A 121,896-nucleotide genomic window follows, 5' to 3' on the forward strand; every position below is an offset into this window, starting at 1 on the left:
GAGGACAGGGAGTTTATGAGGACTAAACCCTGTGAATAATATTGGACTTCCAAGCTAAATCAGCACAGTAGGACTAAAATGCTTTATTGGATCTTATTCACAAGAGGTTTGTACTATACCACTGATATCTTCCATTCCACTTAATCACTTTTATGAACACAGGCTAAGCCCCTACCACAAATTGCCACCCGAGAGCTTAGCAGTCTAAATGATACTTCGCTGAAGCTTCAGAAAGTCTCTGGTTTGGAGGAAGCATACTAAAGCACAGCAACCTGGCCCTCTTGGTTTCAAATTTGCTTTAGAAGGCATTTATCGCCACTCTTCTTTGGTAGAATCATATGCATGAACAAAGACATTATTGAAATGTGTCTGTCACTCATCTCTATTGCCCTAGCCTGCACTGTCTTTAGGTAACTCAGTAAGTGCAAAGTCATTTATTTGCACTTCCTTAGAAATGCAAGAAGTTTAGTAATGAGTTTTTGTAACCTAGGTGACTTTATATTAGTAATAGTGTTCCATTACTTTTATATGGTTTCTATAGAGTATATAATTCTATATACCATATACACCATTGTGGCACTTGTCACTGTTATAGGTGTCAATAGTTATCTCCCTATTTATGACAGTAGTCGGGGCTTTAAAGTAGTTTTTACTTACCCAAGCACTCTTTTACATCAGTAGCAACTCAAACCTTTGTGTGTGTGTGTTGGGGGGGGGGGTGTCCAATAAATTAAACAGGGCACTATTTAATTCCTTTACTAGAGAATTAAACATGCCATGAGCTGTACTCTGGCATTGAATCCAATTGGCTTACCACTGATCGTGTTCTCAATGCTCTCTGCCTCTAGAAGAGTTTGCCCACATTCCAGCCTGCCTGTGGGAAATGATCCCATCCCCATAAAGCTCCCAAGTACTTCCCAGGGAGCAGGAGAGTAGTAGTTGATTTAGGTCAGAACCAGAGCAGGAATCACCCTAGCAATTCACCAGGACAAGCAAGCTCCAGACTACTCATAAAGACACAGGGAGGTCCCTGTGAGGGATCACGGTACTTCACTGAAGCATTTTGAACCTCCAGGTAATGCAGATAATAAGGTCCTCAAATGCAATAGCAATAGAGGTACCAAAAAAAAAAAAAGATACTTTTTTCCATTTTGACAATAGACACATCAGGCCTTGTAAAAGTAATTAAGAACAGAAATACTGTCAGCTTAGGGCTTCTTGGTACTGTCATGAAAAGCATCAGCACGGTGTTGCTTGTACAAGGAGGCAGGAACTTATTTCTAAGAGGCTGCAGTGCATTCAGATCACAAAGGTAATATTTCATGCAGTGCACCATTAAAGAGATTTCATTCCCTGTTGAAGAGCAAGAAGAAAAAAGTGTGTACACTATCATGAAAAGAACCTTCTTCACAGAAGTATTCATTTTAATTGGCTTTTTGTAGTTATCCTCTTCAAACAACACTGAAAGTGTCTTCTGACAGTAGCAAAACTGCTCCTGCATTTATTAATTGATGACAGCACAAAAGAAAGTAATTAAAAGTCCCATGAAGCCATTCATTCTGACTGTCCCACTTGTAGCAAGACATTCATTCCCACTGTGCTAAAATTAACTGTTTCAGAGAAATGTATAAACAACATGAACTATAGTCAATAACACCCTCATCTGCCGGCAGCATTGCCAAATGACAGGCAATCTAGGCACCACTTAGACTGGCTCCTCAGATTACTTTCATCAGATTGAGTCTTGGTGATCAATACCAAATATTTAACACTTGCACCTCCTGCTTTGCACCAAGAGGAAAGACTGGAACCAATTTGCTATATGGTTCTCTTTCATCACTGGATTTATTTAGTCACAAGTGTACATTCGTGGTTCCCCAGTATTTTACAAGCTTGATTCCCATATTCCACAGATTTTACAGTGAATTAACTGGTGAAATCTTTAAAAAACAATCTGTGTGAGGTTATGTATGTTCCCAAACCATCGTGTCTGCTTTTGCGTGCACAGTGAGTAGCGTGCTCTCTCCATTTATTTATCGAATTTTTGATAGAAATCCTATTACCTTTTCTACTGATCAGGGCAGTCTGAGTCTGCCCAGCTGATTAGCTATTATTATGTCAAAATACTTCGTAATCCCCTCTGATCTCTTCTTAGCAGTGATGCCAGGGCAGTGATACACTTGTCTGAATATGCTCAGACATGCAATCATAGGAATAATGCAGCATACTTACCACTTTTCAACTCTGGCTTCCTTATGACCAGAGTCACAGGCCAGTTCAGAAAATAGTATTTTCTACTTTTGACTTTCCACAAGCATGAGACAAACTGGGTGGCTGCTTCAGAGCTACCTGGGACAGGGGGAGAGGGAACCCAGAGCTCATGGACACTCAGGTCCTCAGCTGCCACATCCCTTTGTTTCCTTTTCTTGGTTAACAATGTGTGGGAAATGCTACTCGGTGATGCCTTGCCAGTCTTTCCAATATTGCTTGTGTTTCTGTGTCTCACAATAAGTAAATCAGCAGCTGTCCTGCCTGGAAATTACTGTTAGGTAGCTGTATCCTGGATCTTATCTTAGCCACAACAAACAAAAGATGCACAAAGGGAAAAAAACAAATAAAAATTAATATTAAATTTAGCAAAACAAGGACACTGCACTGCTAAGTTCTCCTTTGGTAAATCAGCACAGATTCATTGTTGTTTACATCAGTGAAGCAGAAGAATGGAAACTGCTGACAGAATGGGAGCTCAGAGGCACATGAGTCACCACTCATTGAATTTCCATACTCTCATGACCTAGTAGTGTTGATGGGGCAGCATCAGCATTCAGCAGAAGATGCTTTCAAGATTTTTTCTCATCCCAATAAATGAATGTTTGCATTCTTGGTGCATACTGGAGGTTTCCAGAAAGCTTTCTAATAGCGAAGAAAAAATTCAGACTATCAGCTCAAAATTAACTTGCATCTCTGGCTAAAGCTACTTGCCAGGGAGATCTACTAAGGTAAAACAGCCTCCTAAGGGAAGCAGCGGAAATTTCCTATCTCGACACATCACAAGCTACACTGGATAAGGCACTAGCACATGCATAAGAAGAAGCAATCTTGCTTTTCACAGGAAGATAAGTTCAAGAACTGAGCTGCTAAGATACTTTGGGGACAAGTGTGATGTGAGGTCTAAAATAAACAGAGCACTTCATTGCACTATCAGTAATGAACTGTAGAGAACTATCCTGTTCTCTGTACTGTGCTAATGGGGCTCTATCTTGTAAAATACTGAACACTGTAAATGTTTGTTATAAAGGACATAAAGTATTTTCGAGGGGAGGAAAAAGAAAACTATCTGTAATAAAAATAAATAAATAGATAAATAAAAATAACGGACTTTGGTAATCATATTTATGAAATATAACTAAAGAACAAAAACATGAATTGAAAATCTCCCACCAAAACCAGGCTTAATTTCAAAAAACATTTCAGAAAAACTATCTTTTCTAACACTATTTTTCGTGTACATTCCTGTTAACTTCATATATATAATCCAATTACCCTAGGTTTCAGTATGTTATTTCCAATGGGAGTTACAGTCAGTATGAATACATTTCAATACCTCATTGTAACTGATTCATAAAATAATAATAATAATAATGTGGAAGAGGTTTGCTCTAATCTGGATTCAAGCTTTACCATATTTAGTAGGTCTGACTCTAAGAACCTCAACAAAAAATTATTTGTTCTGCTGCAGAAGTTGGAATAAACATTCCAGCAGTGTGAATGGAATTCCATTAAGTGAAAGGTATTCGAAGATAGAACATTGGACTTGTTTCTAAAGTATTTACACACAGTTTGTGGAATTCCTCAATGTCAAACATTCATCTTGAAATCCAAAAATCCATACCAAGTCCTCTGTTATTTTGTAATACTTCAGTAATGCTCACGGTTTCCTGATCAACCTTTCAAAGAACATGATCAAGACTGCATAATATAATTTTTGCTGTAATCAAATGTGAAATCAGGAACTTAAGAGTTAAAATACACACAGGAGAGAAATCCCTCTCCATTTGTTCTGCTTTGTCATCGTATTTCTTCAAATAAAAGCAACCTTTCTTACAAAATAATTTATCAACAATTCTTTACTTAAACTTATGCTTCCTGTCATAGATTTTGGCACATACAAAGCATATTGTCCCAATTTAAAGTTATAATAATTTCGAGCATTTTGTGAAATGAATAGAAGTAGCAGTTAAATTTTTCCTTTACATCATTCATAAAGAGCACAGAACTTGCAATTTGGTAATTCTCTTCGAAGGATCAATAGACTGAAATGGAAAATATTTTTTAGATCCTGCAGAGAGAGAGAGAGAGAAATCCTGCTGCAGCAGAGATAATTGTCTTGTAAGCACAAGCCTGAAGATTTCAATTTATTTTATTTTTTTCTGTGCAATAGTGACAACAAATTGAAATAACTACTGAAATCTTCCTGTCTTGCTAAAACTTGCTTAAACAGTTCCCATCTTCCCCGTCCCAATCCGTAGCTCCCATCCTTGTACTAAAGCTCATTATTCCCCTAGTTGTGCCTACACAACTGTTTCTGCAACATGGTGCTGCAAAGTCTTGTATCAGCAGTGGAGGGATGAAAACTGCCAGTAGTAGTCATGAATTTCCATGGCTTGAGGCATCCATGGTCAAAGAGAAAACACTCTCTCAAGTCAATTTTTATATCTTTAACTTTAATTGAAAGAACACTAATATTGTGTTTGCTATACCTAAAGCTTCTTCACAAAGAGATTTATCATTTTAGCTATGCACGAAGCTAGGAAGCTAGCACTTCTTATCACAATCAAGTGATCTACTGACATGACAGCAGATGAAAATATTTTTGTTGCCATTGCAGAAAAAAAGAAAGTTATTTACTGTATTTTCACATTACTCATTATATTTTTTTTCTCAGCATTCTTCTTTTGGAGTTACATTAGACTTATTTTAATCATCTGCTCCATTTGTATGCAGGCCTACATCTGAGAGTCTGCTGTAACTAAGACACTTCTGTATATATTGTGATTTGTCTTATGGTAATCACTGTGATCTGATCCATGTGAAATCATTTCTTTATTCCTTGCAGAAAGTGATAGTTTCTGCCTTTGAGTGGGTATATGCCAACTTGCTGTCAGAATGTGGCCACTGAGTCACTGGGCGGTCATAGTCCACAAGAAGTCAGCCAAGTGAAAATACAGAAGTTGTGCCTTAACCCAATCACAGACCCCTGTCGCTTCAGACTGGTTTATGTTGTACAGGACCAATATATATCAGACAGTATATATACAACAAGGATTAAGTATTGTTCCCGTATAGAAAATATTCAGCCTGTGTTAGATGCATGGAATGAGGTAATCTCCATATACCAGAAGAAGTTGAGCATAGAAGGGAATCTAGTTGCACTTCTACAAGAGATGACTTATGTAAAATGTAAACTCTGGACAAAATGTCCAGCATACAGCTAGACAAATACATAATACACTGTGTGAACAATTGGCTGACAGGTCAGGCTCAGAGGGTTGCACTAGGTGGGGTTACATCAGGATGGTGGCCAGTCACTAGTGGGGTTCTGCAGAGCTCCATCTTAGGGCCAGTTCTCTTCAATGTTTTTTATAAATGACTTGGATGCAGGACTCAAAAGGACAATGTGCCCTGGCAACCAAAAGGGCCAATCATACCCTGGGGTGCATCAAGCACGGCATTGCTAGCTGGCTGAGGGAAGGGATTGTCCTGCTCTGCTCTGTGCTTTTGCAGCTTCACCTCGAGTACTGCAGGCGGTTTTGGGCATCACAATATAAAAAAGACATAAAACTATTAGAGAACATACAAAGTCGGGCTATGAAGATGGTGAAGTGCCTAGCGGACAAGATATATGAGGAGCGGATGAGGTTAATTTGGTTTGCTCAGCCCAGAGCAGAGCAGGCTGAGGGGAGGCCTCATGGCGGCCTGCAGCTCCCTCACGAGGGGAGCGGAGGGGCAGGCGCTGAGCTCTGCTCTCTGGGGACAGCAACAGGACCTGAGGGAATGGCATGGAGCTGGGACAGGGGAGAGGGTCAGGCGTTAGGGTGTTAGGAAAAGTTTCTTCATCGAAAGGGTGGTCGGGCACTGGGACAGGCTCCCCAGGGAAATGGTCACGGCACCGAGCCTGCCAGAGTTCAAGGAGCATTTGGACAACATTCTCAGACACTGGGTCTGATTTTTCAGTGGTCCTGTGTGGAGCCAACAGTTGGACTTGATGATCCTTGTGGGACCCTTCCAGCTTAGGATATTCTATGATTCTAAACTGCTGTTGGCTGTGATTGAGTGTATAGACCTTGATTTCAAGCCATAATGCTTTGATAAATTAAACAGCTTTCAACAAAGATTAGATCAAACCACTAAGATGTTGCTCTGAGTGAGCACTCCTAGCACCTCCCCAGCTTGCCCCCAGGTCCCTACCTCACTCTAGCTAGATTCATCTTCCTTCAAGCTGTGTGTTGGCACAGAAATGGAAAGGCTCCAAACCCATTTTTTTCCACAAATATTTTACTCTTGTCCTCTGCCACCCTCCCCATGTCATTGCCTGGACTTCCAGGGGAACCTGTTTCTCTCCAGCTGCACCTGGAGCTGCGAACCCCAAAGGAACTGCACTTCTCTAGTCATGAGCTACTGAGCCAGGTGGAGATTTCCAGAGAGCTGGAGTAATGATTCTCTCTAAAAACATCCTGGTTCCATCACAAGAAGTTGTCTGGATACCACATATCAAAACTCTACCTTGCACACAGTGTTCAGTCACTTCACAACCGTCTGCTGCCTGTGAATGTCAACTGTTTGCTTTTTATATAGCTATTAATATTTTTTCCAGAAGTTTTTTTGCTTGCATTAAATTGCTTGTTGGTATTACCAAGCAGAACTGTGAAGCAATATTGTGCTTTAAGCAGCAATCTAAAACATGAAGGCAAATCCATGATTTTTTATTTTTTTATTTTTATTTTTACAAAGCCTTCAATTCAGTGTAATCTCCAGACAACACAGAAGGGAGAACCTTATTTCTTCTGAGCTTGGTAGTTACTTTTTGTTAAAGGATTTCTCCAGGGTGGATTTTGCACTTAAAACAAGACTTAATCAACATTTATATTGCTTAGCATTGCACTGTGAATGTCCGATGGTTTGACTGACTGATCCAATCTTCTCTTTGCCTGTGCAACACTGAAATGAAGGACATCTTTTAGAACAGGGGAAGATTATTTCCCTGAAGGGCCAATGTCAGGAAAAAAGACCATTCTCTTAGAATACAAGACTGACAGATATCCTAAGTGATGTAACTGGAGCTCTGGAGGGCACTGCATCTAAAGCGGGCACAATGTCCTGCAGACTGCTACAGCAGCAGCACAGAAGTTATGTTGCCTCTGTACCTTAATAGCCTACAAAACTTTCTGGGGACTGGGAGGAGAGGTACTGGGAGAGAGCTCTTAGTGCCTCCTCATTCCCCTCTTGAATCTACTGCAGTAAAAGACTCTATTATGGCTTGCACTTTGCACAAAGGCATGTAAGACCAGTTTCTGCCTGCCTCATCCTCAGTGATACAGCCTAATCTTCCTGCTTCTGTGGTCCTGGCTCAGTCATGCAGCCACGTGGTGCTTCCATTTGCCTGTCTCTGCCAGCAGGACACTTCCATTCCCCACAGAATGACTGTGAGAGTCATTTAATGTTTGAGTTCAAAACTCATTTTGAGCTAATGAGGAGCAAGGTAGTGTTTAAGCATAGCTATATATCTACATAAAGCTCCATCTATAACTGGATATTGACTTAGATTTTCTGTTTAAGGCTGTGGTCTCCGAAAGACCACAGACAGTGACCTCACAGTGACATGAAACAACTCCACGAACACCCCTGGATGTGTTCTGTCTGGTCCCATGTTTTGTGTATATTCAATTGGCTTAAAGGCTCCCCATCTAAATCCTCCTGTGTTTCACCCCCACAGACTTTGCAGGGAAAGGAAACAAATGTTTCTTCACTATTCTTTCTAATGTAAAATTGGTAGGACAGAGCTGTGAATGGGTTCAAAAAGCAATTAAAGGAAGTCATGGAATAAAAATCCATCAGTACTCTTCCATACAGAGATGCTGATTCCACCATCTGGTAGCAGGAAGTCCTTATTCCAAAGACCGCTAGACAGCCAGATGCCAAGCATGGGAAACCTCCCAGTTTGGTAACCAAATTGCTGTTCTTTTCCTTGTGCATTTGTTCCTGGTCTTCATTCCAGATGAATTCTACCAAAGAACACATATTGGAAAGACCTCCACACTGCCAGATAAGATCCTGGACTAAAGGACTTTTGGTCCAACTCGGTAAATTCTTACCTTACAACATTCTTGTGTTTAATGTTTTTTTCTTTGAAATTTAAAGTGTAAGCTTTAAAGCCTCCACTTCTGGTGAAGATATTACATGTACCCCAATGATACAGGCCTAGATGTGAATGCCTGGTCACTCAGATGAGCAATGCTGTTAAAAATGCTTTTATTACTGTAGCTGTTCACCAACACAAGTTACATGCTAACTGGACTATAAGAGTAGAAATTGGAAAACATTTTAAAAATAGGTTTTAGCCAAAGTAAATTGTACTTGCAGCATTTAAAAACACTGAAGTTAACAGTGGTTAGCTGTAGCCTCTTCCATCACTTCTAACCTAGCAAGGTTTCTCAAGGAAGTGTTATCAGCCATCTGAGTGCTTTATAATTGCGGAGGGATCTTCAGTCTTTAAAGCTAGTTTCTTGATACCTGACCAGGGCAAACCCACAAAAGATTTAAATCCATCTCCACTTTAAAATATTGTCATACCCTCAAGCAACAAGTGAGGAATTCTTCTCATCTCGAAGCCAGTGGTTTTGTGAGGATAGCAGAAAGTGGAATATGGGGTTGTGGTTTATACAGATAATTACCTGAAGTCATAGTGGCCTTTGTTGAAAACTGCACTGAAGAATAATGAAGCACTATATAAACTGTGCATCCTAAAGAGAAGGCAAATGTACATAATGGCATCAAAGTCCATTAATTCCTAATAGATCCTGTCACAAAGGGGACCTTTGCTATTAAATGATTAATTCAGTCCACTGAGATGTTTTTGTCTCGAAAACTCTACTTTTACAGTCATTTTCATTCAAAAAGACCTACTACTTCTGATATTCAGGATTTTTTAATGTGTATATTTAAAATCTCATGAATATTCTGAGGGCTTCACATTTGGAGGTCAGCAAGGGACTGTGCTAGCACTGCCCTCTTTAATATGTATATTAGTTGCTGGTGGTTGGGGAGATTGCTAAGTGTACAGCATCAGCAATTTGCTGAAGCCACAACCCCATGCTTCCCTGCCATCATACATAGATGAAACAGCGTTTTTCTTTACCCTACAAAACAGACTGTGTCCAAGATTGGAAGTCAATCTGGCTAAGGAATTGACATTAGAAAGCTGAAAAGGAAATGAGCTTGAAAGGAAATACAATGAAAAATAGAAAAATGGTGTTAGTATTAGTCAGTTAACTATATGTTGTTTATTCACTTCAGTATAGGTTTCATTGCAACATTGATGGAATACAAATTGACACAAAATTCATGTAAATTTATGTAAATGCATATATAAATGAGTTGCAGCCCTCAGGCTCCTGGCAAGTTGCCACAGTGGCTCTAAGCAGAGCAGAGATTTTGTGCCACTGTAGTACTCTGAGAGGTGTTATTGTGAATTAGAGTGTGGTTTTCTGAGAAACATTAGTAGCTTTATCAGTTTCTACATGAAGTTTGCCAGGGGCGAAAGAAATACCACTTTGTGAACTTTTGGCTTCTTATCTGAGTTAGTAATAGCACTGAGCCTAGAAATAGCTCATGTGTGACCACTACAAACTCTTTCACTTTCTCAGTAGAGTTTATAGTTACTGTGAGACGGAAACACTCAGTTTGTGAACATGATAAACTTCACTGGTATTTCTCAGGAATCTGTAATAGCCATTAACTCAGAAATAGCTGGTTCATGACCATTATAAACCCCTTTGGCTTCTCGGTGGAGACTTTCTAATAGCCACGAGCACAGAAATAGCTGGTTCACAACCGTTAAAATCTTTGTCAACATGTCCATTGGGAATATAATGGTTGTAAGTCCAGGAACAGCTAGTACACAATTTGTACACTTTTTTTTTTTATTTTATTTCCCTGTACTGAAATACAGCCGCATAGCCAATAACTTGCCAGTAACAAATAATGCCATAATACAGGCTTACTTAGGCATTCAAGGATAATGCAACAGAATAAAATATAATACATTAAGGTAAATGGCAGGACTACATTTGGGTAACTTTCCAAAGCTTGTGACTTATGTCTGCTGATTTTCTCTCTAGCTGCCCCATTGGATTGGCATCCCATCTCCACTCATAGGGGACAAAGACATCTCAGGGGAGGTGTCACAGGTAATAATAAGAGCAAGGATGGGTCACTGTCCTGAAAGGCTGAGGGGCTGTTCAGGTAGGGAACTCTTCTTTTTTTCAATATAATGGATCTCAGGATGAATATAGCACTTCTATGGCCTGTCTACAACACTATCTGTAAGGCACGTCTACAGAGAGACTTGCTGGATTTTTGTACCTGTAGCTGTACAGAGTCAAGTCTGTTGACCACACTGGCAGGGTCAGACAGCTGACATGGTAGTTCAAACACCCCCCTCAGCCCTTAACCACCCAGACAGGCCACATGCAACCATGGCATGATGGGAGGGGAGCCTGCTCATGACCCTCCTGCCTCTCAACAAAACACCCAGTCTTTGCCAAAGAGTCCCATCTCCATCAGAAGACTTCTGGATGAACTCTGGGAGGTTGTCAGGGTCCTTGTACATCCATTGCTAGCAATTCTGTACACTTACAGATGCCCACGTGACAGCTGAGTATAATTTGCAGGCTTCTACCAAAGCAACAAATGTAGGACAAGCCCTAATTTTTAAATATCAAAATATCAAAATGGAAAGGAAGCACTGTAGCACCGTTCCTCTGTGCCCCTTCCACAGCCTCTTGCAGCACACCTTTTCCTTCCCCATAAGCCCTCTGCTATGTGACTCCTCCCTCTTCACTGATCTCACAGGAACCCCATCTGAAAACGCCTCTTATCAGAGAGAGATTTTCTGGGAGCTGAAATCCCTCCTTTTCCATTTCTAGCCCACCATAAAAAAGACTGGGTGGGGGCAACAAGGTACTGGTGGCACAGGAGGAAGTACTCAAGCATTTACAGGCTCTTCTCCTTACTGCTTCGGGGAATATATTATTTCTTTTAGAAAGACGTGTTTGTGTAAATCAGGCTCTCTGGGGCTGTGTGGTCTTACAGTCTTGGGAGCTAATTCTGTTCCCACTGAACTCCATGTCCAAATCTCTGTTGATTTCAAATGAAGCAGCCCTGGGCTCTTCGGTGGCTTCTCTATTTTTCCCACTAAGAAATTGTTTTCTTTAAACCTCTGACATCACATGATGCAACCCACTGTAAAAATGATGCTCTTGATGTGCATAGATGTAAAGAAATAATTTTTCAGTAATAATGATAATTCTCTGTGGCATAGTGAGCATGGGAGCTGAACCACTGCAGGACAGAAAGCCTCTGGAGGAAGCATGTACTAACACTTCAGGATTCAGAGAAGAAATCATGCTCCAGTAATTAAACATAAGAGGAAACAACCGTTTTAATTAATTTTACCTGAGTTTTCACTTTTCCCAAACAAACTTTGGGAAAGCAAAGGGCAGATGGAACTTTCAAGGAAGTTAAAGGATGGAAAAAATATTGAATGGTCAAACTGGCAGGAAAACAGTAAGAGATGCCAAAGTGTGTTGTTATGGTGGTGCTGGGAAAGGAAATTAGTCCCAGGAGAAGAGAGGAGGCGATCAAGGGCCTGATCCTGCAAATCTTTATTTGCTTATGTGAATGATCTCATTGATCTTAGCTGGACTCTGTGCCTGGGAAGCTATTTGTGGAATCAGATCACAGAGTGTTAGAGAGCAAGTGCTTCCTCATTCATTCCCTAACCTGTAAACATCTAGCCAGAGGGACAGACCAGGGGGTGGGGGGAGGAGGAGAGGGGTTGTCAGAGTAGGAATGAGAAAGTAACGCAGCAGGAGAGATGTTGCTCAGGTAAGCAGACTGATGTCATTGATGTCACCTTGCCACAGTTTGATCTAAAAGAAAGGAGACATCCAGGTTTTTAAGAATGTTTTTTAACAATTAAATGCTGTTCCTGCATTGAGGTTTCCTTCACCCAAGGCTTAGTCCAAGGGAAAGCCTGACAACAAAGTCATAAAACCCCTCAAAAAATAAGAAATGTTGGTACAAATATATCTAGCCTGGTGTAAAAGCTGTATCCTACTAATATATTGTGCCAGGCTATGATGTATGATGAAACTGCTAAAGAATAAATAACTACTGAAGAAATAAACCTGTTGAAGTAAAAATTTTATGTTAATATTCATTTATTGCATTTCCTTTGTACTCACTACAGTACCTGCACAGTACCAAATTCATGACTAATATTTTCCGGTGAAAAAGATTTTCACTTTCAAAAGTTTTGGACCGAGGTACAAGCTACGTACACATTAGTTACTGAAAAAAAAAAAATAGGTATTTATGGCAGTTGTATTTTCTCCAGGACCATAGATCTATGTGGGCTCTCAGGGTGCTTCTGTTCTTGATAGCATAAAAAGTTACTTTACTAGCCCTTGGAGAAAAAGCAGAGGGATAGATGCAATGTCTCCTAGTCTATTGCATAACCCACTGCTAATCACAGAGCAGCTTAATTGCCACAGTGAGAAAGCTGATGCTTTTAACTCTAGCATTATAGACACTGATGCTTTTCAGAAAAGGTTAGGGGAAGGATTTCTAGAAATGTGAAACAGGAATAAAATTACACAGAGGTTTTTCTTAACAGAAATGTGAAAGTTGCTTATTTGACTGTGGGATGTACTCTGCAAAAATATATCTATGCTGAAGCAATTGCAATCACTTGCTGATGTGCAATCAGAAGAAAAGCAGACAGAACAAAAGTGTATGATTTATTTATAAGTCTGGGAAATAAAGAATGTTCACTTCTAATACTTTCCACATTGTAGGCAGGTAGGACAAAAAGACAGGAAAACACAGGTAGGTGACAATAGTGATTTCTTTTAAGGTGCTAAGTATTATAATTTTATTTTTTTAAACAAGTAAGTTTACCTTCAGAGAGATATAGCTCAATAATGACATAATGGCAGAGAAGTTTGTCCTTTCACCACCTGAGAAATAGCTTAATCTGTCTAAGGCCATAAGGCCTCAGGCCTATTTTTAGCAAACTTAATGCTAAATAACTTTCTTTGCTTTAATTGAGCTCATTGGACTAATCACTAGAGATAGGAGAGCAGGGCACAGTTCCTTAAGAACTATGACTGTAGTAGATATTGACAATATTGGTGATCTTTTCTAAAATAAAAAGGCTATATTATTGCTGATTCTGATCTCCCCTTGGTTTTGCATGAATGTAAATATAATTCAGTGCTTTCACTATAATTTCTTCACATTCAGCCTAGCATCAGTACGATCAGAAACTGCCATTCATCCAGCATTCTGAGGAAAATACCTGGCTTTTCATAATGGCAGAAAAATCCTTATTTTAGTGATTTCTTTGTGACCAAACTTCCTTCCTGAAATATTTAGGGTCATACAGGGAGCTGCAAATGAAATCCTGAAACATACAGACGAACCATATAATTTCCCGTTATTAATGCGAACTATTCAGATTTCTTTCCTACTGTAAGGTGTTGACTATTCAGATTTTCTAAATTCATAAAGTCTGAAAAATGTAAGTATCAAAATTTTTGACACAGTTCTCTCCCTTTATCAAAAATTGTGTCCTGAGGTGTCGTTTTCTTTCCCCACCTCGACTGTCTATCTGCCCTTTACTCTTGTTAACAACCAAAACACTTTCCAAAAGGCCCTGTAGGGCATTTATATGTAAGCCCTCAGATTTATCAAAGGGTGCCCACCATGCAAGCAGAGGACATGCATGTGAATAAAGGCTGCTCTGGAACCAGTAAGTAGGAGTGGTTATGGGGCAAAGGAATGGTAAGAGATAAGCTAGAGATGTAGTAACAGAGCAGCTTGCTGTTTAATTTCTGTAAAGGTGTATCCTATATGTCTAAAGGGCTCTTCTCTGTGGCCAGCCTTAAAAAGTGACTGGCACCCTCTCAAAGGCTGGAGATCACTTGACCAAGCACCAAAGTCTTCTCTGGGATCCAATTTAACATGACCAACACCCTGCCACGACCTTCCTTGACTATTCAGAGGAAGAAATGATGGCCCCCAGGTTTTGTTAATAGCCAAGCAGTTAGACCACTCAGCCTTGTGGCAGGAGATTTGGTATTCTCAGGTCCTGAGAATGCAATCTGTACAATCAGTACAGTTATTAGTGCTTATTAAAAGAAGCTCATTGGGACAAAATGACTGAGATGGACTTATGATGAGCAGGAGTCTCCATCTTGAATTAAAAATGTCTCATTCTCTCTGTGTGCTTTATGAATCTGATGTGTATTTGGGAAATTTCTAATATGTGTCAGTTTCAGCTGAAGCTTATAATGTAAATAGGCATAAGAACATTTGGCAGATAACCCAAATTACAGCTTCGCCACTTCAATTTCATTACAAAACAGATATATTAGAAAACTAATCTGCTGGGAGGTGCAGCACAAACTGACACTTGCCTTTAAGCTCTTACAATGCCTGAATTACAGAATTTATTATTATTATTACCTTAACATATTTAAATTAAAGTCAATCAAGTATGTATCTGAACTCTGGGATGAATTATTATCACTGTGTCAGCGCCTTGAAATCTGTTAATTATCTAGGAAGAATCCATTTGGAGACTTGCTGCACAGATAGATATGTACCATGTGCCTGATCTGAAGACTTTCACCTGTCATTTAAAATAAGATTAATCTCTTGAATATCAATACATGAGTGCAGGGTCATGAATCTGAATGAAACGATTCTAAGGCAAACTCATAATGAAATTAAACTCCGGCTTCTTTTCTGGAGGCTAAAATCATAAGTAGACTTCGCTGTCAGGCCTGATGTTTGATTTAATCAGTAATAAATAAATAATACCTCTCACAAGAAGACCAACTGACTGCCAACTTAGACTCTGCATCAGTCTAACACCTGTGCAGAGTACACACCTGTTTCTAAAGTAGTTTTCAAAGAAAGTAGCTTATAGGACGTGTGACAAGCAGAGATCAGGAATTAAAGTCTTGCAGGGATCTACAAGAGCTGGGGACATTAGCCACTAAAGACTGGAAAGCATCTGCTCTATAGTGCAATTTAGGACATTCAACAAGCTAAATATTCAAGGTGAAATCCTGATTCCAGCCAAATCAGCGGCAAAACTCCCATAGACTAAAAGGCCAAGATTTCTCTTTATCTCATTGTAAGTATCTTTGAACTCAGTTTTGTAAGATGATAAACACCCAAAAGTAATGACTATTCTCAGTGACTGCCAGAGTTAGGACTTGATTTCAGCTCAGGCATATCTGATATGTTTCTTCATACCTAATAGAAGAGGAGATGCTCTGTACATGTGAGAACAGATTCTTTATAAACTAGCAGTAAAGCCTGTCTTGCTTGTCAGGGTATGGTTTAGGTAACCAGAGATAGGAACAAAGCCTCGAAGGAAGGAAAATCCCCTACACTCATTTCTTCCATCCATCCTCCTCCACCCTGGAATAATGACAGACGCTCTTTTTGTTCCCTGCACAAAGCAATTTTCTTAAGCACTTCTGTTTGAATTTTCCTTTGACCAAATGGAAAAGGAACCAACAAGACAATTTACATGGTTGGTTACTAGTCTGCTAATTTAAAAAAAAAAAAAGATATATATATATATATATCACAGGACAGCAGCACAATTAGGAACAAGGAAATAAAGGAGCCCTGCAAGGAACAGCAAGCAATAAAAAGTTCCTATTGATTTCATAAAACAGTCCCAATTGTTCTTGGAACAAGATTCAGGGTCAATTGTGAGTTACAGAAAAGGGAAAAAGGACAAAGTCCTACAAACAGGAAAGAGTTTCAAATACAGCATTATAGGCCCTGTGAGGGGAAAAATATATATATTATGCAAGCAAAGGAAATCATGCTTTTTATTTTTTTATTTAAAGGAGAAATGCGATGGATCAATTTCATTCATTGTTTACATCTCTGGATTTAGACAGTAGGGTTCTATAGAAGTTAATTCAAAACCATACAAAACCTAGTTTCAAAATCTGATTTTTTTTTTGGACAGGTTTAAAAAAAATCCTAGTAATATTGTCATTTCCTGCTCTCTCCTGAACAGTTTCTTCAAGAAGATGGCCAGAGTACAATTTCTCTGTGTTCCTCTTCTCATGTCTTTGTCTGCTCTTATTTTCTGAATGTTCAGACTTATCTCTATTTGATAAATCTTTCTATCCTAATTTCATTTGGGGATTTATATTCCCAAACACAGAAGGTTTCTGTTATAACAAGGTATCTAACATGGAATATTTACAAAGGCAGGAAGATTTGAGTTAGAAGGAACTAGAAAGCAGTAGCAGAACCTGTTTTGACTAGTCACCTATAAAACACAGCAAAATTTCTCTCCCAGTCACAGCTAGAAAGGCTATATAGCAATTCCACCTCTACAAAATTACCTCTAGTTACCGAGCTCGCTAAAATCCTGTAGTGAAGTAGGTTATCACCCAAAGTAACCATCCACGTGCCCCTGAATGGTTAACATCTCACTTGTCTTATGGCAAAAAGTTGATTCTAATACATTTCTGCATGAGGTGGCTAACATGACCAGGTAATACCGTGTTAAAAACGTCCCCTTCTGACAGTGGTGACAGCCTTAGTGTTTTATGCTGTTTCCCATCACTGCAAGCATCTGAGCGCTGTCCTTGTCAAATTGGTTGCATTAGGAAAATATATCTTCTGTGAACCACACAAAGGTAGCTGCTTTTTTTTTCTCTTCACTTTGAAGTTTTGATAGCACATACTTTATATCTTTGCTAGCTTTTGGTGACGACTTGCATATTTCTTGGTGCTTGAAAAATAAGTCTTCATAGCCCAAGAATGCCCACAATAGTTCAAAGCAGCAGACCATACATATCTTTGGAAATAGAAAGAGAAATTCTTCTAAGAACTTCTAAGACAGATGAAATAACCTTGCACACACTGTCTTTTCTGAATTCCACCTAGATAACATGGATCCTAAAACATTAGGGTGTGTGTCTTTGATCTTTTTTATCCTTTCTAATGTCACTACTGTAGTTCTATTATTCAAAAAAAAATACAAACCCTACTATGACTCCTTGGATGTTCTCACATTATACAAGAAAGAGCTAGACAGACCTCTTCTAACGGAAAGAAAAAAAATGAATGCTAAACTCCACAGAAGCTTTCCCAAAGGTTTTTCCTAAGGTTCAGGAACAGATCAAAAATTTAATCTTAACTCCTTTAAGAGACCTTAGTATACTGAATAGTGTAAGATAGCATTAGAAACAGTTTGAGATAACGTTATCAAGAGCAGCTTAGCAAAGATGAACAATTGTAAACAGTATGTGCCTAGCTGAGCTTTAGTCATGGTACTAAGAAATAAGATGTCTAGAAAGCATTGGTAGGGAGAACATCCACAATTTTAAAGCTGAGTGGGAGCTTTCAGTGGGTGAAGGTCAGAAAGCAGATCTGACAGTAAACAAACAAAAATTCTGTCCCCTCTGGCACTGAACCTATAGATTCCTCATTAGATTCCCATCTGTAAATGCTCTAAAACCTTCTTGAAACTCAGGTGCTGAACTGAGGTTAAGTTAGGTAGCATTTGTCCTAAATGTCACATACCTGAAGCAATTTCTAGAATAAATATTTTTCCTTTTTATTTATTATTCACACAACTGCAGACTGCATATTTTTCATGTTCTTGTTATATGTGATAATAAGTTATCTCCACCGCACTGCTTTTAATCTGCTTATTTAATCACGTGTCTGATATTTTAAGCAAGATTCTCATACTGTGATAATATGGTTCCTGTAAGACTGGTTCTTTGCAGCATCGTTGTTTCCAGTTATATCTGTGTTTCAACACAAGCATTTTCCTGTGCCAGTGCAAGACTCGGAGTCTCTGGCTAATGCTGCTTACTGAAAAAGATTTTATTTGCAGTGATGCTCTATATTTCAAACCAGTTAAATAGATTAAAGAAGGAACACTTACACTTCAGTTCTCCAAAACATGTTCACTGGAGTGATAGCACAGAAAAGTGATTAACAACCCAAACTTCAAGGGTCACCACATCCAGACAAATGCATGTTTTGATGTTTGGATTACCCTCAAATTGCTTTTAACACAAGATGGATAATGGGAAATACTTACAGAAGTAGATATAGACACAGTTTTAATAACTAATTATTTATTGTGGTTTGAATAGCTCATTACTTGGTTTAAATTCAAATTTAACATAAAAAAGGAGAATAATGATATGTATTTTAGATCCAGTCTAAGACATTTCTTCTTTTCTCCAAATACTGCCAAGATGCTCCCATACATGGTATGCTTAGGATGAAACTCTTGTCTTTCACTCAGAAGAAAACCTTCTTGAAGGCCAGGAGCATGAGTGCTTAGGCTCTTGTTGAGGTTATATTCAGACTCAAACCCTTACCCCATCATGGATACCTATGATCTGCGATAATTTTGACACTTCTCCTGAAGTGTTAATGGCCCCCTCCATCTAACTTTGAAACTTATCAATGCCCCTTTCAGACAGTAAGGTGGAGCTATTTCCTGGTAAACAGAAACTTGTTAAGGACTATATCTGTATTTAATATAAACAAGTCGTTAACTCACTGGGGAAGACAATGTTCCCTTCTGCCTGGTGTTCAAAGAATTCAGCTCTCAGTACATATATTCCTTACAAACAAAAATCTGTATCCCATGTAAACATCTAAACTGGCAATTGTATTTCATACAAGCACATAAATTACAGCATGATGGGGCTCATTATGTGTTGTTGATTGAGGGTGGGCATAACCCTCGATGAGGAACTATGAAGAGATACTAGGTTTGGGGTTTCTGTAATCTAGACTTTGGAGAAAAGCATACAGTACTTCACAGTCACTGATGCCAAGCAGCCACGGCTATGATGATGAGCACTTTTTTCATTCCAAACCTAGAAAACAATCTGTATTTTACCTACAGGTAATAAATATAGCACAGGTCAGTCAGGTGTAACAAATAAGGCCCACAAGCCCCTAGAGCAAAATTGGTTCTTTGTTGCAGTCAGTCCCAGGAAAGGCTGAATGGTTCCCAGCTGGCACCAATTCTCAATTTCTTTGATCAAAGCCAAAAACACAGCTGCCACCTTGAAGTCCTTAGCCTTTTGTTTGTCACTGTCGAAACTCATACTTACATCAGTGGTTAGAATTTCTGGTTCGTCTGTTGCTGAACATTACCACGTTTTGTTTGCTGCAGTCCTTACTGAAAACAAACATGAAATCCATGTAACTTAGACATTCATCTTCTCTATTGGCAAAGCAGTGTAAAATAGCTCATCGCTCCCTGTCCCTGGATGCTCAGCTCCCTTCTTTGCAGACTCACCTGGCTCACAACTGCACTTCAGTGCCCTCAGCTGCGCTGGCTGAGAGGGCCGCAGGGCTGCTTTGGGCTGTGCTCACAACCACCGGAAGGATCAGAGGGATTTATTTATTTATTTATTTATTTATGTAAGAACTACTTCTGAAGAGAGATTTGGACCATTTCAGAGATCTGGTCAATATCATAGCTCATGGCACATAGGAGACATATGGCAGGCAGTGGAAACAGGTAGAGGAACAGGAAAAATAATAACCTCTTAAACTGTCTTTGCTGATGGGGAAAATGTTACTGGGGTGAAGTGCTAGGGGCATGGCTTTGTAAGGCAGGGGGAGCTAAATAGTTGTTTCACTGCAGAAGAAGAGGAAACCAATGCTCCCTCACCATGTCTAGACACCTACGCCTACAGCTAGCTTGTGCTAGCTGTGGCGTTCCTCCAGTGGTGTGGAGGGGCAACTAAGGGGTTTAGTGAATTCAGTTCACTAAAATGCTATTCAAACTCAGTGGAATAATGAAAAGTAGGGTTGTGTTTTTTTTTTTTTTTTGTCTTTTTTCTTAGCTGAGTGGTGGGGGAAAGAGTTGGGGCAGGAGAATAAGGAAGTGGAGAAGGAAAAGGGTAAAATAAGGTCTGCCCTTCAGGGGTAGCACTTACTAATCTCTCTTGGATGTGTCATGAAAATTTGCCATTACTATTAAAAAAATAGCAGCACTAATAGAAATCTAACTATTGCAACCAATAAAAATTATTCACATGCAGTCAGACTTCTTGTTTTGAGGACAGAAATGGATTGTTATTACTCAGCAAATCTCCTCTGCATGATGTTATTTTCAGGGACGTGAGTGCTCGCACTGCTGGCACTTCAGCGGGTAGTGACAAAGGGCTGCAGCCCAGCCTGGCTAGGCTGGACTTTGGAGCATGGGAAGCAAAGCAGCTGTAAACATCTCCATTGTCTGACATGATTTTTAAGTCTGTCTGGAAGACAGCTTTATCACAGTGAGCCATCTTTCTGGGATTTCCTTCCAGCACTTTCCAGCATACAACCTGCATTGCCTTCTGCTCCTCCTAACCTTTGTTTAGCCCAGGAGTATCTGTTGGACGTGGCTCTGGTGCAAGAGTACATAGCCAAATGCCATTGCCAAAAGTCACTGCAATGCTGCTGTTCAGGCAGGTTCGTCTCCTTTGCATTATATCCGCATAATTCAGAATAAAGATAGATCAGCCACTAGTAACAGCTTTGCATAAGAAAAAAAGGAATAAGAAGTCTGAAATCACTGACTTCTCACTGGTAAGACGTTATCATTGACAAGATACTAATGTTCCTCTCTGATACATACCTGCCATTATATGGAAATATGGTTATTCTTGATTTTTGCCATTTTCATAGAAGAGACTTTTTATTTTTATTGTCATGCTCTAATTTTGTACTGCATTGCACTGAAGTTAACCCCTGATAGAGCAAACAATAGTCAAACACATAATAATTTAGCATGATGTTAAGAAACCCAGAAGAGATAACAGAATCCAGGCAGCCTGGGAAATGAAAATGAAACACTTCTTTTTTTTTTTTTTTTTTCTTTTATCCTCCTCTCCCCATCCCTACCCAAGAAGCAAGGTAAACAGCAGCAGGGTCAATGAATTGCTGTGTCCTTTGGTATTACTGGGCAAAATAGCTTTACCTGATGGCAAAATGGGTCTAGAGTTCCTCACCTACAGCTTAACGGTAAATCTGGGAGTCATTTCCTTAAACATTGCCTCATCCTGACATTGCACTTAACTCTGAGAGCATCACCTAATTTTCTAATGACCCCCCTGAACCTTAGGGTGCTCAGCACTTTTCCAAGCAGGGTCATAAGCTAGATAAAGTTCAATGGTTTTACTGCAAACAAGTCCGCCTTCTGGGGGGTTGCTGTTGTTGTTGTTATAGTGTAAATCTACCTGCATTCTTTAAAAATATTACTTTCTCTAGAAAAAAAGTATGCAAACCCCAACAGCTTTCTCTGATAGGATTTTTTTCCCCACTCTTTTCTTTGTCAGCACGCACCTGACTGCTGCTGTGGCTGACACTGATAGCCTTTGCTCTGTTTACTTTAAAGAATAAGCCACTGCTGTTTGATTTAGTTTTTCATTTTTAATGTGTAAGCCCTCACTTGATCCCACATTCCAGAGAAAAGGAACCAGAGTTCCTCTAAATATCATGCAGGGTGCCTCTGGAGCCAGAATTGTAGATGTAAATCTCCCTAGCAAATTTATAGAACTAAGATTTATAGGGGGGAAAAAAAAACAAAACACATAACAAACAAGCATGTGAGCACCAAGTTCCCCTGGCAGCATTGATGTGACAGGTGTACCTCAGCCCAGCCAGTCACTTTTCATTTAACTGTCAGTACACTTGTTCAGTGCTTCTAGCTGCATTGCACCAGGATGGCTTTTTATTCTAAAGGTCAGCCACCCACACCAGAGTTCAAAAAGACATTTAATGCAAACAAACAAACACAAAAAAAAAATCAAAGGTGGCTTTCATCAGACCTAACTTGGACTAGCTAGGAAAGGTGAGGTTCATTAACACACAGGTTCCAAATTTTAAAGAAAGAATTCTTGTCAGGGACATACAAATTGCAGAATGAGTAAGATTTAAAGGGCTACATTCTTCCTTATGCTTCTGTCTGTTTGAGGTGCTCAGGCTGCAGAGTTGCACAAGGTGGGATTTCTTATATTTTTATCTGGAAAGAATAAACACCAAAGAACAGGACTTAACATTTCGTTCTTAAGGGAGAAATAAGAATGCTGATCCTCCCTCAGGAAAACTCAGTGCAGGTGATCAGAGTGCCCAGAAGCTGGTTTTAAACCATCTGTTACGAACCTTCAGCCCCGGGTCTCAAAGGCATTCTGTAAGGCATCACACTGGAGGTGCCTAATGCAGGTGTGACAGCTGCTGCAGCATTTAATATCAAGAGGGCAATGATCAGTCCAGAGCCCCGCTATCCCAGGCTGCCAGATCCTTCCCCTGTATTACTGAGAGAGGCAGAAAATGAACTGCAGTGACTAAGTTAGACATCAACAGAAGATGTCTCTATACGGCTCACGTAAAGCCAGTCTAGCAGAAAAACATCTCTCTTCCCTTCCCCCTCTGTCTTTTCTTTCCTTTCTCATCTCTGGAAGGGAGTGGCAGAGGAATCACAACAGCACTTCACAAAACCTGGGAATCCCACGAAGCAGGAATATTCCTTCTTCTGGCCAAATGGCCTGTTTTTTTGCTGCCAGATGAACAAAGCGGCCACTATGTCCAAGACGACTGGAAACAGGGTAATAAATGTGAAATTAAATAGTTTTTGGTTTTTTTTTTATTCTACATGCAGGTCCACAATACAGCAACAGCTGCTCAAGATGTAAACACAGTCCTCTTTAGCATGGAAACCACTTACACGAGTTGTTTGAATTGGCTGATTCTCAGCAAGAGAAAGATGTTTATATAAATCCTACACTTCATCCCAAATAACAGCATAGTGACATCCTAATCCAAATGACACCGGGTCTGATCATCCAGATTATTTGTGTGAAGACTTCCTGATGGATTCCCCGTCAGAAACAGGTTACTAATCTATCCCTAAGTGCATTTGTCTGATGCAAATATTTACAGTTCTTCGCTGGGCACTTCCAGCCCTTGGGCATCTTAGCTGGTTTTATGGTACCATGCCCACACGGTGATCCTGGAGACACCTCTAGGGATGCAAATCAGTCCCTGAAACACATCTGATTATGCTAAAGTAAAAGGAACAGCGTTTCAGGGCAATTTTCCAGTACTCTAAAGCTTATGTAGTCATTTACAGCTACAGAAAGCAGCATTGCAAATTGTCCTTCCAAAGAGGAGAACAGTCTGAAGAAGCCTGAAAGTTCAGGAACACCCAGCTCAACCACTGCGAACATGGGGAACTGGACTCTGCCTCAGAGGTGACTGTATCTCATCTCCAAACCTTTCAGGCTCTTTTACATACCACAAAGCAGGAAAAACAAACAACAGATTTATTTTCCCTAGGTTTTCGTGTCATTTTTTAATTTAGACCTAGAGATAATGGCATTGCAATTTTCTTAATTTTTCAAGCATTGTACGAATGAAATATATATACATATATAGTTTGCAGTTGGAAGCTCAGCTTTATTTTTTTTTCTTCTTGTGGAATGTTGAATAATGTGAAATTTTTGCTATCAGCTGAAAAGCCATTTCAAGTTAAAAGCAACTTTTAGTGCAAAAATTTCATCAGTTCCTCTCTGAATACAAATCTGTAGTACATTTGCACAAAAACCCTGTGCATTTCAAGGTATATTCATACTTCACCACCTTCGATAAGGATATGCAAAGATTTAAGTGTTTGTTCAAGTGTTTTGCTGTAAAGGAGCCTCTGAGACCTTGATGGCAGAAGGCATTGTTGTGGTGATTTCAGACCTCGAGGCAAGAAGCAAATTGCACATATTGCATCTTGCAAAGGATAGAAAATAACACTAGCTTTTTCTGAAGATATAAAAGCAGGCTTTTCCTTGGATTCTAAATGCACAAATTAGTGGTCATCAGCAAAGTCAAGGAAAGAACGAGGAAAATGATGGAGAAAGCAAATACCAGACAAATAAATAGATGTCTGTCTTCCTACAAGCTTTACTGAAATGCTTTCAAACAACTGCCTTTGGATCAAGAAGAATTCCTGAATGATTTTGCAAAACAAAGTAGAATTGCAAATGAAAGCAACGCTCTGACAATCAAAGGAGATGTTTTCCAACTCAGATATAGTAAAACAAAAGGTCAGGGGAAGAAAGGGGGGAATGTGTGGCTCGTACAAGAAAACAAAAAGAAAGAGGTTTTTAGAGGGCTGGCAGTGCCTGTGAAGATGTAAAAGCACTTTAGTTCCTGAAGTTTAAGAGGTACATCTATATTCTCAATGTTTCGCAACCCCAGCTCTGGCTGGTGTGGTTTGTAGGAGAAAATCTATTTTCATCCTACTGCTGCTGGTTTACATATCAATAGAAGTGTTTTCCTCCAACCTAAGAGATCCACAAGCTTGTCTTACTGAAGAAAACTGTCACACATCCTCCCTGCACACCAGAGGTCTGTTATCTGTCTGCTCACCTCTGTCTCTTCTGCCTGTCTCTTTCTGTCTGTCCAGGACCCTCTGGCACTGACCCTACATGGGCTCTTTTGAACAGGGATTCCATTCTTTTTGTTACTTTTTTAAACATTTACCCAGTCCCTAAAACACATGGCTTCTCCCTACATGTAGAGCGTCTGAATTGATGTTGGTTTGTTTCTTTTTTAATTATTTGGGACTCTGAGCAAGTGATTGTGTAATGTTTGGAAGGCTGTCATTTTTGTGCCGAACTGTGCGTATTTTTCCCGAGGACTGGCCATCCTGTACCTTGCCTCACACACGTTTACCTCACTCATGGACGCATTGTGCAACCTGACAAAATGTTTGATACTGCAAACCCTTACGCTATCCTCGTTTGTGCTTTTAGAGTGCAAGAACACGGAAAGAACCACTCCAAAAGCTGAGTGCAGCCTTGCTGGCCACGTAGGAAGGGATGCGGCCCTGCATGGAGGCCCCCGGCCAGGGATGGGGCTGGCAGAGCTGGTGCTGGACCACATCTTGCAGAAGCCTTTTTTAGCAGAAAGATGCCTAGCCACCCCTTCCTATGCCATCAGCTTCTGGAACACAGCAAAGGGCAGCAGTCAGAGTACCTTGCAGAAGAGCAGTCATTGCTGTCCCTCTCTGGTCATCTCCTGCCCACCACACGCATGCAAGCACACTGTGCTTCAAGCCAGGAAATACCCCAAACCCCAGCAGTGATCACTGCATGGCACCACTGATTTATGGGGACAATGAAGGTTCCCAAATACATACCAAAGCATACGTGGCAGTTCGTAATATCTCTTTTTGGAGTGCGAGGAAAGGGAGTGCAGCCTGACTCAGACTGGAAAAGACTAGCTGCCGTCCAGCATTATTATCCAAACTTCCCCAAAAACAATAAAAAGAAGCGTATTTATTGCCTGTATTCCAGGAACCTGACTGAATAAGCAATGGCTGTTGTTTACCACAGGCCAGAGAAAATTCTCTGCCAGAACAAGATTTTATTCATGATTTAACAACGTTGATACAAGAGATCCAGACCTGGCTCTGGGAGGCTTTGGTTCCACAAACACTTGAGTCCAGCACTGAGGCCAAAAGAAGCAGTCCCATTCTCCCACTGCCCTGATTTTTTTTTTTTTTTTTTTTTTTGTGACTGGACGTTGCCCTCTCCCTTGTCCTGGCATCAGAAGGTGTGGGTCCGTGCAGCGGACCATATTAAAGCCAGCCAGGACCTTTTTCCCAGCACAGCTTTCTCCTGGCCTGGTTCCCCTGCATGAAACCCTGCAGCAGCACAAAGGACAGCATGGCACAGGGTCGAGGGGGAAATAGTCACGGAGCAAGGAGGAAGCAGGACTGCTTATTTCGGTGGCAGTGCTGTCTGCTCGTTTAACTTGGTCATAAGTGACGCTGGGGCATCAGAGTCATTCTTTCTTGCGGTAGCCTCCAAACTCACTGACTTGTTTTGGAACTATGTCCTCCACAGTGCCTTTCTGTAAATGGGTAAGAGGATGTTACTTATACAGGATATTTATTAAAGTCACTGCATAGAGCTTATGCAAAGAAAATATACAGAACATTCAGAGAGTAGGCAGCATACATACTTCATGGTGTTATACATGGATTTAACTATGTTAATGCTAAATATCCAAATCTGGAACTCAGAAGGCTGTATTTTCCAAGCACTGGCATAAAAAATTGTAAGCCAGAATGGGAAATGGACCTAGGTAAGACCTGATCATTTAGTTCTCCCATAATCTATCACTACCAATAGGTACAGCAGAGCCACTGTTGAAAAAGCTCTGGTGAAAAATACATTCCAAAATAATTAACCTGATTTTACAAGAAGTTTAAATAAAGATTTTTTTTTCTCAGCTAAATTCTGGATACTCTTTAATAAGGAAAAAAAAAAGGAAAAAAAGAAAAGAAAAAAAAAACAACAGTATTTTTCTGGGACCAAAAAGCAGCAGTTCAGCTGCTGGCATGAATCCCCGTAGAGTACACGGAAGAAAAGAGAGGAATTGGGCTGTGCTATTTTAAAAGGCTGCTTTCATTGAGCAGAACTTTGTTCACTGGACTGCAGCACATTAACACCAGGAGAGAATTTGACTTTTTTTTTTTTTTTTTAATGCAGTTCTTAGAACTTTGGTATTCTCAAGTACTGGTCAGACTACATATTAATATTTCCTCTGTGACATTGTTCACTCTTTTGTGCTTCTTCCTCTGCCTAAGAAGGACTGATCTGCTGATGACCAATGCACTTACACATTGCCATTTGAACCTTTGATGATATTGATACCACCAAATGCCATGTTGCAGGAGGCTCTCAGTGAGATCAGGGGTTTGGTTTCTCCTCATCAACACCTCTGTTTTCCAGACAATGTGACTTTCCTGGCAGACTTCACTCTGGAGTAGAGACTGCAGGAAAGTAGCATCATGAGACCTGCACCTACAACACTTTCTCTTCTTCTTCATGTTTCCTTCTCTTTTCCTTTTCTTTCTCCCTGTCTCTCAGTGCATGACCTACTGAACTCCGCTCTTCCAAGCTGGCTTCCTGCATTTTTTCTTCTTCTGGAACAATGACCCACCTCACCCACACCAGTCCCTTTGATCCTACATCCTTGTCCCCCCAAGACTCATCCCAGACCTCATGAGACCCTCCTGGAGGGGTGGGGTCAAACAAGGTAGAGAGAAGGCTAGTACCTATGTCCAGGTGATCCCCATGAAGCTGGTGAGGCAGAGGACTGTGCTATGCATCTTACAGATTTGAAGATGCAAGACAGGAGGGGATAAGGGTGGGGAGAGAGTCCCCAAGCCATGTGGCTGACACACTGCAGAGCAGCTGACTGGTGTTGCAAGGCTATACAAGCATCAGCACCTAATAATTTTGGTACTTCTTGATACCAGGTGTGCTTAGAGCTGCAGCATGCTGTCTGGCACTTGTAGCAAAAGGGGAGAGGGGAGAATTGTTGCTATTGTTTGGTATTTTTACTTGTCTTCTTTTTATTTATTTATTTATTTATTTGTTTTTAATTTTCACTGGTAGTGAGCAAGTAAATAATTCTCTACATCTGCTCCTTGTCCCCTCAGGCAGTGGTCCCTAACTCTTGGCTCAGAGACAGCATCTTGAGCACCAGATTCCTCAGCATTACTTGCAGCCATCAGGGAAAGCAAAGCACATCATCACACATCACTTGTGGTGCATCCCTTCTTTAGCGCTATTACCCCAGACTACTGGAAGTTGGGGTTCTTTGCTTGGGATTTGACATTGGCCAAAATATCAGAAAGAGAAAATAACAGGAGCTGGAAAATCACAAAAATAATCTTGCTCTGTATCTGTAAGCTCATCTTTTCACCACAGCAGGCCCTCAAAGACATGACTGGGCAATTCTTTGCTTTCAATGCCTCTCACAAACACTTTCCTCAGACTCATGAGAAGAGAGAGACAAAACAGAAACAAAACAAAACAAAAAACAGAAACAAACAAAAAAGAAAGAAAACCCCAAACTATACACCTGCTTGCATTGTAACAGGACTAGCAGGAGTTAAGAGACTGATTCCTTTCCTGTACGTATGTATATATATAGTGCGGAAAACTGCCAGCTTCCATTTTCTTCATTTCTGTTCCTTCTTTTAATTTTTCATTCAGTTTTTGCACACCTTTCCTGCTGTTCTTCTACTCTATCCCAGGAATATTCCTTTCTGTGTTGCTTCTGAGGCTGGACACAACTGCATGTTGCTGTTCAATGAGTGCAGCACAGATTGGGCAATGGGGAATGGTTCCTTTCATCTCCCCACCTGTCCAAATCTGTTTCCTGCTGATGTGCTCCACTCTTGGCCTCTCACTTTTTACATGCCATCCTCTTTGAAATGTTTAGGTTTTTAAAAGTATGTTTTCATCTTTCCATTTTTCCCAGTCTTTTCCAGTGATTTTCTTTTCCCTTTTACCTCTGTCTCCAAGGATGGAGAGTCCACAACCTCCCTGTTTCTGTGTTAACCACCATATTTTACGTCCAGACTGAGCTGCTGAGCCTATGCAGCATTGTGCTGCTCTTCATCTATGCATCTGTTACAGGCTCCTGGTAGCTGTGGAAAAATAATGAAATATTTCAGATCACACAGAGCTATTTACCCACTTTGGGATGATTGTCTTCTTCAGTATATAAAGAAGTATTTAAAGCATTCTGGAGTTCAGACTGACCCCCATGTCTATTTGTGCTTTAAGTTTGAGCAGCAAAGTATATAATTAATGAAAAACTAGTTAGGCTGCTATATACTGTTGATCCTTAGCCAATGATATGGCAAATTCCCGCTGACGAACTCTGAAGGTATTTCTCTCCTTATATTCGAGTATAGTGATGATGGACAGGTTACCTGTTCCTCTGGTATCAAGGGTAGCAGCAGTAGTGCCTACTCAGCAGAAGTGAAGAGCTGTCCAAGCAAAGAAAACAGATACACAGGTTGGCCTCACATATATAATAGTCCTGGCCAGACAGACTTAAAGTGAAAGACATGTTTACGGATGGGATTGCAAGAGTCCATGTGCCTGACACTCTCCAGATTTGGATTATAATGGTTACACACAGATGAGTTAATCTTCTTCACTGCACAACCCGATCATGGCTGAGAGAGAGATGATCTATCTTAAGGGATCTTGTCTTTGAATCTCCACCCTGCATTCAGGAGCACTCCACAGGCAAAGCTAACAACCTTGTGCAGATCTCCTGTGTGGAAAAGGAGAAGAAATACTTTCATTGACCTCTTGAAATTATGCCAGTTTGGTCAGTGGCTCTCTTCTCAAGTGTAATGGGCTCCCCCAGGTTCACCCTAGTACACTGACTGTGCGTTTCCTTCCTACCGAGTAACGTGTAAATACACCACAAGCTCCACATGTCTCTTAGTTGTGCTGCGAGCCCGGTACCTGCAGCAGCACAGCTTGCTTAGCAAGTTGCCAAGGCTACCCCGAAATCTTTCCCCTCCTCTTCTCTGCTTCCGTGTATCCTTTCCACAGCGTGCGAACGCCAGCGGCTCTAACCTGCGGCAGGGAGGCAGCTGGCAGTGACGGCGGCCACAGAGGAGGAGGCCCTCACCGGAGACACTCTGCCGGCAGCGTTGCGCAGGCTCCCCTTCTCAGTTCACAATTTCTTGGCACCCACAGCCCTGTCTGACTGACTTTTACACGGGCAAAGAATCAGCCCAACAGATGGGCCTGGTGGCAGGCGACCAAGGACGCTGTGAATGCGCGTTGTCTGGGTGTGGGGACTCAAGCTGACAGTCAGGAAAATCCAAATCGCTGCCCGCCACTCAGCCCTGTGACGACAGCGCAGAGATAGGCCCTGAACAGCCAAGTCTGAATGTCTTTCGTAACAGCCCCCTTTGGAGACAGAAGAAGGATGGTAAAAGGGTGTCACGGCTGACGGTGCTCCTGAGGTATCCGGGAAGGAGTGTGGTGGAGAGAAGAGCCAAGAGGAAGAGTGACTGTCACCACCCCCCGTCACCAGACTTTACAGGATATTTTATGTAGGACAAGGCGAGCAGCAGAGAAAGTTTGTCAATTGTCTTATTCCCTTTGAAACAAGGACCAAAATCTCATACGTTACGTTTCAGCTAAACGGCTCGATAACCTTTGGACAGTATGTGGTGACCTCTGCACGTATCGTGTGAGCAGACCAGCCTAGTGAGCCCAGTTACCAAGGAAACGGGTTTTAAACTTGAAACATAGGTAGTCGGGAAGACAAAGAGATTTTGTACTTTTTTTGGAATGCATCTCTTTTCAGATCAGGGAACGCAGAATTTTGCTTTTAAAATCAGCCTCGGTTTGGTAACGGGGCCAGTGGAAAATGTTGCTGCATTGCTGACCCTGGCTCCCTGGTCTAGCAAAAGAGAAAACAGAATACATAAGGAAAGGTCAGTGCACAGCATTGCCCGCTGATTAAAAGAGAGCAAATACAGGTGTTAATTAGGCAAGGACTTCCTTTCTTTGAGGGAACCGATCAATCACATTTTTTCTGTCCTGAAATGAGATTTATTTTTTAACATAAATCTTTCAAGTCCCAGTGCTCTAGCTTTATGGGAAGAGGAAATTGATCACCACCATTCCCTGACAGAGAGGCACTGAACTGGAAGTATTTTTCTTGCAAAATTTATTCATTAATTCCTTCTCTCAACCTGATTTTGAACTTCTTTGATTAAATGATTGAAATTATTTTCTTCCAAAATTACAATTTGTAGGACAAAATTAATTAAGCCTGGGGCTGAAGAACTGAAAAGTGTGTGCTACTCTTCTTGCTCTGTATGAACTCCTATTCTTAAATAACCACGTGAGAGGCATTGCTGGGCATCTGGCCTCACTGATTCCTCTCCACCTGACCGGCTCTCCAAGCCCGGGCAGTGGTAGGTGGCTGCTCACTGCCCCAGCCATCACTGCCCTCCCTAGAAGCAGCTTCATGCACAGTTGAATGCAGAATCACTCTTTAGCATCTCATTTCACAGCCCCTCTACAATACATAAACTGGCCACGGAGAGATTGAAAAATTGCTTGGTGCATGTAACACAAAGGGAAGGAACTCAGCTAGCTTCATTGTCATCTCGTCATTTAAAAATACAAAAGTTACACCTTCTGTAGGATAGTGCAGTGAAAGTTGTGAAATTATTACTTTCTCACCACTTTATTTGATCAGCCTGTCAGGCCTTATCTACACCGTCAAAAATCTGAATCTTATTTCTTTGCTAAAATAGCACCATCACTTTTGGCAGCAGTGTAATATTAATGCAGATCAAGATCTTCAGTAATTGTCTCTTTTAAATTTTTGTATCCTAACAGTTTAGAAATACCAGGCTTCGTTTACTAATTGTCACACTGCATCTACTCCTGTTGCAGGGTCATCAGTGCGGGCAGTGTTGGATTTATCATGTAAATATACCCTTTTAAACAAGGCTGGAGAGAAAGCTTGAAGGAGCAATGACTGGGCTTGATTGCATGCTTAGTTAAAACTATTAGTTAAAGCTATTCTACTAAAGCTTATTCTACTAAAGCTATTCTACTAAAGCTTAGTTAAAGCTATTCTACTGACTGATGGGGCTGCATAAAAATAGCTGCTAGTAAAACTTAGCTTGGAAACAGAAGGAAGAGAGAAAGAGAGAAAGAAGGAGAGAGAGGGAGAGAGGGAGAGAGGAAGAGAGGGAGAAAGAAAGAGAGAAAAGAGAGGGAGAGAGAAAGAGAGAAGGAGAGAAGGAGAGAAAGAGAAAGAGAAAGAAGGGAAAGAGAAAGAAGAGGGAAAGAGAAAGAGAGAAAGAGAGAAAGAGGGAAAGAGGGAAAGAGGGAAAGAAATCCTTAAACCACGAACAGTATTTATGGTGGTTCATTTTGCAAATGACTACTTTACTCACCAATATATCAATGATGAAAACAAACCTCCCCCACTCCTAGATGAAAAGAAGAGAAAAGAGAAAAGAAAAGAGAAAAGAAGAAAGGAAAGGAAAGGAAAGGAAAGGAAAGGAAAGGAAAGGAAAGGAAAGGAAAGGAAAGGAAAGGAAAGGAAAGGAAAGGAAAGGAAAGGAAAGGAAAGGAGAAAAGAAAAGAAAAGAAAAGAAAAGAAAAGAAAAGAAAAGAAAAGAAAAGAAAAGAAAAGAAAAGAAAAGAAAAGAAAAGAAAAGAAAAGGGGAAAGTAGGAGGAAAGCAAAATTGCCTACGCAGGGTAAATGACACAAACAAACTCGAACAGGAAAAACACATTAATGAATCTTCTTCTAAGAGGTAAACAAAATGTTGGCTCCTTGCCAGGGAGGAATACATCGACATCAAGCAGGGGATCCCAGAAAGCGCATCAAAGCCGCTGATGAAGCTTCTTTAGTGCTGCACATGAGGCAGATGCAATCTGAGCAATCACTGTGCCACGCATGGGAGCAGAAGCGATCAACTCGCCCGGCAGCTGCAGGGGTACATGTGGGCCCTCATTCCTGACCATGGGGGCTGCAGGAGGCCACTTCCTCCAGCAGCATCCTCAGAGGGATGCACCGAAATACCTCAAGGATGCCATTCTTGTCTTTTCAATGGGGAGAGCACACAGGCAGAAGGAATCAGACAACGCTGAGTCTGATGCTTCATGACATTCCCCACTTGCTGCCACTCGGTTGAGAGGGAGCAGCTTGAGCTGAGCCCAGCAGGTGATGCATCCCATTAGCTCTCCAGGCCCCAGTGGCTGTGGAGGCCAGCATCTGTTTGCACACTGCTCCTGCACCCACCTATGTAAAGGCTATGGGGTTTCTTGAATAGCGATGCACGCTGCTCTGTTCTTATCTGGAAGGTTTTATTTCTCCCCTTGAAAGGCTCCTGAAGATCCTCAAATGGGAAAGGGAACATGGAAAGTCTTCCTCTTCTTTTGCTCAAGTCAGTCACGTTCCAGAGCCACCTTGCAGATTAATGCATTAAGACAGTGGTTCAAAAAGAGCTTTGCAGAGCGCTCTCCCTCACTAAGTCTCAGTCACAGGGATTAATGTAGTGATTTAAATGCATGCACTAATAGAGGCAGGCGCACAACCAGCAGTCCCAGTTCTGAGGGAGGAAGATGAAGTCTCTAGCGGCTGGCAAAAGTTAGAGGCCGGTCTGAAATTTCTGTTTGCGTTCACAGGACAGTAGATATTCTCCTTGTCAAGCTTCTGTTCTAAAGGACAAATGAAATAGTTGCCTACTCATCAGCTAAATAAAAGCAAACAACCTCCCCAAATCCATGTTAATCTGTACACTGACATCTGTCAAGCTATATTTGACTGCACACACAACTTGTGATTTCTTGTGTAGCATCAAGTATAATTAGGCCCCTAGCACAGTATCCACTGATAAAAATCCAGTGCTGCTTCTGCAGAAGATAAGAACTGGAGAGTTTAGATGAACAGCATGGAAGAACTCTACCCACAAAGCAACAACACACCCCACACACTGAGAAGGTACGTAGCTACTTTATACATAAAATTGAGGAACACTGCAGTGTGAAACAACAGAATTGCTGGAGCTTCTGATTTGTAGTAGAACAAGTAGTTCAGTGGCTGGACAGTCTAAAGGCAAGTCCAAACATAACTGACGTTCTTCTAACTATGCCTCCTGGATGTTTCTCCTAAGCTGTATTTCTGTAAATGAAGAGCAAAGATCACAGATATAACCCAGCGATGGATCCTCCAGGTACATCACATAAGAAATGTGCTTGGTGTGGTAACTAAGAAGACTGCAGGTTTGCAAACTGAAAATTATGGTGTCCTGAATTTCTTCGCAGTGCAGTTTTTCTGTGTTTGAAGGCATTAGACTACAGCTGCTCAATTAGAAATCTCATTGTCTTTCTTACTTTAGAACAGGGAAATCATGGGGTTTGTTACCTTCACAGAAATACAAAGTCAATAAAGTAATTAAATGTTTTATAATATAAAAGTATTTCCTTTGAAATAGTAGAGCCATTATTTGATAAAAATAATATAGAGTCCAGCACTGGCGTATTAATCACACTGCATTGAAGGCAGAGAAGAAAAGCATTATTCCTCTTTTGTCAAGTCTATTGCTAAGGAAAGACTCTCCTCAAAGTAGAAACACTTCAATATTTGTTCTTTAGATAAATAAGATGAAATTTTAACCTTTACTCTTCTGAAACCCTTAGAGAAACATTCAGTTACCTGCATCTGAAATTAATATTGGATTGCTTTATTGATTCATTGGCTAAAGACACAGGTTGGCCCTGGAAATTCCTCTCTGCTCGCATTGACACATTGAGCAGGAACAACAACAACAAAAAAGTCATTTAAAAGCAGTTTAGCCTTGAGAAAATGGACAGTCATTGTGGGGTTTGGCATTCTAGCAAAAAAAAAAAAAAAAGTTCTTGTATCCCACTTAAGAATCAAGATGCTTATATAGAACAACTTGATAGACATGATAAATAACTGACTACAATTACACTACTTGAAGTACCGCTCAAGGGCAAGACAAACATAGAAAATCCTTCACAAGACATAAGGTTTAAAAAAAATATCAAAAACACGTAAATAACCTCTCACCTCTGAGTCAGAGCTTCACGTACAGTAAATCACCATGAAAGCAATGGTGGCATATTCCTAATCTGCGGTCACCCAGACCGTGGCCCCGGGGTTTATCTTTGTGCAACAGCTTGTAATATTTAGCCTGAAAATTGGCAGCACTAAAAGGACAATGGGTGGGTATTGGGTATGTTGTAGGTGACCCGGTGATCCTACTACGGGTGAGCTCAGTGCAAATTTATTTCCCAGCCTTAGTGTTTAAACTCTGATCCCATGGCAAGTGCAAGGTAATTTGAGGTAATCACTGCTCCACAGGGAAGGGGTAAACACCTCACAGCTATCACGGGTAAGATTAAGTAAAATGGTAAATATGGCGGTACAGTTGCTGTATCTCTTATTCCTTCCTCCTTTATCTCCGTAATTTGTTTAAGTATATCCACATTCATTTGAACCATGACAAGTTCATGTAGGTTTATCATGCAGCTGAAGTAACGACGTAATACACCATCTCACATTTTCCGGTCCTTTTGCAGGATGAGAACACTTGTCGGAAAGGTTTGATGAGAACAGGCTGCTTTGTCATGCTGACCAGCTTCAACCCTTATGCCTGAGGAGCATGGGGAGCCCTGCTCTGCCCCAGAGCATCCTTGGTGTGGCGGTTTTACTCAGCTGGGCAACTGAGCTCCACCATAGCCACTCTCTAACTCCCCGTCCTCAAAGGAAAAGGGGGAGAAAATACGATGAAAAGGGTTCAAGGGTTGAGATAAGGACAGGAAGATCACTCAACAATTATCGTCACAGGCAAAACAGACTCAACATAGGGAGATTAATAAAATTTATTACCTATTACTAACAAGCTAGAGAAGTGAGAAACAATATAAAATAAAAAAATAAATAAAACACCTTCCTCCCACCACCCTCTTCCACCTCCTTCCCCCGAGTGGCGCAGGGGAACGGGGAATGGGGGCTGCAGTCAGTCCCTAACACTTCGTCTCCACCGCTCCTTCACGGTCACTCTCTGCCCCTGCTCCACGCGGGGTCCCTCCCACGGGATGCCGTCCTTCCCGAACTGAGCCTGTGGGGGCTGCCCACAGGCAGCAGCTCTTCAAGAACTGCTCCCACATGGCTCCGTAACATGGGGTCTGTTGGTCAGGAGCAAACTGCTCCAAAACAGGTCCTCCACAGGCTGCAGCTCTGGCCCGGGGCCTGCTCCTGCGGGGGCTCTCCATGGGCTGCAGCCTCCTCCAGGCCACATCCACCTGCTCCACCGGGGGCTCCTCGACGGGCTGCAGCGTGGAGATCTGCTCCATGTGGGACCCATGGGCTGCAGGGGGACAGCCTGCTCCACCAGGGGCCTCTCCACGGGCCACAGGGGAACTGCTGCTCCGTGCCTGGGGCACCTCCTGCCCTCCTTCTGCTCTCACCTTGGGGGCTGCAGGGCTGGGTCTCACTCCTCTCTCTCAGCTGCTGTTGCATAGGAGTCTTTTTCCCGCTTTCTTAAATCTGCTCTCACAGAGGCACAATAAACATCGCTTATTGGCTCAGCTCTAGCCAGCGACCGGTCCCTTTGGAGACAGCTGAAACTGGACCTTATCTGACAGGGGGCAGCTTCTGGATTCTTCTCAGAGGCCACCCCTGCAGCCCCCTGCTACCAAAACTTTGCCATGTAAACCCAATACTCTTGGCAAACGGGAATTGTCAGTCTTCTGTAACAGGCAGGAAGGTACATCTTCCTGGAAGTATTGGTGTCTCCTGATACAAAAAGATATTGCCCACAACTTTGAGAGAAGTCAGTCACAGTGTTGCTTCGTTTTTTGTTGTTGTTTCTGTTTTGTTTTGTTTTGGATGAAATTATGATGTTGAATGAGGAGTTTCATCTGCTGCTGGATAAGAGCACTCTTGAGCAAATGATCTGTTTGTATTTAGAGTAACCTGCCTCACCAGTTCCTTTCTCTTCAACACCTGTCTCTAAATCAGGTCAATTGCCAGTAAAAGGCCGATGTTACAGATTTTTTTTTTCTAGTAGTAACTGTTCTGCCAACTAGTATCATCATGTGTTGTAGCACTGCCTATTTAGACTGTACCTGTGAAGCCCTCATGGGGAACACCTGGGAGACCTTTCCACAGCCATTTAAGTGTACAGTTTTGTACAAAATGGCATTATGCCTGGGTGAGAGGAAATTTTTGAATGGAACTAGGAGCATTGGGACATGACTAATAGACTAATAGTAACTCTGCTGCTTTAGGTCAGACATTTCAAATAAAAATATAATGATTTCAGATGTAGTGAATTCATCCCTTTATCTTGAATAAGGGTACACTGTAAGTCCTTCATTTTAAGAAAATCAGTGTAATAAGATCTAAGTCTGGACCTTCTTGCTTACGCAAAATTTCTAATGTTGGAGTTGTCTAAAGTAAAGTGGTAATCCTGGACACTCAACTCCATAACAAAGTTTACTCAGGCGAACGAATGAATGGGAAAATAATAACTGTACTGTTGGATACACCCACATTTTCAGACAGGATCCCTTCTTAATGAGAAGGAAAACTACTTTTAGAAGCAGCAGCATAAATTTCAAAGGTTGACACAGAATAGTATTTTAATGTTAATTCCTGTCAAATGTGGGAGTTTAATTTTACCAGTCCATCTGCAGTGAGCATGCTTACAAGTAGGAGAATCCTGTTCCTTTATCTAGATCCAATGATATTCACATTAATGGATGTTTCAAGGTGTGTCTAATTCCATCCTCTGCCTCCTCCACTTAGAATATGTAAACACAGCCTGATGTTTATTTCTCCTACCTTGTGTAAGAGCTAATATTTTGGCAGTAGGGCTCATCATCTTCTAGACATACCTTCTACATTCACTTTAGCACTTACTGATGCATTTTATGATTATGTGCATTACTCACTTTCAGCAGGGGGGAAGAGAAGATGTGAAGATAACCTGTGAAGAAATACCCAGGATCAAGCAAACATTTCAAAAACTTTTGAAAGCCACACATTCAACATGTGACACAGTGTTGCCTAATGATATGAAAAAAATGATGAGGCCATAGCTCATATGTAGCAATGTTATGTGTCATATCCATCCCACAGGCCAGTTATCCCATCCCTCTTTTAAACAGTATAAAACACATGTTTAGTCTGATATATAGATTAAACACATAATAACAACAACAAAACAATAGGGATCTGTATTTTCAGAAGTGGATGGTGATATTTTCTGTCCCTATTATTTTGGTAGGCTGTTGGGATACTTCAAAGAAGCCTGTTTTCAGGAGTCAGTTCCAACTAAATGTCACAAATTGTACCCTTAAATAAGAAATACCTATCATCAACTGTAAGCTAAATATTTAGGGTTCCTAGAAAGCCAATCACCCATTCATTAACATAACTTTTGTTTGCATACCCTTTCAGAGACTCCTGTCACCCAGAAAAAGTCAGGTGCAAAGGTGGTTCTTACAGTGTATCTTGGTGTCTGTGCAAGAGCTAACTGAAGTTCCTCAAGATGGAAAGCTGTCTGGGAATCTGGGAATGACTGAAGAAGTGCTAATACACTGAAAGATTTGGTAGGTTGTTTGCATCCCAGAGAGCAGGAAGGCTTGCATCTTTGGCCAAGTCTATTCACTTTGTGCTATTCGGCAATGGCTCTTCAAAGAGCAGAGGCTGAACTGCATTTCCTCACTCAGAATAATCACAAATGAGTACAGAATTCATACACCTGAGACCTGAACCCTTCCTTCTTTCCCATGAACAGGAAAAAAAGTGGAACAGTAGAAACAGATGTTGAAGAAGGCAACTTGCTCGATGTGTGTTTGTTATTTAAAGGCTCTTGCAAGGCGATGCCTTTCATAGTACTGTCCAGCAGAGAAGAAGATAGTTTTGGATAGCTGTGTTTCTCCAGAGCTATGTTGTAGGCTAAAGCAATTGCTCTTTCTCTTGAAGGGTGTAGGTACTGTAAGATCCACAAGGTTCCCCTATTTTGTCTCCTCTAGCTAAGCCTACAGCAGAGGCAGTCGTGACAGACAACAATGAACTAAATGTTCTCTCTTGGGCAGCACACACATTATCAGTGATTTATGTCTGCATTCTGTGACTTACATGGATGCTCCAGCAGCCACATGATGATTTTACCACAGCAACAGACAGCATTGCTCTTTCCATTCGAGCCGCTTTCAGAGAAAGAACCTGAGCTTGCCACAGCAAGCCAGGGTTTTTGTCCTTTTAAAACAAGGTTGTATTAATATGGTCCTCCAAATATACCCCAAACGCAAGGTAACCATGAAAATACCAGCCCATTTAGCGGTAGATGTTGCCATATATAACGTAACATATATATAACATACATAACATTCTGACTGAATTTCATTCCAATTGACTTTAGATGTGGTGCATTGGGAGATGATGTCTTCTTTGTGTGATCAACAAAGGTGTGTCATTCAGACACTCCTCAATTTAAGTGAAGGAGATCTCAGCTGTGAAAGAGAGATCAGGCTTTTTATCAGCATACTGTCATCCCCTTGTCACCACAATCCTTGTCGTCAGTCAGTGAGCATCACACCACCGGGCATTTACGTGAATGCAAGGAACGCTGAAAAAGAATCATAGGTTAAGCAACCCTACTACTGACCAAGAGCAAATTTGGCTACAGTGACCCCATGGCATCCCTGACTGTGCCCCAAAGCCCCGGCACAGAAGCCAGAAGATTAGGAAACCTGCACAGCGCATTAGGCTCCTCCTATTCACCTTGTACCGGTATAAGTGACTATATTGTATGTATAGGGCAAGCGTGTTCCCTCTAAACAAACTGCGAGAGAGACTCGCTTAGTCATCTGTTGGGATGAGAGCTTTCTAAACTGGAATTAAAAATATAAACTTTGCCTTTATAACACAGATTACTTTATTACTAAGAAAAAAAAGATTTAAAATGATTTCATGATTTTTTGCGTGTTGTATGTGTTAAAAGAAAGTAAGTATGCACAGAGCAGTAAGATTTATTCAGAGAATGTTTTTCACTTTAAAAGAGAAAAAAAATGATTATTATATAAACAACCTCCCCCTCTCCCCCCCCAAAAAAAAAACAACACACCACTCCTAGAGAAAAAAGGTGCACAAATACTTTACTCCTTTCATAAATAATGTATTTTATTGCATATGGCTATTAAGGAGAGCATCCATGATCAATACAGACTAAATACAATACACTACTCTAGTTCCATTTATTCTGGTCTCCAGCAGCATCACATTTATCCTTATATACAGCGTGTACATTGGAAGACACAGCAAGATAAGTTAAGTCTCTTGTCATATCACAATAGCAAGAAATATATTTAACATCTTGATATCCAGAAACAATACGTACCCAAAAAGAAAACACTGCTTAATAACTGTTAAGGTTATATAGCAAAAAATATTTTAAATTTAAGGTAAGTCAGGCAAAATGTACAAAGACCCAATATACATTGTGAATTTTTAGCAAACATAACATTTATACATTTTGGTTCCATTCTGTAAACTAAATTAAGAATGTAAGTATTGCATATGCCTTTGCGAAATATACAGGATAGAGAAGAATTGACTATATTGTCAAGTTTTTGTTTTGAAGTTGCTGTATGCATTTTAGCCATTTATTTTAGTGGCATGATTTCCTAATCAGTACAGAGGGCTCCTTCAAAATAGAAGTTCAAAATATTGTATTCAGCAGGTACCACGCTCAGTGCTATGGGGACGTTCAGACAGAAAATGTCAACAACGGTATTTGCTTTTTCGGTTCCAGAATTGAACAAGCAGCATTTTAGAATGTTTTCGAACCATTTATAGTATTATTATTACTGAAAAAAAAACTCAGATAGATTAGATATTTAAATTGATTTTAGATCTAATATTGTATTAACCTATGCATTGCTGTGATTTAAGACCCCCAAAATTACACTGAAAAATAAAGTGTTTCAAGGGGTAGGGAAGGAATTAGTTTACATTCATCTTTGTCTTGTAATACAATCCTCAGTTCTAAAAATTCAGCATGTAAGCAGGAAGACCACATTGTCATTCATTTGTAAGACATTGACTCTCGTCTTCCTCAGAAAAAAAATCCAAAATGATAACGCGTTTTTAATAGTGATGTACAGGTCCCACCTAGCACAATGATTTTCAAAAAAATAAGTCTCACATAACTCAAATAACTTAGTAATACTTACATGTCTATCAGAGCAGGCACTGGGGAGGTACCATTAAAACGTATATGAACTCTTCAACAAGTTTATCAAAGGAGAAACAAGGTGGCATGACATTCTGCTAGTCTGGAGCATCAGCTGTATATGACATGTGACCATAGCCACCACATCACTTGTATTTTCAGACTACTTGAAACGTGATGCACAAGTAGTCTTGAAAATAACTCTGGATAAGCGACTGCAGTGTTTCTTCTTTCCCTGTAATAATGCCTGTAGCTGCAATGATGCTTTTCTGGTAGAAGGCAAATATTAGGACTTCCTAGATGGCAAAATAATACTGTGTTAATATTAGCGCTTGAACCTGTCCGATACCCACTATCATCCCTGCATTCCTAGCATGCCTACGTAGATTTTTGGTTACAAGAAACGCAGCTAAGAACAGGGTTAAACTGACAAAAGTGAGCTTGTAGATAGGAGAAAAGGCTTTTGCAATCTGAAGTACCTACATCAACACCTACATAGAGAGGATTAAACAAGTGTGTCGAAGGTAAAGAGAGATACCCCCAATACAGTTTGATGTTTTTTAACTTATGTCACTTCGGTTACACATTTTTATTTTTCAACTACTCTAAATCCTCTGTCCAAGTCCGATCCACAGAGTTTCATCCCGTCTTAGACTTTCCAGTGCCCTCACCAGGCTCCGTCTGAGAAGCAAGCTCTGCAGCTGGCGATGGAGAAGCAGGCAGCAGCTGTATGCGTTACAAGTTCAGTAAGGCTGGCGACCGCTCTTGAGAGAGACTCAGCATAGAGATAAAGGAGGTCCTGTCGTACACCAAACACCGCAAATCCGGCTTTACTTTGAACTGAGGTAGGTAGTACTGTGATAGGCTTGAAATTATGCCAGTAAATACCAGATCTGACTGCTTCAGCAGGTGCCACAGAATCCCCTAATATGCCAGAGGATAAACACAGTTTGTCTTTGCAGAAAAAGGAAATGAAGGCATTGGCCGTTAGTTAAAGAGGCCGGCAGAAAAGTTCCTACTGTCTAAAGAACATCTCCAACTCCTGCCAAAACAGCAGCAAAATGATAGTGTAGATGCCATTGACAGGACGTGAGTTGGGCAGGTTGCTTTCCCTTCCTCGCTGATTCGCTGTACGGTTTAGTCCACAACAGTTTGAAAGTTAAGTAACCGTCTGGACCAACAATGACAACAACAAAAAGTAAACCTTAAGCAGCTTCAGTTAAAAAACAAACAACAACAACAAAACAAAACGAAACAAAAAACCATGTATGCTGAGCAGCTTCTTTGAATGTTGTACTCTGTTGTTTGAGGTCATGGTGATAAAACTAACTCCTTCACTCTGAAAAGAAAAATGAAAGAGAGTCAGTAACAGCTGCAACAAAAATCATATTGATGATTAATACAACACAAAAAATACCATATAGAGATTATTCAGAAGGGTGTTTCATGGAAAAAAAGGTACGTAATAACTGCTTTTCTATTTGCATACATCATAAGGCATTATGGAGGCAACAAAAGGAGCTCTTTCCAACCCCATGCCACGTTCCTTGTGCAGGACTTCCCTGCTGCAGCTCCTCAAACCAGCAAAACACAGGCGGCAGAACCAGCTAGAAAACACGTCACGAAATCCCCCCAGCTCAATTTGTGACCCTCACTGTTTTGTAACAATAGTAAGAAAAGGTATTGCATAAAGTAGGTACAAATTCAAGTGTTGTTTTAACTGTCTGGCTGTTATCAAAAGCTGTCCAGTTCCAGACATTAAAAACAGGAGTTTCTTGAGACTGTTTTAACTTTAGGGAAAGAGTCTTCCAAAAACGTAAGCAAAGAAAGGCCCTTGTTCTAATTTAGTTATTTGATTTAATATTATTCCACAATTAAAAAAATGAGTATGTTGGCAAATGGATGGAATCCTCTTCAGATTACTGTCTACAGAACTGCTTTAAACATCGAAGGTGAATTACGCAGTAACATAGAAACTGATTATGAAGTGACCCATCCTATTTTAAAGAACCCAGCTGACTCCTCTCTTTTTTTACTGCAAAGAATGAATGGAGAAGATATGCCAGCACCATAAATAGATATCATATTGATTAACTCACAACATTAAGGTCATTTGTTAACATGGTCATTAAAAATCAAATTTCCTCAATTTGTCGTTTATTGATAGTTTTCCAATTTGCTATATTTTTTATAAAGCAGCAGTATAAAAACAGTAGTGATCAAAACACCAAGATAGTAAATTTTACATGAAAGAACACTGACACCTTATTTTGAAAGGTGCTAAGTGGTATAGCCCAATACAATCCCAGGCTGCAACACTACATTCCTCTTAAGTACTATTAATATTATCTAGTTTATCTAGTTGTTTAAAGCAATTTTGTTGTTGTATGTTGCTGTACCCAAGTTTACAAGTTAGAAGAAAACTCTAGTTTGAAGACATATGTCAAAAGTTTTCTTAGAAGCTGACGCTTCTGGGATTTTCACTCTGGGAACTAACATTGTTACCTTGAAAAGCCATAGCCCTTTAATTTCGACTGTATGTATACAGTCAGTATTTGCTTTGGGACCACTATGAATTATATATGACCCCTGGATGTCAAAGTGCTTATCTGTGCAAGTTTCACTACACATGAGCTTCTAATAAACCAATACAAAGGCTTTTCTTCAAGTCTATGCAAAAAACACAGGGTGACATATCTTGGCACATATGTGAGAATTACTAAATTGCTATTGAATCGCTCAGAGCTAAGGTTTGCTTAAGGAATAAGTACTGTCGAAGTCAATTGGAACTGCTGTATGATCAGTTACTTAGGATGTTACTTAGGATTTAGTTTACTGACACAGCCTGAGATGAATTAATAGCTTGCCAAGAACAAAAAGAAAGTACCTCATTGCCCGCAACCACTGCCATTTATTCGGTACCACTTTTCTGATCTGACACTAAGTCAATTCTAGCCATTCAAACTTCAGAAGAAGAGCTTTTTTTTCCCCATCCCCAAACTAATAACCTGAATTGGCTTATGATACAATTAAGGAAGCCCCAAAACTGCCAGTAGGACAGAATTAGAAGTAGCACTCGGATACATAGGATGAAATAGGAGCTGAGGGAGTAGGAGGGAAGCTGAGATGGAAAGAGGACATGGAAAGCCTGGAAGAACAGCAAGGTTTGTCATTTTTGCTGGTTGTGAGCTGTAAATCCAGCTGCTACGGATACCGAAGATCCCATAAAATGAAACCATACCCTAGAGGGTTTTGTAAACTTTGAATCTGGAGTTGGGAACCAAAAGAAAGCAACTGGCCTGGCAGTCATCATCTATTCCAGCAAGGCTATGAAGGAGAACAAGGGCAGTATGGGTGGCTCTCAGGAGGGAGCAGAGATCCCTTGTTTGAGGAAGCTGCCTAGCAATCCTCTTTGTTCTGACTTTTATTCGGGGAAGCAGGATGCATGCACACCATAGAATCATTTAGGTTGGAAAAACCCTCTAAGATATCTGGTCAAATCTTTAAACGTAGGCATACATGTAAGTGCTTAAAGATATGCACTGATTCTGTGCAATTGCTTTCCTTCGAATGTAAACTAACACAACAGCTAAGTTTAAGTTACCATTGCATCAGAGTGATAGCTAAAGTCCAATATTTTTTTTTAATAGATAAATTTAAAAATAATTTATTCAGATAGGGAAATCAGAGAAGGAAACTTTTGTACTTGAAGAACTTTTGAAACTTGTGCAAAGACAACAGGCAAAAATGTTTCGAGAAGTATGTCTGCCTAGGGTGGCCACCAGGAAGGATTGATTGATCGTTAGCTACTGAGTAAATCTGCGATTGCTCTCAATTGCTCTTGCAATACAACAGGTGCTTTCCAGCCAGAATTCAATTGGAGCAGGTGGGGTGGTCTGTGTTAGAGCACTCCAAACTTGGTTCACAGAGCTTTACACAGATATTTACATCAATATCACTACTATTATTGCTATTATTTATTTATTTTAACTTCAGCCATTACTATCTTATACTTATTTCAAGTCCCAGGTCAACACTGCTCTTAGATTAATCTATCACTGCAAGTCAAACCAGTGAACATCACCTTTACCCTGGAACTAAACAGAATTCCCAAAGGACATGAATATATTATTTGATAACCTTATTCCCCCTGGGTACACACAAATCACAATACAAAGAGCAGCACTGTTTCGACGCTTAAGTTCCCTCTTGGTTTTGAGTTTTGTTACAAAAAACCTCCATGCTAGCTGCTGGGTTTCTGCAACTACCTCATGTCAGCTGATTCCACCAGTGCTTCCTGGGGAATAAATCAGATAATAAAATACACAAAAATTGCTCAGAAATGACCAAATGCTCAAAGATTTTCTAAATATACTGTCAAAGAGAATACAGAGGTTAATTGATTAAAGAAGATCTCATCTTTTTATTAATTTTCAAAGTCAGTAACTAATTAGCAAAAATTTTCATAATCCCTAAAAATAATTCTCTTCTGCTAACAAGCACAAAAGACAGAAACTGCTACTCGTGTGGCTCGTGGCACAACACGGTGCTGGTTATTCATCACCAGTCAATTTGTTCAAGTGGCAGTGCGACCATCAGAGCAGATAAAGCGCGGGTCAGAGAGCCCCCAGCGCCGCTGCGGGCTTGTGCCCTGACTCCAGGCGAATGGCTCCCTGGCTTTGTCCCTTTGTCTCCCCTCCCCACGTTGCCTGCCAAATCAATTAAGGCTCTGATCCCGCTAACTAACTTTTCCTGGAAGAGCAATCCTATTGATATAACCGAATCCCAAGGTTAACAATGGGGATGTTTGTAGGCTGCAGGCCAAGCCATTAGACAGCACGGCCCAAGGACCTGGATTCCACCTGCAAAATACATGGCAGGAGCCAAATCCTGACCTAGCTCTGACTCTCATTAAGCAATTTAAGGAGCAATATACTTAATAAAAAGCACAGAGGTAACCCTGCTAAAGATAACAGAACAGCTTTTGTGTTTAGCTGTGGGTCTCCACCAGTAATTCCAGGGAATTCAGTGAGAATGCTCCTACCAAATAAAGCAGAGCTTGGCCATTGTCACAAGAAAACGTTTCCATCAGAGCTTAAACATTTGCCTTAACAGCACTTCACAGGAAAACAAAGTAGTATGCTCTAGCAATTTACAAAGTCCGAGAATAATAGCAATCCAAAGTGAAATGTCTCCAGATTTGATGTGAAAAACAAGTTAAATCATGAAATTAAAAAGCCACATTGTAAATATTTTTTTTTTAAACAAGTCATCATTGATCATATTTGGAGACATGCTGCCCCAAGTAACTACCCCCTTTTGGTATGTAAGTCCGCAAAGGAACAGTACACGATGTTATTTGGATACATTTTTGTTGTATGAGTTTAGAAAAGTGAGCATTGGGTCAATACAGATTATTCATGACCGATTATGAAAACTACTGAATTTCTTTCAGGTAGTAAAGCAAGGATGGTGTGGCCACAGTCATCTCTATTGACATGAGCTTTGTAGTACTCTTCTCTCTTTAGTCAAATAGTTAAAAATCGTAACACTTTGAGTTGTATTATGATAAACATGGAGAAAGATACTATCTTCTAAAGCAGGAAACAAAGCACTAGGTTGTCTGGAAAAAGATACTACATGTCAGCAATTGCGAGTACTGTTTCCTTCCCCTAGCATACACACAGAAGGCTGATGTGTTCATCTGATCTATGGACAAATCCCCACAATTTATTCTGAGTGTCAACTTTTATCCAAAGGTACTAATAAAATCAAAGGCATCTGTATTTGATACCACCTATTTACATGGATAACAAACATTTTACCTGCAATCTTTCACTAGCAGCTGAGTCTACAGTTGAAGTGCAGATGACAATGGGGGCTACGCTTAGCTGATTTCAGAATTTGATATAATTTGTGTTTCATATCATTTTGTCAAGGTTTTTATAGATTTTGTAATATGAATAACTAAAACATTAAAATGTAATTATGTGGAAAATAAAGGATTAAACTCACAAATGCCATTATAATGAATTTATAGCTAAAGTGCTGGTCCAGAAACACATTTCCCATATAAATTATAATCAAAATAGACACTTCAAATTTAAAATTAAGAAACTAGACATGCTCATTTTTCCAGGATTAATTTAATACATTTGCAATCATATCTCTTAATTTCAGAGCTACAGCCATTGTATACTATTAAACAAGTTTGTATAGATGTGATTTAATCCCATGATTAGGGGTAAAAAAAAAATTAGACAAAAAACTCAACATAGCACTATCTGAACTTTGTTCAATTATCCTCTCTCTTGCAAGTTGGCTATACAACTGTTTAAAAACGTTAAATGAAATTAAGCAAAAAATCAAGCTTCTTTCTCTGAGCAGGCAAAAAAGAAAAAAAAGATGTCTAGTCCTTTTGGCCTTCCACTGGGAGTTTGTAAGAGGGACAAAAACACACACAAAGAAGCAGATGTGGCAACTATATAGGAAATGTGCTACTGAAAAGATTAGTCTGTGGCGGGCAGCCAAAGAGCCACTCTGCAGTTCACAAGTATAGGATTTAGCCATCATGGAAAAAGGATTCATCTTCTTGGTTGATGCCCATTACCATGCAACTGTAATTGCCTCCCACCTTACAAACCATCAAACTATTCCTTTATCAATGTGGATGCAAAACCAGAACACTGGAAATGTAGCCTCAATTAGCCTGTTGGCTTGATTTTTTTATAGCTCCTTTGGTCATGTCAATGAGAGAGTGCAGCTCTTCCCCAGGAAAGATTGATGGCAATGAGCAAATTCTAGCGACACCTCTTTGCATATATAGCGAGACGGGAAGTTTCTTATTAGAGACAATCTTTGCAAAACAACGCGCTCACTTTACAAGTGTTGAAGGGCGAGGGAGGAAGGGATTGGTGACTAATACAGCGAACTACCTGCCATCCCCATCTTCAGAGACACAACAAAACCACGTGTATTTGCATGTCTACCCTTAGAGTGTACATTAGGTAATATTCATCTCAGCACACTTCTGGTATCCCTAGCGTGTACCTCTACATCTCTGACCCACTCACCTTATGAGGAGCTAGAATGACTAAACTCTGTATAGTCAAGGGGAAGAAACAGGCACTTCTAAGCAACAACTCATCTGTCCTATTTCACACAAGGCTCAGATGAATAACAGTAACGAAAAATCTCCAAGTCTGTGAGGTGTACAACTTCGTATTGCTCTCAGGAGCACAGACCAAATCATCTTACACACCTTTACAGCTGCTGAAAGTTTGCTCAGCTTGCAATTCAAAGGTCTATTTGTCCCCCCTCTAATCCTTAGCAGTAGCCATTAGCAAGGGCAACAATGACAAGAAAGAAGACCTCTTGTAACTAGCGTGTGATATTCTCACACAATGAAGACTGAAATGCCATCAGTATATTGGTAGACTTAGTTGTCTACCAATGTCTATTGACCATTGGACACCAATGGCCAATACCAAAGACTGATGGCTTCTTCTAAGCCACTGGGTTACCTCCGTACATGTGACTAAACAATACAATAGTAGAGTGCACTCAAAGAGTTGAAAAGCATGCCTTTCCTCTCTCGCTTGGGAGAAAAAGCAATCTTTTCCAGTGATTAAATTGACGAATTATTCATACTAAATATTTAAATATTCATGGGAACAGGAATAAGGACTCATGTAAGTTGTGGGAAGTCATGTTCACTCTCTCTTTCCACTAGAACAGATATCTAATTATTCCATGAAAACAGCTTCAGTAAGAAAGAATGAGAGCACTCTACCGAAGAATATATGGCTAAGATGTGCTAGGGACTAGGGCACTGGGGAAAAGAATTGACTTTTTTTTCAGCTAGAAAGGTACTGGATGCAGGTCAGTACTGGGTGAGTGCTCTAGCCACTTAAGCATTGTGGCTAGGGGAAGAGAAATACTTCTTCCAGGCACTCTTTGAAAGATTGATCCCTTCCTTCATCATTGACAAAAGGGCTTAGGCACCTAGAATGAAGAGATTTCAGATTTACGAAGTCAGTATGGAGACTTGAGCATTCATTCCTCCACCCTAGAGGAAGACATTTATCTTCCAGAGATTGCCATGTTTTAAAAGACAAAGCTCTATTCATCTTTCACAATCAACTGCCTGCCTTGCAAATAGACAGAACCTCCCCAAAACCAGGAATTGAAATGAGCAATACAACACAACTCCTGCGCCTAGCCTCCCTTCATGGAAACTTTCAGTACCTGTAGTCTGGAGTTTCACACGTCAATTACAGGGTGTGAGAAGAACGATATCCTTTTGTTTGTTCACAACCTGCCACACGTTAATTTAATGGCTCCAATAAAGCTGGAGTTTTAGTTCCCATGTACAATCAAGAGTCCCATATACCATCCCACGGTGTCTTTACTTCATATATTGAGACATGAAACAAGTAGAACTGCAGTTACCCCATATGGGTGTTTCCTGCACACAACCTGAGAGCACAATGGAAAGGCTCAAAAACAGTGCCCCAAAATTTCTATACAGTCCTGCAAAATTGGGATGAAAAGTTCTACATGGCTGACAAACACTTTCTTCAGGATTTTGAGGAGAAGAAAAGCTATGCTGCACGTTACCCGAAAAAGTTTCTAAAGCTTTGATTGAAAATAAATTACACAGTGTACACAGACTGGGGGAGAGGAAGGGAAAGGAAATTCCCTATGAGAAGAGAAAAAAGTATCCACAGATGTCCAGCGCTGAGCTCACTACTTTATTTTGCCCATCTACTATCTGCTCTTTAGGACAAAAAAAAAAAAAAATGTGGAGCAGAAGTAGTATTCCCTTTTTACATGATTTCCTAATGGGTTCTCAATATTTGATACACAGAGAGCTCCTATAACTTATTGTGTGTTCAACCATGCTTCTCCGAGTAGGTTTATACAAAGCTATTTTTTCCTTTTTTTTTTTTTTTTTTTTGTAATTTCTTTTGTCTATGAGTTTAAAGAGGTTTTTTAGTTTGTTTGTTTGCTTTTCCCATGAAACCAGTGTAGAATCCTTCCTTCACACTAAAAGAAGAATAAGCCGCTGTTTTAGGGAATGCTGCTTTGAAAAAAAGTAGGAAGTTTGCTTTCTCAGTTTCTTATCTTCTGAAATATCATTACTGAGAACCATTAAATAGCCACATAATTCAATTCAGCTATTAATCTTAATGTATATAATATTACTCCTATTCTTTTAAGAATATGTCTCTAGTAGCCCAGAGTTGTTAATACAGTAGCACAAACCAGGTTAAGCGCTTAACCTTTTTCCTTTATTAATTCTACCTAAACAATAATTCAAACATCTATATACAAAAGTTTGGATAAAAAAAGTAACATATTTCCATTATCCAAAGTCTCCTCATTTTAAAGGCTTTTTTTATTCTGCAAACTTTGTGGGGTTTGTATTTATGTTGTGCTTAGAAACCTCTATTAATGGAGCCTATAGTGCTAGGCACTGCATATGCATGAAGGCACGATATATTTCTCTACTAATCACAGGAAATTATCTGAATAGATGTGTGATTATGGCTTTTTATTGAATGTATTGCTCCTGTTAGTAATGAAATATTTGTGCTATCAACATATAAAAGAGGAACTGAAAAGAAAACTCTCAAAAAAAGTACTTGGAATACTGTGAGAAGGATTCACATGACTAAATTTGTGAGAAAAAGACACAAACGAAGTGTAGTGAAAAGGTAAACTTCACTTGCAACAGATCTCAGTACTTTGCTTGTGGCAGCCAGCCACCGGTGATGGCCAGATTCAATATGCTATCAGGAACACGACAACATGGACGTGAGGAAAATACATATTCCTGTGAATGAGCCTTTACATTTTTCAAGCCTCTGAAATATTTCTGCAGGAAAATGATTTCTGGCTGTCTGAAGCACAAGCTTAGTTTATTGCTGGTCAATAATGTTTTTAGATCTATTTCTGTGCATTACAATATTACGGTTGCTATTTTATAATCTGTGCATCTTACTGTGTTCAGCTACACTCCTTACCACTGCAGCACCTGTTAAGCATAGTCTACACAACACAAAATTAAAATTTATAAACTCAGTCTCAGATTTACGTTGACAAAAAGCAGCCACAATTTAAGATACTCAGAAATGCCTGTGCCTACACCTGAAACAAGGCAGGGGAGATCCCCTGACAGCCCTCAAGTCCTGAGCTGTAAGAAAGATGACTACCAACCAGGGAACCCACTGCACTGCTCAGGGACTCCCTCTCTGCCCTCATGGCTGGGTTTTCCCCCAGATGGGTATCAAGAGGCAGGATGGGGGTTGGTAGATGATGCAAACCAGTTTTTTTTTTTGGTTGTTGTTGTTGTTGACAAGGGACATGGGATTTGGGAGACAGATCCTGCCCAGAACTAGAACAATCCAATTTAAGCAAATACTTCGTAACACCCCCACAGAGAATGATCAAAGCATCTCACCCTTTACTCAAGTACACACAGGGGCTATGATCGTATTTCAGGAGAACGTTTATAGAAGGTAGGTAGTCCTAGCTACCTTGTTAAAGGCAACAAGCCGAGCTCTCATTAACATCTTTGGACTGTAGGCTTGCAACCAACACCCACCCATGGCAGAGTGGTTACTATCTTAAAGTCAGAGATTTCATGGGTTGCCACTCCCCATTGATTTCAATACCTTCATCCTTTAGATTTATTTATAAATTAGATTGTATTCTCCCTCAGAAAACCACATTTCTGAGAAATGTTAGAAAAAATAAGTCATTTTTATGTTCACTTATAAAACAAACATTTAAAACAAACAGGGGAACCTGTAACTTCCTTTACAATGTGTTGTTCTGAAGTTAATCTCTAGATGAATTAGCATTTATTTCTGAGGCTGATATGGATCGTATTGCATACGGAAGTGAGTATTACGTTACAAGGTGAAGGGAGAGGATGTATGTTTGTCACATGAGCCTCATAAATACCATCCACATATCACACCTGGAGGCTAACTGCTACTCTGTTCAAAAGCAGAGGCAAAGAGCTCAGTAAACTGTTTAGAGAAGGGATTCTTGTTTAAAATTTATCTTCCGAGAACACCAGTTTAAAAACTGGAAGTTAGTCATAAAATAACTCATGATAGCAGCAAGCATATAAAATAATATCCTCCTCTTACTCATATTTTACGTTCTCACCCCCAAAACACAGATTATACTGAATAAATGAGATTGTTCCCAGCTCTACTGCATGCACCTCGAATCTTTCCTAGGAGTTTCCTGCAGATATAAAGTGAAGTAAGTGCACTTCATTAGCTCAGCAAGACCAAACAGATGCAGAAGCTTCACTTTGGAGAAGGGTAGCTAAAGAAGGTGAATGCAAAATGCCAAGTTTCATCTGCCCTAAGGAACAAGTAGGAATGAGACAGGTGATGAATCTCAGCTTAGAAAACAGCACGTATTTGGCTGTTTTTCTGCAGTGAGACCTGCAGTACAAAACGTTACTTCCCTCAAGAAAAGAACATTTGTTTAAATACGAGAAATACTATGCCCTCAAAGCACAGTGTGCTTTCACAGCACTCTTCTCCAAACTTCAGACTTAAAATGAAGACAAAAAATTGGTATCAATCATGTCCAATATTGCTAACTCCAGAGCACGATGCACTCTCTTGTGATTACAAAAGCTCTCAGTACACATTTGTACAAACAAAGCTGTACTTGACTGTTTCAAGAGTTCTGTTTTTTTCCTCATCTCACAGGTGCTCTCACACATGCATCTTTGCCTTCTTTTGTTTAATGGCTCACCTGATTTGTTGCTGTGTAAATATGTTTATAAGCAACCGTTGATGCTTAATTTCCTTAAAAATGTTCAACACTAACTCAGATAGCATTTTGAAAAACACATTCTACTTAGAACAATATATCTGATATAACCGAGACTGGAATCTTTTTGAAATTGCTAGGACTCTTTCAATAAAGCAATCAGAATAAAAAAAAACATCTTTGTCACTTCAGATGTGACACCTGAGAGTTTGGCTTTAGTCCCACCAGTGTCTAGCAGAGAATTCCCCTAGACTTCAGTGGGAATTTCCAGTACAAAAAGACCTGCAGGTATTTACTGCCACTATCCCAACTTTCTGAAGCTGTTTAGGACATCTCAAGCAGGTGTTGTGAACACTTCAGGATGTCACATTCAGGAACTACAGCTAGGATGCTGTGCAGTAGATGAGACCTCATAAAAACTAAGATGCTGTAGAAATACTCTATGAAAAACAGAAAAGGAATTGCAGAAGAAATACTTTGCAAAATGCAAGTATTTTCCCTGGCATGTCTGTAGCTTTAAAGAACAAGTTTGCTTCCAAGTTTTAATGAGGTGATATCATTGCATATTTCATGTATTGTAACTGAGATCAGGAAATACACTGAAAAGTGTTCAGTGAACATTGCAGCAGCTGCATAGTTAGAGAATATGCAAATCCCTTTCAATTTCACATTTACTGACCATGCACAATACACCATAAACTATCACATAGAGAACAGGCCAGGCCAGGCAGGAATGCTTCACTATACCAGCTGATACATATATGAATACCACTCTTGTTTTCTAGTCATTTTGTTTAAAATAGCCTTTAACACAGCACATTTGACCTCACCAAACCGCAGCCCTCTAATAGATATCCCATCTATGTTAAGTGTGTAGGCTCCCTCTATAGTTAGGGAAGACAAAAGGCTTGTATCAGCCATGAAGACTGGCTTTGATCTGCCTCTTCAATACTCTGCAGGCACCTATATCTTTCCAGTGACTACCTATGCAAGTTAGATCCTCATATTTAGAGGACTGTTTCATTAGGATCCTGTTAAGGTGCAAACAAGGTGTCTACAGATGGGGCGAAAACCTCTTAGATCTATATACAGTGAAAAAACACTGGCTAGATGAAAGAAAGCACCATATATAGAGAAACCTAGAAGAGGAATACTGACACGTAGGGCCTACTGAAGACACTCACACTGTAAACTTACAACACTGGTGGAACTGAGCAGCTTCATTCAGAACACCTGTACTAAGGTCCCCTAAGATTTTACCACAGAATTAGAGAGTCAAAGAAAGATTTCAATCACAGAATGGTTTGGGTTGGAAGGGACCTTAAAGCCCACCCAGCTCCACCCCCCTGCCATGGGCAGGGACACCTCCCACCAGACCAGGCTGCCCAAAGCCCCATCCTGCCTGGCCTTGAACACCTCCAAGGATGGGGCATCAACAGCTTCTCTGGGAAACCTGTGCCAGGGCCTCCAGTTCCTACCCCCGTTGCGAAGGATATGAAGTCCTATGGTCATCCTGTGGCCTCAGAAAAAGATATTTCTGCCTATTAATTACACTCTTTTGTCCATCTGAGCAAAACAAGAGCCCAGCACAGCTAAATCCCACAAAACTTGTTAGGAAAACATGGCTTAATTGCCTCCTCTGGAATATGTTCCCTCGCCTTGCAAATATCTTACCCAGCCAATGCTAAACAATCAAACAAACTTGTCCACAGCAGTCACAAGATGTCTGTTCACAAGCAGGAAAAACAAACCAACCAACTTGAGGCACTAATAAAAGGCACAACTCTGCCAGTGTTTTCCAGTTCGGTGCCTCAGCCTTCCCAACAGTCATCAAAATGTCTCTAAGTAAAAAAGCCAGATTCAATTGATACTTGAGATGAGAGACCACAGGAACACACTTTCCCAAACAGCAGATACAAGACTTGGACAAAACCACTTAGGTGAGAAAAACATCTCTGTAAAACACATATAAAACAAACCCAACATGAACAGCCTGTAAATGAGTGTGGTTCCTCGACAACGGAGCTTTAGAAATTGCATTCCATGGACTACTTCAGAGCTGGTAGCTTATACTGTATTGAAGGTCCTTATTTCCAGCAGCTATTTTGAATTAAAGTACATTGAAAAGATTTAATTGATGTAGTTAATTATCGTGATTCCAGAAAGATATTACGTGGCTACAAATGGGATAAAAAGGGATCTAAGACAATTCAGGAGAAAGAAGAGAAATGGTTGCAAGCTTTCCCATTAATATCTGATAGCTGCTACAGATGATCTTGGAAACCTATGTCAAAATAAGATCAAAAATTACCACATTATAGAAGCAGAGGGTATGGTTAAAAATAGGTGCCACCGTATACTTCAGGACCAATACACATGCTCCAAATACACAAGAAAAACTCCAATAACATCTGATCAAATGAAGAAACGGGAATTCAGACTTAAAAGACACATGGCAATGCCGTTCATTCTGAGTTACAGTCGTAGCCCACAGTGCTATATCCTGTACTGTTCTGGGTACTGTGTATTTCCAGTGCTTTTCCTCAACTAAATCACAGGATTTGGACATGTGTTTCCTGCTCCTGGATTAACTGACAATTACCGAATATAGTTCTTTTTAGCACTGTGCTGTTTCTTTGTGAGAAACCTATGAGACAACACTTTTCCATGTATCAAATATACTGTATTTCCTGCTTCCTGGTAAGAATTAGCTTTGCTTGTATATGATGCAAATAACGGGTAAATATCTTTTTGACACATATCAAAATGTGACCTGTTTCTTAGACTACAGAAGCAAAATGAAGACCTTACTCAGGTATACACACCCACAGCTACACTAATTTGAGTAAGATAAAGCCACTTCATCATAAAACCACTTGAACATTCACTGAAGCTATGGTTTCACGTGGTTAAAAAAATAAAGGATTGCAAAGAAGAATTTAACAGTTTTCATAAAGGATTTATTTGCCTACTGCTCTACCACCCTCCGCAGAGCTCCCTAGGAGTTTGCCTATGAAGTGGAAAGAAGAAGAGTTGGCAGCTCAGGTAGCCCTCCACAAAGTGCTTGGGAAAAACACCTCAGAAAAACAAGCCAAAAATCAGTGCTTGATAAAGGGGATGGGATCCAAAATAGACTAGCATGAAATCCTAAACAAGGAAACGTTTCTTAATGCTCGCATCATGAGTTAAGATACCTCATGACAATACGTATATACTTCGTTCCACTTGGGATGGAGAGTCTAAACCTGTCTCCTACGCACCAATCCTCAAAAGAGCATACTATTTTCCTTTCTAAACACAGCAAGTAGAGAACAGTTGAAGGACCAGCCTTTCTCCATCTACTCATGCTCAGTCCCATGCCTCCCATCTGCTGGGAGCCCAAGTCCTACATACAGGTCTTAAAGTCCCACCTATGCTTAATTTAAGGAAACAGAGCAAGCTACACTATAATTGTAAGGAAATTATTAGTAAAAAAAAACAGTGTAAGTATATCCGTTGGCAAAGTAAAAATAAGCAGAATACAAGGCTGAGTCTAAAGACAAAAAGTGTCATGTAAATAACTCTGGAAGTGTTTTTAAAGTATTATGGTTGAAGTGTTACCACCTTGTAAACCTACACGAGCCAATTTATGAGTACAAAGAAAAAGAAAGACATTTACCCAGGAGTGTGCAGAGTATGATGTTACAGTATTTTCTTTTAATATAGGGAGCATCCACGTGGCCAGTAAGGCAAGTCAAAACTTGCCATGTTCTTGACAGACGCAGCAGACTTGGGGAATAATTTCACTTGCAGACCACTCTCTAAGTGACCTTCTGAAACCACTACATCAAACAGCAGCATTCTACCTAAACAACTTCCACAGCTCATTCACAGCACAGGGCAGTTCCTCCTGCATTAAAGCACACCAGTTTAACCAGGCTCATTCAAGCTGCAAGATCTAAGGCTGTTGTTTACGCTCCCCACCATAGGCGAGTATACAGCTATTAAAAATAACAGTCCATCAATTTATTTCTTCAGGGCCAAATTCTAGTTCTACTAAAGATCAGTAACAAAAACAAAACACACAGCTGTTTCACTACCACCACGTTCTGGCATTTATTTGTTTAAAAAACAACAACAAAAAAAAACATGTTTGTTTTCTAATGTTATCAGTTCTCACACAGCTTTTAGTTTACTGTCACTTAAAACGTTTGTACTAATGTGAAAAAAAATTAAAGAGGACCTGGTCTAAAAATCACTTACAGTACTGACATACATAGTTGCATTTATATTTGGAAATAATCCTTTTGGCTAACATTTAACAATTGATTACTACCAATTTATTTATTTAGAACCCACGCAATCTACTATTTATTTAGAATACACCAGCTATTGTTAAAAGTTTACCTTGGTAGGACTTTCATTTGACATTTAAAGATTTAAACAGAGCAGTGCAATGATATATTTTTGTAGATCTCCAAAAGAAAGCAGCAGCACCTTTGTACACACAAGAATCTGTCTGATATCTGTTTGAGAGGAACTGCTGCACTATGGGGATTATAAAGTGGTAAGTACTCCCATTTTAAGTTTATAGCCAACTCCCTGAATTATTATGTGCTTCAGGATCATGTATGTTTATTCCTAATACCCCTCTCTGCATACCCACTTCTCTGTAACTATTGTTAAAGTCATGAGCGCTAATTCTGTGACCAGCATTGAATGAACTATGTTCCCTTGTCTTGTTTAACAAACTTGATTCTAAGTCTAAATATGTGTTTACAGTTTCATAGTAAAGACTCATTAGCTGTAAATAATATTATAAAGTGACTTCTCAAAATTCACAAACTTAAGTATTTATCAAATTTTATCAATACTTTTTGTACAAGATTGCTACAATAGGAGCATAACTTTTCTTCTTATGTTAAACAGACAACATTATTATACTATAATAGTTAATACTCCATTAATTTTGGCAGAAATAATTGCTCAGGACTGAAACCTGTTGCAAAAGATGCAAGTCCAGCAGTTGAAGCAGTCAGCTTGGTGATGTAAAGGAGTTTGGTACTAACTAAACAGAAAATAGATTTGCATCCCCATGTCAACCTCTTCTTCTTTCCAATAATGCTAAAACATAGCACTATCAGTCACTGAGAAAAACTTCCCATAGTGCCAGTTACCTCCATCCCTGAAGACAGACAAAGCCACCTTTATTACTGTTTTCTTGTCCTTGAGCTACTCTTCAAGTCGCCTTCTGCAGCCTGCTTCCCATGGAAGAGCTAAGCCTACCTCTCCCCTCAAAAAATGTTCATAGGAACATCTTGTTCAATCATCTTTGCTGTGAGCAAAAGCCTAGATCCAAAAGAAAAGTCTGTCAAACTAATGTACAGAATGAGAAGTCGGAAATGTTACCGAATTTAATGAAGGGTTAAACTGGACATAAAGGACCATCATAAACACTTGTTTTTAAAATAATATACTGACAGGGAGGACGCAGGGCAACAGGCAAAACTAAAACTGCCTAGCTCTAATTTCATTGACATGATTTTCCAACTGCTACTGCAAAGATGTATTGATTTGTCTTTGACTTCAGAGAAGCAAAGTCCCCTGTCTCAAGTCTCACAGCATTATTCTTCATCTACTTCAAGTTGTCTGAGAAACAGCTTTGAAATCAAGACCAAACTGAACAGTGAGTTTCATACCTTGCACTCACCATCACAGCAGATTTTTTTAGAGCATCACTTGGAAAAGCTTCGAGGACTTGCTGCTGTGTCCTGCTGGTTCTGAGAAACTTCTGCCGTTTCTGGTACCAGCAAGTCCACCAGTTTGGCATTACACTAAATTCCCAGTGCCTCCATTTCTGACCCCTTCAAACAAAAACAAGCTGCTCAACAATGTCTAATCCGTGCGTCATGTAATCCTGCTTAATACTCTACAAACTCTGGGCAATATTTGGGTAGTTTTTAAATTTAGCAAAGAACATCCTGGCCTACTTCAAAGACACCCTCGCCTTGGGTAGCATCCGCTAGAAACGTCACCCACACGCATTTCAAACAAGAGAAGCAAACGAACAGGAACGCAGAAGAAAAAATTACGAAAGACAAAGTAAGACCCCCCTGGCCTAGTGAATTAATAAAAACCTGGAATACTACAAATCAGATGCCTGGAGAATGAACGCGTTATGCAACCACCAAGCACTCCAACCACGTACAGATAAAGAGGTGTCCCTTTTAACGCAGCCTCGGACCCACTGGGCAGAGTGGGACTGAGCCCCTCGCCAGTACTTCAGACTCCCCTGGGGATGGCTGACAGGTAAATCATGCACGTGCTCCTGCCATCCACACACAGCTCTGAGGTAGGAAATTGGATGTCGCTCCGGCAGGGAAATGGAAAATCCCTTCTTTGAGGCACCCTTCGCTTTCTGCAACGTAATTATCTCAGAAGCGCCTCTCACCCACCGCAAGCGCTTCCGAAGAAGCCCAAATTAAATTCCATGGTAATTCTCGCGCATACCGTCCTGACCGTCCTTCCTCAGATCTTCCAGACCCTGGCTGAAGGACAAACGCGATCCTGTTTTGTTTAGGCTGTCAGGCAGACAGCCTCCCATCATTAGCCTTTTGTCAGCAGCGATGCCGGGGTAGATTACTAGCGCAGCGCCTGTCGTGGCAGGTGCATGGCCCTGGGGCTGCCATCTGCCAGGAAGGAAGTGTTCTCCTCTAGGATGCTGAAGAGATTGACAAAATGTAAACAAAACACTGAATCATTCCTAATCTATGGAATCAAGCTATTACGTCGCTCTTCCGCAACGTGGACGGTATGATCAGAGGCGGGGGCTTCAGTCTGGGGCTTGTTTTTTCTTCCTGTTGACTACTTTTGCGATTGGTTTACTAAGCTAATAATGCACTCTAAACTATTTTTTACATTAACTGAGACAAGCAAGTCTGGATTTGACAGCAAACAAACCAACCTCGTACTAGAGACACATATTTTAGAAATTACTTCTCTGCTTTCAGCTTCTGATGGGCTTCTTTACATCCCGCATTGCCCTTCACTGTGTGCAAAAAACACCTTTTTTTTTTTTTTTTTTAAATATTTTTCATACACCTATACATAATTTTGGGCTGCCATCACCGATAAAAAAAAAGATGTTTTGAAAAAAATGCAAAATTTGAAAATAAGAAAAACTGGATAGATAACAACTTAGAGCATTGTCTTTGGTCTTTATTAATAATTTTCCAACTCTCACGATTAGACCAAGCTATATATTCTAAATTCTGCTAGTTTTGCTTTGACTGGTGCTGGTGGTCCATTTTCCATCGCAGCAGCCAGGCAGCAGCACTTCTCCATGCGGAGGCAGAGGCACTTACCGGAGCAGTCACAGTAATGACTTCAGGAGCATTACTGCTTCGTGTCCAACACAGGGGGGAAGGCACACCACTGCTCTCCTCAACTGGGCCTCATAGGTTATTCTGTTAGCACCCTATACTCGAAGTGTATTTTTTAAGTTATCCTCCGTAAAGGTGCGAGTAATCCTTACGTTGCTTTTTCTAAGTTTTCAGTCATGCTAACAATGCCTAAACCTCAAACACAAACACAGCCTTGCAACTAAGGGACTCATCCTGTGTAAATGAGCGTGTAAACTGCACGTATCGCCTAAACCAGTCACCCAGGTTTCTTCCAGAGCTGACAGAGATGCAGTCAAGCTGAGGGGAAAATTCATGCTGCTTTCTAGTAGGAATTTAAAGTAGGTGGGAGGAGCCTTGGTGGCTCTGTTTACTCCTGCTGATTGTAGCGAGCGCCTAGAGCACTACTGGGAGATGCACACCGTCAGGCAGCAGAGACAAATACCAGTGTGAAAGCAAAAAAAAAAAAACACAACACAAAAGTTGCCCTTTGGACAGGCTCCAGGAGGAAAACCAGTCTTTTCAGCAGTTGGCAGCAAGGAACTACTCAGCTGAACTTGGCTTTTCAAGGCTGCCACTCTTGACCCCCTACATACATACACACAAAAACTTTAAAAATAACTGCGTACCAGACAATGCGCACACAAGCAAAACACGACTGAACTCTGGGGTCAGTGCACCATCTTTTAAAAGTGAATGGATGCTACTGATTTCCATGCGCACACAGCTCACTTCTAAGCAAACACTCTAAGAAACAACAAAAAAACAGAGTTGTGAAACCCACAGAATTGCACATCCCAATTCATCAAATAAGCTGCTCACGCTATACTGTTACTGCACACACTTTGACACCTAGACACAAAGAGAACAAGTGGACAACCACTGTAGTCCATACAACATCTCAACAAATTAGGGGAAAAAAAAAAAGATATAGCCATTTATTTATATGTTCAGTACTTCAAAAAGAAGCGCATTATTGATGCTTTCTCAGTGCTTTAGAGAAAATCTGATATAACCAGAAAATACCTGAATGTATCTATGCTGCCACAGAATAGGGAGGAAAGTTACATTACATGCACCGAGGACAGCACAATTTTTCTGTGGATGCTTGCTGTGTTTAAAGTTTTAAACCACTTCAGCATCCCGGTATAATTATCGCTATTTAAAACTAATAGTAAAGTGAGTGTAAAGAAACCCATGTTATTCTCCCCTTATTACAAAAACAAAACAAAAAAGAAACAAACACCACCATATAAAACATGTCCTAATGCTCCCTCTGTTCAAACATTCCTTCATCCATTTTACTCACAAGTGAACGTTAGTCTCTGTAGCTATCTTGAAAGAAATCAAGTAATCAGAAGCAATCATCAACCTAAGCATTTCCTCTGCCTTGAGCAATGACTGTACCGGTTCATTTTAGAACAAACCCACCATTCAACTCTGTCTATAACAATTTATCTTAAATGACTCAAAGCAACCATGACATTCTTTATATGAACAGTATAGCTAAACATAATTTAGAGTATAAAGCAAAATAGAAGTCTAAAACGTGTTACAAGTTTTAATATTCTGTCTGCTTGTAAAAAGCTGACGTCCGTATAATCAACATCATTTAAAATATCAAAGGCTTCATTTCATCTTAGATAAACTCAGTTTACATTTTGTTCAATGAATGGCTCTGCTCGGTTCAGACCTAGCCATTTTGGTGTGGTCACCTGTAAAATGCAATTTTAGAGACAAGAAGTGCATTCATAGAGGCAGTAAAAGACAACCTCAGATTTTTAATTCTTAGTTCAAGAGGTGAAATCCTACTACGTAAGCTATTAAGAGTAGTTCAGTTCTTTCGGGTGTTAATTACAATGTTCTCAAGGAAGTTGTCAGTAAGAGAAAATACTACGCTTACAACTACTTTATTCAAAGAAGATCTTAAAACGTACAGATTTCTAACACAGCATATAGTTCTTTCAATTATTTTAAGGAGTCATTTAGACATGAATGCAAGTTTTGGAAACGAGACAATTAAACATTCTCATGTCGCTCTGAGAACCAAAACTTTATGGCACTTGGCACAGTAGAAGTGAAAAGATCTTAATAATTCATTGTGCAAAGTAATCTAAAAGAAAAAGGAAACAAGGGTTATGTATTAAATAATCTGAAATGCCATTAGAAAGACACAGGAAGAGATTTCTTAAGATAGGCTTTTTATTGTTTAGGCGCAATCATAAAACCCTCACAAAAGTAAGAGCTAATTGACAAGGGGGAGGTTCATTATTATCAAAAATCACCTTATTACGATCTTAAGTAGATGCATTACAGATGATGACTACTTTAAATAAATCAAGACAAAGGAAACTAACACAGGAGGAAACCACCCTCAGGTTTTTTGCATCATTATACATAATATCTGTTCAGTTTTGGAAAATTAGACCAACTACTAGAAGCATTTAAAAGTTACAGAGCATTTTGTTAACAGAAAACAGAATTAAAGATAACACACCCAAGTATGGTGTTTTCAGTCAAGCAAAATTCCCTATTACACACCCACTAAATGGGAATTTTACTTAGGAATTCCAGGATTACACACACAGGGTAAAATCTTAATCCCACCAAAATCGAGACAAAGCTCCCACTTCACTTCAATGGAGCTAAGATCCTCCATAAAAACTCAGCTCATTGTTGGGTGTGACCTGTCATAAATACAGTGGAATAAATAATTTACACTATATGAGAAAATAACTGTAAACGTCTCCATAAATAATGAAAACTATACACAGTTCACACTTTTTTAAAGCAAAAAAGCAATCGTCATTTAAGAACAAAGGCTAGCTAATTATCAGCATGTAACAAGAGTTTTAACTGACCAGTAACAGTATTATTTTATTTACATGTTGGACGAAGGCGTTTCTCAGATTCTTAAGCATTTGCACACTTTCAGAGTACAGTAAAACTAAATGAGCTGATAATTTCGAGCAACCTTTTGATTTTTCTGTTTTGACTGCTATTGTGGTGGCAGGAGCTTGCTCTTGTCGCGACAGGAGAGAATCCCAGAAGCGCAGCACTGCTACAGCAGAGGTCAGGTACTGGCAGCGGAGACAAGCTACACGTGGAAATCAACCACCTCCAAATGGTACAGATAATTTCCATTCAAATATTTATCCACATGAAAACATGTTGATTGCTACAGACCTTTAGGAAGCATTCAAATCGATTTTTTTCATCTTTTTTTTTAATGTATTTTACACTGAATTACAATGAGATTGTTCGTATATCCTGTATCTGAGATGTTCCCCTGTTCCAACTACTAAACATATACGGATCCTCCATTGTTTTTTAAAAAAAAAAAAAAAACTCCCTAGAAAGCTCCCTCTAGTTTTGAAGAAGTAAAGCTTCCCACTTTGATAATATATTCAAAAACAACATCTGAAAAAAGTGCAAAGAGCTAAGTAAACAATACTGACTATATACAATATAAGCAATCTCTTGTACAAACCATTAATTTACTAAATTAGATTCTCTCAAATCTATCAGAATTACTTCTGTGTTAAAGTAAGTTTACTCTTCCTTATGCTCAAATACGGTTTTCTTTAAATTGTCTATGTATTTCTCTGCAGAATACGAAAGTCTTAGTAATTTCCCAAGCCACAACTTTTGATATTTAAATGCACTGGCACAATACTAAATCGTCTTTTTAACAGTGGCAGAAGCAGCTCTGTAAACAAACTTCAGTTTGTAGTCCTAACAAAAACCAAAAAAGAAACTCAGAAATTTGCAGAAGTCGATCCTACGTACACTCCTAAGATTCTTTGTGATATATTCCTACTTTCCCGTGCTATGACTCTCGCAGTCAGTCTGCCACAAACACAACTGGCATGAAACCCTGCATTTGACATATAACCCAGAACGCTGCTGAGGGATGCTTGTGCAAGTTTTTTCTTACCGCCCTGGCCTGATATTGGCTACAGCAATCCCCGAGCAGAGCGAGACTGCACCGATGCGCAGCAGGCGGACACATTTTTCAGGGAAACAGAAGGATGGGAAGGAGAGCTTTGCCTCCTACGTGGAGATTAAACCTCGACGAGTTTACCCAGAACGCTTCTGGATGCGGTCGACATTTATAAGCTTAAAGGAAACGGGGGAAATAAATACACATGCAGATTACATATTAAAGCAAGTCTATAACTACCCGTGGATAAATATACAATTAATCCCTCTCCACTGTACACCGTGTACCAAATTAACGTGGCTGTGTTTATTGCATTACCCTTTTGTTTACTTTCTCAGAAGGACAGCAGTCAATTCCCCCAGCTTATCTGACTGATCAGCTGCTCTACTCCTGCTTTCCGCCTGGGTGATGGAAACGCCGCCATCCACGCCAGGTTTTCTCTGTCACTGGCTCCCGCTCCCCTCCCCCTGCTCCCCCTCTGCCTTGGGGTCAGCAGTTTGGAGACTGTTGTGGAAATCTCTCCTTCCCAGCACCCCCTGGCTTGCAGTTGGGGCCGTAGGTGGCTTAAGACAAACCCCTTGTATCTGTGAAAAATCAGTTTTTTTGCAAATAAACACGCACGGTCGTTTGCCAGTGTCCTGGGCTGCGGTCCCAAAGCTGCCCTTTTAGATGGCAACGCCACCAGCAGCATCCACACCGCTTTAGGTCAAGACACACGAATCCCGAAAATGACTCCAGCAAAAATAAAAGCGACTGACAAGGAACACTCTGCCCCCAACCCTTCGAGTCATTCAGCGTAAGCGTTCATCCTTTAAAACTTTGCCATTTCATTCAACAATCCTCTCGTCTTAATTAGGTTCAAAGCTCGCTCTGCCAACGGCGGATCTCTCATCTTTTCCATCTTCCTGTACTTCCTATCAAAAGAGAAAATATTTTCTTCTTCAAATCAGCTAGCTAGTTAGAAAACGGAAAAAAACACGAGTGTAGCTCTACAAGCTGTCACTTTCTGAGTATGATTGACGACCTCTGTCAGCACTATGAATGCAGAAGCAATACCTATTTACCTCCAAGCAACTGCTTCTGCACGGTATGTCACTTCACCCCGCTGGACCCATAAACATCTATTACAGCTATATATGCATACAGGTTTAAAGTACCATGTCTTGCATAAATGCAACAGCAAAGAGGATCCCTACGGTGCCTCATCATTAACTTTTAATCCTTGACAGATTGGCTGCTCTGGGCCCTCCCCAGCTACCGCTCACTTGTGTGCGAATTCTCGCTTGTTAAGAGGAGGCGGGTTGCTATTTGGGGGGGGGGGGGGGGTGCTCTTTGTTCTTTCCTAAAGAAAAAAAAAAAAAAAAAAGCAAAAAGCAGGAAAAACAGCACCTCAACAAAGGAACAGCTACATAATTAAAACAGAAATTCTCCCTCGGCCCCCAGTTTCGGGTTTCTTAGGCTTGCTTTTGTCTTCGAGCAGCCAGCGTTTTTTCGACCCACTCCCAAGCCCGCCACCCAGCCGGTGATTCCCAGCGGGGCCCGGCTGCACGCCACCACCGTAGGGTCGGCCTCGGAGCAAAATGTGCAACGCGACATGGAACAGCTCAGGCGTACGGCGTCTTCTGGAAAGGTTTATTTTTAAGAAAAAAAAAAAAAAAGCATTTCACATTCCATGCTCACCATGATTTACTGTTAAACTTTTGCAAGAGATAAGAGATTTCAAAATCAAGATATTAAAATAACCCTCCTCGTTTTGTTGCGATTGACCTTCCCAGCTAGAGTGCCAAGGATTTTTTTTTTTTTTTTTTTTGTAATCTGATGGTCTCACTGCAACAATTCTGGTTTTTAACTCAATCGTTTTACATTTTTTAATGGTATGTAGAAGCTGCATTAACATAAACTATTTTGGTCACAAATTCCAAACACTTTCTGAAAACCTTACATAAGAAAACTCTGAAGTATAACCCAACCATGGTAACAGTGTAAACATCAGCTTCTATTGAGGTACCCAGAAGTACACACTCGTAACAGCACAGCAGAACTTAAACATGAAGGAATATCCCCCAAATTAAACTTCTTCCTTATACAAAGAGAAAGCCAGTTCCTCCAGGGCCACTGATTTCAGGATGGGTTTGGGAAAACAGATTTTGAAGGCAGGAGGCCCCGGGGGAGTGCCCTCCGTGACAGAACAGGGTCCACCCGTGAGGAACAAACACATTTAAGCAAAGCCACACACGTGGCAGGCACCGTCAGAGGTAGCTACTCACCTTTCACAGCACTTGCTTCTTTCAGGTTGTGAGACAGAAAGTCTATGCTGGCATAGGCGCTCGTCTCCACTCCGTTGATACCTCCTTTCAGGACGTGCCTGGCTTTCGACCTGGCTTTGTCACAGTTTGCCAGGGTCCCGTCCACCACGTCGATGGCAATGTAGTTGAGGCCGTTCTGGAAGCCGGCCGAGGTCTCCCGGCACATGGGGCTGCTGCCCTGCTCCTCCTCCAGGCCTTCACTTTTCCTGAGGGACACGTTCTCCACTGAGGCCGAGTTGTGCCTTTTGGGGTTGTGTGCAAAGGAGGGGGACACGGGGGTCACAGTGGTAGTGGAGGAGAAAGTTTCCGAACTGTGCCTCCTGCGCCCCTGGGGGTCGGCCCGAATGACCTTGGCCCCGCGGTTGGGGTCCGGGGGCGGGCTGGCAAGAATGAAAGCCTCCACCCCAGAGAGGGTGAGCCTCTTCACCCCAGCCGTGGGGCTGGTGACCCGGGCACTTTCTGGCTTCTGAACGATGGGTTGGGGCGGGGTGGTGGCCATGCCAAAGGTCATCTCGGTGTAATCCCCGCCGTCGGACGGGCTGGACAAACAAGTCACCCCCACAGCCGCTTTCAGGTAGCGCCCGTCGGGCTGGCTGGTGCTGGAGGAAGAGCCCGGTGAGAGCGCTTCCAAGGAGCCCACCGAGACCGTGCCCGACTGCGAGGGCGACTGCGAACCGAAGTCAATGTTCATGTAGTCAGAGAGGGGGGAGCGCCTCTGCCCCGTGCCCGAGCCCAGGGAGGAGGCTGGGCTGTCGGCGGGCAGCGAGGGGGGCGAATAGACGGCGGCATCCCCGAAGTCGATGTTTATGTATTCCCCAGGGCTCTTGGGCTCGGGAGGCAGGGGGTGCTCGTTCATGCTGGGCAGCATCGTCCGCAAGGTCTCCAGAGAGAGGCGGCTGGGCCGGACCGCCCGCTGGCACCGCTGGCTCAGGAAGCTCTCGGTCCGGCTGTGCCGCAGGGGCGAAGGCACCGTGTGGCTGGAGGGGGCGAAGGTGCCGGCCGGGGAGGGACCCGTGCCGCACACCGCCTCCTCCGGGATCATCCTCCCCGGGGAGTTCATGAAGACGTACTGGTCGCTGTCCTTAGCCAGGCCCTGACTCTTGTAGGAGCGGGGTAAGGAGCTGTATGAATAGCAGCCGGGTTTGGGGGGCTCGCCAGCCCCGTGCCCCGCAGGGGCAAAGAAGAAGTCCGGGGGGGTGAGGGAGGGAGCCTGGGGCCCATGGTGTGGGTCCCGAGGGGACATATTAATGTAGTCACCGTTGCTCAGCCTCCCGTCCGAGCTCTCCACGGACAGCTTGGAGCCACACCACATCCTCATGTAGCCGCTGTCATCAGGGGAACTCTCCCCAGGCGAGCTGGTCTTGTAGCTGCTCCCGTTCCCGGGGGACCCACCGCCCACCCCGGGCCGGGGCTGCAGGATCTGCTTGGGGGCGGACACGCTGGTGGGGCTCATGGGCATGTAGTCATCGCCTCCCCGGCTCCCCCGCCCGAGGGCCGCGGCCACGCCGGGGGTCATGGGCATGTAGCCATCATCATCTCCCCCACCGCCTCCTCCTCCTCCTCCTCCCCCTCCCCCCCCTGCCGGCGGCCCCAGGTTGGTGCTGCTGCTGCCGGAGCTGCGGTGCGAGCCGATCTCGATGTCCCCGTAGTCCTCGGGGTAGGGGGTGTAGGTCACTTTGGGGGATGCCGCGGCAGGGAAGGAGGGGAAGAGGCGGCCGGCGCTGCCGGCGAAGGTGGCGCGCATCAGCGTGTACTCGTCGAGGGAGGCGGAGGAGAGCTGCGGCGGGGGGGGCCTCTGCCGGCACGGGGTGGTCAGCGAGTAGGTCCGCTTGCGGTGGCCCCGGTCGGCCGCCGGGTCGGGGCAGGGCCGGTAGCAGAGGCGGCCGCTCGGGGGCCGCTCCATCGCCATGTAGCCGTAGAGGTCGGTGCCGCCGCCGGGGTCCCGCGCCGGGGGGGTCTCGGCCACCGACTCGGGCGTGTTGCTGCGGTTGCTGGCGGTGGAGGAGGAGGAGAAGGGCCGCAGGTCGCCGCCGGGGCTGGAGCCGTACTCGTCGAAGGACATGAAGCCCGCGTCGCTGGGCGAGCCGGAGACGGAGGCGCTGCCGCTGGACGGGCGCTGCGGGTGGTGCGGGTGCGCCGGCTCGGAGCCCAGCCCGCTGCTGGAGGACAGGCTGACGGGGCTGGTGGCGGAGGGGGGCGAGTGCGAGGCGGGCATGGACATGGAGCGGCTGCCCTGCAGCCCGCCCCCGGCCAGCACCGGCAGCAGCTTCCCCGCCGGCCGGGCTCCTCCGCCGCCGCCGCTCAGCGTGTGCGAGCGGCTGAGCGGGGTCCGCACGGGGCCGGGGCTCATGGGGCTGCCGGCGGCGGAGCCCACCCGGCAGCCGTCGCCCTCGCTGGCCGTCCGCACCCGGCACGGCGTGCACTTGGGGCCGGCGGCCAGGCTGTCGGTGCGGGAGCGGCGCAGCAGCCCGGTCTGGCTGGGGGGCAGGTTGACCAGGTGGTGGTGCCGGCGGCCGGGCACCGTGATGGGGTGGGTGGCCGAGGAGCCGCCGGCCCCGCCGCCGCCGCCCGCCCCGCCGGAGGAGGAGGAGGACGAGGACTGGCTCTTGCTGCGGGGCCGGAACTCGGACAGCTCCTTGAGCGCCTTCATGGCCTCCAGGATGGTCTCGTGGATGTTCTGCGCCACCACCGAGTCGTCCGCCTGCATCCACAGCTCGCCGGGCCCGGTGGCGGCCGAGCGCCCCACCTCGATGAAGAAGAAGCTGTCCGAGTGGCCGCAGCGGCGGATGTTCATCAGCTGCAGCGTGACCGACGGCAGCTCGCAGTTGAGGCGCACGAAGCCGATGGTGCGGGCCGAGAGGCACAGGCGGTGCACGCCGGTGAGGTTCTTGCTCTGCCCTAAGCCCTTGGGCTTCAGCGTCACCTGCCAGACCTCCCGGTAGGCGGCGGCGGCCGGCGTGACCAGCCCGTAGTTGAGCTCCTCGCCGGCGGCCGCCAGGGAGGAGGCGGCGGCGGCGCTGCAGGAGGCGGCGAAGGGCGACGGGAGGTGGCGGCGCGGCGAGCCCTGCCCGGCCGCCTTGCCCTCGTTGAGCAGGTCGGTGAGCGCCCGGTACCAGCCCTCCTGCTCCTGCTCGTTCTCGGCCGCCACGGCGAAGTACTCGTCCTTGGTGTAGAGGGCGATGAGGTACTTGTGCTTGGCGTCGGCGCGCTTGTTGATGTTGAGGCACGAGTCCAGGGCGATCACCCGCTTGGGCGCCCCGGACTTGTTCCTCCATTTCTTCTCGCTCTCGTAGTACTCCAGCCGGGCGCCCCCCGCCTCCTCCCCGCCGCCCGGGCCCCGCAGCACGAAGAAGCGCTTGTGGCCGTGCTTCTGCTTGCGCAGGTAGCCGCACTTCCTCACGCCCTGGTTGTTGTTGTTGTTGTTGTTCAGGTTGGCGCCGGGCGGGGAGCCCGGCGGACCCAGCACGGCGGGGCTCGCCATCCCCGGCCCCGAGGCGGCTCGCTGCCTGCGCCGGGCCGGGATGGGCGCCCGCAGCGGGGACACCGCGCTAGGAGGCAGCGGCGGCTGGTGCTGCCCCGGCTTCCCCGGCTGGGCTGCCGGCGGCGGCGCCGCTCCTCCTGCTGCTGCTGCCGCTGCTGCCGCTGCGAGCGCTTCCCACCGCGCCGGGCTGCTGCCGGTGCTGCTCGCACTGCTGCTGCTGCCTGCGCCGGCGGGAGCGTGGCAGTGAGTAACGCATCGCGCACCGAGTGCCCCAACTAAAGAGCAAAACAACACGTGACCGCCGAGTTACCGAGGCGCTCACACACCGAGACGGGGCGGGACCCCGCCGCCGCCGCCGCCGCCCCGCATTGGCCGCCGCGCCGCGCGAGCGGCGGCCGCCGTGGCCAATCGCGCGGCGGGGCGGGCGCTAAGCGGAGAGGCGGCGCGCTGCTATTGGCCGCCCGGCGCCTCGCCTCCCCCCGCCCTCGGCGGCGGGCCCCTTCCCGCCCACGGCCCCCGGCTCCCCTCAGGCGCCGCCCGCGGCGGCGGGACCCGTTCGCGCCCCGCCCCCGGAGCGTGCCCGCCTCAGGGACCGTTGCGACCGTTGGCGGGAGGCGGAGAGCGCGGCGGAGGAGCCGGCGGCGGCGGGGCGAGGGGCACGGTGGCCGTGGGCTCGCCAGCCGCCCCATCCGCACCCCTTCGCCGTCCCGGGGGGCTGCCGTCAGGTGGCGGCGCCCCGCCCGCCGCGGGCCCCCGGGGCCGAGCTTCCGGGCGTGTGCGTGTGCCCACCGCCCCTCCTCCTGGCTCCACACACACTCACACACTCACACGCGTGTGTGTGCGTCAGCCCTCCTCACGCACGCACGCAGAGCGGCGCCCACCTCACTCCCCCCCCCCCCCCTCTTCTCCTTCCCTCCTCCGCCGTTATCTGCGTGCGGCGGGGAAACGCCGCCTGGAGCGGGGGCTGTTTAATGTAATAAATCCGTTTTTACGCCGCGGGGCTCACGCCGAGCACCCCCGTTCCCCGGGTGGGGGTGCCCCTGCCTCTTGTACACACCCCAGGGGGAGAAAAGTGAGGCTGGGGTCGCGCAAATATAAAAAAAAAATAAAGAAGGGGATGGAGGGGGAGAGAAAGCGATGCGGGGCCGCCCGCAGCCTCCTTTGGAAATGAGCAGCTGAGGGAAGGAGGGGGAGAGGCTGGGGAAGACCACCGTGGTGGTTAATAATGCTGGGAGGCTGCCATAAAGCGGCTGCTGAAGGAGGGCCTCTCCCGCCGCCTCACGGGGAGATGCTGGGTCTTGGCTGGGAGGTGGCGGGGTTTGGGTTGTTGCTTGGGGAAGGGGAAGCAGGGGGGGAAAGGCAGGCGGTGGAGGTGTGAGGCCCTGACCTCTCTCCCAAGGGCGCCCGCCGTGCGCTGCTGATTCACCGGGTCACCCTGGGCAAGGTCCTCGCCGCCTCCCCGCGCCCCAGCCGAAAGCAAGCCGTCCTGACCCTGTTTGCTGTCCTGGCAACGGGCGCCAGTTCCTGTGTCTGAAAAATGCATGGAAGAGGTAGGGAATTGTAAATTTAGATGACGCGTTGTGATGGCACAGCAGACCTCAACGCGGAAGGTTTCGTATGGAAAAGCAGGCGTAGTGGCTGTGCTACCGACAGGCTGTCAGCTGCAGGCTTCAGGGGAATTAGGTGAACAATTTCTTGCCGCTCCGAGCAATCTGGGCCCGTAAACACTGTCAGGAGTCATTTGTCTGGAAACCCTGTGCAAATTTGGAAAGATTTTTCGAGACGTTTATAAAATACGCTCGGTGACCTTACGCACGCATTCTTACATCTGACATGCTAAAGAAGATGAATATTCATTTGTCTAAATGGTATTTACATATATGTAAGTCATTACAATGCGTTCAATAAACGTTTAGATGTACTGACTAGCAGCAGAACTAAGCAAACAATTTGTATGACAGGCATTGAGATAGACTAGCATTCAGGATTGATTTCTCAATTGACATTGATATAAAGAGTATCTGTATCATTTAATTTTAGCAGTGGCTGATGCATAACAAGCTTTTTTTCCCCTATAATAACATTTTGTTTGGTTGGTTTTGTTTTGTTTTTCATGTATAACTGGTACAAAGCACAGGAAGTGGTTCTCAGGTGTGCATAAACTTCAGGTAAAAAACAACAACAACAACAACACAACTATTGTTGCATGACCGACCCTCTAGAATGAATGATCCTAGTTTACATAGGTGGTCTTCCTCATTCAGAGTTTGAACTCCTCTGAATTGTTTTTCAAAACTATATCCCCTTCTGGAAAATTTTCCCAGTTATTTCAGTGTAATTACAGGGACATTTAATTGAAACAAATGGGCTAGCACCACTGCTCCATCCCACCTCTCAGCCACAGTTCACTGTTCCTACAGGCTGGCATGTCTTATACTTCGGCTATTTCCATGTGTCGTGTAGCATACTAGCTTTAATTTCTGCGGGCTTTCAATGAGGCAGGCTATGAATTTGGGTGGCTGAAGCATAGCACTTGTTCTCTTGTTCCACCGAGCCATCTCAGGAAGAACACAGGGGTGGGCAAATAGGGACAGCAGCATCTTCAGTAACTGCAATAGATTTGCCAGAGGATGTTTGCTTAAATCATCTCCAAAGAATAATTCCATCATGATGAAAGAAAAAACAATCTTGTTTTACCTCTCCCATTCCTTTTCTTCTGTCATATCACCCTGCCCCATCTCTGTTTCAACACATTTATCTTCTAGCTTAAAGTCTCTTCTGGGAATGCTTTGCCAATATATGAAGTAGACCAACAAAATAGTGCTCATATTAACAACTTTCATGCCTGCTAAACTGTGCTTTTGCCAGCATACCGTGTTCCAGCCATCTCTTTTTTTTTCCTCCAAGAAAAATAAGCTGTGTTAGGTAATGGTCAGGCTTATCAAAATGGACTGTCTGTGTTAGGGGCATTTGCTCACAGTTATGTCAGTCATAACATGTTACTCCTTCCACCCTCAGCTGGCAGGGACATGCCAAGAAAGGACTAGACCGATCTTACTTATGAAGCTGTCTTTAGATATACCAAATACAGTTTTGCCAACACGGAGCCCTACTGATTTCATGCTTCCACTCCTTGAGTATCTGGGGTCCTTATATGTCAATAGAAGACAGGTGATCATTTAATTTTTTTATAAATGTGTTTAGACTGTGTTTTGGTTACTAAACTATATGGACAGATGGTAAACAGTGGCCAGCAACACTGTGATTTGCAGGCAATGAACTTCGCAAGCTGTGAGTGAATTTTGCTTGGGAAGGCTGTTTGCTGGAACAGTAGTTAAATGTTGCCTGCACCTGGTCAGATAAAAGTATTACCTCTAGGGACGTGCAGCTGTTTTTAGGTACGTGGGGGAGCTTGATTCTACAAGCCCAGCACATGCAGGATCCGTTTTTTCAGAGCACCAGGCGCTATGAATATGTAGGTATATTTAAATATTGCTCCAGATCGCAGCCAGGTTACTCAAAACCTCTGAGAGGCAGGATGCAGGAGTCGGTTGAATTCCAGAATTTGTCCTGTGCTTCATTTTTGTTTGTTCTTAGTCTAAATCTCATTTTGAAATATCTTTCCGTTTGAGGATAAGGAGCAAGAGTTGAAAGGGATGTGCTCGATGTTTGGCTTGGCTCTTGCCTCCTACCTGTTGCCAGGATCACAAAGCTGATGGTAGTCAAGCCATGGGAAAAGTGTAGAGAAAGATTATGTGCGTCAGCAACACTTTCTTGTGCTATCAGGAGTACAGTTATCTGTTCCAACAAAATAGAGTGATTTATATTTTGATGTCCTTGAACTTCTACATAAACAGGTGAAGTCAGTTTATTCCCTTGTACATTTGTTTGCATACTTCTGATACAGTGTCATTCTGGTTATACATTTCATAACCTTACTGTGAGAGGACATGAACTCCCATCAACGTCTTTCTCTCTAACCTTTCTCAGCTCCTTTGAGGGCTAATGTACCATGACCGAGCTACTACCCAGTTGTGAAGCCTGTGTTATTTGGCCAGGAGGACAGGCCATCTCTCCGGGCAGTTTTATAAATCTGTTTGTTGATACTACGCATTCACTAGCAGCAGCTACCGGCGTGTGTTACGCCTCTGTAGCAAGAGCAGCTCTGAGGGATCCACCCCCTGAGATTGGGGCTGCCAATTTTTTTTTCTTGTTTCTTTTTCCTATGAAAACGGTTACGGATGGCTTTGCACATGAGGCGGAGAGAGTCGGCAACCGTAGGGTCTGAAAATGGTTCTTTCTTGAGCATGGATTACTCGTCTGAGTGAATATTGTGCCAGCAGATTTCCAGACAATTCCAGGTTAAATAAATCGGGCTTACAGTTATGCAACTTTGTGCATATTCAGAAATACCGAGACTTGTGTTAATTGTATTAAATGCACACTGAAACAACGTAAATGTTTGCTCGTCCATTCTAGCGTGGGAGGGGAAAAAAAGAAAACGGAGGGGAATCCGGAGCGCGCCTTATTTCCAGCTTATTACTCTCTGACGAGCGCCGCGTTGGGTGTTCTCCTGCGCGTAGATCACTCCCATCTCAACGCTCGTGTTGCCAGCGGAAAGCTCGGAGCAGCCGTGTTTCCGAGCGAGCAGCGAGCGAGGTCCCGGTGCTGCGAGCGCGGAGACCGTTCTTCTTCCCGCGACAGGTGCACCCAAAAAAGGCCTCTCAGGGAGCACCCACCGCTTCACCAGCGGGTCCCGGGGGGGCTCCCGGGGGTGTCCCGGGACCCGGGGGGGGAGGGGGGGGGGGCCGGGGCCCGTCGTGGGTGCGTGCTGCCCCCCGCTGGCTGCGGCGGGACTGCGGGGCGGGCACCCCGCCGGTGGAGGAGATGCTCCCGGGGGGAATGCTGCCTGCCTGCCTGCCTTCTGGAGCTACCTGGAGTCTAAACAATGCTGTTTTATTATTATTATTATTATTATTTAAGAAAAAAGCTTGATAGAATATCACCGATCATGTTTTAGGAAGAACATTCGTGAAGCAATAGAAGCAAATATTTGCAAACAGTAGCTGAAGCCTATACCACTCACTCTTGCACAGGAGAAGAACATACACATATCTAAGATTCATTGGAAACAGTGCCCTTTTTTTCTTTTCCTTTTTTTCTTTTTTTCCCAAGAGATTTTCTACGTACTCTCCTGAGCTACAGGGATAGCCAGGATCTAGGGTCTTTCAAGGTATTTCTGTTCGAGAAGAGGCTGATGATAGAATTCAATATTTCCTTCATGCAATATTTACAGAAAATTCACTCAAACACAATGGGACTCCAGCAGAATAGTTTTTGTTTGGTTCGGTTTGGTTTGGTTTCTGGTCTGTTTTTTCAAACTCTTTCTGTCTAGGTAGCTTCTGTTTGAAAGTCCGTTCATTTGCTTCCTTCCCAAGGCAGGTTGCTCCGGCCTCTGTCTGTTTGTTTCCTACAGCTTTGGGAGGCTGTTCCCCAGCAAAACAATCCCAGGCATTCAGCTTTCCCCTCTGCCCTACAATTCAGTTGGCTATTTGTCTTTGTTTCAGATGGCCTTTGCATCTGCTTTAGGTAGTAACTCTTTTTTCCTCTTTTTTTTTTTTTTTTGTTGATTTGCTTTTAACTTCAGAAGGGAGCCTAACTTCCTCAGTCATTTATCTTAACACGAGGATAATTTTCCTAGCAGCAGGGGTAATGCAGTCCTGGGGTAGATTGTCAAGGGATTTTTATAGAGTCCCCATCACTGGAGCATTTTAAGCTACGCAAATATTTGTCAGGAGTGACACGAGTACAGTTGTCCTGACTCAGGGCAGTGTGATAGTCTAGATGATCTCATGTTTACTCCCAGTCCTGTTTTATTGGATTTCTATGATATATACACCTTATAAATAGCCCCGGGTTTATTACTGCTAAAAGGGAAAAAACAGCCTTCTCTCTTTTTTGTATGTTTTTTCTTTTTCTGCCTACTTATTTGATGGTGCAAAATAAAGAGCATAAAACTATGAGTTATTGTGATTATGAATTGTCCCCTTACCCTTACTGTTTGGAATATGCTATTGATGCAATTCTTACTCATGCAAAGCATTTGCTGGCTTAATTTGTGCACACACGAGCGCCAGGGAGATAAAGAGACATTTGCAGAGACATTTTGTCACTACAAAATCTTGCCTGCTTCTTTCAGTGTACCCCTTCAGTGGAAGTTTTATGTGAATAAAATGAGGAAGGCTTGCCCTCGGAATGGACTGGCTGCTTTCAAGGAGTGTTATCATCTATCTGCATTATTTAGACAGCTCTGGGAAACTCACTGGAGCCCCAGGCTCCCATTGTGTTAGACATTGTGTAGATGAGTAATTAATGGTGGGCCTCCTTCTGTTTTGTTTAATGTATATATTGTATGTATACAGTGAATTGAGGAAGATTGCCGACGTGGGGAGTCAAATGGGAAAGGCGATTCTGCAGCCCCATAAACGGTATGGCTGACAAGGAGAAGCTTCAGCCTGCCAGTTGCCTAACTGATGGACACTGCAGGCATGCTCAGGGTTTAAAGAAGAACTGAAAAGTGCCTACCTTACAAATTTTGGTGTGCTCAGATGCATGAAGAAAGCACAAAAGGCAGCACGTGTGCTGAAGGAAGAGGTGGAATATCTTTTTCAATAACTTTCTTCCCATATTTTCTCAGCTATGCAGTTTAGAGGCAGATATTAATTTCAGAAAGATTAAGCACCCGAACAAAACAAGTACAAAACTATTGACACTAGAAATGTATGCAGTTTCCTGTGCCTGCACCAGAGGTTGAATAAAACCTTCTTCCCGTCAGCGGGCTTGATGGCTTGAATACCCCAGCCACTGTTACAGACTCTGTCATGGATGGCTGGATGGTGGGGCAGGACAAAGAGGAGTGGGTATCTCCAAGATCCTTGTAGTAGCAAGCACTGCCATGCTTGGGGGCAATTTATATGTCTAAATAATAATAAGTTGCTACAGTAATTGGTATCAAGTAATTTCAAAAAAAAAAAAAAAAGATGTCATGCATGGTCTGTTGAGTGCTCATGGACACAGAACAAAATGGTCACTTTATGATAATAAAATATTCATGTGAACATTACATTTTCATTAGTGAAGTGAGAGACCGCAAAATCAAATACAAGTGAAGAATGTGCTTTCAGTTAAACTGCTGATTTTGCAAAGGAACGTTAGACAGCATTAATAACAGGAGAGTATGAGGTAATCACAGCAAATGAACATGTTTTTAATTTCATCTCTTGTATTTAATCATACAATAAGAGAATATTTCTGGGTGCCCCACTGCATTCCTACATGCTTCCGTTTTTTTCTGTTTTTGTCTTTCAGTTCTATTCCTCACTGTGTTATTTTCTTCCAAGTGTCTTACATCAGTAAAGGAGGTTTGGAATATTTTCCCCCAAACCCACAGGGAATGGGAAATGTCCATTTGATTACTCTTCCGTCTATTCAGATCATCTAATAAGGAGAGGTAAGCTGCATATAGGAAGTTCAGGATACATCTGAGTTTAGAAATTCACTTATTTCTGTGACACGATGGGAACTGTAATCATTTTTTGGCTAAGGAATTGCTGACTTTGTGAAATCTTTCAAGGCTACGGAAGTAGATTTTTTAAAGGTGAATAACTCCAAAGCCAGATGTTGCAGGAGTTGCTCTCATCTCTAAAAAGCAGCTGTCATGGATGTGGATCATTCAGCCAAGACCCGGTGCACCACCTCCTAGCGACCCCAGCAAGGAAAACTCTTCCTACAGCTGGAGCTGTATAAGGACCTGGCAGAAGCCTCGGAAACGCAGCCTCCCAGGTATCTTTTTCTCACACCTTCCAGCTAGCTGAAAGGGCCTTTCATTTCTGGTACAAAGCGTTCTGGGTTTGTTTGCTAACAAAAACTTCTTTTGTCCCAACTGACTCGGACCTGACGGAAGGTCCTTGGATGGTGCTGCAGCTTGGCCTTTGTTTTACCTTTCCCAGCTGATGTATCTGCCCCGTAGTTTCCTCTGTAATGCTGCCCTGGGGTGGCGTCCCTCTTGGTAACCACGGGACCTTTTTTCTTTGTTTAGAAACGCGTCAGAACAGCAAATGTGCTAAACATCTAACTGCGTCGCAGTGGTATAAATTACACAGACGGAGGTATCGATTGTGAAAAGATCAGATAGTTTTAAAGTCAGTGGATGGCTGTCAAGTTGTTAATTGAACATTTGCTGAAAAATGCCTGTGGGTAAGTGATCTAGATACTCTTGCAGGATTATCAAGTTTAAAAACAACAGTTGTCTGCCACTCTCCTGCCTTGGCTACATTTAAAGAAACACCAGCAAGTTGAAAATTGCAATCCCCAAAACATTCACACTCAGACATCCTTACATTACTAATCCTTTAGACAAATAATACTGAAATAATTTTGCAACTCAATTTAATGACTTGTTGATTTTAGTTACTTTTTTACTTTCAGTTAGGAAAAAGCAGATTGTCGAGTTTCTCACTTCTGAAGGCTGTCTTTAATAATAATAATAATTAATTTCGATTTGCTCTTTCCATGTGCAGGTTCAACTTTGTAAATACGCTGCACACACACATCAAATTTGCATATTACTTTAAAGAAATATCTTGCCTCCAGTTGGACTCAGTAATTTTAAAAAATCTTAAAGCATTCCCTTTTAATTGTTTCAGTAGGACTCAGGAACACACAATTGATGAGGTTCCCTTCTTTTTGAAAACAAGCCAACAGGACTGACAATATTTTATCTCAAGTTAATTAGCTCCAGTAAATTAATTTCTGTCCCTTTTTATGAATAGGCTCAGGAGCTCACACTTTTTAGTGCTGTACAGTCTGGGGGTACTTTACATAAACGAAGCAGCTCTGCTCTGCATGTCCACAAGTGATGTTACAGCTGTTGAAAACCATCACAGTCCACACGACCTCTTTTCTCTCAACAACCACATTGGTTTTCTTGAACAAATTTTATACTTTCTCCTTAGGCCTCACGAGTCAGTTATAAATAGAGATTCATAATTCAAGTTGTATCTGTTATAGCAACATAGGTTTTAAAGCAAACTGTTGGGGGTTCAGTGATCTGATGTTCTCCATGGCGCAAACAACTTGTCATTGAACTACAGCATAATATTTAAGTCTTCCTATGCAGACCTCAAGTGGCCATTATGTTATATCCATAAGTGAAGAGATGCTATAAGCTCAGCTGGACTGAATCCTTCTGAATGTCTGGTGAGGTCAAATTCATCTCAGCTATCTAAAAGTTGGATAGCTAATGCATTTTAACCTCTAGAGTTCCTCAAAAAGTGATGAAGGGAGAGTCATTCATCCATTCCACTGGTAGATCTGAAGCCTTACAGCGAGTATATTCACAGTATAGCGAGTCTGGATTTATATTCCTGTTAATATTGGAGGATATAATATGTAGCTACGTAACGTAGGTATTGGTTGTACAATTGCAACTACTAATTTATCTTATTTTGCAAAGAGTTATGACATTGACTTTGTACCAGGAAGTTTATGCCTAATCAGATACCATCCACTCTCAGCACTCATCTCTATGCCAGGCTGGGCATCTTCAGTGATTCTATAAGTAGCTTGACACCCTCGTGCCATTGTGGACTCAATACTCTGCTCTGCTCATTTAACAAACGCATTCAACGTATGTTAAAAGAAACGTCCAAGATATGCTTTATATTGCTTGTGTCCATTTGTGTACAGCTCTGGTATTAATGATCACAAACTGACAGCCTGAAATAGGCATGACATTATTTCCATCAGAAAATAAATGTCTCTGCTGGCTGTAAAAGGACTCTGGAGAACTAACTTACACGTGCCCCCTACCCTTTAGATGGCTAAGACAAATACATAACATTTGTTTGCTTGCCTGCATGGATGGATACAAGGTGACCAGTTCGGAATTTATCAGAAACAAAACTGAAAACTTCAGGAAACGTTTTAGGCATTATGAGGCCAAACCCTAACAATTTTGCTAAAAATCAGAAAACTGGAAGACATCTGTACTTTAAAGTTGTTCATTGCTCTCTGAGTGCTGTGCAACAGCTGTGGGACAGATGCTTAGCCAGCAAGGGAAGCGAGAGAGGAGCAAAATAAAGACATTTCGTTTTTTCCCTCTCCCTTCTCACAAACTGTTTGTTGATGATAGAGAAAGAAGGAAGGCACCAACTGTTGGGTCATTGTTTTAGAAAGGGCAGAATTACAGGCTGTTTAGAGGGGGGGATTAAAAACAGAAGCCAGAAGTGTCTTTAGTACAGTGGTGAAGATGCTGAGGGGCAGGGATGGTATTCCAGCCACAGGTTCATTGGTGCTTTATTCAGAGGTAACCTGTCCATTTGTATCCATTTTTGTCTATACTGATCTTCATTCCTATGGAATCATAGGAGTGTTGGTGATTATTAGATTAGGTGATTTTTGACTCCTGCTGCCTCCCAGCCCTGATATTAGTCCTGTCCCATATTTGCCTCTCTATTCCCAGTCTATCTCATGCATTAACCGTGGGATTTCTACATTTGCTCTTGCCTGAACTCTGTCTCCATTTGGCCCACATCTCACACAGATTTGCTGCACACTCCTCTGCTCCATGAATTGATGTGCTAGACGCAACTGATTGAAAACCCCCTTATTTTACTGATCAGATACAGGATCACGTGTCAGGTCAGAGAGGAAAGGCTGCAGAAACTTAATGCAGTGAGTGACTTTGCACCCTCAGGCATATGGGGTATATGTTCCTGTTGCAGGGCAGCATGAGGGCTCTTAACATCACCCAATGCACCATTCTGATTCCCCATCACATTACCAGACATCGCTACTATTTTATCCACTGGCACTGAGGAATACCAACAGATATGCATCTCCCCACTTATTTCTCCTCAGCTTCACTTCTGCTTTCCTACAGTAGCCTACCTAATACTACCAGATTGGCAAATCCCAGGGACCTTCAGCATCCCAAGCTGGGACTTCAGGTTTGGCTCCATATAGAAATGAGACCCAAATATTGAGCGGCCCCTTTTCCTGCTCTCTGGTTTCCATCTGAAACCCTGACTGTGGAGACTGGACAATATTGAGAGATGAGGGTCCTTGACCAGCTGCATGCATTCTGGCAAATGTCTGACGTATCTTCACAAATTAGCATCAAACTGCTTTTTTATGTGCTTTCTCCTTTCCAAACCAAAAACTGGGGTGAGACTTAGAGCAATTCTTTAACATCTTTCCCTTTCAAAGTGTTCCAGGAAGGCAGAAAGCAGAGAAAGCATTTCTCTGATGCTCCTGGAGAAGGGAGACAGGGTGGACAGGTGGCTCTGTCTTCTCATGACAACAGTGGCTGCCCCGGAAGGGACCAGGGGACTGTTCCACCTCCATGCAGCAAAACTCTGGGGACCAGGAGACAGGAAAATGAACAGGAAATTGTCATGTCTCCCATTAAGTATCTCAAAACTTTCAGCACTGTCTAGAGCTTATTGATTCCCTCTGAGACTTGCTTTATGCTTACTAAATATCAAAAAGCTTTAAAACAGACAAGCAAGCAAAAAAAAAAAAAAAGCCACCATAAAAGGCAGCAAAGCTGTGCAATCTTATTTACAAATAATGTAGCCAAAGTCTCCTTTCCCCAAACACAGCAAAGAAATACTCCCTCCTGTTCTGTGACTTGCTTATGCAGATGTACATAACCCCGTTAACCATTTCTTCTTCCACTGTGTTTGCAGTGTATCCCAAATAAACTGCTCCGTTCATATATTTCAAAGCAGAGTAAATTGTGGCTGTTGAGTGGTAGCTTTCATTGTTTCTGCCTTTCTCTATGGAGAGCTTAGTTTGGTCTGACCATCATCCCATTAGAAGAACATCTCTGACCCCTTCCAGAGTAATCACATTAGCCAACTCCATGTCATTTTACACTAAAAAGTTGACTATCAACCATTGCCCTCCCATTTTTTTCAGACATTACACCCCTCAGACCTGCAAGTGCAATCTATATGTCCTCCTCCCAAAATATATGGCCTTTAATTGGCAATATTAGTATCCATATTGTTTCTTCCTAGCTGGAAAGTCATCTCATATTACTTCCTGCTTGTAATCTCTCATCATTTCTCTTTTGATCACTGCACTGGTGATACTTGGTAGGTTTTAGTTAACAATTACATGTTGAATGTCCAAGTTATACAGTTTAATCTCATTTAATAAATATCTTCTTGATTTTGCTCAGATGTTAATATTTTAATCAGGATGTTATTCAATATCAATGCTTCACATGAGTCTGAAAGCCATTATTTTGTCAACATATTTACCTTTATTAAACAAATCAAATAATCAAAATTCTGACCTCATAAAAATACTATTCCATTTGTTTAACTTAACCTGTTTTGCATAAAGTCATACTGACTGGCAGTGATTATGTTACCATGTCTTGTTTCCTTATGGATAGAGTCCCATATCAGCTGTTCCATTCTTCCACACGGAACCAAGGTCAAGTTAACTCATCTACATTTACCCTGTTTACACTTTTGAAATATCTGCACAGCATTAGATATTCTAGGCCCCTTGGACTTCTCCAGTATGCGAAGACGTTTTGCCAGAAAGCACCAGTACAAGATTCCTTTTAAAAGCTTTAAATCAAGTTATCCAGGCCTGCCAATTCAAAAAGCTAATAGATGCTCTTTACCATCCACTTAAAGGAATGTCAGAATAGATGTCATTTCAGCCATACAGACTCTATTTTCATTTCTAAGTACAAATCAGAAATGTTCACTGAATGTGTCTTTCTTTTTCACAGCTAGCAATGGAACTGTGTCATCACTAGGATTTCTTTTGTCCTGAATAGTCCTACATGAAGCACAGACGTTCTTATCTTTATCCCTACATTTGCGTAGATATAGTTTGCATAATGCTATACTGCATTTATTAATGTATGACATTTATTAATTTATGGGTCTGTTGGCTTTCAGTTGCTTTCTTAACTACAGTTGTTACCTATAATTGCCTTTCAACCATTCTATTGTAAATACACACATGTACATGCATATATACACACACTACTGTGCTGTTCTGTGCAGTAATTATCGTACACATATGAATCAACACTGAATTCTGTGTGCACATCTTTAATCAGATCACTGCCATGTACTTCTTGGCAAGTGCTAGTTTCAAGTTTAGTGTCCAATTGCTTTTGTAAGTCAGAATGAAGGATAACGCAGTATTACAACATGTTTTTCTTTGTGACAGAAATTTCAAGTTACAAGTTTTAGAATATCTAGGGCGCTGTACGAAATGTGGAACAAGAGCTTTAGCACATATTATATACAAAACCTTTTTGTAGAGGCAACATTTCTTTCTTTATAGATATTTGTTCTTGATTACAACAGTTACATGGGGCGGAAATCATCTCACCTTACTTGATAACTAAATAACCACACCTAAACTAGTAATTCCCTAGGGTGACCATGCCTCTGTCCATAGAGAAAAACAGACATTTTAGAGCTCAATTAGTCTGACCTATTTTGGATGCTTACATTAGAATGGAATGAATCATGCCTTAAAGTGCCTTCTCCCCCTGCCCCCCCCCCCAAAAAAAAAATAAATAAAATAAAGGGAGACCAGGATGATTAGTCCTGATTTCGTTCTTTGAACTGCACACATATACATTTGATCATCCATACTGCAGGGGTTTTTTTTCCTCACTGAAAAAAAAAATATTGTTATATAATCACGAGGAAAATTTGAACAAGCAACTGCGCCTGTGCATATTCAAGCTACCAAAAATTACTTAAAACCATTGTTTTTCTTTACAAAAATTACAAAGTGGACTAGGATTGTGAATTTTTTATTATTTTAGTTAAATTTTATGAAAGAACTTAAAGTTCTTAACTAAACAGCTTTGCACTTAAGTAATGATTATAAATACATACTACTGATCTTTAAAGTTACTGTATTTAAAAAAAATACTGAACAAATTAAGAAAGCATTCTCTATTTCAAATAACAATTACATTCATTCAATTTGTATTTGCTTTACATAAATATTGCTTTTACTACGCTTTGTTTTTTTACAGTTTTTTAGGTTCTAAAATGTGTTTAAAATTTAAAGTAAAAAGTGGATTTCTTTTCTTCTACAAAGAAACCATAATGGCATGAATAATCTGTAAGGGAGCTATCTGAAGGGATGGGATGTATTGAAACTGATTTCAAACAACTCTTGTCTAGCCTATCAATCCATTTGGCAAAAGATTTCAGCATTCTGAGAGTGTGCAATAGTGAGCTGGGCACACAGATCACTTCAAAAGGCTTTGGCTAGTGGGCGAAGAATTTCTTTTGCATTTGACAATTCTGCTCTAGTGATGAAGAGACAGGAAATCCTTGAAAGAAACTGGCTTTTGTATCACAGGTTTTTAAATTCACTCTTGGATTCTCCAAGATACTTTTGATAATCATCAATATAGTTATTAAGCCTGTAATTTGAACAAAGTTACTGGGTCATCAGGTAGGAGAGCTCTAGAAATACAAATACATTACAAATAAACTCTATGTAAGTGAAAATCCAATGTTAGAAAATATCTTTCCTGTTGTTGATGTTAAGTACTTGTCTCCTCTAAGGGACTGAGAAACCATTCAAACAAAATAGTTTATGTGTGAGGCATTTGCAATGTTGACCAGTTCCTCTCTATTTATGCAAGCTACGCCAACAAAACCTGTCAACCAGCCCAAACTTTTTTCTTCACTACATATCACTGTGGATAGGAAATCCTGGCATGCAGGCCTTCAGACATATGCCCCAAAGACTTCATCATGCACATCAGAGGTTCTTGATGCGAGTGTCTCTCTGATAACCAAGGACTTGAAGGAAACAAGCCATGAGACACATACCGTCTGCTACAAATTATGCAACCATGTCAAATGCTTGAATTCCTCTGAAACATATAGCATAATGCCAAGGGCTCCTCACCTATCGAAGTGGTGTAGATCTCAAGACTAATAGAGTTTGTTGATGCAATTATAAAGTACAGAATTCTTCCATTTATGTAGCTAGCAGCTGATTCCCGATTCTCAGTATTGGCCGTACTTACATTGCAGCCTTCATGTGCTCACCTGGTTATGGTCACACTGCCTCTTTTGCTGAGAACGGCTTGCTTGATGTCCTCCTACCTTTTGTAGGTAGGAACATTCAAACGGCTGCTATGTGCATAATGGTGTCTGGTCGCTTCTGGTTTTTTGACCCAAATGACATATTCCTAACTAAATTGACTGTGGGTAGCTTTCACCACAAATTAAAAGCAGCACTTTTATTTGTGTCTCCTGATGGACAGCTAGACGCCCATCCATCTCTGACTTTGTAGTGTATACAGCCTCCATAGTAACATCATCCTCCTTGAATGGCCAGTTTCTAACATCACTATTGAACACGAGCTGGCAGTGTGCCCAGGTGGCCAAGAAGGCCAACGGCATTCTGGCTTGCATCAGAAATAGCGTAGCCAGCAGGACCAGGGAGGTGAGCGTCCCCTTGGTCCCACTTCTTGTAAATGTAAAACAACCCTCAGATGAAATCTGCCGAACAGCTCTTCATCGTTGTTGTTTTATATCCCATTCCACTGTTTACTTCAGATTCATACTTATCCAATGTGGCAACTCTTTCATGGCCTAATGAGTAGAATGTAAGTTTATTCTAACAGCAGGTACATGACAGAAAAAATGACGGAATAAATTTCCTGTCTCGTTTTCATTATGCTTCAGCTTTGGACTTAGTTATCATAAAGTAAATCACCCAACTCTTGACTACACAAACATTTTAATAACTACAGAGATTTTAAGTAATTTTTACCTTTGGTGAATACAGAATCCTGTTTATTTAGCAGATGACTATACTGACCTACAGGTATTAGAAAAGAAATCTTCCGGCAAAGATAATACTCTATTTTGGAATGGATATTGAGCAATTAAGGAAAGAGCAATATTTTATTATTCTTGGCACAGAGGATATTTCTTGGGCAATGACAACCTGTTCCTTTTTATCTTTCCCACCCATGCCACATTGCAGCAACTGCGGCCACAGATGCCTGCACTGGATGAACACCTGTCCAATCTATGCAAGAAGGAAAGGAAATCAAGGGGTGGCATGTTCACTGATTTTATGCGCACAACCCAACAGTGATAAAAAGATGGAGAAGTGGAAGAAAGTTAAATTTAGCATGGTTAAGAGGAGAGAGGAGAAGAAAAATGGCTGTGGACTTCAGAAACAGCCTTTGCAGGAGACAGAGCACTGTCTAAATACACTTTTTTTTCAAAGGCTAACCACCACTTTCTGTGTCGGTCAGCCTTTCTCTAACAATGCATCTACTGCAGTGAGCTGAAGGAACCTCACAAAGTTCAACAAGGGGAAGGGCAGAGTCCTGCACCTGGGGAGGAACAACCCCAGGCACCAGGACATGCTGGAGGCCACCCAGCTGGAAAGCAGCTCTGCTGAAAAGGATCAACTTGGGGTCCTGAATAACATCAGCTAGCTATGTGCCCTCATCACAAAGAAAGTCAACAGCCTCCTGGGCTGCCATAGCCAAAGTGTTGCCTTCAAGTCAAGAGAGGTTATCCTTCCCCTCTACTCAGTGTTGGCGAGGCCGCACCTGCAGTACTAGGTCTAGTTCTGGGCTCCCCAGTAAAAACAATGCATGGACATACTGGAAAGAGTCCAGCGAAGGTCCAACAATATGATAAAGGCACTGGAGCACCTCTCCTGTGAGGAAAGGCCAAGATAGGTAGGACTGTTCGGCCTGGAGAAGAAGAGGCTCAGGTAGAATCCCATCAATGTCTGTAAATACCTGAAGGGAGGGTACAGAGAAGACAGAGCCAGGCTTTTTCAAGAGGTGCGCAGTGCCAGGACAAGAGGCAAGGGGCACAACCTGGTACACTGGAGGCTCCCTCTGAACACCAGGCAGCACTTCTGATGGAGCACTGGAACAGGTTGCCCAGAGAGGCTGTGGGGTCTCCCTCCTTGAAGATCTTCGAAAGCTGCCTGGACATGGTCCTGGGCAACCTGTAGATCTCTGAGATAGCAGCTTTTTACACCAGTTTGCAGGTACAAGTTTGTCCTTTCACATTCCACATTGCAAAGCAACAAATAAATTGTGCATAGTGTGAGATACCATAAGCTCACTTATCTACTCACAGAGATAGGTTCTTTCTATAGTTCCATGGAATATTTCTCCCTTTTCTCTTGCCCTAACTACCTTACAGCTTCTGAAATGATTTTCATACCACAGCTCTACGACATAAAAAGCTTTGCAGAACTCAATAAAATCCCTATGTGATATATAAAAACCCTTTCTATATACAAATGTTCTGGCTTCTGCCCCAAGAGGGCATGCATTTTATTCAAAACTCTGCTTTCATTTCATATTCGAATTGTAGGGCATCTCTGGCTGTTGCCTTCCTGACCAGATGGAGAAGTGCACTGTCACTACTTTTTCCACTATTCAAAATGTCTTGGTGTTTTCCTGTTCACTTTGCTCTGAAAAAAATCTGCATAACATAAAGGAAATAATTCTCATGTGAAGCAAACATGGCCAATCCAAGATCAAGTTTTTCAGTGTTGTTAATGCACAGTCTACAGTAGGTTTCAAATAATTCAGCCTTTCTTTAGTTCAGCATCCAGTGAAAGGCTTCATAAATGGGGGAAAGATGGGACTATGGGTATGCTAAGTCTATCAGATAGACAAGAATAATCACAGCACTTCCAATTTCTATATTTGCCCTTAAAGGGAAAAAAAAAAAAAGGCATTAAGTAGCCCAGTGTTTCTAAAAATGTAGGTTTCTTGGACATATCCATCACATCATTCTAATATTAGCAAGTCTCCTGCGGTGATCATCTGTCTTTGCGACATTATAGAAAAATCCTGCCTTCTGTTAGGTATGATCTGAAGTGAGAATAGCCATAGTGGTCATATTAATGTCCTAAACATAATTAGCTAATTCGAAATGTTGACATTCATCAATAAATGCCTGTGCATTGCCAACTCATATAAGCCAGATAATTTCTTAGTTGTTGCACATAACTCCTTCACAGTAATCCTGACCATTTTTTTTTCCTGTGGATTTATCTCCACAGAAATGATTACCAAATGAGAATGGTGAGACTTCAGATGAAAATGGATGATTATATTTCACTGTGCCAAGAGAAATTCTTATGACATGTTCCACTCTTAGAGTTGTAGGGCAATTTCTCCATTTAAGGCTCTTGAAAGTTAATATCCTCAAACCCTGTTGAAATTGCTGGCTGTCCCTGCTCTGCATCACTATTGAGCCTCACCATTTCATGCATTAGTTTAGTCAGATGTCTCTGCTCAGTTTCAGCTATGCACGTGTCCCTGTCCCTAAAGATATACAAATAGCACCAGGAACATCCTAGTGGTCTTCAGCGCTTCTTGCCCGGTGCCCAACAAATGCAAGCAAAATGCAAATGCAGCTCACTTCTAGCATTGCGATGAAATGAGAGAAATCGTGGGAAATACTCCATTGCCTTCTGGTGGGATCTTTCACAATGAGCAGCATGGAAAAAAACAGAAGGGCAAAGCAATAAACTGTGGAATCTTCCAAGAATGCAAAGCAGCAGTGTTGTAACAGCAGTGGAGACACAGCTATTCCAGAGCACTGTGTAGACATGACTATTCCAAACGCAAATTGCATCACCGAGGATAACGAAACCCTCTGGACACACTGCTCCCTGTTTCAGAGGACTTATCGTAGATACAGATGTCCACAGAGAATTTCAATTGCATTTAGAATTTAGGTCCTTTTGATAAACCTTGTGCTCTGCATTATGTGGAGGATGAACTACGGAATTGCTTCTGAGGGAATGGAAAAGCAGATTTTAAAGACTAAGTCTTTGCTACTAAAAAGATATGATATTTTTGCATTTAGATCACTGATAGACACGCTAAACTGGAAATACAGCCAAGTGCTGGATACTTTAATTTTGCCACAAGGTTCATTCAGCAAGGTCAGCCCTGTCCTCTTGCCTAGGATTGACCTTGGAAAATTGACCTCGGTACAAAATTAAAGCACCTTATCTTGACTGTGGTTTTACCACAGGAGAGCTGACGCACGTTGGTTTCTCTGAGGTTGAAAAAAATAAATGAGTTAATCTTTTTAGAGGTGGAGAAAAGTCCAAATCAATAGGCCCCTCTCCATTAGGGTATCTGCAAAACCATGGGTTACCTATTTTCTTCTGTGTGCTAACTGTGCATTAGAATATGATCAGTAGCCACCCTATGGACACAGCATTACAGTCGTGTGGCTGGTGGTAGCTGTATGTAGGACTAGTCTTGATAGTGACAGTATAAAATGAGCTGTAATATTTTAAACAGACAGAGGCTGGTGTAACAAGTAACCTTGGCAGTCATACAGATGACCAGTGAGGTGCTTTCTCTTGCATCCTTCTTATACCAATGGAAGCCTAAGGGGAAACCCACTTATTGCGGCACAAAAGTGGGACAGCCTATTTTGTGCTTTTGCCCTGGTGTATGTTACATAGGGAAAGCATTTTACTTGCTTATACAGACTATCCCTGTCTTAAGAGAGCTCACTGGGAAGGCTATTCTGGCAAATCCTTCCTGGTGTGGATTTGGCTCTAATTTTTAACCAGTGGAAACTTTCATGTATATGCTCCTATGACAGTGTAAGAATGATTTTTCTGATTTATCTTGAATATATTACTGACAGGTTAAAAATGATAAACACCCTCCTATACCAGGAAGGTACAAAACACAGACAGGCACTACAGTGACTACAGTGGCTTCAAAGCTAATTAAATTTACCTCAGAGCAGCTTTCCCCCACAGACAAACCCAGAAGTGCCAACCGCATCAAGCATTGCCTCACTCACCTCCCTGACCTATCCTTAAAACTAGAAAAAAGCTGATCAGCTCCTCTCCATTTCAATTTTGTGCTCCCCAGACTGAAGATCTTTTTAAGTCCTAGCTCCTGGCACAATGCCTTCTAGTCACTGGTCAGATTCAGCAGTGCCAGCTGCTAGCAGAAAATCCTACTATTCAAGGGATGACCTTATGTGCTCCAAACGTTGCTTTCTCATTCTGCTTAAATCATTTCTTCATGTTCAGCGCTTGCACTGACACCGTGATGTAGGCAGATAGGTTGCAAGCTTTCTGGTGCAAAAGTTATTATGCAAAAGATAAGAGAATTTGTATTTTTAGTTCAAAGTGATAGTCTTTTTACTAAAAGAAATTAACAAAAGTTCACAGAGAGCACACAAATTTTATTTTGAAATCAGTGCCACAGTATCTATCCCTGATTCACTTATGAAAGATCCACTGTAAAGCCCTGTAATGCCTTGTGAATAATTTTAGTGATTCACTCCCATGCAAATCTCTTATTTTCCAATGCAAATATTGCATAAGGGTAGCACAGTACTCTTAAACATGAACAAGACATAAACCAATTTCATTCAGATTATGTTTGTGTCATAAATAAGGCTCTGTATCCACTCAGTTCAAATCGGCCTCCTTAAGCAGGCTTGCACTCGTTAAATCCTGTCTATGACCTCAGGCAGCCTGCTCTAAATGCATGACTCTTGCATGTGAAGAGAGGAGCTTGGAAAATAACACTGAACTGAGCTAAGGCTAAATCTATTTGGATTCATTGCATCTATGGCTGGACCGTCTTTGTACATAACACTTATTTACATACATTTCAAGAACTCTCGGTTTTGCATATGGAAAACAGAATCATGAGAATATGAAAAACTCATTCAAGCTTAGGTGACCCCAAGTCACCAAAAAATGCCTGATTACCCCTTCATACTTTACAGAAAATAGACAGTCAGTGCATGCCTATTAAAATCACTACATTCCTTCTGTCCCTTTTTTTTTTTTCACACCACTCGTTTTCAGTTTTCTACTCATCCTACTAGTTCAAGTGGATTTTATACATGCAATTGTCTTTCTCTCTGTGTGTGTATGTCTGAAATGAATGCTATCATAGTGACAAGCCAGCATCCAGGCATATTTGGATGCATTTTTTTAAAGAACTTTAAGAATGTTCCAGCAGCATGAAGCATGGGAAAGTTTTTTAAAGAAAAAGTTACATATAGAAAGGTGACTGTTTTTAAACATATATCTTCAGATATTTTTCCTCAGTAAGCACCTGTATGAAGTTTGCAGTTTTTCAAGATGTTAAAGTGGTTTGACTCCAGTTTAAAAAAGTTCAATGCTGTCAACTGTTTAATTTTTAAATACAGATTTTTTTCCCCCTGTATTAGGCTTTGCTTAGCAGCCTTAGTAAGGTGCTATAGCTAGAAATCTTCTGTGGTTGTGCTGCAACAATTAAGGGATTTGACTCATGCTCACACAGGACTCTGACTCAGGAGCAGGAATGGCTTAAGCTGGCATGGCTGTAATGCTTCCTGCTCACAGTCATCTATTTTGGCCTAGCTTTCTCCTCTCTTTCAAGTTTACTATCTCCACTGCAAAAAGGGCTAGACCTTTTGGGAAGCAGCCATGCAAACAAAGGTTTTTGACCTGTCAAAATAACCCAGCACTGATACCTGGTCTTTAATTCATAGCCATTAGCAACATCATTCAGAATTTAGCAATCCCCGCAGTAAAGGTGGGAAAGGAGAACTGTAGCTGGGAATTGCTCCATCTTGCCCAAGGTTGGTCACCCTTGCTCCCCAGTTAAAGACCTTAGTTTGTGAACGTCTCCTCTTCCAAGTCTGTCTGTGGTGTCAGAAATTAATATCATCCATAGCCATGTATTGGCAGGATATGTTAACCAAGCCAGTTTTACCTAAGAAACATTAAAGGAGAATGGGAGAAAACAGAGAGGTGCCTCTCCTGAAAGGATACTGAGGATCTAGGAGATTAAAACATTATCAGAGTGTGCTGCTGTTTGCAAAACAAAGTCCATTAAAAGCAGTGTCATGACCTGTGCAACAACTGCTCAGACAGAAAACCACCTCCCAGACAAGAGTTAAGTGGATCAAATACAACTCCACATGTTACCATGTCAAGTCCCAAACCTGACAGTTTATTTTAAGCTCACCTGTATCAAAAAATGACACTAAGATACTTGACTCTGCTGCAAAGCGTCTGGGTGTTCTGTACTGCCATTCTCCTGAGTAGGTTATCATCTTGGTCAGAGAGAAAATGAAAGGTGAAGGACCAAATAGCTACAGGTGATAACCTTTTTTAATATTACAGTTCACTTGTCATCCCTCTAAATATTTAGTGGCAAGAACAGGACCAAATGGACATGACATGACTGTGCAGAGGTCCTAAATCCCATTACACAGCTGGTGTGCAAGATCCACTCTCCACTTTTGCTTTAGGGTTTCAGGTTGTACCTACACTGGTGCAGAAAAACCAGTTGGAATAATCTTGGCCTAAGTGTTGACACCCACTGAAACAAAGAGGGAATATTTTGCCAAGTTTAATAGGTATACTATTTGGCTCTAACTGTAACTTTAGACAAGCCAAAATGGATTCATAGTCTAAAATTATGAGTAAATTGGCAACTCAGGGAGAACATCCTAATGGGAAAGGTAATATATGAACAGGATGGATTAAATTGCCAGTGAAGAGGAACTAGATGAAAGCCTTCAGAAAATGTCAGTTTTAATTTTGTTCTGCCTCTTATTTTTCAGCAATTTACCAAGAAATAGATCTTTTACAACACTGGTCTTATGAGAACCTACCAACCTTCTCAGAAGAAGGATTCATTAGAGCTATTTTCCTAGTAAGGCCCAGAAAAAGAAAGACAGAGTGGGTAAGAAAATACATGTGATCTCTGGAGGCATGAGTCGCCTACCATGTGAAGGCAATTTGATTGTCCAGGTCACCACACATACCATTTGTTTGGCACATGAAATGCTGGAGACCAAGCCACAGGCTCTTTAATGCTAACTTAAATCTCTGGAAGAGAGTTGAGCAAAAGGTTATTTTACTTGTGAGCAACAGCAAGCCAACTTCCTAAGCATGCCTTGAAGTAGGGTACCACCAGGAAACGTGGTGATTCATGCTGGCGTGATTTCAGAAGGTAGTGCCCCCAGCCCTCTGCTGCAGCTCTCTGGGGAGGTTACCATGCCTACAGCACAACCAGGGTGCTTGCTGCTCAGCTGCACCAGCCCACGGCCCAGCACACTACATTTAACTGGAACTGATGGACATTTACGGCAGCACACCAAGCGTGAGACTGTGGCAGCTGAAAGGCAGGCATAGTTCCCGTTCTGTCAGGTGACAAAGGAGTGAAAATTTCTTTCCGAGAAGCAGAGCAGCCAACAGGAGCAATATACTTTTCTAAGTTGCCCTGACTGTGTTCGTTTTAAAGCATTCTTTTATTTGCTGCCATTTTGCACTGTTGGTTGATGTCACTTACCTTTTCCAAGCAACACTGTGCAAACACAGCTACCAACATGGTGCTTTGCGTGGCCATATGAGGCCAGAAGGTGGGTCTGGTACTCTACCATCATCGTAAATATAACAATGTGGAGCTGTGCAGTCTGAAACATAGACACAGGCTATGTCTTCACTAACAGCTCACATTAATACCTTCCTCCCAAGAAATCGGTCAATACAACGTTAAGTACAATGTGCCTTCTTTCCATTACACAACATGTTTTGACTGGGAAACACTAGAGAAATGAGCACTGCTGTGAAAAAAACAAACAAATAAACAAAAAAAACACAAACATTTGTGTAGACCTCCATGGTTACTCCGTTGTCTAGACAGAGGCCGCTTCTGAGCTGAACTATTTAACATTTGAGTTTCAGGTGGTTTCTCTCTTCTTTACTATTCAGACATAATGTTACCCCTTAGTTCCCTGGACAGGAACATCACATATTACTTCTCTCCACACTTAAGAGAGGGGGAATTTTTTAGGTAGGGGTCTTTTCCAAGTGTTGCTTCAGAGAAATCACTGGCAACATTCCTTAAAAAGCAGGCGGACAAAAAAGTAATAATAAAGAAACAAAGAAAAAAAACTTCTTAAACCTATCAGCTAAGTATTAATCAATTAATTTCTTTCAATTCAGTGCAACGGATTGGCAGTCTATGAAGGAGAATAACAGACCCTGCTGGCAGAAGTCCTATTACTTTCAGGAGAAGGGCTCACTGATGCATCAAAGCTCAGTTTGAATCTCACACGATCAGGGAAAGGTGCTGCCACCATATCAGAGTCACAGTATCATAGTCAGTTTAAGCCAATTTGAAAAGTCACTGCCACTGATTGGGCAAGTTCTTCCTGCTCACCCTTGGCCACATATGCCTGCCATCCCTCCCATGCTGGCACACAGGTGATCAGTTTGTTGATCTCAGTAAATACTGATCTTACCGAAAATAAAAGGTTGTTTTTCAGCTGGATCGGAGGAGAAGCGAATGCATTGTCAGGACAAAATCACCACTTTTGTGAACAGTGCAGTCTCAGATCACCACCCCAACATAACGATTGATCAGTGACTTGGTATTCAAGAAATCTGGTCTGCCTATGCTTAAAAGTTCCTTTGAACATTCTTTTTTAAAAGACTGTATGTATCCAAGTTGCTGTTTATAAGCCCCACAGTTTCTAGTATAACAGTTCTAGAAATTCAGATTTTTTCCAAAATTTTCTGGAATTCTAAATATTCTAAATCTTGGAATTTTTAGAGGTTCCACAATCATAAATAATATAGCTTCTTGTTATTATATCACCCAATGAAAGCAATGTTAGTTGAATCAGTCATGGGTCCAGGATCGTAACTGTTGAATAACTAAAAAAAAAAAAAAAAAGGTGTTCAGGCTGACTTTTATGATTTTATGCTGACTTTATGTTAATTGTACAATTCAAAATACTGTCTCACATATCTGGTGCCAGAAAAGTAAATCTTTAAAACTGATAGATCAGAATTTCATGACAGGAATAGCCAGTTAAGGAGTTAGGCTTGTCCTTTTGGCCCTGAATAGGGTTGGTCAAAAATATTTTAAATCTAAAAATAAATAAATAAATAAATAAAAATATTTGCTCAAAGGTACCTGTTAGTTCACAAGGAAGAAGTTTAAATAGGTTATAATTACTATTTAACTGTCTGAACAGCGTTCATATTCTCATCTATTAATCACTGTTGTACTCAATACTGTGGCTTGGAAACTTTTGTAACATGCAGTCTACTTGAGTATATATGTTTGAGTTAATTTTCCCAACTATAAAAACTGGCAGTATAGACATATGGAAACAGACAACCTGCCTGCGTCTTCTTGTCAGGATCCTCTGCCACCACTAAAACCTCATCACAATACTCAGGTAACACTATCACCAGTGTTACATTGGCATTCTTACTTATAAAAGAATTTAAGTTATGAATCCCTCTTACATATATTAAAATACTGTTCCAGAGCCTTATTTTTCCGGTTAAGTGTTTGATTTCATGAAATGGTGAAATGTCACATTTCACTGGGAAGACATTAGAGTATCTGTATTTTCATAGTTATGAACACTATGACTTCTAGTCACCAGAGAATTTCAGGTGAAGTTTAGTTATGAAAGAACCGTGGTAATAGCAGGACCTAAATTTGCTTAAGTCAAAAGATAATGCATATGTCAACAGATTTATTTATGTTTTTACTGTTAAAGCTCTGTAATAACGCTAAACAACTTGTGAATTGTTCAAAACAATGCACTGCATCCAGCTTGCGTCATGTTATCTCTGCTGAAAACCTATGCAAACGAGGTGTAGCAACTAATGACATTCCTTCTCTTTCTTAATACAAGGCTGAATTTTTCACTGGTAAATCATAGTATGCCTAGATCACTGATGGCATAATGGGCAATTACATTTCAAATCGACTTTAAAATTAGTTACTTCCTTTATACTTCCAATCATTTAATATCTAAGCACTTAAATCTTCAAGTGATCATTTGTATTTCATTGTCCTTCCCTTTCAGTACCAGGTAGGAAATAATTAGAAGGCTATCTTCTTTGTGGCTCTTTTCATTTTAAAATAATACCTATTATTATGTGTGTAATCAGAAGTAGAGTGGGATCATTTTAAATATATAAAATTAAATGGAATTATATTTGATAGCTCCAATAAATTAATAAAAGGAATTCTATTTTTGCACAATGATTCCTTAAAATCACTCCAGAATATTGCCTTTAAAAAAAAACACCAGACCCTTATATTCACCTGTCTTGTACTTTATTCTGTATCTTGTGTTAGAAATATAAACATATGTATGTTTTAAGTGTTTCTTGTCTTATTAACAAAAACACTGCTATAAACTACAGAAAATAAATGATAAATTTAATGTGTATCTCAAATATATTTGAAAGTATAATATTTAAAATCTTTTTGAGTGACAAAGCTGGGAGTAGTTGCATTTTCACGTTTATGAAACGGAAATATTTTGTTGAAAATATGTTCTAGTTTCAAAATGAATGCAAAATATTTTTTTCTGCAATTAGCATACATACTTGCAAAGGTTCAGATAAAATTAGAATTCAGTCAAGATGAAAAACTACTTAACATGCATGAAAAGGGACCCACAATTAGAGACTGGAAAGGGGTTAGACACAATAGTGGGAATACATAATTCAAAATGTCACTCAGAAATCTACTTCGGAATAACATTAGTTGTATGCTGATTCTCCTGTTTGGCAACTCAGAACGTACTTTGATTCAAAACAGGAAAAGAAAGTGTATTTCACATCATTCTGTTTGGAAGCATGGCAAAAACAGGAACATTTTCTTACTGTTTCAGGAGAAATCCATATCTAATTAAATAAGGCTGCTGTCTTTCACCCTGTTTTCACCCAAAAACTGTAATTCATCAACGCACAAAATTCAGTCCAGATTTCCTAAAGTCCTCAACACATCCTCCCCAAGGTTTAACTCACTGAGAAAAAAAAAAAAGTAATGCAGAAAAAAGAAGAGGGAAAGAAAGAGCAGAAAAGAGAAAGAAGAAGCAAGTTGAATGAACACTCTATAAGATCTCTAAGTCTTTTCAGAAATTAAAAAAAAAAAAAAAAAGAAAAGGTGGAATTCACTTATCCTTAGCTGGGGTCTTATTCAGATGTCTCCTCAAGGCATTCAAGGAGGAGAGTTGAGGAGAAAGAAGGACACTTTGTGGAGTAGCTGGAAAATAAAGCAGAAAGGACAGCATATGGGGCATAAACAGTTATGGAAAACTGGCAAATAGTAACAGAAGAGTCAATTGACAGGAGCAAAGGTCAACATAAAAGAAATCAGTATTAAGGCCCTGAAGCATGGAGAGAAATGTCTACACACTAAACAAAATTGTTTACTGAGTTTTGATTTATAACCACTGCATCGATAATTTCAGTTACAGTTCACCGCATAAGACAATATTTTTCCCCAGTCCAGACCTTGCCAGTAAATGAAAATATCTGATTTTCAAAACAAGTTTTCAGAAAGGGAGTATTAGGTAACTTAGGACTGATGAGTAATTATAGTGTATTAAAATTTATCTATATAATCTATTTCCTAAGTCTATGAGTTAACCAGTTGGTTAATTGTTCCACTCTCAAAAGCTGAAATAAAAAATGAGATGACCAAAAACACATTTAAGAAAGGCAAGTTAAAAATCAACAACAACAAACCCACATTATAAAACTCTAAGCTTTGCCTCATGTTCACAAGTAGCTATCAAGCTACTTGCTTAATGATGGCAAGTGATGTGATTGACCATTAACTGTTCTGGAAGCTATCAGATATTGATAGCTTCTTGAATCCAAATTAATATTGTCAGTTACCAACGTTTATGACAATGCCTTATTTTCTTGCAGCCTTTCTGCATTAAACTGTTCTGCAGCCACAGATAGTTGTTCAGTCAGCTGTTCTGGCACAAAGTGATCCTTCCTCAGATCATATATGGAACACAGGGGCTGCTGTTACGTATTTTGGACATTGCGCAGAACATCACCTCAGAGACACACAGAAAGATATGAAATGAATTCCAACACTTAGAAAGTGTTTCTTTAGCACATCGTTTGATGTGTTTGGAGGCACTTGAACATGGACAGACATTCACTGCAGAACACATGGACTTAACATTTTTTTTCACTTTCTAGCTGCTTAACATCACGTCACTATGAGGTATCACTTCTATGGCAGAGCAAACTGTCTATTTTTCATCCACTGCAGCATAAAGACATTCAAGCTAGCTTAAACCAGTTTTTCACTGGAGCAGTTGAGGTGTATTCATGTGATCAGTTCTAGTATCTCCGAACACTAACCTCCAAAAAAAGCTTTTTGACAACTTAAAGTTGACAACTTTTTAAAATCAGTCCCTTGAAATTCACTACTGGTTATCCTGTCTATAAATGATCACTTCCTGCAGGTCACTACAGAAGTGTAAGATCAGCAAAGTTTTAGCTATAGCTAAAAGTATGGAACTTAATGTACATCCTTGCCAGTTCCACCTCTACTCTGAGAGACACCAGATGTGACAATTGGAACCCACCTTGCCTTTTATTAAGGTGGCCTCTCAAGCCATGGTGAATGTTGAGCACCAAGGATTTATCTTTGATAACATCTCTTTTGGTCAGCTGTCTCATTTATTAGTTCCCAACACTGTTAAAGGATTCAACAGACCTACTTAGTGTAAGCGGGTGGCAAAGTATTTGCCAGATCAGGGACACAAGAAACCTAAGCGTTCAGTGAATGAAGAAAACAATTGCAAGGAACTGCATAAAACTGCTGTCTTGAGCTGCTGTTAGAAAATAGAATGCAGAATTTCACCTACCATGAAAATTTTATAGAATGAATATTAATGTTATGAAGAGAAGTAGGGTGGATTTGCATTATGCATTTGACTTGTCCCTAGAGCACAGAGACTGACATAGACTTGTGACTGCATTAAGTATAACTAAATTTTAATTGAAGATGATTGATTGTTGAGCATTCTGTTAATTAACCTCTTTATTCTACATTTTCCTACAGAATCTGAACTGTCCTTTGAAAGCAAGTTTTCCAGCTTAACCATCAAAAAATATGAACATGAGCTTCATTCACAAGAGATACTCTGGTAATAAAAACACAGGAAAAAGAAAAGAATGAATGGCAAATATAATAGAACTGGATTTGAACTCAGAAATGGCTTCATGGAAAAAAAAAAAAAAAAAAAAGGTCCAGGCTAGTTACTTGCCGTTTCAAAGCTAGAAGCCCAGTCCTCAGAAGCTGATAAGGAATTGGTCCTCATAATACAGAAGTAAGCTCTCACAGCTCTATTTTAATTAAAAACAAAACCAAAACAAACAAAAAACCCCACATATATTAAAAAGAAATCCATCCCTGAAAGAATCTTTTTTTCTCCTATCTAAATGCAACCAACTTTGTTTCCTATGAGCTTTTATTTCTCTGCTTCATCTTGGATTTAAAATAAAATATAAGTTTAATCACAAAATAAAATTTCTTCATGAGTTCTGCATTATTTGCTGACAGACTTGTGCAATATGTCTGATTTCTCATCCTGACATAATACAATGGTCAGATTTGTAATAAGAATGATTAAAATAATTTGCCCAGGATAAAAAAAGGGTACTTGTCTCCTAATGCAAAATAGGATCTTTCTAAATCATGTACTTTTCTCAAACGATTGCAAGTGCTATGTTAAAAAAGGAACCTTGTACACACAGTGAGATAGGGAGAGGGAAGGATCCTTCTCTGATCAGTCAATACCAGTCACCACAAGCAGCTGTTCCACATCTAATCAGGCATCACTCCATCACTCTCCAGCTGCCACACACATGGCATCTTTGAAGCATCTTGTAAGTGACAGTCTAATGCAAATTTCAGCACCTTTACTTAGCAGTGCAAAACAGATCATGATTCACAGAAAACTAGAAGGAAAACAAGGCAGTTAAAATGATCTACTTGCTTTGGGATGGCACACTCTACCATCCAGACTGAGATTTAGGGCAGGATTAATCTAAACACTGAAGTTATCTCAACACTAGAGGCCGAAGCCAAATTGTTTCTCCGCACTCCCTCAGTGTGTGTCCAGGAAAAGAGATGGACACCACGAGACAGTGATCACCCCATCCTAACACGAATGTCAGAAGTGGTGTGATGAACTGTCCTAAGGTACCCATCGCTTTTCACTGACTGCAGAGGAAGCATAGACTAGACATCTTATTTTATAGGCTAAAATTAGGTGAGATTAAGGCTATCCAGCTGCTCCAAAGTCAGACAGCATTCATTTTCCTTTTACATACTTCATAGGAGGTGCAGATAGTAGAATGGGGAAAGGATGAACAGAGCTCAGTGTGGGTAGTTGTTCAATATTTCTTTTTAGACTCATCTTTCAATGCACGCCCCATCCATTATTTACTGCACACCATCTGAATGCTGCACTGAATAGAAAATCACTCATTTTCTCGTGGGCTTTTCAATGATGCTCTCATTGTAGTACTCTATTTCTCCACAGATATTAATGAATTTATCTGCCCAACACCCCGGTGGTATTATTATCCTCCTCTTATGTGTTGCGAGTGGAGACACTGGAAAGTGAAAACTGTCCTCTAATTTTGTTTCCCTCACATAACATGCTTTCCAGCTGGCTTTTTCAGAGTACTTAGAAATTTTTAGGCCTTCATAAGGTCAAAGTACTGTTCCTGTTCACTTCTGCTGTGATTGTTGCCTAGCATTCAGCTGAGTAGGCTCTCGGGTCTGTTAAGGTGGATACCCAGAAAATGAAGAAAACATAGGGACCCAAAGGCCTCTATTTGGTGTTCTCTGCCATATTCATGACACACTTCACAACGTTTGCAGCCAAGCTGATATGGGCTGTTTTCACTATCCAGCTTTGACTCATTCCCTGCATGAACGCAATTCCTGTGCTTCCTTTCCTGGCTTGAAGAACCTTGGCTTTTGGCGCTGCTTGCTGCTAGAGGCTTCATGTATCTCAAACACCAACAGGTACAACCTGAGCCATTCCCCAGGTACCCTGCCAACACGAACAAGCTCTGATAGACCGTGCCTAGACTGAGTGGTACGTTTATACTTCTCTACTCAGTACGGGCCCACCTCCAGGCTAAATAAAAGAGGCCCATAAGCCAAACCTGAGCTCCAGACATCTCATCCCTGACACTGCTGGCTCGCCCTTCCCTGGCCAGCTCCAGCTGGATCTCTGCATAAGTAATGCCTGGGGCACAGTCCAGGGGATGGCAACACTCTTAAAATGCAAAATGGAGGAGGCTGCTTCACTCTAGTGGATGGCAACACAACTTTTGCACTACTTTATACTTTTAAAACCAAAAGAAATTCCCACTTGAACAGGGTAATTGTGTCCTCAGACCTCAGCGGCCTTCACAGGGCAACATTTCACGACATGGGTACCTATCCTGCTGAAGGATGCCCCTTGGTTCCAGCAGCAGGATTTGGTCCTCGGTCCTCTTATTCAGCAGAAGCACTCCTCCAGGGCTGTGTGGTTAGAGCAGGTCCCCATGCGGGACAGGATGACCTGCCAATATTTGTCTGAAGGGTGTGACCCTCCTCTTTCCGCAGATCTGCCTGCCTAGCGTCAGGCGTGAAACAAACGCGTTGAACAGTACGTGCTCTTCCACTACTTTGTTATGAAAACAGTGGTAGTAATGTTGTAGCTGGGATGGGCTAAGAACACGTGAGCAGTAGGGTCTGTAGGAAGAAAGTCTTTTTTGTTAAGCATAAAATAATAACAAATAATTTTAAAATCACCTTGCCCCATAAACCACCTCGCCCCACAAGCACGTATTCTAAAAAAAAAGACTATTTTTTTCTGTGTTAAACAACCCCACCCACCCAAAAAAATAACAAAAGAAAGCTTTTTTTTTTTTTTTTCTGAAAGGATTGCTGCCAGAAAAATGTTTTTATCAATGCTGAGATCTGTCCAGGCTGTGTGGCAGGGGTACACTAACTGGATAGGTTAGCTGAATAAGCCTTTTTATTTCAGTGAATTTCAATTACTCTATTAAAATAAAACAGACTGCTGCACTTAAGAAAAAAAAAAGAAAAAAGTTATAGGAAAATTTAGAATAAAAGTCATCAATACCATGGTCTGGTTTTAACGTAATCAACATTGAATTAAGATAAGCATAAACGGCAAATTAAGATAAGCACAAAACAGCGTTTATAAAATTAGTGTAAGGTTTGGCTTGTAATTTGATATTAAAATAAAAAGTGAATAGGATATTCAATATTGCCAAGTGAGTGGATTTCCAAAGTTAAATATGGAATTAATCAGAGTCTATTAATCTTCATTCTCTGTCTGACTAAATATAAAGAAATTTTATTTTATCAGCCTCATTGATCATTTTTTACCATTTACATTTTTTACCTTGAACAAACCACTCATTTGCTGCTACATTCCTGCTTTTAATGGGAATATTTTGCGTAGGAAATTGTGCAAAAAATAGATCTGACATTGCTCCGCTTCTATCTTCACAAGTCCTTCTTTATCTCTGCACCCATTAGCTGACTGTTTGCAATATGGATTTATTTCAGTCTGCTTCTTGCACCATCAATGTCTTTAAATGAAGTTCTGCCCCTGTACATGAAAAGACTTCTTAATTCATAGTTTCACATTATACAGAGATTAACAGTAAAAGGTTATTAACAGTGCAAGGTTATTAAGAGCATGTTTAATATTATTTGAACGATAGCAGAATCCCATGGAATCCCATTTTGGTATAACTTTATTAATGACAGAAGTATTCAGCTGATTCCATGCTATTTCCTAGAATGACCAATAATAAATTACTGCAAATCAGTATGCATTTTAAGCTCCTTTTCAACTAGCAGTCGACAATTTTGCAGGCTGTTAGAGGCTGTGGCTGCTCAGTGTAAGCACTGATAAATGAATACACTTTACCAATGGCAAAGCCAATAATAGCATTACTATTATTTCACGGATTTTTTTCTGGTTTACATATTATCATTGCAGACACAACTGGAAGTTTTTGAGTTCAAGCCTAGCATTCAGTAGGCTAATTTCCTAAACCCTGATGAGGGTCAGACCCTTCTATGTTTCACTTCAGTGCAACTGAGGCAGGAAGAGACCAGGAGGCAGCACAGCTTATTTGGTTTGTAAGGTGCCAGAGGTGGTCATTTCTGGATCTAACTGTGGCTTAAAATTAGCCGCTCTGCGCTTTGTTACCAATCCTCAGTGGAAAATTCTTCTCCCTGGAGCTCAGCTGACATCAGGGATAGCCCAGGAGCGTGTTTCCCCCTGCCTTGCCACAGGCACCCACGTAGACAGTAACCTGATCAGTCCAAGATCCCTAAAACACCTGTGTCAGAGGATGGTTCCACCAGCTAACCGCGTGTCAGGTGTAAACATCTTAAACTGCCGTGACTGTTGATAAAATAATCATAAGTTTAAGCTCTTAATCAGCACCTACACTGACAACACCATAGGCTTACAGGAGTCGGCTAATACTTTAAAGCACCCACCTACACATACCAAAATTCTTCCTCCTCTAGCTCCATAAGCCAACATTTTCCCCATTAAGTTACAAACTCTAACTGTCTCAATTCTTATCCCTTTGTGATTTTCTCACAAGTTTCTTGCAAAGCCAGCCTAGATGCACTAATATGATTCACACACCTGAAAATCTTCTCTAAAAACACCTGTTTTGGTTTCTCATTAGAAACACAAACAGATGATTTGCTGTTGTGGAGCAGACTGATTTTAATTTCATAACCAAAAAATGCTTAACCTTTGGAGCCTTGTCTTTATGGCACTTTGTTTCTTTATTTAAATTCTGGGCTGTTTCACAGCTCCTGTGGCAGCAGGATGTTCATATAGATGAGCCCTTAGCAGCTATAAGTGCTTTTTCAATCTTCATGTTGTCCAGCCCTACTCAGAGAAGGGCCATAGCATAGTTCCAGACTTCATTTTCTCTGGTGGCAAAACTAATTTAATGGATTTCCATCCTTTCTCACCCCACTTGCTCATCCCCTCCCTTGTAGCGCAACTTATCACCTCCTGAGCAGTGCCTGCATTCAGGGACAATACATGTTCAGTGCCATGCTCTAAATTAGATTAGTAAAATAATCTATGTTGAAAAGACTTTTTCTTTTTTTTCTGGAGGATTTTTTTAGCTTAGAACATTTTGCTGATCCTATTGAGTAAAATCTTATCAATGACTGCACTGGCAGAACTGAAGTGATAAAGATCAACACAGGAATGGAAGCAAGCAGCTAGAGAGGAAAACTTTGTCAGAAGGAAGCTTGTTCATGGACATTCATCCTTAGATGCTGTATGTTTTAGTTCCTCCTCTGGAGAACTGGAGCTCTACTTTTCTATGATGCAGAAACCCAGAAGTGCAAAGAAACCTTGAGAACAAATTTAGCAATAACTATGAAGCCCACACATATTAGAGTGCTCTAAAAATCCACTGAATACTTGGGTAGTTTTATTCATCAAGAAAATTTGTTATTTGGTTCCTAATTCTACTGCATATTCAGTTTTCTCCATGCCTACTGAATTTGCAGCTCTGTAAGAGCTGACTTTGAACTTTTCACTTGAAAAAACTATTCTTTTGCTTCAGAAGAAGGTTTTGGTCACAGTTGTGAACAACCTTTTGTTGCCTAGCTTCTTGTCCGTCTGGGAGTGTGAGATAATTGACACAGAACAGACAAAAGCTTGAATATACAATTCACGAAATTTGTGAAATGGTATTTATGTACACATTACACAGTAACAGTCAAAAAAAGATTGTTTGGTCTATGGCCGGGACCCCAATAAGCAATGAAAATCCTGGAAACACCTGGCCTTTAGGTACGGAGAATGGGCATGTAGTACATACTTTCCTACTTTGAGTGGTAACATTTTTTGGCTCACATTTAAATGTGGACAGCTTTGGTAGTGGCTCCTTTACAAAGAAATATCTGGGTAATTCAAGATAAACTGGTGAACGTATAGCCCACAGTCCCCGAGGAAGAGCAGAAGTTCTGTAAAATTATTTAAGGAAACGGTAAAAAATAGACTTTTTTAGGTAAAGCATTACATGAGAAAGAATAAAGTGGAAAGCAAGGCCAAGGACATGCAAAGCCAGGACACTGGCCTGCAAGTGGCGTTCAGGACCAGGCCTTTTGAGGGAACAGCAGAGCAGGGCCATGGGCAGGGACAGGCTAAGGCCAACGCGAGCCCATGGCTGGGCTCAGCCCTTTATGTCCCATAGCCAGGCAGGACAGGGTTGTGTGGAGCTGGAGCCCGGCCCTGCTGGGGCCTTGCTGGGGCTGGGGCTGACAGCCGCAGGGCTGACATTGGGTCCTAGTTCTGGGCAGTATGGGGAAGCCCCAGGGGTGGGCAGGGACAAGGAGGCCCTCAGTGCCCTCAGCACCATGACAGGCTGAGAATCACATCAAGGAGTGATGGGGTGAGGGAGGATAATGTAAAATAACTCTGCCAGAACTCATTTGCCATGGGTTAGGTGAAGAACTACAGTGAAAAAAACCTAGAAGATTTAACAGTTTGCTGAACACCATTTGTTAAAATATCGATGTAGCAATAAAACATACTCTGCTCCTCTAAGTCAATGAAAAGCAATCACAATGTTACAGCAACCAATAAACATACCACAATGGAAACAGAAATGCGAAGTCAAATTTTAAGGTCTAGTCTTACCGTGCATGTGAGAGGAGGGGAATCTGAGCTATTGTTAAAAAAAGGTCACAGAAAAGATTCTAGAGACAAAAGGTCTTGCAAATATGTTTCAGTTCAAGCTTAGTGATCCTGCCTCCTTCCTGCTCCCACTACATTCCTGGTTAAAAAAAGAACAGGGTTTGATGTGTAACTCTCACTGCTTGCCTCTCTCTCTTATCTTGTGGGTCTCTGTGGGCTATTAGCACCCAAGGCGGAAATAAATCATTTGCTTCCTTCTGCTTTATTTTATGAATAGGTAAAGCCGTTTAAAAAATAAAACAAACAAGAAAAAAAAAACACAAATGAAAGAACAAACAAATAAATAGGGAGCTAATCAGCTTGGTTTTATTCCACCTTTAAAAAATAGGATCTCATTTTTACTGGAAGATTTTCTGAAGGATGGAAAGTTATTTCCATCACTCCAAGCGTAGAGACAGGCGGTGGGCTTCACAAAGGCAGTGGCTGGACATTCAGGCAGGAATGCCTCCCCACACACACACCCCAACCCCTTCCCTACTCATCCCCCCCGTGTTTTGGTGTCTCTGTGGTGAAGGAGACTGAGGAACTGGAGAAACCTATTTGCACTGTTACGTCAACTTGTCCATGACGTATGTGTCCATCAACAAACAACTAAACTGCAGGGCTTGGTCTGTAGAAGCACTGAGATCTAGGAAGGATCTGTCATACTCGTTATACAGCTGCCCACTTTATTGTGCTTTCTGTTGAGTTTCTTTCACTCAAATTCTTTAAGAAAAGAAACATAATCTTCCCTTTCTCCATTTTGAATGCTGCTGTACTTTGGAGATGGTTATGAGAAGAAGCACTTGTCAAGCTACAGGGTTTAGCATTTTATTTTGAAACTGAGGTAACGATGGGTCCTCTGCAATTCTCTTACTGCTACTTTTGGAGAACTTATATTTTATATGAGGCTGTATCACATCAAATAACTAAAATATGCTTTTTCCCTAGTGATAGTTTCTAATTATTGCTTGACTATAAAACTGAATGAGGAATTAGATGGGCAGTAGAATGACAGAGAGTTCGACATAAACATTCAAAATGAAAGATAAACTCATTTGGGAGTGGAGAGGAGGGGAGGAAAACAACAACATATGCAACCCATTTTATAATTCAGGACAGTCTTGAGCATTTCAGCTAGTGCTTTAGTTTGACAGAACTAAAGCCAAGAAAAGGCAGATTACCAGAACTCCCCAACTTTAGAGCTTATATGGAGTTAAAGTGATTTATTTTGTTGAAGTTTCTCTACTGAGCTTTATGTTCCAATTTGTTGGTGTATAATTATGCTATAATTCCGTAGCTGTGCTATATTCTATAGGTCTAATATAAAAAGCTTTTCATTTCCAGGTGTCACTTCCAAGCTGTCATTTCACAATATGCTGTCCCTAACCACTTATTTCTGCCTCCCCATATTGTACCACCTCCACAGTTGTGTCAACACAACTGCTTGTGGAACTGCAATCTAAACTGGATCACTGAACTGATTTGGATTAAAAATAACATTTGCTTTGGAGGGGCCAGGGTGTGGGAATGAGCAATGGGGGGCAGAAAAGGGCTGACAGAGATGAGGGGAGGAGAAAGGATGGGAGTTCATTAAACTGGTCTTACATCTGAAGAGGAGCTATTGTAAGACTGAATTTACTCGCCTTTCAGCTAGAACAGCCATGCTTTTCACCTAGTATTAGTCAAATTAAACACATCAAGCTCTCATTCCCTTACATTTAGTGCAAACAAGGGGATAAATTCCATGACGAGCTAATGAAATGTCAGTCAAGACTGCATCCGATCCATGTAATGTTCATATTATACCAGGTGAGTCAGTAGCAAAACACTGCTGTAAATGTCTAAACCAAACCTCATAGAGGTCAGTGAAGGTACACCATGCTACATAACCAAGAGCCACAGAGTGGGCTCTAGTCCTGGTCTTAACCATTCCCACAGCTGATTTGTTGGTTCACTCCCAGCCTCTGCACTGGAGTGTCACATCTTGCTCTCTTCAGGCAATTCTCATGTAACGAGGACAAATCTGAAACAGTGTGCACACGGGTCAGCAGTGACATGTGGGGCTTCAAGCCAGGTGCTGGTTCCTATCCTACTTTTGTTAAGCAATAGAAAGAGACCTGAGTGCCCTCCCTTAGCTTTCAGCAGGCTTCAGGTCAGGATCCAAAAACTGCAATGCCAAAACAAAGTGTTCATACTTGAATTTTGCACAAAGAGATGCAAGCGACACAAATACACTTGCACCCCCTCTGTATGTTTTACTTAAAATAGATCTGGAACTAAAGGAATTCAGGGACTGAATTAGAATCTGACTCAATAAAAAGTTGATTCCTTCTTGTAAAAAGTCACCATGATTACCCAGTGATCTGGAATAATCATTTAATGACATCAGTATGTCAAGTAAACAATTCCATAACTAAACACTGGAGTGACCCACATGTAATTCCCTTATTTATAGCAAAAGTATCAACAGCACATAAAATTGTAATTAAATACACTAGCTCATTTGCCATAGATTAATCAAATAGCTGCTACAGTCATTGTTAATGTCAAGAGCTTGCATAATACTTTTGTCATACCTTAAAATATTATTTCGTACTTTATGTCAGCTTTCTCCTAATGAGCAATTATTTCCCAGAAGCCCTATCAATCCACATAAATAAAAAGCCTAAGTAATTTGCTAACATGTATCAGTGAGAACATAGTTAGACTTTTGTTATCAAAACACCCTCGGGATTATGGCTAGAAGCACAGTGACTCAGGTTAATAGAAAAAGATATGATCTTATGTCCTCTTGGGAAGCAAATCAGCACCAACAAATTAGTGTTTTCTAATTTTCTAGTAATTATTCTTTTACAGGCTGTAGCCCCACAAATGGTTGTGATTCTTAATCTATCCTGTTCTGTGCTAAGATGCAATGCTAGAATACAACCAAATGCAATAGCTAAGTTAACATATCAAAGTCATTCTGATGGAGAAAAAGAGTAAATATTTATGATTTTTCTGAATGACATATCTGTGAACACTGTTGATAGGGCAGTGGGTAGCGTTTGTGGGCAGAAATATTCAAATATTCTTATTTAATTCTGCTTAAGCAAAGGTTATTTTTTGACAAGGTTATGATTGTCACTGTCATAGACCAATTAGTGCCCTGTGTGTTATCTTTAGCCAAGAGTGCTATGTAATTCACCATGTGCTGTGGCTCCCATATGGAACATTTGACACTGAGTGACCCCCTAGAAATATTTAATCAGGCTTGAATTTACCATGGAAGAACAGAATGCCATGATGCGTAAGCTTTTGCCTCCTGTATCACAGAGTAATGTGACTATGTGGATCCTCCTGATCATGGCTGTCTTTATCCTGTTAAGAAAAATCATTAGAAATGGAAAAACAGGGGAGGAGGATTTTTGAAATTCTTGAACAGGAAGACCGGCAGTGTCTAGAGTGACAGGTGATTTCTGATCTATGGTTTCACACTACAAAGAATCTATCTGCAAGATTTTCAGTGTCATGTTCAACTTCAAGGTGTGGTGCCACAAATAACTTCTCAGCAGAGCTGAGGGTCTGCCCTCAGCCACATGCCACATGCAGCAGGAGGAGAAAAGGAGTAGAATATCTAAAGCCAGTGTTCACACTGAGATCTGTATACCATGAAACTACATCTTGAACCTACTAATTTTCAGATATATTAGACAAATCAAAAGACCAGAAATCACAAGTTCTTCTAAAAAAACAAGGACCATGGAATACCAGTTGGGAATAAACTGTTAAAGACTGACACATCAAAATTCGTTAGTCCTCAAAGAAAAAATAGAGTATATTTAGCTCTAGGTGTTGTTTATGTAATTCCTAAAGGTAAGGTAAGACAACAAAGATTATTCTTTATGGATTTTAGTCTGTCTCAGGCAACTTTTCTGATGTACAAAGATCAGTTTCCTCTTGTATACATTATGAAACTCTGTAACAAAAGTGGTATGTTCCATAAATAAAAGAGAAATAATTAATTAAAACCTAGAAAACATTACTGGCAAGCATGACCAGATAGTTTTTAGAGTCATTGCAGACAGCAAATGAAGTTACCGTGAAATAAATTAATTGTTTTGTGGAGATAGCTGGCAGAAAATATATTCCCTTACCCATGGAAAAACAGAATGAGAACTATTTCTAAAATACCTAGAAGCCGTGGATTTAAGCCAGTTTTCCAGCAACCTCAAAACTAATGATTTATAAAAACATAAGATGTCCTGTGTTTCCAAATTTATAACTAGAAAAAAAAAAAAAACAGCAAGACCGTCCAAATAAATATATTCTGCTTCAAAATTTAGCTGTAAAGTAATGCTACTCGTTTAGATTCGGATTAAAAGCTAAGTTTAAAAGCTTCAGCAAACTGAACAGGGATCACCATAGCTCCTGTTCAGGTATCAGTGAAAAGCTCAACACTGTTCTATTAATGTTTAGGAATAGTATTCTCAGTTTCCCCAGCGCTGAGTCATGATGCTGAGTAGGCAGTTATGTAAGACGGTTTTCAATAAGTATGGAATGGCATATAATGGGTCATTTTAGTTACTAAAACTTAGGACCATTTTATGAAATGCTATGCTATTTGCTCCCAACAGCTTCAGTAAGTATTAAGGGTTGCCTGTAACTGAAAAATTAGGGCTTGTTTTGCTAAAAGTTATGATGATACATTTTATACATAGATTACTGCTTATTACTGAAATTTATTAAAAGCCAGATACTAACAATGATCCTGTAAAACAAAGAAAATGGATTTCTCAAGGACAAGATTCTTGACTGGTGTAAAACAGAACAGATCCCAGATTTCAAAGAATGTGTATTAACCTGTACCTGCAGATAGAGTGAAGTCTGTAAGTCCACAGGTGTGGACAACAGCTTTGTGAACTTATTTTTCCCCTGAGGGTCTACATACAGATTCCTGTTCATCCCATCCCTTCTCACTCACAACAACCTGCATGTTCTGAACCAACCCAATGTGAGCAGGAGTGGGGAAAACAAGGCCATAAATTATCTAAAATCAGCGACCTGGAACTTTGCGAAAGGAATTTTAGTTCCCATGTTTTGTTGCACTTGAGGACTTAACTATTGAGAATATTTTTCCAGTCTTGTAGTAGGAGCTTGGCAGTTTCTTTCTGAAAGGGAGCACTTTGGCTAGGATCCCCTGACAGCATGAATGTCCTTGCTGCAGAACACGTAGGAGCCCTCAGAAACCAAACAACTGTGCTTGCTTCCCCATGGACAATGAATTGTCTTCTGACAGGTACCAGACTGACAAAGCCATAATTCTGGATAAACACCGTGGCAAGCACTACTGCAAATAGTTTTTCCATTCTTTTGCAAATATATCTGAAAGGAGATGGTGCCTATGTATGTCACCAACAACTAATTCCTCTCCAGTACATCCTGTAGGAATATGGAGGCTGGTAAAAATAAGACCAGCTTCATGTCTGAAATAGCTTGTCATACAGAGTAATGAGAAGGATAGGCTGAACTGCCAAGGAATTAATGTATTTGAAAATACAGATGTTTCCAGCAATCTTGCTTGAGAGGAGCACCTCAGAAGGGCCTCAGGAGCAGTGGTAGTGAAGTCAGCAACTTCAGCTGAGAGACACAGGCAAGTGCTCCCATTTTGTGCTTGCAAACTAGCATCTGGGGAAATAAAGAAATCAGTAAGGAAAAGAATCAGAGAATAGTGGTCCCAAACTTTTAATGATCAGAAATATCAGCTGCTAACCCTTTAATTTTATTTGCAGACCTCCCCATGCCCTTTAAGGTACATGGCGAGCAGTTTAAATGTTTCCAAGGGCCAGATGTGGACAAGTCACCTCAGCCATTCATTACTCAGCTTGGGGATAGCAAAATTTTCAACTACTGCTGATTATTGTCTAAATATGTTTTGTTTTATAGAGAGCTTATTGGACTACTTTCAATTGTCCTGAAATAAAATTGCAGTGATGGCTTAAGGTCAAAGCCTCAAGTAATGTTTTACTTGAGAAGGACCGTCACTACAAGGAAGCCTAGAAATGCCTTTCTAATCTCCCTTCCCCCAGACACTAATGAGTTTGTAGGTAACATACTAGGAAATTCATTTGCCATTTTTGGAGCTGAGCAACTATTTTAACACTATTGCCTTTTCATTTGTAATAATTTCAAATAGTGCTTCACTCAATTGTTCTTTAAAAAGTGTTATAGGTGTCTGTCAGATGAGTCCATCAGGGAAAGCTTTATCAGTTTTTGCTTCTTCGCTTAAAACTGACAAAATTATTATTTAGAGAGAGAGTGAATTCTGATGAGCATTTCCATTTTGTGATATCAATATTTCTCATCACGTTTGGTAGAAAAACTAATTATGTATCCTTCATTTAATCACTCTGAGGTAGATTTTCGAAGAGAAAAATGCTTTTAGAAAAATGCTTTTTTTAGAAAAATGCTTTTTAAAATGATTTTAGAAAAGACAAAACAACATAAGTCACTGAAATTCAATTAAAGGGTACCAGCGTCACACCACACAGGGAATCTGGTAGGGGACACTTTACATTCTGCATCTAGTTGCCTGGCATGTGTCAGCGTCTTGAAGGTTACCCTTTGTCACATGAGAGGCATCAGTTTCCATGGAGCATGGGGGCTACGGTTACAGCAAGCTTAAATCCGGAATGGTTGTCCTCCCCCGTTCATAACAGCACTTAAAGCATTTGTGTCTATCTCATAAGCTCTTTCTGGCCTAAGGACTTTTGCTATTTTACAGTCCAGGGAACAGTGTGTGCTGTGCTCTGGAATATCTACTATCTGTTCTTCACATATAGCTGAGACATGAATCATTTGATAGCAAGTCAATTACTTACTACATTACAGATTGTCCCTTGCCTATAGATTCTTTCCTACTCTTGTTAGAATAGCTTTTTTTTTTTTATATAATACTTTCATTAACCAGAATACATGCAAATCTGTTGACTCTTAGTTGCCTTATATGGTTTGTATTAAACTGTGGCATAGTAATAATAATAACGATAATAATTTATGATTTCTTCTTCTGGAAATTGACACACCTGCCCCCTGGAAATATACAGATATTTAAGAGTCTTCTGAACATATCATGATCTTGAAAGACTTTTGGCATACAATAAGAGAGTCTGAACTCTGAAGCAAAATCACCTTACAAAGTCATAAATTATTGAATATTTTAAAATCATGCAACCTGTTTCTTAAGCTCCAACAAACAGGGCTATTTATCTTTTGAAATCATAGATCTTACCAATACTTAGGTATAATATATTCTACATCTTGATTTTGGACAATCACTGAAGAGCAATAAATTCCATAATTTACAAAAAAATGCCTATCCTATTTTCCTATCATAAATAGAAAGATCTCAGTGGGCTGCTTTTCAATGTTACTTACCACCTAGCAACACCTAGTCCCACTGGACACAGTAAAAATATGACTTTAGAAGCACTACTTCTCAGTACTAATTGTAGAAGATTTGGTCATGCCAAGCACTTTACTATGCACAAATAGCTAAGTGCATATATGTTGGTTCTGTGTGATATTATATCTTTTTAAGGCTTATATTGTAATATCATCATTGATATAACCTGGAAAATTACTGGACTATATCACATGTATATACACACTTGTAAGGCTGATAATGGAACACAAAAAAGCATTCTGTACATCTATATTAGTGACTCAGTGTGCTGGAGGAGGTTGGGTTTGGTATGCATTTGCCTTCCTTTTATACTTAGAGATACAACCAAGCACATCATTGGTGTTCAGAGCAGTTTTGCTCCTGAGGGAACCAAGGTTGGAGTAACGCAGAGGAACACCACCCTGAACACCTCACCTGCAGCATGGGCTCAAAGTCCTCCAGCAGTCACCTGCCATTCACACACTGTGTTTGCCAAGGCCCAGCCATTGACATGAACATCGCTGTTGGTAAAGATGCAACATAGACATATGGTGCTAGAACTGTAATACATCTCAGCAAGTCAAAACCCACTGCTTCCCCTCTGTGTTGTGCCAGCCGTTAATAGGGATGTACCACAAATAGTAAAAAGAACTCTATAAACATTAAAAAAAATCTTTTACATGTGAACTTCATTTGTGTAACGCATTTGTGACACACTTATTTGTCACACATTGCTGCTTTACGCTTGTAAGCAGGGTCTCTCCATGTTTATTCCAAGAAAAGTTTTATTCTACGACCTCATGCATATATGTATGCAGAAAATAAGCAAATACCAAAGGTATTATGTGAACAAATCTTGTCAATACCTGATCAATGACCCAATACCTGGTCAATGCCTTCCTAAATAAGGGAGGCCTCACACTGAAATCACTGGAAGCTGAGTTTTATGCATGAATCCTTGTAAGTAATTAGTCACAACCAAATAGTAACCCAGTATACACAGAATGTGTATGAATTTACATAGCATTTATCAGCAATCTGGAGTATATTTCCTTTTATTTCTTGCTATTGTAGCCCAGAATTTTATATTTCAGTTAAAGATCTAGAGTTCACATTTAAATATGGAGGTGCTTTGAAAGCCAGCTGGTGAAAAGATGAAACAGAAGTTATTTATTTCCTTTAAACACACAAGAGAATGCAAAGACAAGTCTCTAGGATGCATTTTGTACCAGGATGTGCTATTTCTGATGTGCATCTGCTCACAAATGCCACTATTTACATTTTTGTTGGTAAACTATTAAAAGGTCAGTGAGCTGTGATAGTTTCCAGTTCAAACAAACCAAATGTGTCTAAGTAAGAGATCTATCCATGACTTTCATGAACTGCTTTATCAGTAGGGGTTAAAAAGGAGAGATGTGGTTTCTAGTGCAGGGCCAGCATTCCTCTCATACCAGCAGAAACTGAGAGTAGCAACTGAAGTTACTGACATCCCTTTTGATGTTTCAAAGCTTAAAGTGGAGATCTGCTTGGCAGCAAAAGCCCAAGCAGTATAAAAGGCACAGCACACTGATATACAAGCTTAAACTATTAAGGGGATTAATTCCCTTTATTAACAAAGTGTCCCCCACCCTTTCCACAGTGAATTCATGGAGTTCCTTGTTTCTGTAGTGAACAGCTTTCAGCAGCAAAATTCAGCAGACACTGAGCTTGCGTACTATGTGTTTCATCATGTTTAAAATGAGTGACATTGCTAAGAAATCAGGAATTGTTGGGAGCTACGGGTATGGATATATGTAGGATCATTTTGGCAATAAGTATTATGTATAAGGACTCTATGAGGTGACAAAGGTTAAATAAAACTGTCCAAAGTCCTTAATGCAAACCAAGTATGATATTGCTTTGAGAAAATATACCCTTGGACTGCTGACTGCAGAACCCTTCATCAGAAGGCTGCATTTAGGGAGTGCGCCTGTCTACAGCTGTATTCCACAACACTGAGTTACTCGGCAGTTTCAGTCCCTTCTTTTCTCCTTGTCTGCACAGACTTGGAATCAAATACTTTCCCTGCAGTGAGCTTTGTGTACATGTTTTGTGTATTGTTTTAATTGTAAGTACTTGGCTGGTAGTAAATTCACAGTGGTAATAGCATTATAAATTTAGAAGGCCACCTTCTATCTCAGCAGAAAGAAAAAATAAAGCAATAAATGTGAGCTGAAATAAATTCTGCAGACCCTGAAGATACTGTTTGTATGAAATTACAAGTTACTTGGGGATTCAAAAATACATACTTTGTGTGTTAAAAGACTAAGTATACTTTGTAAAGCTTGCTGTCCTCATCCTGTATGTTGACAGCAATGTTAGTGAGGAAAATAAAACTTAAGAGGCCTCTGTAATTGTCATCATACAAGACAGCCGAGAAGAAAAGGAACAACATGAAGTCAATGAATTTCTGAAATACATAAAAACTCTCTCAAAACACTATAACTTAGGTTTTAGAGAGAAAGGGAAAGGTACTTGGAGTACTGGGTTTAAGAGATTGTTTTAGCAAAGCAAAGAGGCCAACAGTCATGATGCCTGCAGTAGTGAGAATTATCTCCTCAAATTAAAGGTTTATTCTCTTCTTCCCTGTTTTCTTTAAGAAGCGGAAACAGAGAGTCAAATGTCTATCCACACCAATGGCTGATTTTACAGGCAGCAGAATATTAGACAAAACTTTATTTTTCATATAACACTTCATGCCCTTAAGACTCAAAAGAGGTGCCAAAGAAGGACAGGATTGCTGTCTGCATTTTTGGGTCAAACATTTGCCTATTCCTGTAGTACTCAACACAGACAGGGGTCCTGGTCATGCCAAAATGTCAACCACTCTCATTCTAGGGCCCCCATAGCAGTAGGCCTGAGCACCTCAGCTCCTGGAGGGATCAGGTCCTCTTTTGCTAACAGGACAGCATATGTGTAAGAGGTAAAACATTTGCCTGGGAAAACAAATTTTCTTCCTGCCATATAAACAAAGTAGCAGCAGCCAGATATCACCTTATACAAAAACAATAAAATGCAAAACACTCACAGCCAAAATAAGATTAATGCTGCATTTTGGGGGAGAAAAAAAAAAAAAAAAAAAGGAGCTAGAAAAATATTGCAGAAGGCTTCCAGGCCTCAACTTCTAGCAAATAATTGCCAGCAAACGTCTAACAATTTATACGAGGGAATAAAAATATTCATTGTGTGTGTCTGTGTGTTGGCTTTGAATACCAGGGTCACCCTCCAGCTAAGGAGCCGTTTACATCTGCCAGCCAGCAGCCAGCCAGCAGTGGGGAGCTGGCAGAGCCCTTATGGGCTCATTGTGTGCGAGTCCAGCCAGGGAGCGCAGCCAAGGCTCCCGCTCGGGCTCTCCCCAGAAGCCAGAAGTGGCAGCTCCCCTCGGTGAGCTAAAAATGTCCTCCCTACCTGCTGGCTGGGCCCAGGCAGGGGCCGAGCGCCGCGTAGTTCAGATGGACACCGCTGCCCGCACATCCCACCAAGTGCTTCCTCTGGCTGCTGGAGTACGCATGGTCGGCTGGGGGCTCGTTGGCAAAGTCTCACAGATTTCACTCAAAAGTTTACACTACCTCATAGTTCCGGCCTATGATTTACAAGCTTTCGGCATACTACTGCAGACCTGATAGGTAAAGAAAAATAAAGTTATCAGGAAAGCGTCTCCTCCTGCTATTGCACCAGAAAAACAAAACAAAACAAAACAAAACAAAAAAACACAAAAAACAATCACCTACCAAAATCTTGAAAATCCATTGGATTTTGATTTATTTATGCAGAACAGCTGTTGTCCTAGGGTAAATTGTGACCCTCCCCTCTACAAAGCTGCAGCAGATGTAGAGAGGCAGTGGTGGCACAAGGAGAAGGCTCAGCCCCGTGTTGTGGGTCGATTCATCTGGTCAGCTTGCTGGGGTTTCGTTTCTTCAGTGAGGGAGCTACTGGATACAGGCATAACTTCATTTCTTTGCAAGGGAGAGGGAGCTGCTGGACACGGGCTTGGCTGTGCTCACCCACATGTGGGCAGCGGGCTGCGGAGGGGGAGCACATAGCGTGGTACCACAGTTGCCGTGAGGTCAGAGGGGAATCAGGGAAAATAAATGGAGGAGAAGAGGCCTTCCATTGAGCCTGGGAGTTGAAGCTGGTAAAGACTAGCTTGTTCTCTGCCCTTAGGCCACCCAAGGCGGCTATATGATGTGTATGAGGTAGTACCAGCTAGGAAACTTCCACAGCAAGCAAGGGCCTGTTGACCAGAACCCAGTTCCAGCCACCACACTAACAGAAAGGAATACATGAAATCTACTTTTTTCTTTCTCAGGGCATTTTGGAAAAACTGTGTTTTTATCTACCTGTAAGTCATCTTAAACATTACCTGTGGTCACGGAAAGTGATTCATTAGCATATTCCTGACCTGAAGCAACTGCAAACATAGCTATACATTATACTTGGAGATACAAAGCAACCAGGGCTCAGCTCTGTAAACATGAGTGCTTTTTGTCAACAGATGCACAGTGTATCATAACATTCACACTGACGGACATATCTCCTTCAGTCACTCAATACATTGATCCTAAGCAAACATGATTATTCAGAAGGCTATGGCACATGCCGTTTTGTAATTCAGACGTGTGATCTTTTAAACAACTCAGTGGGAATTATATTTGCATTTTGCAAGTGGAAGATGAAATGGTGGCAGCAAGTCCATAATTAGCACCCTCTCTTTTGTTTCATTCAAATTTGATATTTGCTCTCTTTTTCTTCAGTGTTGAGGAAATTTTCTTTAAAGTTCAAATATGCTGCCAGGTGATATTTTTACTATCTTTTTTCATTTTATTCAGGTACGTCCTTTGGAAGCCGGAAATGAAAAATCATTTTAAAACTGGCTAAGAAATAAGATGGAGAGGGGTGGGCTATAGCTGAGATTTTCACAACCCTGAAAGGATTCTTGTAGTTTGAAATACAAAAAGGAAAATAATTCAGAGTAGTAGGAAAAAGGTGAATATTAATGAGTTTTTATTTAGTGTTGCCAATCACAGCATTCAAGAATCACAAGTCAAGCCAAAATACATGAAGTTGGCTTAAACATCACATTTTATATGTGATAGATTTGGAGTTCATTGTATTTATATCTGTTTTTAAGCTTTTTTTAAAGTCTATATAACAATGATGGCTATAAAACTATAAAAAACTGAGAATATTCTATAGCTAAGGGAAACTGTTTAAATAAGAGCACAGTGTTGGGAAGCTTTGTAATCTGAAGTATTATCTAAAGTTTTGGAATTGTGGACTAAGTTCAATACTTGAAAATGCTTTGTGCTAAGAGATAATTTTGACACTTTGGCACAAAAAATGCTGATGTTGGAGCTTTAAGCTCAAAAGGTTTAATTTTTAAGGTTTGGCATTTTCTCTATAAAATAATTTTGAAGGGGAGCATACTGCAGAAAATGTTTGAGCTCAAACACTACGACTGTTTAAAAATGTTACAATTTCTTTATGCAACTAACCTTAGTAATTCAGTCTGGAGTATTTCAGAGCCAAGCACATGCTTTGTAAGTGTGGTGAGTGAAAAATCTCATGGGAGCAGGGAAGCTCATCCTGCTGCTATGGAGTTCCGATATCCAATGGCCACAGGGAGGAAACAGAGAGGGTCAACATCTCCGTACCCTAGAGTATTTCTGGAAAGTGAAGACTGTGCCGGCAGCAAATTCCTCCAGAGCTCCACAGGTTTCTGCAGCTGCCCCTCTGAGAGGAAACCCTCTGGAGTGTAGGAAAATAAGAAACAAATAACAAAACTCTGTGAGCTATCTGAATCCCTCGTTCAGAAAGTGGATGGGGAGGTAATTTTGGAGGAGGTAGTGAATGACGTTAGCAAACAGATAGATGGAAGCAGATGAGTGATGAGGCAGTGAATAAGTAAGGAAGGAATGAGTGGTAGGTGTGATTTGAAAGGGCATAGCCCAAAGCTGCTATCTTACAGCCTTAACAGGACTCCCCATGAAAAGAATAAGAGGACTAGGAGAAATGCCTGAGTCACTGGAAAGATCAACTGTTGTCAAAGCTTTCACTGCCCTAATTTTATTTTATTTTTCTTAATTTTGATTTTTTGACATCTGCATGTTTTATGCAAAGATTGTAATAATTAGGCCTTTGAAATATACTGTCAGTCTTATTGGGACTTGTTTACTTGCTTGTCTGAGAACTCATGATCTCCTTGAATAGAGCTTCTAGATAGATACATGAACACCTCCAGCTTTGGTGGAATAAATTTACAACAAAAAGGCTCAGGCTTGTGTTCACTGGCCAACTCAGCTGAGATAGCTGAGGCAGCTTTCACCCACGGCTATCCCATTCCTCTCCTGGCAGTTGTTGTCAGCAGTGGTTGAGCAGGACAGATACCTAAATCACCTTCTTTTTACAGTTTGTCCTATAGTCACAAACAAAATTGATAGTGGTTTAATATTAATGTCAATAATATATTATGCTGGATATTACAACACTGGTGGACTGGATGTCAATCCCATTTAAACCTCTTTATTATTGTAGTTGAAAATTTGGGAAGGGTGGACAGCTAAGACAATGGTCACTTCCCAGCTAAGTCTTCTTCTAAACGTGGATCAAAGCCCAGATTTAAACAGTCTTCAGCTGAAGTCAATGATACTCAGATATTAATAAGTTTCAGGCTGTTTTGTCGCTGAGAGACTCTGTCGCATATTACCAGCAATCACAACAACCACTTATGAATGATTTTAAGACAGTTTTTAAAACATCCTCAGAAATGCAACCCCTCAGGACTGAGGAACCCTCATTCATTTGTTTGTTCTGCATCAAACATTCCCATGTGAAATATGACTGCCTGTTATTGCTAGCATAATTTACCAGTAGCATCACTTGGGACTGAAAGGGAGTGCATCAGACGAGTATTAGAAGATAGAGTGGTATACTGCAATACTGCAACTGTATAAATCATTCCAAAGTACTGGAAACTAAGTTCATTACCTTAGACCTGTGTTTCTTCTATATTGTTGACAACCTGAAGTAGAGTACAGCCTCCTTTATAGCTTAAAGTTACGCAAAAATAATCCAGTAATCCCACTTTCAAAAGTCATACCACCCTTTTTGCTTTTAGGATGAATCTAATGAGGTTCAAGATTTCAAGCCTTTCATACACTTCAGAGAATTAGATTTTTGCATGAATCAAGGTAATCATGCCTGATGAGTTTAAAAACAAAATAAGAAGAATATTTAGTTAAAAGCAGTTCACAATAAGACTACCTGCTTCTTAATGCCAATTACAACATCCACAGTTTGGTTTATCTCCTCCTATTTCTTCTTGTAAGATTACCACAGGTAAGGGAGAACCTGGTGAATGACTGTACAGGGCAACAGACAAAATGGCTGCCCACAGTGGTGCTTCAAGCACTAAAACAAGGGGAAAGAATCACAGTGTTTTTCTTTCACTTCCATCTTTTGGTAGCAGAATATGGAGTTACTCTATAGTGAATACAGAGAGAGGGAGAGAGAGAAAGAGCTCTTGACAGAACAAAAAGAGAAGAATGGGGGATACCTACTCAGCTATCTTGAATAAAAGGTTTAACTGTGTATTGAGTGAACACCATTTATGATACGCATGAGTACTGTAGCCTGCAACATTAAAGAGGAAAAGTGATTTAAAAATTGTGACAATAAGTGAATGAAGGAAAAAGATTTGTTATTCAGAACAAAAGATAAAATGGCTAGCACAAGAAGCTGCCTAAGATTATAAGATTAAAAGCATCTGACGAAAAGAAAAGAGAAGAGAAGAAAAGAGAAGAAAGGAGAAGAGAAGAAAAGAGAAGAGAAGAAAAGAGAAGAAAAGAAAAGAGAAGAAAATAAAAGAAAAGGAAAAGAAAAGAAAATAAAAGAAAAAAGAAAAAAGAAAAAAGAAAAAAGAAAAAAGAAAAAAGAAAAAAGAAAAAAGAAAAAAGAAAAGAAAAGAAAAAAGAACAAATAAGGAAAACTGGAAGTGTTGCATGCTTTGGACTATCACAAAGCTTTATGAACGATAGGGAAAATATTGGGGAATATGATTGCTCTACCTCTGAGTAGAGCAAAAGATGAAGTCACAGCTGCTCCAGCTCCATTCTTGGTCAGTGGTCTTCAGTAACAGAGACTGCAGACCTCCCTGCAGAAAAGCAGAGAGCAAAAGAGAGGGAGTTATTTTCCTCACATTGGTCGACAGTGAAACTAAAACTCTTAAATCTTTTTCTTTTGATGATTTTTATGACCCAATTACCTCACCAGTGCTTACAGTAAAGAGTACTGTGTAAAGCACAGTTCCTCTTTAGAAATAACACTGTTACTTGTATAAGGTGTTTTTGTAAGAAAGCCAGTCTTGCAGTCATATCATGTTACAGTGCATCCAGGTCAAAGTGAATGGAAACCCACAGCTCACAAAAAAAAAAAAATAATAAAATAAAATCTATTCTGTTACTTGCTCTTCCTCCATAAGTAAGAAAATACAGTACGAAATAACTCTTCTGGTGACGCACAGTTCAATATGGTTGAAGTGTTATAATGTGTTACTTGAGTCATAACTGACGAGGTGCCAGCCTTACATTTGTTAGAGCAAACAGAGATCGGCTTTAAATTTCCGTGCTGTTATGCAAGCTTGCTATTACTTAAAGGACTACTTGTACTCAAACAAGAAAGGCCATCTACCTTCCTGTTGCAGTGCTGATATAATTATCTCTACTATGGACACTTTTGCATACACATACACATATATGTTTGACCACACATACACAGCAGCACTTTAACTGCTCTAAGGAAGCACTTGCTACCAGGTCTTCAAGGATGCTCTCTTGTTTTAGAGAAGCTGAGAGAATTAGGGTTA

The 121,896-nt window shown here is 41.2% G+C and overlaps 1 protein-coding gene and 1 long non-coding RNA gene across 3 annotated transcripts; one reads left to right on the plus strand and one right to left on the minus strand.

Annotated features, from left to right (window-relative positions):
* Positions 1-39,917: 39,917 nt before the first annotated feature.
* IRS2 (insulin receptor substrate 2) lies at positions 39,918-69,896 on the minus strand. Its single transcript, XM_050712956.1, has 3 exons — positions 68,024-69,896; positions 66,377-67,963; positions 39,918-42,321 (listed from the first exon to the last, which is right to left on the minus strand). The coding sequence occupies exons 1-3, from the start codon at positions 69,894-69,896 to the stop codon at positions 42,317-42,319; spliced, it is 3,465 nt and encodes a 1,154-aa protein (XP_050568913.1). The 3' UTR covers positions 39,918-42,316.
* Positions 69,897-76,320: 6,424 nt separating this feature from the next.
* On the plus strand, positions 76,321-99,043 carry LOC118257482 (uncharacterized). Of its 2 annotated transcripts, XR_004781610.2 has the most exons (5): positions 76,321-76,550; positions 77,265-77,406; positions 77,530-77,738; positions 77,995-78,152; positions 98,866-99,043. It is a non-coding gene; the product is annotated as an uncharacterized LOC118257482 (long non-coding RNA). The 2 variants fall into 2 exon arrangements; XR_004781609.2 differs by having other exon boundaries at positions 77,265-77,738.
* The last annotated feature ends 22,853 nt before the right edge of the window (positions 99,044-121,896 follow it).

Source organism: Cygnus atratus, chromosome 1, assembly GCF_013377495.2.
Source record: "Cygnus atratus isolate AKBS03 ecotype Queensland, Australia chromosome 1, CAtr_DNAZoo_HiC_assembly, whole genome shotgun sequence".
Taxonomy (NCBI): domain Eukaryota; kingdom Metazoa; phylum Chordata; class Aves; order Anseriformes; family Anatidae; genus Cygnus; species Cygnus atratus.

Coding starts and splice junctions, on each gene's coding strand:
- IRS2 (XM_050712956.1), bottom strand. CDS start 69,896: ATGGCGAGCCCCGCCGTGCTGGGTCCGCCGGGCTCCCCGCCCGGCGCC. Junction 67,964..68,023: donor CTCGCACCGCAGCTCCGGCA/GCAGCAGCACCA, acceptor GAGGAGGAGGAG/GCGGTGGGGGAGATGATGAT.